We start from the raw sequence: 136,881 nt of genomic DNA, 5'->3' as shown, positions 1-136,881 counted from the left end.
TGCCAGGAAAATAACCTCTCCCTCAACATCAACAAAACTAAGGAGCTGATCGTGGACTTCAGGAGACAGCATGCCCCCATCCACATCAACAGGCCGCAGTGGAGAAGATGAAAAGCTTAAAGTTCCTCAGCGTACACATCACTGAAAATTTAAAATGGGCCACCCACACAGACAGTGTGGTGAAGAAGGTGCAACAGCGCCTCTTCAACTTCAGGAGGCTGAAGAAATTGCTGAGTGGTTATCGAAAGGGAAACCCTCAAACTTTTACAGATGCACCATTGAGAACATCCTTTTGGGCCTTGTCACCACCTGGTACGGCAACTGCACTGCCCGCAACCGCAGGGCTCTCCAGAGGGTGGTGCGGTCTGCCCAACGCATCACCGGGGGCACACTGCCTGCCCTCCAGGACACCTACAGCACCTGATGTCACAGGAAGACCAAAAAGATCATCAAGGACACCAACCACCCGAGCCACTGCCTGTTCACCCCGCTATCATCCAGAAGGAGAGGTCAGTATAGGTGCATCAAAGCTGGGACAGAGCGATTGAAAAGCAGCTTCTATCTCAAGACCATCAGATTGTTAAATAGCCATCACTAGCTGGCCTCCACCCAGTACCCTGCCTTGAACTTAGTCACTGTCATTACCGGCTACCACCCAGTTACTCAACCCTGCACCTTAGAGGCTGCTGCCCTATGTACATAGACATGGACTCACTGGTCACTTTAATAATGTAACGCTTGTCTCTTTAATAATGTAATGCTTGTCACTTTAATAATGTTTACATACTGTTATACTAATTTAACTATTGCTGTATACTAGGCCTGCCCCGACCCCAAAAAAATCTAGGTCGACCAAATGTCGTATGTTCTTTCGATCAATCGATTGGTCCAAATTTTGAAACGTCAATTTTCCATATAAAGACACACCAAATGTGTTTTAATAAGACAAATGCCTCAATAAGGCGCCAGAGATCTAGATAACCTGACCCAACTATGCCTCAGCGGTATTCGGCACTGCATCGCAGTGCTTGAGGAGTCACTACAGACCCGGGTTTGAACCCAGGTTGTATCACAGCCGGCCATGACTGGGAGACCCATGAGGTGGCGCACAATTGGCCCAGCGTCGTCTGGGTTAGGGGAGGGTTTGGCCGTCCAGGATGTCCTTGACCCATCGTGCTCTAGTGAATCCTTGTGGCGGGCTCAGCACCTGCAAGCTGACCTCGGTCACAAGTTGTACAGTGTTTCCTCCAACACATTGGTGTGGCTGGCTTCCGGGTTACAGGAGCAGTGTGTCAAGAAGCAGTGCGGCTTGGCAGGGTCGTGTTTCGGAGGACACAAGGCTCTCGACCTTCACCTCTCTCGAGTCCGTACGGGAGTTGCAGTGATGGGACCAGACTGTAACTACCAACTGGATATCATGAAATTGGGCAGAACAATGGGTAACAGTATGGGTAACCTCCTAAAAATATATATATATATTCTCCTGCTTGCTTTCGCAGATTCTGCCATTACTCTCCTTAAGTTCCCGGCAATAGGATACAACCTTTCTCATATGGAATGCTAATTTATCTTACCATTTCTACCGATTTGAGTGACAGTTATGGTTTTCATATGCAAATTTACGTGAAACAGTTTATTTATTTTTTTATAACGTCTTCATATCTTAAAACCATTGACATGTAGTTAATCAAAATTCGATCCAAATCTAAAGGAAAAATGTAAAACCTAAAAAGTAACTTCTGCCAACTATGTATCAACTATTAACTAGGTCCGGCCCGAATATGCTAGCAACCTTGCAACATTGTATAAAATATTCTGGGCCCTCAGAGTTTCCTGTGCTAGTGAGCTCAGGACAGAAACAGCTGTAGGCTATTTGCACAAGGGATCAGAAACCGTGCTTGATTTAGGCAGGAGCTCACTTGAGCTGAGAACCGGCACCTCAAATGTTTCACTGCTTGAGCTCCTGTTTCTCTTATAGAATATTAGCTAAAAACTATTGTGGAGCTCCTGCACCTAAATATAAAAAGTACCAGCACACAAAATGATATCGGAACCTATTTCAGTCCAAGTCAAGCACTGATAAGAAGTAATCAGGTAGGCCTATTTTATGACGTTTCCACTGGATCAGAGCATTAGATTTTTCCTTTTCATACTGAGTGGTTATCGAAAGGGAAAGAGCTGGAAAGATTTTTGCTGGAAAGATTGGCCATGCAGCATTTATGGTGATGCGGCCACGCAGAAGTCAGGGCATTCATACTTCTTGCGCTTTGCGGAGCAGTGCAGAGCTGTTGTCAAGGAAGTGAGTTTGTGTTTCTACAGGATGTACCGCCCCCACCTACAGTCAACCAGTCATGTCAATGCGGAGCTATACAGGGCCCTCTGCATTGTTACAACATTTGGGAGGCGCATTGCGATGCAGTACGGAGCTCAAGTCAGCCTCTGCATGACTCTGAAGGCTCTTATATAGCGTCACACCCTCCATATGGAGCCTCCGACCACATTTTCAGATCAAGCATAAATTGGCTTTTAGTCTAGGTGTCCGCAATGGATTAGTTCACTGAGATAAGCGCAAATATATACAGTATCAGTCAAAAGTTTGGACACACCTACTCATTCAAGGGTTTTTCTTAATTTTTACTATTTTCGACATTGTAGAATAATACTGAAGACATCAAATATATGAAATAACAGATATGGAATCATGTAGTAACCAAAAAAGTGTTTTCTTATTGCGTGGATTGATCACTTTAAGTGTGAACTTCCCCAGTGGTGTCAGAGTACTCTTGTTATACATCACCAATACCTGACTGCAGGGCTCTAGGTGACTGGCTTTTGTGAGGTTTGCAGGGATAACATTACAACTAGCAGCACAATCCAGCTGAAATCTGACTGACTTTATGTTGACCAGGATGGTTGCAAAGAGAGCTGCATTGGGGTCTGTGGTTTTCTCCTCCACAACATTGATGCTCTCTGACTTTGGCCCTAGTGTGATGCAGAGAACATCCTCACCGCTCTCTGAGTCAGCTAACACATTTTCCATTGCCAGGACTCTGTTTCTCTTGCTGGTCCCTGTAAATTTTGCAAACCGTAGAGAAGTGATTGTTTTTTCCACAAGATTTACATTTTTGTCCATATGCAGGGCATTTTTCCTTTTTTCTCCCATGTATCTGTCCATAGTATCTGTATTGTATAATGCTCTGTCCCTCTGGTCTTTCTTTCTGTGTTACTGCATGCACTGCTACAGGGCCCTGCACATTTATGTCTTTAGCTCTCTGTCTGGACAGTTCTGCAGCTCTTCCAATCTGTAAGCATTTCTCTAAACTGAGATCAGTCTCTCTGAGTAAGAGCTCTCTTAAGTGTGGGTCACACGTGCCACACACAATCCTGTCGCTGATAAGAGAGTCTGCGATTACTCCAAAGTTGCAGGTGGCCACTAGAGTCCTCAATTCAGTGAGATATTTGTATAAACACCCCTACTCTTACGATAAGTGCCATGGGATCTTTAATGACCTCAGAGAGTCAGGACACCCGTTTAACGTCCCATCCGAAAATGGTGTGCAGGGTGGTATGCCAGCAGCATACCACCCTGCATACCACTGCTGGCTTGCTTCTGAAGCTAAGCAGGGTTGGTCCTGGTCAGTCCCTGGATGGGAGACCAGATGCTGCTGGAAGTGGTGTTGGAGGGCCAGTAGAAGGCACTCTTTCCTCTGGTCTAAAAAATATCCCAGGGCAATGATTGGGGACATTGCCCTGTGTAGGGTGCTGTCTTTCGGCTGGGAAGTTAAACGGGTGTCCTGACTTTCTGAGGTCATTAAAGATCCCATGGCACTTATTGTAAGAGTAGGGGTGTTAACCCTGGTGTCCTGGCTAAATTCTTAATCTGGCCCTCAAACCATCACGGTCAGCTAATAATCCCCAGTTTACAATTGGCTCATTAATCTCCCCTGTAACTATTCCCCAGGTCTTTGCTGCAAATGAGAACATGTTCTCAGTCAATTTACCTGGTAAAATAACAGATATATAAATAAACACTCATCTTGGCCCTGACTTTGCATGAAAAAATTATATCTCTCAATTGTGTCATTTTTCTTGGGATCAGAAAATGCATCCAGTGCTGCAATTACTTCCTCTTTTGTACTGCCCACACATAGGGTCTCACAAATCCCTCTGCCTTTTTCCCCAATGAGATAATACAGTATCTTCACTTTGTAGTCCTCAGGTTTTTCTCTCATTGTAAGAGCCATGTACAAATTGAATTCCTCTTTCCATCTTTTCAAGGTCAGTGCTAAATTACAATCATTAAAGTCTATTTTTCCAGGAGGTTTCAGTGAATTTTCCATGGCGATTTATTTGTAAAATGGAACGTTAGCTACTCACAAATCTGCTTGTATTCAATAGCCAGCTAGCTTTTAGCATAGAGTCACTCACGATACCCAGCTAACGTTGACGTTCGGCGCGATGTCAAGCCTGTAAACGCGGAACTTTTTCAAACTGCCGCCTGGGATGTATTCTTCATTTACATCGATGAGACCCAGGTTCTTTTGAGTAACGCTGTCACCATGTTTCAATATGCTTTGTGTTGTAGTCATGACAGACAAAGATATACAGTGGGGAGAACAAGTATTTGATGCACTGCCGATTTTGCAGGTTTTCCTACTTACAAAGCATCTACAGGTCTGTAATTTTTTTCATAGGTACACTTCAACTCTGAGAGAAGGAATCCAAAACAAAAATCCAGAAAATTACATTGTATGATTTTTAAGTAATTTATTTGCATTTTATTGCATGACATAAGTATTTGATAAATCAGAAAAGCAGAACTTAATATTTGGTACAGAAATCTTTGTTTGCAATTACAGAGATCATACGTTTCCTGTAGTTCTTGACCAGGTTTGCACACACTGCAGCAGGGATGTTGGCCCACTCCTCCATACAGACCTTCTCCAGATCCTTCAGGTTTCGGGGCTGTCGCTGGGCAATAAGGGACTTTCAGCTCCCTCCAAAGATTTTCTATTGGGTTCAGGTCTGGAGACTGGCTAGGCCACTCCAGGACATTGAGATGCTTCTTACGGAGCCACTCCTTAGTTGCCCTGGCTGTGTGTTTTGAGTCGTTGTCATGCTGGAAGACCCAGCCACGACCCATCTTCAATGCTCTTACTGAGGGAAGGAGGTTGTTGGCCAAGAACTCGCGATACATGGCCCCATCCATCCTCCCCTCAATATGGTGCAGTCGTCCTGTCCCCTTTGCAGAAAGGCATCCCCAAAGAATGATGTTTCCACCTCCATGCTTCACTGTTGGGATGGTGTTCTTGGGGTTGTACTCATCCCTCTTCTTCCTCCAAACACGGCGAGTGGAGTTTAGACCAAAAAGCTCTATTTTTGTCTCATCAGATCACATGACCTTCTACCATTCCTCCACTGGATCATCCAGATGGTCATTGGCAAACTTCAGACGGGCCTGGACATGCGCTGGCTTGAGCAGGGGGACCTTGCATGCGCTGCAGGATTTTAATCCATGACGGCGCAGTGTGTTACTAATGGTTTTCTTTGAGACTATGGTCCCAGCTCTCTTCAGGTCATTGACCAGGTCCTGCCGTGTAGTTCTGGGCTGATCCCTCACCTTTCTCATGATCATTGATGCCCCAGGAGGTGAGATCTTGCATGGAGCCCAAGACCGAGGGTGATTGACCGTCATCTTGAACTTCTTCCATTATCTAATAATTGCGCCAACAGTTGTTGCCTTCTCACCAAGCTGCTTGCCTATTGTCCTGTAGCCCATCCCAGCCTCGTGCAGGTCTACAATTTTATCCCTGATGTCCTTACACAGCTTTCTGGTCTTGGCCGTTGTGGAGAGGTTGGAGTCTGTTAGATTGAGTGTGTGGACAGGTGTCTTTCATACAGGTAACGAGTTCAAACAGGTGCAGTTAATACAGATGGAGAACAGGCGGTCTTCTTAAATAAAAAACTAACAGGTCTGTGAGAGCCGGAATTCTTACTGGTTGGTAGGTGATCAAATACTTATGTCATGCAATAAAATGCAAATTAATTACTTAATCATACAATGTGATTTTCTGGATTTTTGTTTTGGATTCCGTCTCTCACAGTTGAAGTGTACCTATGATAAAAATTACAGACCTCTACATGCTTTGTAAGTAGGAAAACCTGTAAAATCGGCACTGTATATATATATATATATATATATATATATAGTTAAGCAAACTTTACTAGGCATGTTGTCAATCAGCACATTAATAAAGTAAGTAACAACTGGTTTCCGTTTCCTGTATAGTATCAATATTGCAACAAAGCCTACAAACATTTACAATAGCAAAATCACAAGAATGGCTTCAGATCAAAGTCTACGTTAAGACCGAAGGGAGCAAGGGTCTTTAAATTAAAGACAAGTTCCAAGTAGTGTAACAAACTTCTTCTTCGTCTGATGATGAGTAGGAAGGATCGGACCAAAATGCAGCATGGTACGTGTCCATGTCAACTTTATTAAATCAGAACATGAGAAAATACAAAATAACAAAGTGCAGGAAAGAAATGAAAATCGAAACCGTTCTGTATGGTAAAACACAGACACAGAAAACAGCTACCCACCAACACCAGGTGGGAACAGGCTAGCTAAGTATGGTTCTCAATCAGAGACAACGATTGACAGCTGCCTCTGATTAGGAACCATACCAGGCCAAACACATAGAACTATAACACCCCCCCCGCCCCCAAGGTGCGGACTCCGGCCGCAAAACCTAAACTCATCTGTCCGCGGTCGCGGCTCTGAGTAAAACAAAGCGCAAATTAAAAGTACGTATCTCGGAGCACCAGTAGGTGCAAAAACTCGACTTACCCTGTTGCGGCCCACTTTTTGGAAGAAAACCACTCGATTTCGTCTCTGTTATATAGGCATCGAAATTGTCACCCTCCCCAGCAAAGGGGGTGACCTCGACAATTTATTGTTAAAACGAGAGGCTTGCTTGGGTCTTTAATTTAAAGACCCTTGCTCCCTTCGGTCTCAAAGTAGACTTTGATCTAAAGCCATTCTTGTGATTATTGTGATTTTGCTATTGTAAATGTTTGTAGGCTTATGTAGCCAAATTGTATCTATGATCGTACGCTATCCATTTATGTTTTTTTGTATGCTATATATTAATGAGAATTAACCAATGACATCAGGCCACACCCGGCCATGATTAGACACCTGTGTGTCTTTTGACACTGTATAAATGAGTCATCCCGCAGTGTTTGTCATTATACCCTGATGAAGACAGCTTGTCTTAAATATTAAATATTTTTGCATCTGAGCCCCTAGAGTGTGCGGCTCTCCTTTATTTTTTTAGATAGCTAGCTATCTTCAGAGTTACATTCCTACCACACCACCCTCATAACGTGCGCGAGCGTTGCAAATTAATGTACACATGTTATTCAATCGTTGCACCCACACTGCTTGCACGCATCAACGAGTGTCTGCGTAGCCAGGCGCTAAAATAGTTATTGGTTCTATTTGTGATGCTTAATGTGCTGCGAGTCCAGCCTCTCCCATCTCCTCATTGGTTTTTAGGAGTGTTAGGTTTTAAATATCAGAGTAAGAACTCGACGGACTCTATGAAAGCTTAAACCAAGTTTATTCACCCCAAAGGGTCGAACAGCTGAACAGACAAAGACACATTTCCCCAATTTTGGGTGCAATCTCCTCCTTCTCTCTAAACACTCCATCTCTATTGCTAGGCAGGAAATTAAGTGACGCAGGAAATAAACTGCTCCTTCTCCTTTAACGTGACCTGACCTGACCTCGGCCCCCTTCATCACTAATCCACGGCTCCCCACCCTTATCAGTGCCTGCCAACATGTGATAGTTTTCCCTGCACTCAGCACATTCCAAGCTTAATTGCACCCACTATATACATTCCTCCTACAGATACAATGCCTTGCAAAAGTATTCGGCCCCCTTGAACTTTGCGACCTTTTGCCACATTTCAGGCTTCAAACATAAAGATATAAAACTGTATTTTTTTGTGAAGAATCAACAACAAGTGGGACACAATCATGAAGTGGAACGACATTTATTGGATATTTCAAACTTTTTTAACAAATCAAAAACTGAAAAATTGGGCGTGCAAAATTATTCAGCCCCCTTAAGTTAATACTTTGTCGCGCCACCTTTTGCTGCGATTACAGCTGTAAGTCGCTTGGGGTATGTCTCTATCAGTTTTGCACATTGAGAGACTGAAATGTTTTCCCATTCCTCCTTGCAAAACAGCTCGAGCTCAGTGAGGTTGGATGGAGAGCATTTGTGAACAGCAGTTTTCAGTTCTTTCCACAGATTCTCGATTGGATTCAGGTCTGGACTTTGACTTGGCCATTCTAACACCTGGATATGTTTATTTTTGAACCATTCCATTGTAGATTTTGCTTTATGTTTTGGATCATTGTCTTGTTGGAAGACAAATCTCTGTCCCAGTCTCAGGTCTTTTGCAGATTCCATCAGGTTTTCTTCCAGAATGGTCCTGTATTTGGCTCCATCCATCTCCCCATCAATTTTAACCATCTTCCCTGTCCCTGCTGAAGAAAAGCAGGCCCAAACCATGATGCTGCCACCACCATGTTTGACAGTGGGGATGGTGTATTCAGCTGTGTTGCTTTTATGCCAAACATAACGTTTTGCATTGTTGCCATAAAGTTCAATTTTGGTTTCATCTGACCAGAGCACTTTCTTCCACATGTTTGGTGTGTCTCCCAGGTGGCTTGTGGCAAACTTTAAACAACACTTTTTATGGATATCTTTAAGAAATGGCTTTCTTCTTGCCACTCTTCCATAAAGGCCAGATTTGTGCAATATACGACTGATTGTTGTCCTATGGACAGAGTCTCCCACCTCAGCTGTAGATCTCTGCAGTTCATCCAGAGTGATCATGGGCCTCTTGGCTGCATCTCTGATCAGTCTTCTCCTTGTATGAGCTGAAAGTTTAGAGGGACGGCCAGGTCTTGGTAAATTTGCAGTGGTCTGATACTCCTTCCATTTCAATATTATCGCTTGCACAGTGCTCCTTGGGATGTTTAAAGCTTGGGAAATCTTTTTGTATCCAAATCCAGCTTTAAACTTCTTCACAACAGTATCTCGGACCTGCCTGGTGTGTTCCTTGTTCTTCATGATGCTCTCTGCGCTTTTAACGGACCTCTGAGACTATCACAGTGCAGGTGCATTTATACGGAGACTTGATTACACACAGGTGGATTGTATTTATCATCATTAGTCATTTAGGTCAACATTGGGTCATTCAGAGATCCTCACTGAACTTCTGGAGAGAGTTTGCTGCACTGAAAGTAAAGGGGCTGAATAATTTCGCACGCCCAAATTTTCAGTTTTTGATTTGTTAAAAAAGTTTGAAATATCCAATAAATGTCGTTCCACTTCATGATTGTGTCCCACTTGTTGTTGATTCTTCACAAAAAAATACAGTTTTATATCTTTATGTTTGAAGCCTGAAATGTGGCAAAAGGTCGCAAAGTTCAAGGGGGCCGAATACTTTCGCAAGGCACTGTAACCATTAACTTCTTGTGTAGACCCTAGACTATGGCACCCCTCATGTCTCCACTATAGCTAATGATTAATAATATTTAAAATGTTAGTTTACTTTAATGTAGAAGTAAGATAGAAACTGGCTGACTCATGAAGTGCTAATTTAAAATGAGCAGACTGGTAGGACCAACGCTATTTGGCTAGTAGGGATAACGTTAGCATGCTAGTTGGCTGGCAACCTTGCAACTGATTTGTAACAATATATTCGTAAAGTATTTGCTTGTAAGTTGGCTGAAAATTAAATTGAAACCCGTATTCATGATGAGTGCAAACATTTTATTTTAATTTGGTTATACTTTTGAAGTTACTTCTGTTGAAGTTTACATTATAGGGAATAGGCTGGCTTGCCGGGTCCTCCATATTACTTTACACCCCTCAAATGTTTTTCCGTTATGACTTTGGAATTCTGATCAGTTTTATATAATAACTCAAAAAATAGAAAAATGAGGTGTAACTTTGCATTAGAACTTTTGATGCGTATTCTAATGCAAATCCATACTGTATGTTACATGTGGTCACGCTTATGCTACCTACGCTGGCAGAATCTCAATTGGTTTTACTCGCCGCCTGCCTCCTCTCCTCCGTCCTCTCTCCTTGCCTCCTTTTGAAAAATGTCAAAACTAATCAAGGAGAGGTGGTGAGGAGAGGGAACATGAAAACGAATAGTCGCTCACTACTACCATAGTCGTTCACTGCTGATACTATTACAATTATTACTATTCCCTACTTCTATTGTCACTATCCCACTAAAGATTACTATACTGCTATTTGTAATACAATCACTACTACTAGCTTAAAATGTTCAATGATAGCAATTTAAACGTATAAACCTCTTTAACTACCATAAAAACTTTTGAACAGCTAAAGGAAGACACACAATTTGTCAAGAAAAATGACTGTTTCTAGTTATATTCTTCGGGTGAAGATAAAATGTAACTTTTTAATAATATTTAGCATCTGTACTTAAGGATTAATTTTCAATACAAACTAGGACAAACTACTTCAGTTTACATTTAGAATATTTATTAATAACTTCATTAACAAATATTCATACACTTTCCAGCATTTTCTCCATAATTGGTTCGAAAAATACAGTAGATGGAAATCAAATCTGCTATTTTCACCTTTATAAACCGGTATATTCACTTTTTCCTCAAATCGTTGACTTTTCATGAACCTTGTCACGTAAAATTTATTTGGGGTTTGTTAAACATATACAAATATTTGTATATGATGATCCAACAAGTATTGAAACAGTACATACACTTTCGTTCATAAATCTGTCAATATTCTTCTCTCCCATTAGGTAAAGATTAGACAATCGATAGGGTACAAATCGATTGGCTTTCAGTACAGATAGAGATCCAATAGAATATTTGTACCATCAGGCAGGACACTTTCCACAGTTCAAAGTTCCACAAGGACAAACTCACAAGGAATGATTTGTAGACAGACAGACTCATGGGAGAAATATCTCTTCTCCATATGCCATGATTCTCTTCCCGTTCATTATACAGTTTGTCAGTGCTTTGCCAGGCTATGCAGAATTTGTTTATTTTTACTCAGTAACAATGTGGGCTTATTAGGAAAATACAAAAAGAGGATAAGAAATACAAAAGCAAACAAACTAATTACAACATTCTGTTGCAGCAACCAACATTCCATTGCAGCAACCGTCCAGTGTCCTATTCACTAGGCACGAAATGAAAGAAAAGTCTTTCCACATTTCGGACCATCTGAACATGACCAATGAGAAATGTTGCAAAATGTTTTGTTACGTTTTCCTACGGTGTGCACTAACGATCATGACCCTGGTGTGCTTGAACTTCCAAAGGAGAGAAATAAGGCGTTGACCAACATTCTCCCATCCTTTTCTGCCTGCACTCCATCCCAGTTTTTCGCCACCCCTCTCCCTGTCCCCCTTTCATCTCAATCCTTTCCTCCTGCTCTCCCATCCATCTTTCTCCATTTCTCCTCAGTTTGGCATGAGTTTGGTAACTGGTAAGTAGTTGTTGACGATGACCTGGACCACAAAGTCTTTCTGTATCTTGGTGTCCTGGAGTCGGATCTTGTCTGTGAGCAGTTTACCGGCAAAGAACCAGCGTTGGTGGGCCACTTCGATGTCCTCCTGCCCCTCCAGGACTGTCTTCAGCTGGGAGATGGTGTCTGACATGGAGGCGCTTATACGGAGGTCCTTACCTGTGGAGGACAGAGACATTGGTCAAGTGACTTCTACAATCAAGGGTCTGTTCAAGAATGGGGAATGGTGTCAACTCTATTCATTATATTTCTACCTGCAACGTTTGAAACGTTGCCCTCACTGTATAAACCAGTTGCTCACTGCACTCAATCAGTTCACTGTTTGTAGGGTAGTGAATGGAGAGGAGGGGAGTTGGGAATAGTGGGACATCAGAGCAAGTAAATCGACTCTAGACTAGAGCAGGGTTTCCTAAACTCGGTCTTGGGGCTCCCCTTGGATGCACGTTCTAGTTTTTGCCCTAGAACTTCACAGCTGATTCAAATGATCAAAGCTTGATTATAAGTTGGTTATTTGAATCAGCTGAGTAGTGCTAGGAAGAAGGGGAAAGAAACGTGCACACAGGGTTCCCAGGACAGAGTTTTTGAAAACTCTGGACTAGAGAGTTTGAGAGTCAAACTGTGCAGAATCACTCATGCACAAATCACTATAATGTAATCAAGATGAGTGATTCTGTGCCTCGCCTTGCTTAAACAGATTCCCTTTAACACGCTGTCAAACAATAGGATGATAACTAGGTCTGAGGGATGACATTCACAATTATTAGTATTGAAATGACCCTCCAGATCTCAGTGAGAAATCCCCAGATGGAGCAACTCAACGGAAAAAGGGTAGGGTGTAGAGCTGGGACGATAAACGTAAAATGATCGACATCAACCACTTATCACAGGCATTTTGCTGATATTGTTCATTTAAAATGAAATAAATGTGTTTATCGGGGTGATTGTTAATGGGCCACTTGAAGGCTACAACCACCAAGATAGTAGTAGTATTTTAAAGGATAATAAAAAAGAAAAAAACTGTGGTGGATATTAATGTTATAAACTTAACGTTTTATTTATCGTTTTCGCCTCAATTCATGCAATTTATCGCAATGTGAATTTTTGTCACATCGCCTGCTCTAGTATTGTGTCTCTTACCGCACGAGAGTCGAACTTGTAGCTGGAACTCCTCTTTGGGAAAGGCGGGAGGCTTTTTCGGCTCCTTTTGATCGGGAGCTTCGCTGTCATTGGTGCGTTCAGTGATGAGATTGGCGGGAGGGGCTAGAGTGTAAGCAGGAAGCTGGTAGCGGTTCCCCAGTTCATCATAACTCTCTGTCAGAGTACCTGAAGATGACAGATAAAGACACAAAAAAAAACTCAGTAGCAGTCCCGACTGAAGTCAACCAACAGCCCCTAGGGACCTCTAGACTAGGAGTGGCCAACCCTACCCCCGGAGATAACGTCCCCCACTGTCTCCTTACTGTCTATGAAGCTAAATACTTGAGATCCTCTCATGCTGCCCATGACTATTATATAACCACACATCACATCTGGGAGGATCCACACCGCTCTCACACTTGAGTATATTACCTTGTTATTTACAGGTGATCTCATTTTGCTCTTCTGTAGCTTTGTCAACTATGTGTGTTTTCTATACATGTTCGCACCTCTCCCTGTAGGCTTTACAGACACTCCCCACCCCCTGGCTGCAACCCTTTTAATTTAGTGTAGCCTGCGCACACAACCCATGTGGAATTACAAGTCTGGCAGCGTTTGGAACAGAGATGCAAACTGGCGAGGGCTCAAAAATGTGACACTTTTTCTTTTTTTGCACTGAAACATGCAGAAAAATCCCTGCTAGGGGGAAATGCAGGTTTAAACTAATTAAACAAAGAACATGATCTACATGATCAGTCTCTGTGTGTAAAATAAAAACTGGTTAATGTGAACCTGACTCACAGCTAAAAAATTTAAAGAAAGCAATCCAATGTTATTTGTTGCCTAGACTTTACTGCAAATGACACTCGAGTCTTGAGAGAAGAAAATACACTAATATTACAGTTAGCCATGACAGCCTTTAATAATAGAACACTTGTGACCACACACATATAAATATTGCACTTGGGAATAAAACATCTTAAAGTAGAAATAGAAAGAAACAAACAGGCATAATTTCTTTGCTATATTATAGTGGTCATCGAGTGCACAAGACTACATGTGTGAAAAAATAACATTCACGGAGTTAAAGAAAATATATAATCCCCCCTCACACACACACACACACACACACACACACACACACACACACACACACACACACACACACACACACACACACACACACACACACAATATCTTTGGGCTACACTGCACATGATACACTTTCTGCCTGTGGCCTGTGTTCTACAATGTGCAAGCAGAGCATGATACCCTTTGTTGGCATAATTGATCTCTTTCAGGCAGGGAGTACACCTGACATACCCCTATACGAATCACGTAGGTCACCTATTTTGGATTCAAAACAGGGAATTTCACTGAAAGGTGACTAGTTTGCATCCCTGTTGGAACTGCCGATCTACGGTCAAGAACGGTGAGTTCATCTCAGGCTATGCTACCCTTCAGTCCCTTGACTTTTTGGCCCTGACTGAGAAATGGATCACCCCAAAGAACACTGCTACTCCAGCTGCTCTTTCTTCATCTGACTATGTTTTCTCTCATAGTCCGAGAGCATCTGGTCATCACGGTGGTGGCACAGGTCTACTCATTTCTCCTATGTGGCGATGTTCTCTGAGGGTCATGCTCCGTCACAATCTTCGCTCTCGCTCTCCCACTACTCCCCTCTTCTATCCTATAATCTCTCCCTTCTGCTAAATCCTTCTCCTTAATCCTTCTCCCTTCTGTCTCCTGATTCCGCCTCTTCGACCCTACTCTCCTCCCTTTCCGCATCCTATGAATTGCACTGTCCCCTTTCCTCCCGGCCTGCTCGGCCCTCCCCTCCTGCTCCATGGCTGAGTGAGTCATTGAGAGCTTACAGAACAGGGCTGCCGCAGCTGAGCAAAAATGGCGGTGAACTAAACTTCTGGAGTACCTGTCATCCTTTCACTCCCTCCTGTCTACCTTCTCTTCCTCTGTATCTGCTGCTAAAGCCACGTTCTACCACTCTAAATTTCAAGCTTCTGTCTCTCACCCTAGGAAACTCTTTACCACCTCCTCCTCCCTCCTTAATCCTCCCCCTCCATCTCTGGACGACTTTGTTAACTACTTTGGGGAAAAAAAGGTTGACGACGTCCACTACTCATTCGCTCAGCCTATTGAGTCCACTGGTCTCACTCACACAGAAAAACCCTACGCCTTGACCTCTTTCTACCCTCTCTCTCTAGATGACATCCTGCGACTAGTGGTCTGGCCGCCTGACAACCTAACCGCTCGACCCCATCCCCTCCTGCCTTCTCCAGACCATCTCTGGAGACCTTCTCCCATTCCTCACTTCCCTCATCAACTCATCCCTGACCACTGGCTGCATCCCCTCATCAAGAAACCAACACTTTACTGACGTCAAAAACTATGGATCTGCATCCCTTCTTTCTTTTCTTTCCAAAACACTTGAGCGTGCTGTCTCTGATCAACTTTCTCGTCTCTCTCGGAACGATCTTCTTGACCCTAACCAGTCAAGACGGGTCACTCAACTGAGACTGCTCTTCTCTGTGTTACGGAGGCTCTCCGCAATGCCAAAGCCAATTCTCTCTCCTCTGTTCTCATCCTCCTACATCTATCGACTACCATTGACTTTGTGAACAATCAGATCATTCTGTCCACCCTCTCAGGGTGGGGTGTCTCAGGCTATGCACACTGTTTGATTGCATCCTACCTGGCAGGCCGCTCCTACCAGGTGACGTGGAGAGGATCGGTGTCTGCACCACATACTCTCACTACTGGTGTCCCCCAGGGCTCAGTTCTAGGCCCTCTTCTCACTATACATCAAGTAATTTGGCTACATCATATCCTCACATGGTCTCTCCTATAATTGCTATGCGGATGGCACTCAACTACTTTTCTCCCTCCCCCTTCTGACACGCAGGTGGCGACACGCATCTCTGCGTGCCTGGCAGACATCTCTACTTGGATGGCGGCCCACCACCTCAAGCTCAACCTCGACAAGACGGAACTGCTTTACCTCCCGTGGAAGGCCTGGGCGTGACTAGGGCTGTGGTAGTCATGAAATTTCATCAGCCGGTGATTGTCAAGCAAATAACTGTTTGCTGGTAAATTGGTAATTGAATTTACCGTTAATTAACATAAACACATTTAGCATCTCCTGGCTTTCACACATAGGCTACAAGCCGTTTTAAAAAGTCTAATAACAATCCATGTAATATAACCAATTATTTATTTTAGAGAGGTCGAAAGAAGCATGATAAACTCAGCAAAAAAAGAAACATTCAGGATCCTGTCTTTCAAAGATAATTTGTAAAAATCCAAATAACTTCATAGATCTTCATTGTAAAGGGTTAAAACACTGTTTCTCATGCTTGTTCAATGAACCATAAACAATTAATGAACATGCTCCTGTGGAACAGTCGTTAAGACACTAACAGCTTACAGATGGTAGGCAATTAACGACCGTTCCACAGGTGCATGTTCATTAATTGTTTATATTTTATATTTCATTATATTTCAAGTTTCTCTTTTTGCTGAGTTTACTAAATAATATACAGGGAGGGAAAAAAGTATTTGATCCCCTGCTGATTTTGTACGTTTGCCCACTGACAAAGAAATTATCAGTCTATAATTTTTATGGTAGGTTTATTTGAATAGTGAGAGACAGAATAACAACAATAAAATCCAGAAAAACACATGTCAAAAATGTAATAAATTGATTTGCATTTTACTGACATATACTCCTGAGGTGCTGACTTGTTGCACCCTCGACAACTACTGTGATTATTATTATTTGATCCTGCTGGTCATCTATGAACATTTGAACATCTTGGCCATGTTCTGTTATAATCTCCACCCTGCACAGCTAGAAGAGGACTGGCCACCCCTCACAGCCTGGTTCCTCTCTAGGTTTCTTCCTAGGTTTTGTTCTTTCTAGGGAGTTTTTCCTAGCCACAGTGCTTCTACACCTGCATTGCTTGCTGTTTGGGCTGGGTTTCTGTACAGCACTTTGATATATCAGCTGATGTAAGAAGGCCTATATAAATACATTTGTTTTGATTTGAATATCCTTAAGTTTGCTGACGAAACAACAGCGGTAGTCCTGATCACCGACAACGATGGGAAGGCCAATAGGGAGGTCAGAAAACTAGCATTATGGTGCCAGGACAACAACCTCTCCCTCAATGTGAGCAAGACAAAGCAGCTGGTAGTGGACTACAGTAAAAGGAGTCTCTGCCTATTATATAGGTCCTGGATGGCAGGAAGCTTGGCCCCAGTGATGTACTGGGCCATTCCACTACCCTCTGTAGTGCCTTACGGTCAGATGCCGAGCAGTTGCCATACCAGGCGGTGATGCAACCGGTCAGGATGCTCTCGATGGTGCAGCTGTAGAACCTTTTGAGGATCTGGGGACCCATTCCAAATATTTTCAGTCTCCAGAGGGGGAAAAGGTTTTGTTGTGCCCTTTTCACCACTGTCTTGGTATGTTTGGACCATGATAGTTCGTTGGTGATGTGGACACCAAGGAACTTGAAACTCTCGACCTGCTCCACTACAGCCGCGTAAATGTTAAGGCCCCCCCACTTGAAACTCTCGACCTGCTCCACTACAGCCGCGTAAATGTTAAGGCCCCCCTTAACATTTACGCGGCTGTAGTGGAGCAGGTCGAGAGTTTCAAGTTCCTTGGTGTCCACATCACCAACGAACTATCATGGTCCAAACATACCAAGACAGTGGTGAAAAGGGCACAACAAAACCTTTTCCCCCTCTGGAGACTGAAAATATTTGGAATGGGTCCCCAGATCCTCAAAAGGTTCTACAGCTGCACCATCGAGAGCATCCTGACCGGTTGCATCACCGCCTGGTATGGCAACTGCTCGGCATCTGACCGTAAGGCACTACAGAGGGTAGTGGAATGGCCCAGTACATCACTGGGGCCAAGCTTCCTGCCATCCAGGACCTATATAATAGGCAGTGTCAGAGGAAATTCCATAAAATTGTCAGAGACTCCAGTCACCCAAGTCACAGACTGTTTTCTCTGCTACCGCAAGGCAAGTGGTACTGGAGCGCCAGGTCTAAGACCAAAATGCTCCTCAACAGCTTCTACCCCCAAGCCATAAGTGTCACGGCTGACTAGGTGTGTGGAGAGGAATCCGGCGCAGAGAGCAGAGAGGTCCAGGGGAAAGATGCACTTTAATGCGGCACCAAAAGTAAATTCCCAAACACGCAGGGCGCAAAACACTGACCAACCCAGAACAACAGGTAACACGGTCCAGAGCACAAACAACACCAACGACACAAACGTGAACATCAAAATAATCCCGCACAACACACGTTAAATAGGGAAGCAAATCAAGCACACACAAATAGGAACAGGTGAAACTAATGAGACAAAACTAACCGAAAAGATAAAGGGATCGGTGGCGGCTAGTAGGCCAACAGGGAGGAGTTTTACAGTTCACTCACTGATGTCTTTACCCAGAAGGATAGATGGATGGAGTAAGTGCAAGTCGAGCAGACAGCCATGCAATCGAGCACACAGCCACGCAATCTCCATAGATAAACATTGGCAGTAGAATGGCCTTACTGAAGAGCTCAGTGCCTTTCAATGTGGCAGCGTTATAGTATGCCACCTTTCCAACAAGTCTGTTCCTAAAATTTCTGCCCTGCTAGAGCTGCCCCGGTCAACATGTAAGTGCTGTTATTGTGAAGTAGACACGTCTAGGAGCAACAACGGCTCAGCCGCGAAGTGGTAGGCCACACAAGTTCACAGAACGGGACCGGCCAGTGTTGAAGCGTGCAGCATGTAAAAAATTGTCTGTCCTCGTTTGCAACACACTACCGAGTTCCAAACTGCCTCTGGAAGCAATGTCAGCACAAGAACTGTTCATTGTGAGCTTCATGAAATGGGTTTCCATGGCCAAGCAGCGCACACAAGGCTAAGATCACCAATGCGCAATGCCAAGCATCGGCTGGAGTGGTGTAAAGCTTACCACCATTGGACTCTAGAGCAGTGGAAATGCGTTCTCTGGAGGGATGAATCATGCTTCACCATCTGGCAGTCCGACGGACGAATCTTGGTTTGGCAGATGCCAAGAGCATCCCAATGCATAGTGCCACTGTAAAGTTTGGTGGAGGGGGAATAATGGTCTGGAGCTGTTTTTCATGGTTCGGGCTAGGCCCCTTAGTTCCAGTGAAGGGAAATCTTAACGCTACAGCATACAATGACATGCTAGAAGATTCTGTGCTTCTAACTTTGTGGCAACAGTTTGGGGAAGGCCCTTTCCTTTTTCACCATGACAAAGCGAGGTTCATACAGAAATGGTGTGTTGAGATCCGTGTGGAAGAACTTGACTGGTCTGCACAGAGCCCTGTCCTCAACCCCATTGAACACCTTTGGGATGAATTGGAATGCCAACTGCGAGCCAGGCCTAATCGCCTATCATTCATACCCGACCTCACTAATGCTCTTGTGGCTGAATGGAAACAAGTCCCCGCAGCAATGTTTCAACATCTACTCAAATCAAATTTTATTGGTCACAGATGTTATTGAGGATGTAGCAAAATGCTCTTGTTTCTAGCTCCAACAGTGGAAAGTCTTCCCAGAAGAGCGGAGGCTGCTATAGCAGCAAATTGGGGACGAACTCCACATTAATGCCCATGATTTTGGAATGAGATGTTCAACAAGCAGGTGTCCACATATACTACATGACCGAAAGTGTCTCAATCAGTAGCGTGGACTACTAGGCATTTTATGTGTGTAGCTGGGGCCTGCTGCTGTGTAGATTGAACCACTCTATCTCTCCTTTTTCAGGGGAAAAACGCTCCGGGAGAAAGAAAAGTGTTCTGATTGTATAACATATTAAAATCCAATTTCTAGGAAAACACATCTATCCGGTTGTCCAAGATAGAGAGAGGATGTTCTCAGCTTTCTGTAGGTCTACTTTTTATTTTGCAACTCTCAATTATGAGTTGAATAACAACTATTTTACAAAGATATTCGATATGGCTTTGAGATAGGAGTGAGCGAAATGCGTATTGGCCTCATTGGACGTAGGCTAGTTTTTCTGGACATGACATTTACTGTTAGATTAACACATGGCTACTATTAGTGGTTATTAACTTTAGAGTTAGTGCTCTATCTCATGTGTTTTGAGTTTCCACTTACTCAGGTGGTGAATTAGCCCCAAATAAATTAGCATATGCTGTTAGAGCACATAAAGATGCAGACAAATTAATCTCTATTGACAAAAAAAGGGACAATTCTGGAGTCATATTAATGGTATTACAATAACATAATTGTCTACCCAAAATGCATGACAATCACTGGATTAGGTTTCACATTCAAATATTTTGAATCACAACAGGATACATAATAGAAACACCTTTGGCATCGATTACAGCTGTGAGTCATCTTGGGTAAGCCTATAAAAGCTTTGCACACCTGGAACGTGCAATATTTGCCCAGAATTTTTTCTAAATTCTTCAAGCTATGTCAAGATGTTGGGGATCATGGCTAGACAGCCATTTTCATATCTTCATTTTCAAACAGATTTAAGTCAAAACGTTAACTTGGCCACTCAGGAACACTCACTGTCGTCTTTGTTAGCAACTCCAGTATAGATTTTGCCATGTGTTGTAGGTTATTATCCTGCTGAAAGTGTATTTTGGAAAGCAGACTGAACCAGGTTTTGCTCTAGGAGTTTGCCTGTGCTTAGCTCAATTCTGTTTCTTTTTATTCCAAAAAACTCCAGAGTGCTTGCCAATGACAAGCATACCCATAACATGATGCAGCCACCACCATGCTTAAAATGAGTGGTAATAAATGATGTGTTGTGTTGGATTTCCCCCAAACATCATGATTTATATTCAGGACAAAAAGTCAGTTTCTTTGCCAATTATTTTGTAGTATTACTTAAGTAATATATTTTTTTAAACATAAAAAAATATAGATATATTTTTCTCCCCAATTTCATGGTATCCAATTGTTAGTAGTTACTATCTTGTCTCATTGCTACAACTCCCGTTCGGGTTCAGGAGAGACGAAGGTCGAGAGCCATGCGTCCTCCGAGACACAACCCAACCAAGCCACACTGCTTCTTAACACAGCGTGCATCCAACCCGGAAGCCGGCCGCACCAATGTGTCGGAGGAAACACTGTACACCTAGCGACCTGGTCAGCATGCACTGCGCCCGGCCCGCCACAGGAGTCGCTAGTGCGCGATGAGACAAGGATATCCCTACCGGCCAAACCCTCCCTAACCCGGATGATGCTAGGCCAATTATGCGTCTCCCCATGGACCTCACAGTCACGGCCGGCTGCGACAGAGCCTGAGGTCGAACCCAGAGTCTCTGGTGGCACAGCTAGCTAGACCACTGCGCCACCCGGGAGGCCCCAATACATGCTTTTTTATAGCTTCCAACCAATTCTTCACAATGGAGGGGGAGTGCCAAGATGGAGGAGCAGTGGCTTGAAAACAGCACACCTTGTCAGTCATCTAGTGTATTAATAATTGGATGGAACATGTGAGTGTGTGTGTGTGTGGGCACATGCGTGAATCTCACCATGTGGTAGTGTGATGCAGGCTCCGTCCACTATGGCCTGAGCCATTTCCAGGTCGTTAAGCTCTACGGCCACCGCTGCAGCTCGGAGCGCATCCCAAATCTCCTTCCTGCCGTCAAAGGCTGGGGCCGTGTCCCAAAACTCATCCCTCTTACACCTCAGCTGGCCCTCCGTCATAGGGTACTCATTCTTCCATTTAAGACGCTCCTTCTTCAGTGGCTCGTTGCGTCCTGAAGGGAAATAAAGAGAAAGAAATAGATTAATTTGCTTCCCAAAGGTGAGGATATTTTACTCAGAGTTTTGATGTGCATGTACACTGCCATTCCTCTGAATGTCATGTCACAGCACTCATTACAAAGTGTAGCTTGCTAGCTATCATTCCGTCTATGGCATTGTCTATAGCATTATATCAAAACAGGTGCAAAGACTCCATTTCCAAATGCCAGAACTAGCCATTGTATAATGGCTTATTAGGGGGCATTTCTACATGCAGAAGTGGGGACATTCACAGTCTCTCTTCTCAGGTCTTTCGGTCTTAGACTCATGCTATCAATTGATGAACAGAGTGAGAACCTGTAGGGAGAACAGAAGCAACCGAAGCAGAATCGTATAATCTGACAAGGTAAATGAGTGAATAGTCATAGACCTCCACATGACTTGATACTGCTGAAACACATCTCAAGGAGCGGTGTGTTTGTGTGTACCCCTCTGTAAGAATCTTTCTGCAAAGAGACTCGGTATAATACTCTGCTGCCTGATGTTGGTCATAGTGCTGTATTCCTGTACTAGAAATTAAGGTCACTTTGAGAGAGAGAGCGGGAGAGAGAAAGAGAGAGAACGAGAGACAGAGCAATAGAAATCAAAGTGATTATTTATAGTGCAGTGTATTACCCACGGTCACACACATATACACACACACAAATGGACAACAGTGGATTACCGCAGTAATCGGGTGCCACATAACAGGATGTAGTGTCTGCTATCCCACAATGCATTGCTCTGAGAGATGGGTGTTGAGTGGAGACTGCCAGGTGACTGCAATGACCTCAATGGACCTCACATTTCAGATAACAACTGCATTCTGAAAAAAAACACCTTCATTGATTAAACAAATCCTTATTTCTTAGATCATGAACCAACAAAGATAGAACCACCCCATTGGATAGATACTCGTTTATCCCCACTGTACACAGCAGTCGACGACAACTTACTGACTCAAGTGGCTTCCTATTAAATAAATCACTGTATATTTATCTAAGCTTACACAAACAAAGCACACACACACACGCGCACAGAGGCTTGACATGTGTGAGCACCCATGATAGCAGCTGCAGGGTGTGCGCAATGTCATTGTCAGGGATGAATGCTAGCCTGTTAGCTGCCAAGTGTTAGCCTGTTATGAGTACCAATCCTCACTGCTCCTGTGGTGGATTTAGGCTACTGAACAGAGGGAGAGAGAGGTGCAATGATTGTCTATCCATCTATTGACATGTCTTGGCCAATGAATTTATTGTTTGGTTCGTTGATTGATTGACTGACGGATATTTATCATCCTTTGAAAATAAATTCTTAGCCCTAGTTGATTCTGACCAACTCATTCTCTCATTCTTGGTCTTGGCATAAGAATGACACTATAGGTGAAACCTATTAAGGTCCTTTCCATGTAAAAGGACCCATTAGCATCAATGGAGTGTATCAAATTGGGTGTCAAATGAAATCTAAAAGTCTTTATTTTGGAGACATATATACATTTCTCAACCATTTTCCATACTAAAAATTTGTAATAAGCAAAGGCTTTGATTTCTTGTCAAACAAACAGAAAATGGGTCTTAGAAAACATATACCAGAAAGTCTTAAAAGGTATGAGAAATGTACAGTGCCTTGCGAAAGTATTCGGCCCCCTTGAACTTTGCGACCTTTTGCCACATTTCAGGCTTCAAACATAAAGATATAAAACTGTATTTTTTTGTGAAGAATCAACAACAAGTGGGACACAATCATGAAGTGGAACGACATTTATTGGATATTTCAAACTTTTTTAACAAATCAAAAACTGAAAAATTGGGCTTGCAAAATTATTCAGCCCCTTTACTTTCAGTGCAGCAAACTCTCTCCAGAAGTTCAGTGAGGATCTCTGAATGATCCAATGTTGACCTAAATGACTAATGATGATAAATACAATCCACCTGTGTGTAATCAAGTCTCTGTATAAATGCACCTGCACTGTGATAGTCTCAGAGGTCCGTTAAAAGCGCAGAGAGCATCATGAAGAACAAGGAACACACCAGGCAGGTCCGAGATACTGTTGTGAAGAAGTTTAAAGCCGGATTTGGATACAAAAAGATTTCCCAAGCTTTAAACATCCCAAGGAGCACTGTGCAAGCGATAATATTGAAATGGAAGGAGTATCAGACCACTGCAAATCTACCAAGACCTGGCCGTCCCTCTAAACTTTCAGCTCATACAAGGAGAAGACTGATCAGAGATGCAGCCAAGAGGCCCATGATCACTCTGGATGAACTGCAGAGATCTACAGCTGAGGTGGGAGACTCTGTCCATAGGACAACAATCAGTCGTATATTGCACAAATCTGGCCTTTATGGAAGAGTGGCAAGAAGAAAGCCATTTCTTAAAGATATCCATAAAAAGTGTTGTTTAAAGTTTGCCACAAGCCACCTGGGAGACACACCAAACATGTGGAAGAAGGTGCTCTGGTCAGATGAAACCAAAATATAACTTTTTGGCAACAATGCAAAACGTTATGTTTGGCGTAAAAGCAACACAGCTGAACACACCATCCCCACTGTCAAACATGGTGGTGGCAGCATCATGGTTTGGGCCTGCTTTTCTTCAGCAGGGACAGGGAAGATGGTTAAAATTGATGGGAAGATGGATGGAGCCAAATACAGGACCATTCTGGAAGAAAACCTGATGGAGTCTGCAAAAGACCTGAGACTGGGATGGAGATTTGTCTTCCAACAAGACAATGATCCAAAACATAAAGCAAAATCTACAATGGAATGGTTCAAAAATAAACATATCCAGGTGTTAGAATGGCCAAGTCAAAGTCCAGAACTGAATCCAATCGAGAATCTGTGGAAAGAACTGAAAACTGCTGTTCACAAATGCTCTCCATCCAACCTCACTGAGCTCGAGCTGTTTTGCAAGGAGGAATGGGAAAAAATGTCAGTCTCTCGATGTGCAAAACTGATAGACATACCCCAACCGACTTACAGCTGTAATCGCAGCAAAAGGTGGCGCTACAAAGTATTAACTTAAGGGGGCTGAATAATTTTGCACGCCCAATTTTTCAGTTTTTGATTTGTTAAAAAAGTTTGAAATATCCAATAAATGTCGTTCCACTTCATGATTGTGTTCCACTTGTTGTTGATTCTTCACAAAAAAAATACAGTTTTATATCTTTATGTTTGAAGCCTGAAATGTCGCAAAGTTCAAGGGGGCCGAATACTTTCGCAAGGCACTGTAGATTCTTTGTCAATGATCTATCTACACAAAATACCCCAGAATGTCAAACGAGAGAGCCTTAAACCCAGACTTGGACCACACACCAAATCCAGTGAATAGCTTTGCAACGCTTGCAGTTAGTCCCTGATTCCTTCCAAACTACTCATTGTTTAATTTGCGATTTCCAACTTGTTTTGTAATGTTTATGTTCAATGGCTGATGAGCACCACCATGTTTTATCTATAATTTCTCTTCATGTGACAAGGATTGAAAGGTATTTGTCAGTAGATTGTGACCATGTTTCATGATGATGACTGCTTGTCTAGCTTGCTACCTAAGATTTTGAAATGAAAGTCCAATCAAAGCTACAGTAGATATGATGTGATTTGACAACATTTTATCTGTGGCCAATGATCTTTAGCTTTGGGCACTTCTGATGTAACTCTATGGCAGCACCCACTTTAATCTTTGAGTTCTCCCCGTAGATTTTGCTGTGACAGAGTGTCCCCATGAGTGACAGAACACTGAGCCAATCACGGCGCAACTAGAGAACATTACCATCCCCTAGGCTCCGTATTTTCGGCTGGCTGACCGAACTTGATTGGAGTCCACCTCTCTTAAATTCAATTGATTGGACATGATTTTGGAAAGGCACACACCTGTCTATGTAACTTCCCACAGTTGACAGTGCATGTCAGAGCAAAAACCAAACCATAAGGTCGAAGGAATTGTGCCGAGGCACAGATCTGGGGAAGGGTACCCCAAACTTTCTGCAGCATTGAAGGTCCCCAACAACACACTGGCCTCCATCATTCTTAAATGGAAAAAGTTTGGAAACACAAAGACTCTTCCTATAGCCCGGCCACATTGAGCAATTGGGGTAGAAGGGCCTTGGTCAAGGAGGTGACCAAGAACCCGATGGTCACTCTGACAGAGCTCCAGAGTTCCTCTGTGGAGATGGGAGAACCTTGCAGAAGGACAACCATCTCTGCAGCACTCTACCAATCAGGCCTTTACAGTAAAGTGGCCAGACGGAAGCCCCTCCTCAGTAAAAGGCACATGACAGCCCGCTTGGAGTTTGCCAAAAAGACACCTAAAGACTCTCAGACCATGAGAATCAAGATGCTCAGGTCTGATGAAACAAAGATTGCGTCCTGCTAAGCTTCACGTCTGGAGGAAACCTGGCACCATCCCTACAGTGAAGTATGGTGCTGGCAGCATCATGTTGTGGGCATGTTTTTCATTGGCAGAGACTGGGAGACTAGTCAGGATCGAGAGAAAGATGAACGGAGCAAAGTACAAGGAGATCCTTGATGAAAACCTGCTCCAGAGCACTCAGGACCTCAGACTGGGGAGAAGGTTCCCCTTCCAACAGAAGAAGGACCCTAAGCACACAGCCAAGACAAGGTAGAAGTGGCTTCGGAACAAGTCGCTGAATGTCCTTGAGTGGCCCAGCCAGAGCCCAAACTTGAACCCGATCGATCGAACATCTCTGGAGAGATCTGAAAATAGCTGTGCAGCAACGCTCCCCATCCAACCTGACAGAGCATGAGAGAATCTGCAGAGAAGAATGGGAGAAACTCCTCAAATACAGGTGTGCCAATCTTGTAGCATCATACACAAGAAAAGTCAAGGCTGTAATCACTGCCAAAGGTGCTTCAACAAAGTACAGAGTAAATGGTCTGAATAAAAAACACCAGTCTCAACGTCAACAGTGAAGAGGCGACTCCGGGACGCTGGCCTTCTTGGCAGAGTTGCAAAGAAAAAGCCATATCTCAGACTGGCCAATACAAATAAAAGATTAAGATGGGCAAAGAGCACAGACACTGGACAGAGGAACTCTGCCTATAAGGCCAGCATCCCAGAGTCGCCTCTGCACTGTTGACGTTGAGACTTATGTTTTGATGGTACTATTTAATGAAGCTGCCAGTTGAGGACTTGTGAGGCGTCCGTTTCTCATACTAGACACTAATGTACTGGTCTATTTGCTCAGTTGTGCACCAGGGCCTCCCACTCCTCTTTCTGTTCTGGTTAGAGCCAATTGAAACCATTTTAGAATAAGGCTGTAAAGTAACAAAATGTGGAAAAAATCAAGGGGTCTGAATACTTTTCGAATGCACTCTATATACAGTACCAGTCATAAGTTTGGACAAACCAACTCATTCAAGGGTTTTTCTTTATTGTTAGTATTTTTAATAGTGAAGACATCAAAACTATGAAATAACACACGTGGAATCATGTAATAATCAAAAAAGAGTTAAATAAATCAACATCGATTTGAGATTCTTCAAAGTAGCCACCCTTTGCCTTGATTACAGCTTTACACACTTGACATTCTCTCAAAGGAAATAAATTCCACAAATTAACTTTTAACAAGGCACACCTGTTAATTGAAATGCATTCCAGCTGACTACCTCATGAAGCTGGTTGAGAGAAGGCCAATAGTGTGCAAAGCTGTCATCAAGGCAAAGGGTGGCTAATTTGAAGAATCTCAAATATTACAAATATTTTGATTTGCTTAACACGTTTTTGCTTACTACATGATTCTATGTGTTATTTCATAGTTTTGTTGTCTTCACTATTATTCTATAATGTAGAAAAAAGTTTAAAAAAAAACTTGAATGAGTAGGTGTGTCCAAACTTTTGACTGGTACTGTAAATCCAAACAATTGACGCTTGCCTCATACAGGCAGTGACCATAATGAACGACTAATGCTGGTCTCCAGCTTTAAATGGTGCACAACACATTAACAGTCAAACATCACTGGAAAGCATAATTCTTTGTAATGCTGCAGGTTAGAGTTCACTATTATATAAATATTTGATACATGATACTACAGGATATTCCCATAATAATTTGTCTAAGTGCCCTTATTTAAATTACACACTTCCTTCTCATATCCTTTCATAAATTTACCCTGTCCTCTTACCTATTCGCTGTTAAATAAATTCTTGAAAAGAGGTAGGTTATATTAACACAGGTCATATTATAGCTTATGAGAGATTTTACAACCTGATGCAACCTGATGACAAGTTGTTACTAATATCTAAAGACCACATCTTACACTTAACCTCTTCAACTTGACATGGTGGAGAGACAAAATACACAGACTTAACACTGTTCTGTTTCTGGCAATTGCAGCGCTAGAACATTGAGGCTCACTAACATAGTTATCCAACACTCCAACAATCCACAGACCATCTCCATCCATACTCACTTTTCAGCACCACCTTGATGGGAGACTGTGAGGGGTGGTAGAGATGGTGATCCCTGGAGTTAGCGACTCCCATGTTCTTCTCTTTCTCTCTCCCAGAGACTTGATCTCTTAGTTCTGGAGACTTGTTGTTTAAATCAAACACGACACCGACTCAGCATCAGAGAAAACAGCCTTTCAGAGACTTCTACCAGCGAATGGAGCCAATGAAAACAAAGTACTTAGATTTGTCTAAGAAGGTCGTAGTGGTCAAGGGTACAATCCCACCACCTGGACTAGATTTCAATGCTTTGACTATCGATGATGACTACAGGTGTGGAGTCAGAGCAAGGTTCACTAGCTGTCACGACACTTCCCCAGTTCTTTACTAAGGAACCACACAGGATCAATAAATGGTCAGATGGAACATCTGGCAGCATATGTTATAAACAGCAACAGGAGCGGTATATGAGGGCATGTCCTATCCACATTGGCTAGTAAGGCAGCTAATCCTTTACACAACAGCACTAATCCAATCAGCTATTTAGAGGAAGAGGTGGAAGAGATCAAGAATAACTTGAGTCAACACAGCAACCCCATTATAGACTTAAAACGCTGGTCAGACCATACTTACCTGCTGGGAATGTGATTGCACCTGTTAAGGAGATGTTCAAGCAAGGTATAAACCATTGTACTGTTGTCTGTTTGGCCTGCTGGTTCCACCCATGCACACGTGACTCAGGCCCTTGGGGAAAAAGTGTCTGCTCAATGGCATATATTATTATATTGTTTGGGGGTGGACAATTCTTGGTAGTATCTATTGTATAAGTTACCCGAGTCATTTCATCAAGTCATGACAGTCACCATCTCAGATTGTTATGAAATTGTTTCTGTCGTTAGAAACAGGTAAGATTGGCATTCTGTTGAAATGTTATTTTATCTCAGAGAAGTTAAGCTAATTGATTGCACCCAAATTGGCCAATTTAATTGCTAGGTTTCAGATAATATTCAATAAAAATAGTACCCAACATCCAACTTGGACCAAACATGAGGAATCCAAAAGAATTGTCAAAAGCCATCCACGGACCCCCCACAGCCCATGTCTATCCCACCCCAAGAACCATTATATGAATCCAAGATGGCGTAGCAGTCAGACGTCTCTGTCCTGTCGTGTCCCTTGTACATATCATTTTACATGTTTTTCGTCACATATCCTTTAAAATATTTTGCTAAACCTGTTAGGGTTGCGTCAATTCGAATCTGGTATCAGAACAAGTTATAACACTGAGTCACTGATTGTACTCTATGTACTTTTATTAGCTAAGCAATAAATGGCAAATGCAACTTTCGTATATACGGGCTCACTGTAATACTACGCAGGGCAGAACAGGGAACTGACAGGATGTACGTAAACAGCTGTTCTTATACTGTGATAGACATAGTTGGTCTATCAGAGGAAAGGCTGAGCGTGGTTTAGACTTGCTCAGCCTATCGCAGGCGCTCAGGCTGGTCCCCGCCTCTTGGCGCTTCTTGGAGTCCTCCCTCCGTCGATGTATAGATTCTTACTGTTCTGGTATCACCTCCTAGTTATAACAGTTGCTCAGTTCCTGCTATTGTGTTGTTCAGTATTTTTCCATCTCAGTTAAACCTCGTGATGACCACCCCTCCCTTTACCTGATTAACCACAACTTTGTAAGATACAGCAAGTCACACCATATGCTCAATATTGTCACATACAAACACAAGGACAAAGCATCTGCCGGGCTGTTATCTACAGTTTTGCAACATGCAGCAGTCTCAGCATGTTACTCAGTTCTTGACACACACAGACAACTGCTGTTCAAACAATTCAATCATACGTGATATAGTAGTGGGTTACAGAGCATAGATATAAATCCTCACATGTTATACAACCATATATCTTTGTTTTTAAGGTATCTGTAACCAACAGATGCATATCTGTATTCCCAGTCATGAATTAATGACTGGCCTAAATGAATTTATTTTAATTGACTGATTTCCTTATATGAAATGTAAAATCTTTGAAATTGTTGTCTGAAGTACATGGCCTCCTCTGGGATCCCCGCAAAGACCGACATGATCTTTTGGAAGCAGCTGTGGGGCGGAGCTTAATCCAACCGCCATGTCCTTGTAGCGGAAGACCCCTAAGTGGGTAAAGAACGCTGTGAGGTTGCGGCTAATATATGTATCCCTCGCGGAGGTCCAGCTTGTTGAACACAGTGGCGCCATAGAACAGGGCAGAGCTATTCTGCAGTGGGCAGAGGGTATATGTCTTGGATGATGGCCTTGCTTGCTGCTCTAAGGTCCACACAGGCACGCCCCCCCCCCCCTCACTGAGAGTGAGTGAGTGGTTGGAGAGAGAGGAAGCTAGCTTTGCAGCACATTCTGCCACAGAATCCACTTGAAAAGCCAGCTGGAGTGCTTTTGTTAGTCGAACCTGATGATTTGCCACTGGCAGTCTTTCACGTACTTTGTTGTTTTAATGCTCAATGAGTTGCTCACGTACCATTTCGTCCTGCAGTGCACCAAATTTACACGAGCTAGCTTTGCCCAGTAGATTTGCCTCATACTGGTGTGCATACTCACCAGGAAGCAACGTCGGAACAGAAACCGACAGAGGAGGGCACACACTGTCCCTCTGCGCCTAGGCAGTGTAGCAGCAGTGCTTTTAGCCTAGCATCACTTATGTCCTGTAAGCACAGCTTGTTAAAAAAATTATGTTTCAGAAGTTTGAATCCAAAGAGACCATGGAGCCGGGGACAGAGATTTTTTTTATTTTTATATCATACAACTGAACAATACAGAACATAACATAACTACGGGGTCAACAAATGTAACATTGCATGTAACTGTCCTACTGTACAGACATACAGTGTTTTGGGGTAGAAGACCGAGTGCATCGAGCATAGCACGTTAACCCTGTTACTCATTGGTAAACAAGTTCGAATATTTTGTTAAGCTTGCTTTCAATTGCCTCTCCCTTGATTCCAAGGGGAGTTATGGCTGATTTATGACATCGTTAACCATTACCGTCAACCCCTTTTCAGTGATTTTTCTCAATGTTAATGTCAAGATGGGAAATGACAATGTTAAAAATAGATTAAAGCCGAGATCCACATTTGTTATTGTTTTAAGGAAATGTAATATCGCAAACATATCGCTCATCAAGTACCTCCCTTGTACTTGATGAGTTAAGTTCATTGATTAGTAAGGAACTCCCCACACGTGGTTGTCTAGGGCTTAATTGAAAGGAAAAACCCAAAAGCCTGCAGACGCTTGGCCCTCCATGGAATGAGTTTGACATGCCTAAAGTACACCAGAGTCCTATTGTGGACGTGTCATAATACCCATAAAACCTAGCGGTCAAACCGGGAAATGGTTCCAATCGTTTTTCCACCATTCATTTTTCCCCATAGGAGATTTTAGAAACACCTAAAATAACAGCTGTGTTTTGTGTAGTCACCCTGCTGTGACGTTTTGATAACCATGTTAATCTCTGACAAGGTGACTTAAATCAAAATAGTAATTAGCATCAAAGTAGACATCATGAAAGACTACAAATCCCTGCAAGTCATCTCTAGCTAACACCTTTGCTAACAGGTATTCTGTCACTTGAAAACTTGCACAGTTGACAGAATTGTCCATCTAAAGAAATGGTGCCAATGTATTTATTACATTTAGCTGACATTAGATGGTAAGAATCTCGGGATTAACTTTTTCCTTGTTTCGGAAGTCTCATCCTGATCATCATGGCATTTGTAGTTCTTTATGATAGTCACAGTAGCACTTCGTATTTTTGGGGGGGGGGGATGAATACAGGCAAATATATTGATGAGTCACTGCTTTTTTTTAATATCATCTAGGAAGATTTACACGGTTATCAAAACTAAACCCAGCCCTTAATTTAAGTGTTTTGTTTTTTTAAACCTATGGGAAAAGTGAATGGTGTAAAATAATTATTGGAATAATTTCCCTGTTTGACCTCTAGGTCTTATGGGTAATATGACGACTCATACTGTGGTACACTGTAGTACAGTCTGAAAACATTATGAAACAGTTCATCCCCACATCATTACAAGTTCTGGAGTGTGGTTGGCCTTTATTACACAAGCCCTGTGCCAGGACCAGGGTTGAAACATTTTGTAGGGTTGTTTCACTTAGGAGCAGCAAACGTTCCCCATCTCTTCCCTGTTGTCCTCCCAGTATTCACTCTCCTGCTCGTCTCCAAAACCTGGTCATGTGACATCAGTATATGTAGGGTACAGGGGCCGCTGGGAGATGTAGTTCTGTGTGGACAGAGTCTGTGGGGTCAGTGATCAGACAGACATCAGGTGTTTCCTCATTTTGTAGAAGTCTCAATTCAGTTATTTTGTATTTGGCTCAGACGGGCATCATGTCTTTTCTGAATGGATAGATGTCCCAGGTCAGGCCGTTCCCAATGGGGACATGTCCAGAGGGCAGGATGACTCGCGTCAGCCAATGACTGGAGAGAGAAGAGAGGCAGACATTACCACAACTAAATACAATACTCAGTAATAGTGTTTTATTTCTGACCACAACAGTCACATAATGTGCGTGTTAAATATCTGTGCAGATCAATAGATTGTCACACAGCCTGGAGAGGAGAAGCATCTATCTAACCTTTTCTTCTCCACACCTAAGAAGACTTTCCAGTTGTTCAGTCTGCCATAGTTAAATGAGTTCTTGTACACCTGGGAGGAATAGGAGAACAGTTTGAATAGCTTGTGTCCGCCAACTGTAAGGCAAGGTGTGTGTGTGTATGTGCGCGCGCGTGCACCTTGCCACATTTCCGCATCCGTTTGGTCTCCTTGTTGTTGAGGTGCCTCTCTATGCTGGTCTCTCCTCGGGATATCAGCACTGCGTGCCAGATAGTCAGCCCCCCAAGAGATACAGCCACCACGCTAAAATGACCAGTCGCAGTTTTTTTTATTTATTGCTAAACAGCCAATGACAACACACACAATACTGTGGGGCGGAGCTTCTAACACCATTGGGAAATAATGTGCTTTTAACTTGGAACTATTAAAATATGTCTTTTTTTTTAAATATCACTGTGTAAAAACTAACTAAAATACAGTAATAATAACAGTAATCTTGTGAAGTACATCTCACCTGGTTAACACCCACATGTAAATGACACTCTTGTGGAACATCTCGTCTCTGAACGTTAAGGGAGGAGTCTGGTAGGTGCTCTGATTGACAACAGACAGAGGTCATACAAACGCCTAAATAGGAAAACATATCCTAGTCGGAACCCAGGGTTGTGCTTAAGTCACCTGTTTTAGGAGTATGCATAATACAAGATCAAATACCGTATGAAAAACATCACCCTTTAATAACAAGTCATCTATTCAACCACCACCACTAAAGAACAAGAAAGTAACCAGGAGAGGCCAATGAAGTGAGAGGGGCAGTTTGTTTGTGTGTGTGTGTGTGTGTGTGTGTGTGTGTGTGTACTACCTGCACAGGAGGTAAGATGCCTATGAGTTGCCCCTTCCCTGTCACCGGTACACCTGATTTGTCCATGTGTTTGAAGCGCTCTCAGGATAACGCAAAAACACACCCCCAGACCACCAAGAGTTAGACAAACAGAAGAAACACTTCAAGAGTTAAAATTGAACACAGAGGCGGTTAAAGTAGACCATGACCCTCTCAATAATAGAAGCCCAGCAGACCCAGGTCTCCCTCAAAGAGTCTGTGTGTACCTCTATAGCACTATAAGCACTATAAGCATCCAGGAAAAGGTTCCGGCCACTGATGCTGCAGTAGACACAGCCCAGGGTCATGGAGACACAGAAGCAGAAGAAGTAGCGCTGGTTAAAATGGCCGACACAGTTATTCAGCCACGCTGGGGGGAACCAGAGTTAAGGAGGAAACAAAAAACACTAACACCCATCCTCAAAAATACTGTGCAATAAATCTTCATTTTTGTGCCTAACAGACTTGCTTATAAAAGATGCAGCTATGGTAGACAATGTAAATGATGTCAACCATCCCTGATAACGTGACACAACTAGTACACTACCAATCAATCTCTACTCTCCAACTCCATTTAAAAGGATACGACAATGATGGTCCATTTTCAAAATGCACCTGTGAAGTAGAAGCTGTCATGTTAAAGTTAGACATCTACAACGCTACTATACCAGGGTTATGAGTTGTCATCGACTAGATAGAATTAGCATTACCGTCAGCTATTTAATTCCCCTAATGGTTATGATAGGGACATCCGATCCTAGATCTATGGTTAAGGGTAACCAAAGTTTGCCTTACGTGTTGCAGATGCCACAGTGGTGAGTTCTGGCTGGTTTGGGGATGATACACTTCTTACACATGGACACAAATGGAATTGAATTTTTCATCTGGAATAAACACAACACAGAGATCTCTATTACGCCTGTGTGTGTGTGTGTGTGTGTGTGTGTGTGTGTGTGTCGGCAGTAAACTGCAGGGTGCATGTGACGCATCTAGTGCAGTAGTGCCTCCATACTCTCGCTTACAGCTTGCTGCCGCCAGCTAGCCCTTGTGGTGAATTGGGGAGCTTCATGCACAAGTCCCCCCTTGTCGGTACAAAGCCTCTCCATGACCAAGACTGCTTTCGGACCTCCTAGTGGCAGCACACGTTAACTGGTTGTCTTGAAACTCAAGGTAGGCAGACGCCGACAGACTGGGGACCAGGCAGCCTCCTGCAGTGGAAGATGCTGGTTGTCCTGAGTTTCCCCCTTTGTCTCTGGAATACACCTTCCCACAGGGAAGTAGTGCAGTTGGAGATTGCGTACCCTCAGCGAGACTAACATAACCTCCTTTGCACAGGTATCCACTTCTGACCTTAGTGAAGGCATCAACCGGAAACTGGACTAAAGCCTGGCTGCGTTGGGGTGTTTGATGACGGGGGACAAGGGTGAATGCACTGGGAGACCTTAATCAGACCCCTGCACGCCAGTGGCACAGGGCTATTATGGACGCCAGCAGTTGGGATTTCAGGGGCAGCTGCTCTCGACAGGACATGTGACTGAGCCCTATTTAGGAGCCACACTGCTCACCCCAACAGGGGAGAGGCCTAGAAAATGTGGCCTAAAAAGTGCCCACTCGCTTCTTCCTGGAAAGGTTACCCTCTGGATGGACAACATCAGCACATGTGGGACTGGCAATTACGACCAGCCTCTTACTCCATCTCACCAAAAACACTTGTTGGCATAAGTGAAAGACTCATGTCTCTCCATATCCTCCTAGCCAAGATGCGCTATGCCACTCTTCAGTGCATACGCAACAACGTTACCATCTAAAAATGAGGCGAATGACTGCTTCTACCAGTCACTAGATGAGGCCCTTTACCACATCCCCAGGAATGACAAGCTTTTTTTGCTGGGTGACTTCAACGCTAGGGTAGGACAGAACAGGAATATGGAGCAGAGTGCTGGGTACCCGTTAGAGGTCAAACGATTAATCGGAAAGGCCGATAAACTAGGGCCTGTTTCAAGTTTTCATAACAATCGGAAATCGGTATTTTTGGACACAGATTTGGCCGATTAATAAAAAAATAAATGTATTTAACTAGGCAAGTCAGTTAAGAACACATTCTTATTTTCAATGAACGGTAGGTTAACTGCCTTGTTCAGGGGCAGAATGACAGATTTTACCTTGTCAGCTCAGGGATTCAATCTTGCAATCTTACGGTTAACTAGTCTAACGCTCTAACCACCTGCCTTACAGTGCACTCCACGAGGACCCTGCCTGTTACGCGAATGCAGTAAGAAGCCAAGGTAAGTTGCTAGCAAGCATTAAACTTATCTTACAAAAAAAAAAACAATCAATCAATCATAATCACAAGTTAACTACACATGGTTGATGATATTACTAGTTTATCTAGCGTGTCCTGCGTTGCATATAATCGATGCGGTGCACATTTGCGAAAAAGGAGTGTCGTTGCTCCAATGTGTACCTAAACTTAAACATCAATGCCTTTCTTACAATCAATAGACAAGTGTATATTTTGAAACCTGCATATTTAGTTAATATTGCCTGCTAACAAGAATGTCTTTTAACTAGGTAAATTGTTTCACTTTTCTTGCAACAGAGTCAGGGTATATGCAGCAGTTTGGGCCACCTGGCTCGTTGCGAACTGTGTGAAGACTATTTCTTCCTAACAAAGACAGCCAACTTCGCCAAACACGGGATGATTTAACAAAAGCGCACTGGCAAAAAAAGCACAATCATTGCACAACTGTACCTAACCATAAACATCAACGCCTTTCTTAAAATCAATACACAGAAGTACATATTTTTAAACCTGCATATGTAGCTAAAAGAAATCCAGGTTAGCAGGCAATATTAACCAGGTGAAATTGTGTCACTTCTCTTGCGTTCATTGCACGCAGAGTCAGGGTATATGCAACAGTTTGGGCCGCCTGGCACATTGCAAACTAATTTGCCAGAATTTTATGTAATTATGATATAACAGGAAGGTTGTGCAATGTAACAGGAATATTAAGACTTATGGATGCCACCCGTTAGATAAAATACGGAACGGTCAACGAAAGAATAAACGTTTTGTTTTCGAAATGATAGTTTCCGGATTCAACCATATTAATGACCAAAGGCTCGTATTTCTGTGTGTTATGATGTTATAATTAAGTCTATGATTTGATATTTGATAGAGCAGTCTGACTGAGCGATGGTAGGCAGCAGCAGGCTCGTAAGCATTCATTCAAACAGCACTTTAGTGCGTTTTGCCAGCAGCTCTTCGCAATGCTTCAAGCATTGGGCTGTTTATGACTTCTAGCCTATCAACTCCCGAGATTAGGCTGGTGTAACCGATGTGAAATGGCTAGCTATTTAGCAGGGTGTGCGCAAATAGCGTTTCAAACGTCACTCGCTCTGAGACTTGGAGTAGTTGTTCCCCTTGCTCTGCATGGGTAACGCTGCTTCGAGGGTGGCTGTTGTCGATGTGTTCCTGGTTTGAGCCCAGGTAGGGGCGAGGAGAGGGACGGAAGCTATACTGTTACACTGGCAATACTAAAGTGCCTATAAGAACATCCAATAGTCAAAGGTATATGAAATACAAATGGTATAGAGAGAAATAGTCCTAAAATTCCTATAATAACTACAACCTAAAACTTCTTACCTGGGAATATTGAAATGTTAAAAGGAACCACCAGATTTCATATGTTGTCATGTTCTGAGCAAGAACCTAAACCTTAGCTTTTTTACATGGCACATACTGCACTTTTACTTTCTTCTCCAACACCTTGTTTTGCCTTATTTAAACCAAATTGAACATTTTTCATTATTTATTTGAGGCTAAATTGATTTTATTGATGTATTATATTAAGTTAAAATAAGTGTTCATTCAGTATTGTTGTAACTGTCATTATTATAAATAAATTACAAATATATATATATATTTTTTTTTTTAATCGGCCGATTAATCGGCATTGGCTTTTTTTGGTCCTCCAATAATCGGTATCGGCGTTGAAAAATCATAAATCAGTCGACCTCTACTACGCATGGTGTTGGCCAGGTCAATGAGAACGGCATGAGACTACTGACCATGTGCCGAGCCTGATCTCATCATCACTAACAGCCTGTTCCAGCAGAAAAACAATAGAAATCTATTGGACGCTTCAAAACACTGGCACCTGATCATCTACGTCATAGTAAGACGTTTTGATACCAATGACGTCCTGCTGATACGTGTCATGAGGGGTGCAGAATACTGGACAGATCACTGTATGATACTGGCTAAACTCCAGGTGAGAATACAGTGGCAATATCTGCAGCAACAGCCGGGGGTTATCCCTTCTGGCTGTTGCCCGGCAAGGTCCTGGCCAATGCATCTTCCAAAAGAAAAGGAGCGCGGTTGACATGATATTCACGGCACGGCAACTCCAGCAGAAGTGCCATGAACATCAGGACCTTTTCATGGCCTTTGTCACCCTCTAAGGCCTTCGACACGGAGCCGGGAACAACTATGGGGCATACTAAAATTAGTCAACATCCTTTGCCAGTTCCATAGGAGTGCAGGAGTCAGGATTGGTGTGAGGCAAGGGTGCGTGCTGGCACCTGTACATCTTCCTCATGTGTCACCCAGCTTCTCCACAAGGCGCTTGAGGACAGCAGCAGGGTTGCGGTGGACTTCAGGCTGGTGAAAACCTATTCAACATCAGGAGGCTCCAAGCAACCACCAAGGTTGACAGAGCAGGTTCTTGAGCTGCAGTATGTTGATGACTGTGCTCGTGGCTCACACTCCGGAAGACCTTCAGTCCATCCTTGTAAAACGGCTGTGAAGGTCAACAGCAGGATGGGACTGTCAACAAGACAGAGGGGGTCTGCCAATGGAGATCCAGCCCTCCATTCACCATGCCCTTCTTCACCATAGAACACAAATCACTGGAAATATCCCCGTCATTCAAATACCTGGGCAGCATCCTCCCGGAGGACTACAGCATCGACCCAGAAATTCAAAAAAGGATCAAGCAAGCCTTCACTACCGTCGGGAAACTCAGACGCAGTGTCTTCCAAAACTGGGATCTCCACCTGCACACCAAAGTCACCGTCTTTCAAGCCGTCTGCATTACCACAGTTCCTTACAGCTGTGAAGCCTGGGTCACCTACAGTCGCCGCAACAAGCAGCTCGAGCAATTCCACATAGGATGCCTACAGTGCATACTGGGAATCAACTGGGGCAACCGTGTGCCCCACACAGAAATACTTTCTAAGACCAAATGCAAGAGTAGGGACGCCACGGCCACCCAACACCAACTGCGCTGGCTCGGTCATGTCATTAGAATGTCTCGTGAGCGCTTGCCATGGAAGATCTTGAATGGCCAGCTACTTCTTGGCTGCCGGTCTGAAGCGCTACGAGGACCAGCTGAAAGCGTCACGGAAGAAGTGCAACATCAAACCCACAGACCTGGTGGACGCCGCCGCCGACCGTTCCACCTGGCGGTAGCTCTGACAGAGCGGTGTACAGAGGCAGGAGGAGAGGAGCACAAAGAGACAGGAAAAAACAGCTCAGGAGACATGACAACCATGACTGCCCCCTCCCTCCCAACACAGCCTGCACATGCCCCACCTGTAATTAAGTTTGTGGATCTCGGATTGGACTCTACAGCCACCAAAGAATTCATTGTTAAATCAGAAGTGGAAGTCATCATCGGATACGATGGATTACCGCAAGGCGTGTGTGTGTGTGTGTGTGTGTGTGTGTGTGTGTGTGTGTGTGTGTGTACCGTAGGGGGGTATCCTGGGGCAGTATTGGTAGCTTTATAATAGTGGAAGACGATCATGACAAGGTTCCAGTGTCCGTAACTCATGTGCCAGGCTATCCAGGATGGAGAGTACGTGTCGAAGATCACGGGCAGCATAACCACATAGACTACCAGCAGAATAGAAGTGGTCAGTATCACTAACAGACATACAAACACCTGGAGAAAGAGAGAGGGGGTAAATGAGTGAGAAATTGTTTCATGAGCATGAACATCTGGGCAACTGACACACACACACTTACCGCCCCGAACCTGCGGGTGAGTAGGTCCACCATCCATAAGATGGGTTCCATCAGTGAGTCCATGACGACATCAGAGTTGGTGAGGGTGTTGTAATAGAGGGAGTCGACCATCAGTCTGAGGTAGGCCCATATCTGCCTCACACACAGCGGTAGTCTGCAGTTGTTGCCATTTCTGCAGTGCCACTGTCTGGCGCACACACACAACCACAGCCAGCGCTGCAGCAGGAAGGTGGGGCACAGCCGCATTCTTCTCCTGAAACACACACAGATGAATGTTTACCAGGGATTATTCTACCATTTTTCACGATGCTTAAATAAATAAAACACCTCTGTAAACTGAAGACATCCTCCAGTGATTTTGGAAAATGTACTGTTGCAAAGTGATATCCCATGTATAAATACAGTAAATAATACACACTTGTTGGATTCAAACTTTTAACTTGAAATACAGTGTCTTACACTATTAGAACAGTGGATGGAAATCTACTGAGTGAGACAGGGGAGTGCAGAAAGTTTACATTCTGTTAAAAGATGTTATTGTTAAATCTCATTTATACTATGAAGAGAAGGGCAATGGTCTGGTTTCAGTCACAGACAGCCGTGAGTTAGGGAGGAGTGAGGAATTAGGATCAAGGTCAGGTCAGATGAAGTGAGAACAAAGAGTTGCCACTAAAGTCCTGCCTAGCAACAGAGATGTATTGGCTGTCCAAATGTGCGAGGAGATATATGTGCTTGTGTAAACATGTCTTTGTCTTATGCAGCTGTTTGATCCAGTAGTTAAAAAAAAAAACTTGGTTTGAGCTTTGACTAGTTGTCCGTTAGTTTTTCACTCTGTCAGAACCTAACAGTTGTCGGTAGGATTCACCACGATTTATAGTCGAACTGGAGAGTCACCCTAGACCCACTTCAATTTGCTTACCGCCCCAATAGGTCCACAGACGATGCAATCTTCATCACACGCACACTGCCCTATCCCATCTGGACAACAGGAATACCTATGTAAGAACGCTGTTCATTGACTACAGCTCAGCATTCAACACCATAGTACCCTCCAAGCTCATCATTAAGCTTGAGGCCCTGGGTCCGGACCGCCCCCAGGTGGTGATGGTAAAAATCGACACAACGTCGCTGATCCTCAACACTTGGGCCCCATAAGGGTGAGTGCTCAGCCCCCTCCTGTACTCCCTGTTCACCCATGACTGCGTGGCCAAGCACGCCTCCAACTCAATCATCAAGTTTGCAGATGACACAACAGTAGTAGGCTTGATTAGCAACAGCGACAAGACAGCCTACAGGGAGGAGTTGAGGGCTCTGGGAGTGTGGTGTCAGGAAAACAACCTCACTCAATGTCCACAAAACAAAGGAGATGATCGTGGACTTCAGGAAACAGCAGAGGGAGCACCCCCCTATCCACATCTACAAGACAGCAGTGGAGAAGGTGGAAAGTTTTAAGTTCTTCGGCGTACCCAGCACTGACAAACTGAAATGGTCCACCTACACAGACAGCGTGGTGAAGGCGCAACAGTGCCTCTTCAACCCCAGGAGGCTGAAGAAATTTGTCCTGTCACCGAAAACCATCAAACTTTTACAGATGTACAATTGAGAGCATCCTGTCGGGCCGTATCACCGCTTGGTACGGCAACTACACGGCCAAGGTAAGACAAAGAAACAGGGAGGAAAGAGCAGTGAATCTATCGCAAAGTGCAGAGTGTCAGAGCACTGTTTTAGGTGTGGGGCCGTTGGTCATTGGAAGAGTGTAGCAGGGCATGAAACAAGTCACATTTACGACAGGGAAAAGTATTACATTCAGCACGGTAACAGGGGCAGAATCGACCAGGACCAGTAACAATACTCGGATAGTGATGGGTGGGGAACCAATTATTCCGACTTATTCTGACATATGTTTATAGAATTGACGAAAGGGAGGAGGGGTCACGAGAAATTAAGAGTGGAGTTAATATTGTGAGTAATTGTTTGTTTTAAAAAAGCAATTGTGTCATGCGCCAGCATTGGGGTTGCCAAACCTAAAATTACCTTTTAAACTATTTGTTCATGAAGATGAAGGGCATTGTAGTGTGGTGGTTACGGAAAATCATGGTGGAAAGAGAGACCAGTCATATACGGGAGTAAATCGTTAGACACGGCGGCATTTCTTACCACTGAGTCTAAGGGTAGTACAGGCTACATAAACATTGGGATGGATTAAAACAAATGATTAATGATTGGAGGGAGGACGTGTTTTGTTTGTAATTAAAACTAGTTGATAATTAAGATTTAGCATAATACTAACAAAATGCACATTTTCTCTTCCAGGAGAAGATGGGCTGTCCTTATCTCTCTTTGAAATATTTCACAGAGGTTGTTTCTTCACGGAGCAGTTAGCGAAATTCTGCAGTTTTATAAAATCTATTGGATAATTTATCAATTGTTTTAAGTATGAGTCGGAAAGGAGAGAAGAGAGCGCCAAGTGAGGGGAGGGTGCACTGCTCAAATCTATTGAGTCAAGGGAGGATTTCCTCCCAGGAAACCTAATATTTTAGTGTCCTCTGAGAGGAAGGTGGAGAACCCACTAGATGGTAGCTTGGGCTAACCAGGACATTGATAGTAGGGATTTTGTTTTACCATGTCATCAGAATCCTAATTTTAAAGTGCATGAATACATATCGCTTTCTGGGTGATACAGTACAATTAATTACGTACAAGGCTCAGTCTGCATCTCATTTTGACACCCGAGGAAGAAGGAGACTGGCATGGAGACTAGCATCACATTGGCTTAGAACAGATGGACGGTTCTTGCCCAAATCTCATTCTCATCAAGGTTGGTGTGAAATTATTAAACATGCATTTTCTCTCTTCCCTGTTCAAGTCAATATATTTTCTAGGTGGCGTTCCACATGAGGGATTATTGGAAATTGAATGACTCCATACGTGGACGAGTTAGGGAGGAGTGAGGAATTCAGGTCGGATGAGATTTTCCCAATACCTGGAAAAGCGCACCTATTGGTAATTGGGTAAAAATAAAATAAAAAGCGGACACTGAAAATCCCTTTGAGCAAGGTGAAGTTATTAATTACACTTCGGAAGGTGTATCAGTACACCCAGTCACTACAAAGATACAGGATGGAAACCACTCAGGGATTCACCATGAGGCCAATGGTGACTTTAAAACAGTTACAGAGTTTAATGGCTGTGACAAGGAAAACTGAAGATGGATCAACATTGTAGTTACTCCACAATAATAACCTAAATTACAGAGTGAAGAGGAAGCATGCATCTAAAACATGCATCTTGTTTGCAAGGCACTAAAGAAAATTGGCTAATAAATTCACTTTGTGTCCTGAATACAAAGTGTTATGTTTGAGGAAAATCCAACACAACCGAGTACCTACCACTACATATTTTCAAGCATGGTGGTGGCTGCATCATGTTATGGGTATGCTGGTCATCTGCAAGTAGTTTTTTTTATCAAAAGAAATGGAATAGAGTTAAGCTGACACGTGTATAAAAGCAATAAATTAGCACGTATATCCTACCAACGGGACATTAAAAACTGTAATATCTTATGTTTCACCGAGTCGTGGCTAAACGACGACATTAACATACAGCTGACGGGTTATACACTCTTTCGGCAGGATAGAACAGCAGCCTCTGGTAAGACACAGAGTGGCGGCCTATGTATATTTGTAAACAGCTGGTGCACGATATATACGGAAGTCTCAAGGTTTTGCATCTCATGATACGCTGTAGACCACACGATCTACCTAGAAAGTTGTCATCTGTCTACATACCACAGACCGGTGAGGGCACTAAAACCACACTCAATAAGGTGTATACCGCCATAAGCAAACAGGAAAACCCTCATCCAGATGCGGCGCTCCTAGTGGCCGTGGACTTTAATGCAGTTACAACTGATTAAAGTTTCCCTAATTTCTATCAGCATGTTAAATGTGCAAAAAAACAAAACTCAAAACCATCTTTACTCCACACAGAGACGCGTACAAAGCTCTCCCTCCATTTGGCAAATCAGACCATAATTCTATCCTCCTGATTCCTGCTTACAAGCAAAAATTAAAGTAGGAAGCACCAGTGACTCGGTCTATGAAAATGTTTTTAAAAAGTGGTCAGATGAAGCAGAAGCTAAACTACAGGACTGTTCTACTAGCACAGACTGGAATATGCTCCTGGATTCTTCCGATGACATTGAGTAGTACAGTCCCTGGCTTCATAAATAAGCGCACTGATGACGTCATCCCCACAGTGACTGTACGTACCAGACCCCAACCAGAAGCCATGGATTACAGGCGGCATTTGCACTGAGCTAAAGGGTAGAGCTGCCGCTTTCAAGGAGCGGCATTCTAACCCGGAAGCTTATAAGAAATCCCGCTATGCCCTCTGACAAACCAGCAAACAGGCAAATCGTCAATACAGGGCTAAGATCGAATCGTACAACACCGGCTCTGACGCTCATTGGATGTGGCAGGGCTTGCAAACTATTACAGAATACAAAAGGGAAGCACAGCCGAGAGCGTCGCAGTGACACGAGCCTACCAGACGAGCTAAATAACTTCTATGCTTGCTTCGAGACAAGTAACACTGAAACATGCATGAGAGCATCATCTGTTCCGGACGACTGTGTCATCATGCTCTCTGCAGCCGATGTGAGTAAGACCTTTAAACAGGTCAACATTCACAAAGCCGCAGGGCCAGACAGATTACCTGGACGTGTACTCCGAGCACACGCTGACCAACTGGCAAGTGTCTTTACTGACATTTTTAAACCTCTCCCTGTCTGAGTCTGTAATACCAACATGTTTCAAGCAGACCACCATAGTCCCTGTGCCCAAGAACACTAAGGTAACCTGCCTAAATGTCTACCGTCCCGTAGCACTCACGTCTGTAGCCATAAAATGCTTTGAAAGGCTGGTCATGGCTTACATAAACACCATTATCCCAGAAACCCTAGACTCACTCAAATTTGCATACCGCCCCAACAGATGATGCAATCTCTATTGCACCCCACACTGCCCTTTCAACCTGGACAAAAGGAACACCTAAACTCAGCAAAAAAAAGTAAGGCCTCTTTTTCCAGGATCCTGTCTTTCAAAGATAATTTGTAAAAATCCAAATAACTTCACAGATCTTCATTGTAAAGGGTTTAAACATTGTTTCCCATGCTTGTTCAATGAACCATAAACAATTAATGAACATGCACCTGTGGAACGGTCGTTAAGACACTAACAGCTTACAGACGGTAGCCAATTAAAGTCACAGTTATGAAAACTTAGGACACTAAAGAGGTATTTCTACTGACTGAAAAACATCAAAAGAACACTGTCTCCACCCCTCAACCAGTATTCTACAAGAGCACAGACACAAGGGACAACAGACACACCGGTCTCTACATTGCAAATGAGCTGAAGACAGTCAATGACCTGGGACCACAGAAAGTATTTGCACTGGTGACAGACAATACTGCACACGTGAAGGCTGCTTGGTCTAAAGTGGAGGAGTCCTACCCTCACATCACACCCATTGGCTGTGCTGCTCATGCATTGAATCTGCTCCTCAATGACATCATGTCACTGAAAACAATGGATACACTACAAGAGAGCCAAAGAAATGGATAGGTATGTGAAGGGTCATCAAGTTAGAGCAGCAATCTACCTCACCAAGCAAAGTGAGAAGAATAAGAGCACCACATTGAAGCTGCCCAGCATCACCCGTTGGGGTAGTGTTGTCATCATGTTTGACAGTCTCCTGGAGGGAAAGGAGTCTCTCCAAGAAATGGCCATATCACAGTCTGCCGATATGGACAGCCCAATCAAGAGGATCCTCCTGGATGATGTATTTTGGGAGAGAGCGGTAAGCAGCCTGAAACCTATAGCAGTAAGCCATTGCACGGATTGAGAGAGACAATGCCATCAAGTCTGATATTCAGACTCTGCTTGCAGATATAAGAGAAGAAATCCTTACTGCCCTGCCCACTTCACGGTTGAGGAAACTGCAGTTCTGAAATACATCAAAAAACGTAAGACTTCTGCCTGAAGCCCATACGCAGCGTACATGTTGGATCCCAAGTATGCTGTAAGAGCATCCGGACTGGTGCAGAGATCAACAAGGCCTATGGTGTCATCACTACCGTGTCTCGCCACCTTGGCCTGGATGAGGGCAAGGTTCTTGGCAGTCTGGCGAAGTACACTTCCAAGCAAGGACTTTGGGATAGAGATGCAATATGTTGGCACGACTGCCATATCTCATCAGCTACCTGATGGAAGGGTCTTTGTAGATCTGAGGCTCTTACCCGTGTTGCTTCCATCATCCTACAAATCCCATCAACATCAGCAGCCTCAGAGTGCAACTGGTCCTTGTTTAGGAACACACACACACAGGCTGAAAAATTGGTGGCCATTCTGGCAAGTTTGAGGTTTTTTGAGCCTGACAACAAGCCATCCTCAACAAGGTTGGAAAGTGACAGTGAAGATGAGACCTCAGAGTCTGATGTTCAGGAGGTGGACATTGAGGAGGTCCAGGGAGAAGACTTGGAAGCCTGAGAGGAAGACAACCAAAGCTTAAGTTTATAGACTATCGTTTTACAGATCTATGATGAAAACATTTTTGGGAGATGCGATGGATCATTGGGAATCATCCAAATATTACCTTTCTTTTGTTGTTCAGTGAAATCCCCACGTGAAGAGTAAACTCATTTAATTAAAGTTCAATTCGTAACTAAATTGTTTTTTAAAATTATTATTTCTATTGGAAGGATTTAATCATTTTCAATTATGTCTACTTATGATAAGGTAAAAGGTTTATGTTTGTCTCCACATGATAAATATATCCAATGCAAAAAAAAAATACATTTAAATTGTATTAATTTGCATTATTTCCATTAATTCCAATACATTCTAGGCAAGTCTAGGTCCAAGAAGCTTCTGAACAGCTTCTACCCCAAGCCATAATATTCCTGAACATCTAATCAAATGGCTATCCAGACTATTTGCATTGCCCCCCTCTTCTACGCTGCTGCTACTCTTATCTATGCATAGTCACTTTAATAACTCTACCTACATGTACATATTACCTCTGCCATGCCTGGTTCACCAACTACTTTGCAGACAGAGTTCAGTGTGTCAAATCGGAGGGCATGTTGTCCGGTCCTCTGGCAGTCTCTATGGGGGTACCATAGGGTTCAATTCTCGGGCCGACTCTTTTCTCTGTATATATCAATGATGTTTCTCTTGCTGCGGGCGATTCCCTGATCCACCTCTACGCAGACGACACCATTCTGTATACTTCTGGCCCTTCCTTGGACACTGTGCTATCTAACCTCCAAACAAGCTTCAATGCCATACAACACTCCTTCCGTGGCCTCCAACTGCTCTTAAACGCTAGTAAAACCAAATGCATGCTTTTCAACCGTTCGCTGCCTGCACCCGCACGCCCGACTAGCATCACCACCCTGGATGGTTCCGACCTAGAATATGTGGACATCTATAAGTACCTAGGTGTCTGGCTAGACTGTAAACTCTCCTTCCAGACTCATATCAAACATCTCCAATCCAAAATCAGATCTAGAGTCGGCTTTCTATTTCGCAACAAAGCCTCCTTCACTCACGCCGCAAAACTTACCCTAGTAAAACTGACTATCCTACCGATTCTCGACTTCGGCGATGTCATCTACAAAATAGCTTCCAATACTCTACTCAGCAAACTGGATGCAGTTTATCACAGTGCCATCCGTTTTGTTACTAAAGCACCTTATACCACCCACCACTGCGACCTGTATGCTCTAGTCGGCTGGCCCTCTCTACATGTTCGTCGCCAGACCCACTGGCTCCAGGTCATCTACAAGTCTATGCTAGGTAAAGCTCCGCCTTATCTCAGTTCACTGGTCAAGATGGCAACAACCACCCGTAGCACGCGCTCCAGCAGGTGTATCTCACTGATCATCCCTAAAGCCAAAACCTCATTTGGCCGCCTTTCGTTCCAGTTCTCTGCTGCCTACGACTGGAACGAATTGCAAAAATCTCTGAAGTTGGAGACTTTTATCTCCCTCACCAACTTTAAACATCTGCTATCTGAGCAGCTAACCGATCGCTGCAGCTGTACATAGTCCATCGGTATATAGCCCACCCAATTTACCTACCTCATCCCCATACTGTTTTTATTTTATTTACCTTTCTGCTCTTTTGCACACCAGTATCTCTACCTGCACATGTTCATCTGATTATATATCACTCCAGTGTTAATCTGCTAAATTGTAATTATTCACTCCTATGGCCTATTTATTGCCTACCTCCTCATGCCTTTTGCACACAAAGTATATAGATTCTTTTTTTTCTACTATGTTATTGACTTGTTTATTGTTTACTCCATGTTTAACTCTGTGTTGTTGTCTGTTCACACTGCTATGCTTTATCTTGGCCAGGTCGCAGTTGCAAATGAGAACTTGTTCTCAACTATCCTACCTGGTTAAATAAAGGTGAAATAAAAAAATAAAAGTAAAAATTACCATTACATGGTACCCCCCCGTATATATCCCCTCTATTATTATTTACTGCTGCTCTTTAATTATTTGTTATCTCTTAATTCTCCATTATCTTTAAACTGAATGTTTGGTTAAGGGCTTGTTAGGTAAGCATTTCACCTGTTGTATTCGGCACGTGACAAATAACATGTTTTTAGAAATCAATTTTTTTCACTTTGTCATTATAAAAGGTATTGTGTGTAAATGAGGGAGAAATGTATACATTTTGAATTCAGGCTGCAACAGCAAAATAATGTGGAATAAAACAAGGTGTAGGAATACTTTCCGAAGGCACCGTATGTAGAAAAGATAATGGACCCATATTTTTTTTTTATAACCTTTGAAAAGTAACAATCACCAAAATAAAAGCTAGATAGTCGGAGAATTGAAAATAGAGGTTAACCGATTAATCGGAATGGCCAATTAATTAGGGCCGATTTCAAGTTTTCATAACAAATCGGTAATCTGCATTTTTGGACACCGATCATGGCCGATTACATTGCACTCCATGAGGAGACTGCATGGCAGGCTGACTACCTGTTATGAGAGTGCAGCAAGGAGCCACGGTAAGGTGCTAGCTAGCATTAAACACATCATTAAAAAACAATCAATCTTAACATAATCACTAGTTAACTACACATGGTTGATGATATTACTGGTTTATCTAGCTTGTCCTGCGTTGCATATAATCAATGCGGTGCCTGTTAATTTATCATTGAATCATAGCCTACTTCGCCAAACGGGTGATTTAACAAACGCATTCGCGAAAAAAGCACTGTCGTTGCACCAATGTGTACCTAACCATAAACATCAAAGCCTTTCTTAAAATCAATACACAAGTATATATTTTTAAACCTGCATATTTAGTGCATGTTAGCAGCCAATATTAATTTATTTTAACTAGGGAAATTGTGTCACTTCTCTTGCGTTCTGTGCAAAAGAGTCAGGGTATATGCAGCAGTTTGGGCCACCTGGCTCGTTGTATATTTAGAAATCCATGTTATTCAATTATTGCATGCACACTGCTCGCGCGCACCAACGAGCATCTGCGATGCCAAGGGCTAAAATAGAACTCCTTTCTATTTCTGACGCAGATTGCGCTGCAAGTCCTGCCTCTCTCATCTCCTCATTGGTTATACACACGTGGATGATTGAAAGACAAACTGTTTTGCCGGTCGTCGTGGTAATCCGTCGTGGTTGGCCGTTTTATGTGTGGATTAATTGTCGGAGTAGAAGACCTTGTGCATTTCAGGTAAAATAACAACTCAATGTTTATATCCCAGAACAAATGAGCTGGCAACAGCAAGCTAGCTAAATAGGACAAATTAGCTAGCAAGTGCCAGCTAACTAGCTAAATTGCCATACATGTTTAATGCTTTTCGACCTGTCCCCAAATTAATGTCATTGGTTCAGAGTTTGTTTTGATATTTTAACCTGCGTGTCGTGATCGCGTTTGGTGTAGGGGGACCAAATACATTTATGCACGATAACGCACGCGCGCAGCCGGTTTGGATTCCGTGTAACAAAGACAGCCAACTTCGCCAAACGGGGGATGATTTAACAAAAGCGCATTTGCAAAAAAAGCACAATCGTTGCATGAATATACCCATAAACAAGTTCAAACAGGTGCCATTAATACAGGTAACGAGTGGAGGACAGAGGAGCCTCTTAAAAAGATGTTGCAGGTCTGTGAGAGCCAGAAATCTTGCTTGTTTGTAGGTGACCAAATACTTATTTTCCACCATAATTAGCAAATAAATTCATTAAAAATCCTACAATGTGATTTTATGGATTTTTTTTCTCATTTTGTCTGTCATAGTTGAAGTGTACCTATGATGAAAATTACAGGCCTCTCTCATTTTTAAGTGGGAGAACTTGCACAATTGGTGGCTGACTAAATACTTGTTTTGCCCCACTGTATAAATAAATAATAAATAAAAATATATTTAAAAAATGTACAATTTAAAAAAAATACCAAAATAAAAACAAAATACGTATTTTTTTAATTTTTTAATTTAAATCGGCCGATTAATCGGTATTTGCTTTTTTTTGGTACTCCAATAAATCGGCATCCGCCTTGAAAATCATAATCGTTCGACCTCTAATTGAAAATTCCAAAAACAATGAATTTAGCAGTATTGATTTTGTTATGTTTAAAGAATACAGCATTAGCCATGACAAAATGCATAGAATTGCAAGATTTGCCAACAAAGTCATAAACTCCACCTATTTCTAGAATTTCTCTTCTTAAAATCAGATTTCAAAACCTAAGCTTAAACCACACTGGTGACATTATGCCTTACCCAAGCCATAAATCAAGACCAAAAAGCACATTTTTGTTTTAATGTGTTAAGATAGACAATTTCAACTTTGTGGCTGTGTTATCTAGTGGAAACCCAGCTGACCTCCGACCGAACCCCTTGCCACACCCACCACCGAAGCCCCTTTTTGATCCAGAAAAAAAAAAAAATGCGCACACACACAGGCCTGAACAATACACAGAGCTACAAAGACCACATGGTGTAAGCAATGGTTCCGCTTTTTAAGACCTACTTTTCTGGGCTCCAGACGATTATGGCATTGGAATCTATTCCAATTTCCCCCTGGGTCCCTGGGATTAACGGGATAGGGTGGATTTGCGACAGAGAAGTTTCGAGTCTGCCGGCCGTTCATCCTACCCGTAATTCCAGTTTAGGATTAGATTATTCCTTTGACCTGGACTGTGTTTGCAGCATGAGTAGATGCGCTTCTTTTGGGATCAAAGCGAGAGAACATTTGTTATATTCTTTGCTAGTAAGTGAGTTATTAGTCCAGTTATTGCTCATTTCTAGTCAACAATGGGGGAGTGGCTGCTTCCTACAAGAGCACAAAACCTGTGCATTTCTAGCCTTTGAAAAGAGAGTCAGGTAAATATTTTTTTTCGGTCTTAAAAAGAGGCATTGTTGTATTTTGAGACATGCTTGAATGAGCTAAGTAGCCAATAGGCAGAGGGTAGGATAATGTCTGATTCTCTAATGATGGTATGGAAATAATAATTAACTTTATTTTCTTGGTTTCCTGCGTTATACACATTTCCAGTCACCACCTTATCTGAATGTCAGGGGAATAAAATGGTTAATGTGAAGCCCTGCATTTTTTTCAAAAATTCTCACGGAATGTAGGCCTACATTTTACACCACACATTGGCTGCTACTATAGGCTGAATGATATAACATTTTAACATGGAAATAGCCGTTCTGTGATGCATTTTCTCCATTGTTTTTAATGGTAGGCCACTCAGATAGGCCTACATTATGACCAAACGGCCACTGTTTTAACTGTACCTTAAAGCGGGTACAGCGTCAGTATAAACAATAAACCCGCACCAGAAGTTGCACAGAATTTTCACAATGTTCAAGTTTGCACTCAGCAGACCTGAAATTTGCTCAGTTCCCAAAACAATGAGGGAACATTACTCAAGTCACTGGCCCAATCCCAAATCAACCCCCCTAGACCCTACACACTTGTGGAGATCTGAGATAATTTGATCTAAGCAATATGGTAAAACTTCCACCTAGCCTATTAGAGGGCAAATTGGAACTATTACCAAATTGATTACACCTGTGAAATCATTGCAGATCTCCACAAGTGCATAGGACGTTGGGCAGGGCTCGCCAACCTGGTTCCTGGAGAGTTACCATCCTGTAGGTTCACTCCAACCCTAATAATTAACTGGTTGATGAGCTGAATAAGGTTAGTTACAACTGGGGATGGAGCAAAAACCTACAGGAAGGTAGCTCTCCAGGAACAGGGTTGGAGAGCCCTCGCGTAGGGTCTAGACCAGGATTGCCCAATAGGAAGCACACTGGCCAAACTGTTGGTTTTATTTGGCACCGAAGTTTAGTAAAAAAAAATATAAAAACAAATCTATACAATTTTCATCTGATTATGTCAAATACTATCTGTTTGGAATTCCTACGGTGAATTTGCTGTGTACAAATTATAAATAACTATGTTCTGGCACACCAACCATCTGCTCAAGAAAGAAATTATAATAATCGGCCCACAGCTGAAAGTAATTGGGGACCCCTGTAGTTTTGGGATTGGGCCACAAACTGCTAGGACTACTGCTTTATATATATATATATATATATATATATATATAGTTATGACACGTCATTTTATGGCAACTCTACTCTTGCTCTTCTGCATTCCAATCAAGGGATATGAGCAGGGCTGAACACAATAGTGAGAGCGACACAGCCCATAATGACAGCTTTGAAAGAATGGAGTTAGCTATATTGTTGGAATCCTATCCAGACGTTCTGTCTAGCACATTGTTGCGCATTTTCACCGCAACTTTCCATTAACATACCTCTGTCACTCACTGTTCATTCCCCCCATTTGTTATAAACCATCTGCCAGCGCAGTAGCAACTATCAAGCTTCAATGTTTTATGACACGACGGACAAAATGCTATTTTAAGATAGCCAAACAATATGATTGAATAGGAGTCATATACGTTTAAGATTTTCCTCAGAGAACATCAGTTGAAAGGACCACAGGCACTTGACCAGTGTCGTGAGCTACCAGCAGCAAGCTTGAAGAGAGAGTAGCGCTGTATGCTGCTAGCTACCATGCACAAAGTAATACATTCCATTTATATACTCACTTTCTTAGGATCGCATGTCACCCGTGAGAAATGTGTTATCTCTGGCCATGATACCAAGGTGAAGAAGGTTTAATTCATCCGGAAGCTAACAATTGAACGGAGACAATGTTCTCTGTCGCGAGTTTAGCCCAGACGCTTCTCCTCTACGTTACAGACTCAGTGCTGAAAATGAGTAATTTTACTTCCGGGAGAGGCTATACGGACCAAAGGTGTGTATATAAATAATTGATATTGACATGGTGCCCTAATTGATGACTTATGTCGCACAGCGGCAGTCGAGACGAATACATTCGATTGTCAGTCCTCCTAATTAGTCGTCCTGAAAAGTTGCTTCGTGGAAACCCGGAGCTGACAAGGTAAAAATCTGTCGTTCTGCCCCTGAACAAGGCAGTTAACCCACTTTTTAAATATAATTTCAGTTGTTTGAGAAGACAAAAATCACCAGGAAATCAGCTCAAAATTATTTTAATTTAGAAAATCTGTAACCAAGTAATCACACGCATAAATAGAGGCATGTGATTTTTATCAACGTAATCAAGGTTTAGTATATATGTTTGGGATTATTGCGGTCAATTTGCAGTGTACTAATGATTCATCCTGATGAGCCCTTCACAGCTAGACAAATTTCAAATTCTCGCTGAAGTGGTTGGACACCAATATCGGGACGTGAGTAATTTTTTTTTTTTTTTTTTTTACAAACATGTAGCTAGACATTAATGCTGTGCAGTCATTGTTTTATTGTGTTAATGGTTTGCCATTTTGTTTATTTTGATCAATTCCTCATTACCTGTGACCAGTAGTAAATGTACGGTTATTCGCGTCATTTCGTTACATTCAGTTATGTTAATGCATAGATTAATTAGTCCTACAGTCATTTGCCGTTCTCAGAGTGGAAACTTTTGCAGTTCACAACCTGTTACACTTGTGATAAACAAGTTTTGGTTTATTTCATACCTTAATTTACAAATGTTCCATTGCATTTTGGTTGGAGCGCTCCATGTGAGCAATGAGTGTCTTTTCTGTCATCTTAATGTTAAGATGTTAACATGTAATGCTCTGAGGATACCAATATCCAGTGGTAATGTCATAAAATACATGAACACATTTCCCTTTGTACAAAATCAGCTGTGTCCGGAGCTCACTGGTGCAGGAAACCGAGGGCCCGGAATAGGCTAGTTGATACAATGTTGCAAGTTCGCTGGCAACAGCTTCGGGATATATATATATATATATATATATATATATATATATATATATATATATATATATATATAACAGTCATTGGGCCGGAGCCAGTTGATTGATTTGATAGGCTACAATGCACTTCATAGCTCAAGTCAAGACAGATAGAAAAGGAGGCAGACCGATGGAGTAGAGCGACGAATGCGTTTATATTGGTCAACTTTCTGTATTTTCACTTAGTTCGCAATGGAAGTTATATGCCTGCTTCTACATTGGCCAGGGGTTTCCAACAGGTCGACCGCGTAGCTCACCTATGAGTAGTTCGCCAAACAATTCTGAAAGTACATGCAATTTTCACGTGTTCCACCGCAAACTGTCATAAACAAATCTTACAAGTAGGCCCTAACATTGACATTATCCCACCCCCTGGTTAAGTTTTGATTTTTTAAGCCAATAGTGTCTAACTCTATCTGCCAATTTCCAGCAATATTGCCCCTGTCTGTCGGTGTGGGGGGCACTTTTGTAAATCACTCCATGTGTAGCCAGTTGATGTGATAACCATCTTGTGAGTTTAAAAAAATACTTTCCCCAAAACCTTCTCAACTTAATGTTAATTGCAAAGTAGGCTTACCTGGCAGAAGTGTATCATGAGTAAGTATATCATTTGTATCTACACTGAACAAAAATATAAACGCAACCATTTCAAAGATTTGACTGGTTTATAGTTCATAAGAAATTCAGTCAATTGAAATGAATTAATTAGGCCATAAGCTATGGATTTCACAAGACTGGGTATATATATCTTAGAAAAAAGGGCTCATGATCTCGTTACAGTATTTCTGTGCATTCAAATTGCCGTCGATAAAATGCAATTGTTTGTTGTCCGTAGTTTATGCCTGCCCATACCAAAACCCCACCGCCACCATGGGGCACTCTGTTGTCAGGTCAAGACCCTGGTGTGGGCGACTAGCACGCAGATGCGCTTCCCTGAAACCGTTTCAGACAGTTTGTGTAGAAATTCTTCGGTGGCGCAATTAAAGGGCCAGATGCGCAATTAAAAGGGGACTTGCACTCAATTTTAAATGTGTTCGTTTTCTTCTAGACCTAAAGAAATGTCTAAAGTATTGACATGGGCTCAGAACATCAAATTTTGTTTCTCTGTGAACAATTGTAATTTTAAGAGTGAAAAATAAAGCCGATTTTGGGGAAAAAAACAGATTTTTATTAACCATAATTTTATCAGGTATATTGACAGAACACTGGACTACTTTCTTGTACATTAAGGACCTTGGGAAGAGTTGCAGGGGAGAGGAGGAGAATGTGCCTATTTGAAAGCTAGAATTTTTTTTTGCTCAGGACGTTATTTTTTGAAAGTAGCTCTCATGCTAGAACAGATTGGAGACCCCTGGCTTCATTCCATGCGCTCATTTCTTTAGCCGCCAATGGCTAACTGTGAATCAATGTGTACATATGACAGAGCCTGGTGCTCTGGCATTAGTGGAATTTTAACTTTTAGATTTTATCATTTTAATTCCAATTAGAAATATTAACCACGTGACAATGATTTTGAGAAACTAAAACATTATTAAAATTAAACTCTTCCATGAAAAATGCACTTGTGAAAATCATAACTGGCACGCAGATCGGTAGAAGTTGAAGGATAACTTGTAAACTTCCCCAAACTTGAAACTCATGTTCAGCCTTGGAATAGATTATTAGAGCACACATTTCTTTGTCATAGGCAAAATTACCAGGGGGGGTGGGTGGGACATGTCCATGTAGAATAGTTTTTGGGGGGGTTTTGGTCAGGGGTACCCCATATAGCATATGAACATGTCATAAGCAATGGCAAAATGTGTGAAATTGTAGGACATTTGCATACACAGTCGACTTTGGGCACAAAAAAGGTCCAACTCCTCCTCTTTCTCAATTTTCAAGCAGAAATGGGCTGTGTATTTGGTAGTTTATTGTTGTCATTTGGTCATGCGACTGACATTTGTTAGCTAAGCTAGCCAATGTAGCTAAACAGTAACTCCTCCAGTATGTGTTGACATCATTTTTCAGGATTTGTTTTTGGACGGAAGCTGTAGCGGTAAGAAATGGCACTTCTGTAGCCAAATATGTTATTAATATATTGCATTAAATTACCTAGTATAATGGTGCATTGATGATTTTTACAGTTTAAAGACAATATTTGAGTTTTTCCCAAAGTCTACCTTTAAAGTAGCTGTCCAGTGTTTCTAGATTTCTATGAAATATCACTTAAAATGAATTACATTGAGTAAAATAGTTTTCCTTCACAATTTTTTATTAAGCATGTTAAAAAGCAGCTTTTTTTGTATTGGAAAGCTTTGGGCATACCCCAACAACAGAATGGTGTGGGCGTATCCCAGTCATTAACCTTTTGACCTGTACAATCACTTATTTGTGATCATTGTTGAGTGGTCCCTGCGGTGTTGTCTGAAAAGCATCTAAATAATGTTTTGTACTGATGAAAAATAAAATGTCTAAACTTTATTCCACAATTTCACCTTTAATTTTAAAAGATCAACGCAAACTTCATCATCCAAGTATCACACGGAACACATCCACAGCCAATCTAAATACCAGGTTGCACTGACAAAAAACATGAGTTATCGATCTAACGGCTACACTTATTTGCAATGTACCACATCTCTGGTGAGCAAAAGGGAGAAATGTAAAATTGTTTAGAAAAGAGATATGTGTCAGCTAAACTAACAGCTAAATTCTTTGTGATGGCAGCCATGTTTGTTTGACAAGAGAACTCCCTAATCCCAGAACGCCATTCACTAAAAACGCAAATAAACAAAGTCAAAGATGGCTGCACCTGTTGCCCGAATAAGATCAATTTAGTCTGGCCACTTTTCACCATGTAACAAATCTTTGATGTGCTTGTTACAGAGTACACAACCTGAGCACATGCAGTTTTTGACAAGGCAAATAAAATGTTATCGCCTCACAGATTATCACCTCAAATACAAGCCTACCTTTGCGCGAAAGCTAAATAGGGTTGCCAGATTTGGATGAAACCTTTTTAGTGGTTTGTGGGAGGGGGGTGTATTTTAATTTGTGGAATGTTTTCTAGTCCAGGTGGGGTAGAAATGGGGGAAGGTATTGTGGGGGGATATCATCGGAAATATTACTATGATGGGGGATTTATTAATAAATGGGGTGCAAATACAGGAAAAGTTCATAAGATGCATAAACCTCTGGAAAGGGGGTTCTGAGTTGCCAACCCTGAGTAACCATAGTTACAATCGAAGTCAGTCCTGACAGAAAAAATGTACTCTTGAAAGACACCGATAGCCATTGAGTATAGAGGTAGTCTGGTCTTAAAAGGAAACGTCTCACTAATGAGGACCCCTTTTTTCCCAACCATTTTCTCCCAGGACCAATTCCCTGTCTTGCTGAGAGCGCTCCACTTAGTGAACAACGCTATCCCCTTCACAAAATTAGGACATACCACGTCGATGCGCTCCACTTAGTGAACAACGCTATCCCCTTCACAAAATTTCCATACCACGTCGATGTGTATAAACACCATGGGACCACGCAGCCGTCATACCGCTCAGGAAGGAGACACGTTCTGTCTCCTAGAGATGAACTTACTTTGGTGTGAAAATCAATAACAGAACAATAGGAAAGGAATGACCTTGTGAAGATGCTGGAGGAACCGGGTACAAAAGTATCTATAGCCACAGTAAAACGAGTCCTATATCGACATAACCTGAAAGGCCGCTCGGCAAGGAAGAAGCAACTGCTCCAAAACCCCCATAGAAAAGCCAGACTACGGTTTGCAATTGCACATGGTGACAAAGATTGTACTTTTTGGAGAAATGTTCTCTGAAAGGGTGGAGGCTTGCAAGCCGAAGAACACCATCCCAAACGTGAATCACGGGGGTGGCAGCATCATGTTGTGGGGGTTCTTTGCTGCAAAAGGGACTGGTGCACTTCACAAAATAGATGGCATCATGAGGGAGGAAAATGTTGGTTATTTTGAAGCAACATCTCAAGACATTAATCACGAAGTTGAAGCTTGGTCGCAAATGGGTCTTCCAAATGGACAATGTCCCCAAGCACACTTTCAAAGTTGTGGCAAAATGGCTTAAGGACAACAAAGTCAAGATATTGGAGTGACCATCACAAATCCCTGACCTCAATAATATAGAACATTTGTGGGCAGAACTGAAAAAGCGTGTGTGCGCAAGGAGGCCAACAAACCTGACTCCGTTACACCAGCTGTTAGGAGGAATTGGCCAAAATTCAACCAACTTATTGTGGAAGGCTTCTCGACACGTTTGACCCAAGTTAAGCAATTTAACGACAATGCTACTGAACACTCAATTAGTATATGTAAACTTCTGACCCACTAGGAATGTGATGAAAGATATTAAAGCTGAAATAAATCACTCTACGATTATTCTGACATTTCACATTCTTAAAACTGAGCCAACTGACTCCCAACTGACCTAAGACAGGGAAATCTTTATAAGGATTAAATCTCAGGAACTGTCAGGACAAACTGAGTTTAAATGTATTTGGCTAAGGTGTATGTAAACTTCCGACTTCAACTGTACAATTATTGCATAAACTGTAGTCTTTCACATTTGTGATTTTTGTGTAACATACTTTCAGATCACTGTGTACCTCGTCAGAATGCCTTCGGGAACCACCTTCTTGCACAGACTGAGAAGGATGTGAAGGTTTTTGACGAGGTAAAAATAATTGTCTGCTGTTCATTTATTTTCTGGCCTTCTCCAAGAGATGTAAGAAATGTATTTGTAATATGAAATATAATTTGCATTTAGTCCTGTTGTCAATCAATGTGAGACTGAACATCGACAATGCGCAGGAGAAACAGAAGGAGAGCTACCGGGGGAGAATCAAGAAGGGGAAGTAAAGAAGGGCAAGTACTTTGACATCTGGGCAAATTACTTGGGTTTGGAAGAAGGACGAAAGGAAGGCAAGACTTGGGGGAACCTCGCTGCTTTTTCGCTCCTAGCTGGAGTCACCATCCGTTAAGGTGAATAACACATCTCAGATAATTATTTTCATTTGCACACAAAACAACCTGAAGCCAATTTTAGTTTCCCTATCAATTATATTTTTCTCTTTGTCTTCCTAGGGTTACCTCGGTGGAAGCTAACAACCTTCTCCAGTTGGACGGTCGACCACCGAAAGCCCTGATGCCCTGCACTTCAGTGAAGCCCATTAGACAAAGTATGTTAAGCTTTGGTTGACATTTGAGAAAACAAGAAATTGTAGTTATGCTGAATGTACCTCTTCAATTTACCTTTCCAAATGACTTTAGGACCATCGACTGTCCGAGCACCCCAGGAGGTATCCCATCCACCAGAGCCAGTGAGTTCAGATCAGTCTGGTTCTGAGTCAGAAGGGTACCAGCCTGATGTCCTCCATTACCAACCACTCCAACTTTTCATGACATCTGCTACAGCTACTGTTGTCGTCATTATCTGCTAAGAAAGTTTTCGTGCTCTATCATGCTGGGCACATATGTGCGATACACAGATTTAACTAACTAAAAACACTAGCACTGCAAACACCACTGAGACTGGCTGCCTGTCGTGAACAAGTGACAGGCAGAACCTCCCACCCACACAGCAACCACCTCCTTTATATTCCACACACCAGAATTCTGTATTTTAGTTTTTGATTGCCATGAGTGTACAAAAAATCTGTGAAAAATATTAGTGCCACAACTGTACCAAAAGAATATCAATGTTTTATGTATTAAAATCTTTAATATTGCCAGGTTGGTTTTCACAGCTGTTTCACAAGGTGTTAATTGTAAGGTATCCCTTGATGGTATTTAGTAGTTCCACATTACTTATTGTTGTGTCCTAGGATCTACAATAGATACATATATATATTCAACCACAAGGGTGTGCTAGTGAGCTATGCGAGATAGAAAAAAATGTATCATACTAGAGGACTACATAAATTATATTATTTTGGTGTAGATGAGGGAAGGGCAGGTTAAGATATAAACATGACAGCCAGACAAGCCAGTGTATGAATCAAACGGATTTGTTTATGAATTGAGAGGAAATTAGCTGATTTTTGTGATCTGTAAGGGAAGTAACATTAATCATCTTAATCTTTTCTTTTAATGGCCAGTCTGAGATATGGCGCTTTCTTTGCAACTCTGCCTTGAAAGCCAGCATCCCGGAGTCACCTCTTCACTGTTGACGTTGAGACTGGTGTTTGGCGGGTACTATTTAATGAAGCTGCCAGTTGAGACTGAAATTTAAAAATGTATAAAACCATAACTAGAAACTCAACGACTAGGGTACAACAAAGGGCTGCTGTTTTTATGAGTAAGTGCATGTCTGTTTTTATTCAGCACTGTCAACACTTTGTGCATTTTATGGATTAAAGTGTTGAACATCCTCCATACTTTCACTCACACTACAACCAGCACTGTAGCTGCACTGAATGACTAAAGCAAAGCGTTCCAATAAGCTTGCTTTGTTATTTTTAGCAGCTTGTCTTTTTTTAAATCGAGGAATGTTTCACTTTCCCTGGTCATAGGAGTGACAACATGAATTGGGGAATGAGGTAGAAATAATGCAGTCCGCCATCCGCTGGAAGACTGTATCCCCTTTTCTCAGCAGAGGGGCGGTGAGTCGGGTGAGAGGCAGCCTCACCAAAGCTCCCTCCCTCCCCTCAGACTGACCATCAGATGCAGGGCATCAGTCCAGTAAAATATATATGTACATACACACACACACACAGTGGGGCAAAAAAGTATTTAGTCAGCCACCAATTGTGCAAGTTCTCCCACTTAAAAAGATGAGAGGCCTGTCATTTTCATCATAGGTACACTTCAACTATGACAGACAAAATGAGGGGAATTGTTAATGTTGTAAATAACTATTGTAGCTAGAACTGGCTGATTTGTAATGGAATATCTACATAGGCGTACAGAGGCCCATAATCAGCAACCATCCCTCCTGTGTTCCAATGGCATGTTGTGTTAGCTAATCCAAGTTGATCACTTTAAAAGGCTAATTGATCATTAGATAACCCTTCTGCCTGTAATCAAACCCACAAATGCTGATGCTCCAGATACTCAACTAGTCTAAAGGCCAGTTTCATCAGCACAACAGTTTTCAGCTGTGCTAACATAATTACAAAATGTTTTTAATTATCAATTAGCCTTTTTAAATGATAAACTTGGAATAGCTAGCACAACATGCCAATGGAACACAGGAGTGATGGTTGCTGATAATGGGCCTCTGTAGCCTATGTAAATATTCCATAAAAATAGTCATAACATTAACAGTGTCTACACTGTATTTCTGATCAATTTGATGTTATTTTAATGGACATTTTTTTTCTTTTTTTCTTTCATAAACAAGGACATTTCCAAGTGACCCAAAACCTTTGAACAGTAGTGTACTTTATTTCAACAACAGGTTATGGTCAACAATATTAAAGGCTGTATTGACATTAACAGTACGGCTCCCACAATCTGCTTATTATCCATTTCTTTCAATCAATCGTCAGTCATTTGTGTCAGTGCAGTACATGTTGAGTGCTCTTCTCTAAAGCATGCTGAAAGCCTGTTGGAAATTTGTTTTCAGAGATATAGCATTGTATTTGGTCAAACACAATTTTTCCAACAGTTTGCTAAGAGCTGGCAGCAAGCTTATAGGTCTGCTATTAGAACCAGTAATGCCCGCTTTACCACTCTTGGGTAGCGGAATTACTTTGGCTTCCCTCCAGGCCTGAGGACAAAGACTTTACTCTGGGTTCAGATTAAACATTTGATAGAAAGGAGTGGCTATAGAGTCAGCTACCATCCTCAGAAGCTTTCCATCTATGTGGTCAATCCCAGGAGGTTTGTCATTATTGATCGATAACAATAATTTTTCCATTTCTCCCACAACTTTACAAAATTCAAATTTGCAATGCTTTTCTTTCATTATTAGTTTTTTTTATGCAGGAATACAATTACTCACTGTTCGTTGTTGGCATTTCCTGCCTAAGTTTTCCCACTTTTCCAATGATTAAATAATCATTCAAATAATTGGCAAAATCAAATGGTTTTGTGATGAATAAGCCATGTCGATGACAGATGGAATTGAATTTGTCTTTCATTTAAAGTACTCAAGTTTTTTTTCCATCAATCTTTATATCATTGATCTTGGCTTCATAATACAGTTTCTTCTTCTTTTTGTTAAATTTAGTCACATAATTTCAAATTTGCAGTAAGTAAGCAAGACAGATTTGCAGCCACATATTAGCCACTCCTTCTGCCCCATCTCTTTCAACCATACAGTTGTTCAATTCCTCATCAATCCATGGAGCCTTAACAATTCTAACAGTCAGTTTCTTTAAAGGGTGCATGTTTATCAATAATTGGAAGAAGCAATTTGATAAATTAATCAAGTGCAGCATCTGGATGCTCCTCATTAATCACATCAGACAAACAAATATTTTTTTAACATCATCCACATAAGAGTCGGAGCAAAATCTTTTGTATGATCTCTTATACACTTTTAGGCCCAGCTGTTGGAACTTGGCTTTCTTGAATATAGCCACTATATTGTGATCACTGCATTCAATGGGTACAGATTCAGTTTTAGAACAAAGTTCTACAGTATTAGTAAAAATGTGATCGATACATGTGGATGATCTTGTTCCTGTAGTGTTTGTAAACATCCTGATATTGATTAATAACCTGAACCAGATTACAGGCACTGGTTACAGTAAGAAGCTTCCTCTTGAGCGGACAGCTTGATGAAAACCAGTCAATACTCAGGTCCCCAAGAAAGTAGACCTCTCTGTTTACATCACATACAGTGGCTTGTGAAAGTATTCACCCCCTTGGCATTTTTCCTATTTTGTTGCCTTACAACCTGGAATTAATTTTAAGATTTTTGGGTGGTTTGTGTCATCTGATTGACACAACATGCCTACCACTTTGAAGATACAAAATATTTTATATTGTGAAACAAACAAGAAATAAGACCAAAAAAACAGAACTTGAACTTGTATAACTATTCAGATTTTATTTACGGGCTTCATAGCAAAGGGGGTGAATACATATTCAAGTATTTTTTTCCATTTCACTTCACTAAGTTGGACTGTTTTGTGTATATCCATTACATGAAATCCAAATAAAAATTGATTTAAATTACAGGTTGTAATACAACAAAATAGGAAAAACGCCAAGTGGGATGAATACTTTTGCAAGGCACTGTATTCTATTTATTGTGGTGTTGAAGTCGGTATGTTTTGTTTATTGGTTGTGTGGTGCCAAAACCTGTTGGTGAAAAATGTTTTTTTATATTTATTATTATTTTCATTTTACACCACACAACCAATAAACAAAACATGATGACTTCAACACCACATCGTATTTACAATGACGGCCTACCCCAGACAAACCCAGATGACGCTGGACCAATTGTGTGCCACCCAATCACGGCTGGATGTGATTCAGCTTAGATTCAAACCAAGGACTATAGCACCTCTTGCACTGAATTACAGTGCCTTAGACCGTTGCGCCACTCAGGAGCCCTAAGAGCAGTTCGAACCCGGGCCGCGGCGGTGGGAACGCCGAATCCTAACCACTAGACTAGTGTTGCATATATTCAATATAATTATAAATATGGCATCAAAATGTTGAAAATATGATTTCCCCTAGCTGATCATGAAGTAATGAAACAGGCAGTGAGAGTGAGCTCGTCTGTGGCGGTTGGTGAACCCTCAATCTTCTTGCTACAGGCTCCGGCTGTGCCACAAACGCATGCTGAAGTAGCAAAGTCGATATCGAATTTTATAAACAAGGGTCGGCAGTAAATTTAGATCTGTCCCTAAGGAAGTTGTTCAAAAACCTCCAAATAACTTAGAATTTCCATTAATAAATCCTTCCAGGAAAACCTTCTGTGAACCATAGTAAAATGTTCAGAGAACATCCGACAACCAAAACAGTTACATTCCCAGAACATGCGAAATTTTCACTTCCATTCTCAGAATGTTTAAAAAACATTCCGTTTTACCATTCAGGAAAATTCTGGCTTCATTCCCAGAACTAATGGGAAACCTGTCACGACTCCGACCAAAGGTGGCTCCCCTTCCTGTACGGGCGGCGCTCGGCGGTCATCGTCGCCGGCCTACTAGCTGCCACTGATTATTTTCTCCCCCTCCTTATGTGTTTATTGATTACACCTGTTTTAAGTTTGTTGTAATTAGTTGGGCTTTATTAGTCAGCCGGCCCATTTGTTTGTGCGGGATTGATTATTGTAACCCTGGTGTTTGATACAGACGAACGTGTTGGTGTATGTTCGTGTATAGTGCTGGACTGTTTTCGTTCCCTGTGTCTGGGGCATTTTGTTTGAGCACCCAGTGTTTAGTGGGGTGGCCGTGGTTCACCGTGTCTGGGGCATTTTGTTTGAGCACCCAGTGTTTAGTGGGGTGGCCGTGGTTCAACGTGTGTGCATTAAAAGAGCACTATATTGAACTCTCTGTTTTCCTGCGCCTGACTTCACCCTCACGACACCCAATACCTTACAAAACCAAAAAATGTACGTTCCCACAACATCCAAGGAACCAAATGTGCTAACTGGGTTATTACAGTAACCCTATGAGTGGGGACCAACCAGGGTAGATTATGTAGAGTAAGAGAAGTCAAGCATGCTGACATACCGGTATAGCTAGAGTGGAATCCCCTTTTCAGCCTCATCACGTAAATACTGTAACAGAGACATAGAGAAGGGGGGGAAATACAGTAAAACCAGTGAGAGAGAAAGGGGGATTTCCTAGGAAGAATAACAAACAAGGCAGAACCACCTAGCTGCTTACACCTGAGTAGCTGTCAATATAACATGATGAGGAAGAAGGATTAATGTGGTTGTTCCGGTTATCATACGTGTCATGTTTCACTTACCGATAGTTTGTGTACACATTCATCTATATACTGTCTGTCACATTCATCTCTATATGACTGATCTGTTCCACTCGTTGACACTTGTACACACTACCCCTCGAGTGCCCTATTTCATCCATGACATCATGGGTTTCGACATGCACATAGTGGAGACAATGTTCTTTTATAGGCTTCAGGCTTGTCTAGATTGGTCTGGATCACCGGTTCTCAAACCTGGTCCTGGGGACCCAAAGGGCTGCACATTTTTGTTTTTGCCCTGGCACTACACAGCTGATTCAAATGATCAACTCATCATGAGGCTTGAATATATCTGCACGCAACACTTTTCCATGTTTTTTTTTTTTTTTTTTGTGGAAACATGTAATTTATTCAATTTCACTTCACTAAATTGGACTATTTTGTGTATGTCCATTACATGAAATCCAACTAAAAATCAATTTCAATTACAGGTTGTAAAGCAACAAATTAGGAAAAACACAAATACTTGAATACTTTTGCAAGGTACTGTACACTATGAAGCATTTCACACATATTATTTAGATACTGACTGTTAGCACTTGGTGTTGCCCAATAGCAGCACCCCAAATTAAAAGGCCTTAGATGTGCCAAGTGAACCTGCAACCACAACATTTCAATAACACTTGACATAAGATCTTCTCTAAGCATTACAGGGATATGGCTCTGAATATATACAGCAACACCTCCCCCATAAGCTTTTCTGTCTCTTCTATAGATGTTATGTCCTTGTATTGCTACTGCTGTATCATCAAATTAATTATCTAAGTGAGTCTCAGAAAGGGCTAATATATTAATGTTTTCTGATGTTAGTAAGTTATTGATTTCATTAACATTATTTCTAAGTCTACATACATTAAGATGGGCTATTTTCAGCCCTTTCCCAGGTAGCTTATCAGGGATAGACGTATTTCTGAAAAGAGCAAACAAAGCAAGAGAAAATATATATATACATTCAGCAGTCCATTAATCTGTGTGTGTGTGTGTGTGTGTGTGTGTGTGTGTGTGTGTGTATGGCCACTTTGATTAACTCCACTTTTCCCAGGGCATCCTCCACCATCTCCTTGACCGCAAATAGATCTCCCAAACACACATCCATAAAACACACTCTACATCTTTCTTAACAACTTTAGCCCGTTTTGCTCCATTTTTTAATGCTACAGTTTATTTTTCTTCTATTCACCATCTGACTCAAACAGTGCTTCCATGGTCTTTCCTTCCTCCGCCTTGGGCCTCCACGAACAAGCTCACTTCCTCCCACACTCTACTCTCAGCTGCGTGACATACGTCATCCATTCGGGCAGCAGGCATGTTCATATAACCTTTCCTTCCAGTCCGCATGACTCTGACGCGTGTAGTTAACAGGCTTGTTCGGCATTGCAGCTGACAGCGCAGACAACAGCCTGACTGACTGATCTAAAAATCACCTTGCATCATAAACACCTACTCATTATTATTTGTCGATCAATCAGTCAGTCAGTCACCATTTACCCACAATGCATTATGGATTTGATGTGCCCTAATATGTCATTAACACGTGGCTGCATGGAGGTTGCTAAAATTATGTTGTGTTCATAACCAAGTGGGAAGTGGGAATTTACAACATACAACTGGGAAACATCGACTGGAACAGCGCTCCAACTTGTAATTACTAGTGGGAAACTCGTTATCATCCCTGAGCTCTGAGTGTACCTATGACCTCATGGAGCTGCTAGAGAAAGAGTGGGAGACGTTCGGGGGGGAAGAGTAGTCTAGATCTGGGCTACGGTGCTGGACTGCTGGGCCTACTGGCACTAAAGAAATGTGCAAGTCGGGCCCATTTCCAGGACTATAATAGTACCGTTATAAAATGGTTCACGCTGTCTAACGCACTGCTAGACTGTCAGGTGGAAGGACAAGACAATGAGACAATCATAGACGAAGAATAGGAGGAGGAGGACAAGAAGGTAAGGAAGGAAGAGGAAAAGTCAAAGGAGATGAAGAATAATGAACAGAAAAAATAGGAGGGAGAGGATGGCAGCATATTGCCCAAGAGGCAAGCTCTGGACCCCTCCTAGCATCCAAAGCTGTCCTGCTGCCGTTTCTTCTCAGGAGACTGGACAATGTTCCTAGCGCTGGTCCTCAAGGAAGATCCGTCCCCTAAATATGACGTAATCTGCACCTCGGGGACCATTTACAACACAGCGTACAACTCAGCTCTTCACAACACCCTCCAGACTGTTGGCCTCGGGGTGAATGGTCTACCTGGCCACCAAGGGCAACTACTTTGGGGTGGGTGCTGCACCTGTTTGAATAGTTTGTGGAGGACAAGGGAGTGTTTTGATATGGAGAAACTGTGGAATGTGGACCAGGGGCTACAGAGACATGTCGTAGTGATGCGCTTCAAAGCAGAGGATCACTGGTTCGAGCCCAGTATGGGGCAGTCGGACAGTGAAGGAAACTAAGCTGTTAGCAGTACACTGATTTAAAGCTAGGACGATAAACCGAAAATAATTGACACAGACCAAAGTCATCACTTATCGTAGGCATTTTGCTAATATCATTCATTACCATAAGTAGCCCATACTAGAGAACTGTGTAGTTTAACATGAAATAAGCTTGTTAATATGGGCAATTGTTATTTGTACAATTGATGGCTACAACGATCAAGCTAGTGGTACTGTAGTAGTTTAAAGCTGCAATATGTCACTTTTTGGGCGACCTGACAAAATTCACATAGAAATGTGTTTTATAGATCTGCCATTCTCATTGAAAGCAAGTCTAAAAAGCAGTAGATATGTTCTATGTGTGCTATTGCTATGCGACCCGTTGTTAGATTTTGTTTTTGCGTCTTTTACTTTTGGTTTTGTACACCAGCTTCAAACAGCTGAAAATACAATATTTTTGGTTATGGAAAATATACTTCACAGTGGTTTAGATAGTTCACTGATTCTCTATATTATACTTTCTTGCTTTGTCACATAAACTGAAATTAGGCAAACTATTAGAATTTTTGGAACCAGGCAATGGTGGATCGATATCTGCATGGTGCATCTTTTTAAAGGATAATAAATAAAGAAATGTGGTGCATGTCAGAAACTTATCCTTATCGCATCAATTCAGGCAATTTCGGAGCAACACCGATTTTTGTCCGTATGGCCCAGCTCTACACTGACCCCCATTACACTTGCACATAATTAAAATGACAGTATGAATGGTTGTTTGAGAGATAATGAAGAGATATTCAGGACATATAAAAGATTTGAGACATACTGTGGGCTACATAGTCGAGCAAGCAGGTATGACAGTCTGGCTTACTACCTTTGTGGTAAAACCTTGTACTGTATGTCAAATACATGAGGTGCGCTTGATTAAGAAAATAAAGCAAATTAAGGAGGAGTTTGAGAAGCTTCGCCAGTTGCTACCAGAGGAAGGAGAGGACCAGGATAGCTGCACTGATGGGGGGGAAAAGAAGCAGAAGTCTGATGATAAAGAAGATTGCGGAGATTAGCAAAAAGATATGTGATATTCCATCAATATGGAACCATTGTAACTTGCAAACTAGGCCTATAACAAGCATACCTCAAGTGTTTCAAATGGTTTGTCTCAAATGTATTTAGCCTGTTTTTAACAGGACATCTTTACACGTACAGTACATACTGTTTCAAGTGTCTGTGCAGCACTCAATGTGAACATGTGAAAGTGTTTTCAACTCAGTTTCCATTTGTTAAGTGTATGTTTGTGAAACTAAAAAGAAAAACTGTTTGTATTCATGTTGGATCATGTGGACATAAAAGGGGTAGTTGAAGTAGGTGCAATATACGACTTAAAATAAGATGCCATTTCATGTCTCCCCTCTTTCACTTCCTATATAGACCATTAGAATAGGACTGGTGCCAGTAACTGAAGTGCAGGAGAAAAGCGGAGAGGAGGTAAAGCAATAAAGCTCTTTACAGGGGGGATTGATGGGTGGTGGGGAGGAAGGAAGGGAAATGGGCTCAGTGACCTTTGCAGGAGATTCCCCCAGTGTTCAAACGGCACCATGAAAGCCAGGCTTGTTTCTGAAGTCCGCCGCAAAATGTCAATTGCAACTTATCCCACCTGCCCAAGGACGGGGTCTGAAAGTGGAGTCTGGAGTCACTGTAGTGTAGCCCATCTATTCTACAGTGAGGCTCTATGTGGTCTCTGTGTCTCCTTCTAATGTCTGGGTCCTGCTGAGTAAATTCACCTTTTAAAATTTTAAGGCAGCAAAATGTGAAGGCCTTGCAAAGGGTGTGTAGACTTTCGCTAGGCACTGTATAAGTGTCAAGATTGACACGCTTTACCCCAATATATTAATTTCACTTCCCATCTAGCACATTTTTTTTATTTTATTTTTTTTTAAAAAATGTTTACCTTTATTTAACCAGGTAGGCAAGTTGAGAACAAGTTCTCATTTACAATTGCGACCTGGCCAAGATAAAGCAAAGCAGTTCGACATAATGTTCTGTCCTCTGGTTATTTTGCATACAACCTTCCCACAACGTTCTGGGAATGGTGCAGGATAGTTTTTTGGCTTTGGAACATTCTCGGCAGTTTTAACAAAATTGACAAAATAAAAATAAAAATCTTGGTATTTCATTACTTTAACAGAACGTTTCCTAAAAGTTAAAACATTGTTACAATTAATTATATTTTTGGTAATGTTCTAAGAACGTTCTCCAAATGGTTTGACATTAGGAAGACATGTTCTCAGATAGTTCATAGAACATTAAGAAACAATGTTCTCCTGTGGGAATTTAGATACTGCATAACAGCATACATTTCCACCAGGTTCTCATTGTTGTACTTAAAGGAATGTTCTAAAATTGTTCCCAAGAAGGTTAAGAAACAACGCTCTTCAGTGTTTGAACGTCAATACAACATTTCCTGCAGATTTCCTCATGGTTCTTTTTAAAGTAATGTTCCCAGAACGTTTACAACTTTTACATAACAACCATAAGAGAACCTTAGTAACGTTCAAAGAACGTTCTAAGAATGTTATTGAAAAACATACATTCTGTTCTCAGCTACATCTAAAACGCTCTCTATCCTCTATCTTGTTAAGTGTGTTCAGGTGAGTTGGCCGCAGCTACTAATTTTTCTTCTTCTTCTCTGATACAATGGCGTTTGCAACAATTGGATGTGCATTCCGCCACCTACTGTGCGAGTGGATAATAAAGATCTCCAAAAATAAAAACGTGGGGTAAAGAATATTCATACAGATTATCAAAAAGAAGGTTAAAGTAAACTAAATCAACCTGCATTTTCTGTTCAAATTCTAATCAGGTCCCTACACAGGCTCAGAAGGATCTTGTGAGGGAGGGATGTATTCTGGGGACAGTCCTTGAAGCCCCAAAAACTTTTTCAGCTTAAGATACAATGATGTCCAGCTTCTTAGACCTCTTGGACACTTGTGCAGTGCAATTAATAAAAGTGGCTATAAATGATACAAAATCCACATTCTTTACAATGAGTGTATCGAGATCTCGAAGCAGTGTGCCGATGCGTGTATCACTTTATCAGAAGAACATCATCAATGGAGTCTGAATCTTTGTTTGATCACGTGATTTTTCAACCCGTGTGTTGCAAAAACAAGAAAACAGTGTCTGGTATGAAATAAGAGGGGAGCAATGTCATAAATACCTGAGCAGAACCTTTCAGGGGAGAGTTTTGGTTCCGCCCTGGAGGACAGGGAATGGTGAGCCGTTGGCTCTGTTGGTCGAATTCTGTGAAACTTTTGTGATGTGGTTTGGGAGAGGCGTTCAATGCTGTCAGGGACTCAGCATTGATGCCTTTTGATGGTTGTGTAGGTCTGGAAAGAGCATGGCTCACAAACTGTAAAGCTAATAAGCCTTTCGCTGCTCATACTGTAGCTTTAGTTTGTGACTCTTACTTAGGCAGGTAGGGTACGGTTACTTGGTCGAGTCCGCCCTAGCATCTAAGCTGCTACACAGGCAAAATATTTATGGTTGCCTTGGTGGGCGGACTAGTTTATTTTTCTTTGGTATATGTTTGTTTGTATTCTTTGTCTTGTTTAAGTCACAACATCCCCAGACAGACCTCCAGGGCTGGCAGTCATTAGGAGAGGCTATTTTGAATAGAACGCAGCATCCAGTCTTATGAATTCTTCTTTGTCGTCAGACTCCAGTCCCCCTGCAGACCAACGTTGTGAACTCGCGCCCACTAATTGGCCACACCTGATCTGTTTGAATAGACTAAAAGGAATAGCTTTGTATGATTTAAAACACATGGCATGCTAGCTCATTTCTGGTGGCACAGTGGACTAATTCCATTACTAAAAACAGAAGTTCATAGGTTCAAATCTCCCTGATACCATCACACACAAAAAAATGTCTTTGCATGATTAGTGCCTAAGCAAGTATGTTCCCATCTGTGCTTAGAGTTCAAAGCAGTTAATATAAGCTGGCAGTGTTATTGCAACATTTAGTGAAAGTTTTAAAGGATAAATTGCAATTTACCTATGGGGGCGGGGGGGGGGGGGGGGGGGGGGGGGGGGGGGCGCATCCAAAATAGGGGAGGGTTATCCCCTCCAAAAATTGTGAATTTTTTTCCCCTGGTTTACAGTCTCTCTTTTGTAGGTTTTAATATATAATTTCTTCCATCCTAGCCAAATATCCTCCTCTGCTTGCATTCACCTCCCCTATTTCGAGGTGTTTTGGTACTTCCCTTATGCACTACAATGCCTTGCAAAAGTATTCACCCCCTTGACGTTTTTCCTATTTTTGTTGCATTACAACCTGTAATTTAAATGGATTTTTATTTGGATTTCATCTAATGGACATCAACAAAATAGTCCAAATTGGTAAAGTGAAATGAAAAAAATAACTTGCTTCAAAAATATTTAAAAAATTACAAAATGTAAAAGTGGTGCGTGTATATGTATTCACCCCCTTTGCTATGAAGCCCCTAAATAAGATCTGGTGCAACCAATTACCTTCAGAAGTCACATAATTAGTTAAATAAAGTCCACCTGTGTGCAATCCAAGTGTCACATGATCTGTCACATGATCTCAGTATATATACACCTGTTCTGAAACACCCCAGAGTCTGCAACACCACTAAGCAAGGGGCACCACCAAGCAAGCGGCATCATGAAGACCAAGAAGCTCTCCAAACAGGTCAGGGACAAAGTTGTGGAGAAATACAGATCAGGGCTGGGTTGTAAAATGTTTTTCTAAACTTTGAACATCCCACGGAGCACCATTAAATCTATTATTAAAACATTTAAAGAATATGGCACCACAACAAACCTGCCAAGAGAGGGCCACCCACCAAAACTCACAGACCAGGCAAGGAGGGCATTAATCAAAAAGACCAAAGATAACCCTGAAGAAGCTGCAAAGCTCCACAGCAGCGATTGGAGTATCTGTCCATAGGACCACTTTAAGCCGTACACTCCAAAGAGCTGGGCTTTATGGAAGAGGGGCCAGAAAAAATAAGCAAACATGTTTGGTGTTCGCCAAAAGGCATGTGGGAGACTCCCCAAACATATGCAAGAAGGTACTCTGGTCAGATGAGACTAAAACTGAGCTTTTTGGGCATCAAGGAAAACGCTATGTCTGACGCAAACCCAACACCTCTCATCACCCCTAGAACACCATCCCCACAGTGAAGCATGGTGGTGGCAGCATCATGCTGTGGGGATGTTTTTCATCGGCAGGGACAGAGAAACTGGTCAGAATTGAAGGAATGATAGATGGCGCTAAATACAGGGAAAGTCTTGAGGGAAACCTGTTTCAGTCTTCCAGAGATTTGAGACTGGGACGGAGGTGTACCTTCCAGCAGAACAATGACCCTAAGCATACTGCTAAAGCAATACTCGAGTGGTTTAAGGGGAAACATTCAAATGTCTTGGAATGGCCTAGTCAAAGTCCAGACCTCAATCCAATTAAGAATATGTGTTATGACTTAAAGATTGCTGTATTCCAGTGGAACCCATCCAACTTGAATGAGCTGGAGCAGTTTTGCCTTGAAGAATGGGCAAAAATCCCAGTGGCTCGATGTGCCAAGCTTATAGAGACATACCCCAAGAGACCTGTAGCTGTAATTGCTGCAGAAGGTGGCTCTACAAAGTATTGACTTTGGGGGGGTGAATAGTTATGCATGCTCAAGTTCAGTTTTTTAGTCTTATTTCTTGTTTGTTTCATAATAAAAGTGTTTTTCATCTTCAAAGTGGTAGGCATGAGGGTGTAAATGAAATGATACAAACCCCCCAAAAAATCTATTTTAGTTCCAGGTTGTAAGGCAACAAAACAGGAAAAATGCCAAGGGGTGTGAATACCTTCGCAAGCCACTGAACACTTTTCCACACGCTAACTTTGAGTATACCACAGGCCAATATAGTCTACCAGTCTACAGTCTATTATGCTCTCTATAGTGACAATAGTCAGATCTGCAATAGGCTAACTAGCAATATACCACACATAAAAACATTCAAACCTGAATCAATTTTCAATATGAATCGACAAGAACAAATAGGAATAGCTGATAGGCAGCAGAGAGGCCATGTGCATCATTGCACATCAATCAGTGAAGACATGAAACACACAGCTCAAACAGCTCCCCTATTGATTTTATTTAGGGACAATACAATTACCCTACCTATACTAGCCTACAACGCCACAGTACAATGAATAATTACATTATTGTTTTCAAATTAAAACAAAATTCTTCTCTAGGCTGCAGTGAAAATGTCATTTGAATAACACAGCAAAAGCCCTGTGATTTGAATGTTTCATTCGATTTGGATCAGTTGTGGGTCTATTCTCAACAGTTTATAAGGTCTAGAAAGGCACAGTAGCAGGCCAGTCTGGCTGTATTTTAAATTCTGATACTGAATGCACTGCAGTGGATGCTCCTCAGAGCAGGAAGGGGTGAACCATTCTCCTCAGTGAATTTCATTTTTTTTTTAAATTGTAAAACATTAAAGTTATCCTTTTAAGATAAAACAATATTCAAATATAACCACGTCACAAAATAATTGATTAAAACACTGTTTTGCAAAGAAGATCTACAGTAGCCTCAACAGCACTCTGTAGGGTAGCACCATGGTGTACATTGACTTCAATACAAAACCTAGGAGGCTCATGGTTCTCACCCCCTTACATAGACTTACACAATAATTATGACAACTTCCAGAGGATGTCCTCCAACCTATCAGAGCTCTTGCAGCATGAACTGACGTGTTGTCCACCAAATCAAAGGATCAGAGAATGTATCTAGAACTCAAAGCATAAGCTGCAGCTAGCTAGCTGGTGAGTAGTTTACTCAAAGAGATAAAAACAATGGTTGAACGAATTAAGAAGCAAGAGAGAAATAGAGAGAGAGAGAGAGAGTGTTATTTTTTTCAGTTTCACTTACTTTGCTAGAAAATGCAGTTAGCTGGTTTAGCCTACTGAAACACTCTGGTCAAACAGAGGGATGCTATGTTAGCTAGCTGGCTCTGACTATCCAACACAACACTGGAAATCTTCCAAGTCAAGGTAAGCTTTTGGTTTAACAATTTTTTTGCTACCAGGGCCCGCCGATGTAACTGCTTACTGAATGTATACTGTAAAGTCACTGCATGATTGTAGCAGGTTTACTTAATTGATAATGCCCTAGAGGCCAGTGTTTGGAGGATATATTGGCACGGATGTTGTTAGGCCCGAGACGAAGTCAAGGGCCGGCAAACTGTATCAATATATCCTCCAAACACCAGCTTTGAGGATATTATCACATTTATACAACGGGTTAACAACATCCTCAAATAATGATTGACATATTTTCATTTAAAACGTTATTTTTATTAATTTATTCATACCATTTCATCCTTCCACAAGATATAGTCCCGACACAAATCTAGGGTTGCTACCCAAGCATTCAATCTATCGGTTCGGTTGCTAGAGATGCGACCCAGTCGTCTTTTTGTTCTGTATGTATGGACACAACCCAGTCATTTGTTCTAAATGTTCAATTGCCATACTGCCTGGCAACGTTCTTATCCCTTGCATGCTAGCTAGCAAATTACGGCTAATGTACAGTCAAGTCAAATATTCTGCAGCCAGAATAACAGCAAATTAGCCCCATTTGTTTATGCTGTTTTCAAGTGACATTTGTTTGGATACATCCATAACAATGAGCTAATGAGGCGTGATTTCACCTGGCATAGAAAATGTGCTCACTTGTCAGGACACTGTTTTTCAGAGGAGCTAGCCAACAACACAGCTAACAAACTCACTTCAAACTGAAGCTGGAAAGACTTCACACTAGCTGCACTTCGTTTTGCTTTTACCTTTTTTCAATTGACATTTCATGCTGATTCATGATTTAGACTGACTGAGAAATGGTGCCTGCCTGCCGGTCTGTCTGTCTGTCTCATCCTGACTCCCGACACGTTCATTACTATGGGACAGCTGGAGATCAAATTTCAATATTGAAACAATATTAATACAAATCTCCCCTGTCAAAAACAAAATCTTAGTCTAAAAGAAATGTGAGATAATGTCTAGATCCTTTTTATAGTGGAGATCAAGTTATAAAATGCTTGGCTGGGCTGATGAGACAGTGGATTGCGAGGGTCAGATGGAACAGAATAAATAGACACTTTAACGTCATAGATTTAGACGGTGGTAACTTGTGAAATAGACACCGGCTGGCATGTGGTTTTAACCAATCAGCATTCAGGATTAGACCCAATTATCTGTTAGTTCTATTAGCCATGCTGACAATGACGTTACCTTAGGGGTGGCAGGTAGCCTAGTGGTTAGAGCGTTGTTCCCCGTTAGGCCGTCATTGTAAATAAGAATTTGTTCTTAACTGACTTGCCTAGTTAAATAAAGGTTAAATAAATAAATAATTAAAAGCTAATATGGTGACAATGATGTAGGCTGTGTGTAGCAGTTTGGCTTGGACAGGTTTTTTCACCTGGTCACATACAGCATTGAAGTCCACAAGCAAAGGGAATAGTTGAGAGGAGGAGAGGTATAGATGTGAGAAGGAATACAACACGGCAGCTATGAAAGCGAACTGTGTTTACGCGTGATCAGGGGTGTATTCATTCCACTGATTCTGTAAAAAAAAAACATTTATTGAAGAGATAAACATACCTGAAATTGTCCAATAGTAACTCTCGTTTGCAACTGTTGGATTACACCCTATATCAGTTAGATGCAGGCAAGAGTGTGCAAGGTTGTATTGTTTGGCCATGTTTTTTAATTTAATCTTTGTTTAACTAGGCAAGTCAGTTAAGAACAAATTGTTATTTACAATGACGATCTAGGAACAGTGGGTGGGTAACTGCCGTGATCAGGGGCAGAACAAGAGATTTTTATCTTGTCAGCTTGGGGATTCAATCTAGCAACCTTTCGTTTACTGGCCCAACTCTCTAACCACTAGGCTACCTACCACCCTGTGTGTCACTGTCAAATGTGTCTCTCAACCTGTGTGCACCTACATTGTAAACTTTCATTCATAGACCAGACTAGACTAGACAACCTCATGATGGGTACAGGGACATTTTGAGTATCATGTAGTAGCCTATAAGCCTATCAATGTTACATTGAACTGGGTGAATGAAACATGAATGACAAGTCATCCAATATGCTGTAATGTTCATGAAAAGAAATTGTCCTCCCTCATCTTAAACGGCACTGCCGTCAATGATGCGCTGTCTGTTGGAGATCATCATTCTCTCAAGATGTCCTATAATAATGTGGCCACATATGCTCCAGGCAGGCCAAAGTTATTCAGAAAAGCTTAACACTAGCTCCTCCTCCTCTACAATCCAAGTTGCTATTCCTCGTGCACCCAGAACTTAACGCTTCAATATACAGTCGTGGCCAAAAGTTTTGAGAATGACACAAATATTGATTTTCACAAAGTCTGCTGCCTCAGTTTGTATGATGGCAATTTGCATATACTCCAGAATGTTTTGAAGAGTGATCAGATGAATTGCAATTAATTGCAAAGTCCCTCTTTGCCATGCAAATGAACTGAATCCCCCAAAAACATTTCCACTGCATTTCAGCTCTGCCACAAAAGGACCAGCTGACATCATGTCAGTGATTGTCTCGTTAACACATGTGTGAGTGTTGACGAGGACAAGGCTGGAAATCACTCTGTCATGCTGATTGAGTTCGAATAACAGACTGGAAGCTTCAAAAGGAGGGTGGTGCTTGGAATCATTATTCATCCTCTGTCAACCATGGTTACCTTCGAGGAAACACGTGCCGTCATCATTGCTTCGCACAAAAAGGGCTTCACAGGCAAGGATATTACTGCCAGTAAGATTGCACCTAAATCAACCATTTATCGGATCATCAAGAACTTCAAGGAGAGCGATTCAATTATTGTGAAGAAGGCTTCAGGGCGCCCGAGAAAGTCCAGCAAGTTCCAGGACCGTCTCCTAAATTTGATTCAGCTGCGGGATGGGGGCACCACCAGTACAGAGCTTGCTCAGGAATGGCAGCAGGCAGGTGTGAGTGCATCTGCACGCACAGTGAGGCTTTTGTAGGATGGCCTCGTGTCAAGAAGGGCAGCAAAGAAGCCACTTCTCTCCAGGAAAAACATCAGGGACAGACTGATATTCTGCAAAAGGTACAGGGATTGGACTGCTGAGGACTGGGGTAAAGTCATTTTCTTTGATGAATCCACTTTCCGATTGTTTGGGGCATCCGGAAAAAAGCTTGTCTGGAGAAGACAAGGTGAGCGCTACCATCAGTCCTGTGTCATGCCAACAGTAAAGCATCCTGAGACCATTCATGTGTGGGGTTGCTTCTCAGCCAAGGGAATGGACAGCCATGAATAAAGAATGGTACCAACATATCCTCCAAGAGCAACTTCTCCCAACCATCCAGGAACAGTTTGGTGATGAACAATACATTTTCCAGCATGATGGAGCACCTTGCCATAAGGCAAAAGTAATAACTAAGTGGCTCAGGGAACAAAACATCGATATTTTGGGTCCATGGCCAGGAAACTCCCCCGACCTTAATCCCATTGAGAACTTGTGGTCAATCCTCAAGAGGCAGGTGGAGAAATAAACAAAAAACACATTCTGACAAATTCCAAGCATTGATTATGCAAGAATGGGCTGTCATCAGACTGATGACAGCCCATTCTTGCATAATCAATGGCCCAGAAGTCAATTGACAGCATGCCAGGGCGGACTGCAGAGGTCTTGAAAAAGAAGGGTCAGCACTGCAAATATTGACTCTTTGCATCAACTTAATGTAATTGTCAATAACAGCTTTTGACACTTATGAAATACTTGTAATTATACTTCAGTATTCCATAGTAACATCTGACAAAAATATCTAAAGACACTGAAGCAGCAAACCTCGTGGAAATTAAGATTTGTGTCATTCTCAAAACTTTTGTCCACGACTGTAGACTACATATTTATCATTTAACTTTTAAAATGTATTACCGTTTATATGTGGCAAAAACACATCCAGTCACAATGTTTTAATATGATTAGGCTACTTCAAAAGTCTTCTGTAGGTACGCGCACTTTCATCCTAAATATAATCCCAGCATCCTCAAAATGGCATGACTTTAAACAGGATTCCATCCAACTTTTTACACGATTAAAGTAGCCTACATGTCAGATAAAAAATGTCACAACATCATTGAAAAGCATGCAGTTAATTCTGCTACAGATGAAATAAGTTACGATGAACTTCACAGGGTGGTGAAAGTACACAGTGATGAAGTTGATGCTCCTTTAAATAAATATCAATTCTGGTGATATGATGGTCGATGCTTGGCTGTCATTTGACAAATAAAAATAATATTGCACTTTTGTCCATAATAATCTCTTGATTTAGTAGGCTATACCTGCACTGTATCTGCAAGCTGTTGGCTAGAGCCAACGTGCCAATACCATGGACACATTCGCAGTACCTAAGCACTATTTTTAGTGGCAAAACTATATACTGTAGGCCTAGAGTTGAAAAGGCGATGTAAAACCAATTAACTTTAGATCTGCTAGGTCGGATTTGAATGCACATCATGGTTCACCAGCAGCCCTAAACATCTGAAGAATAAACTACAGACTAGGGTTTAATATTTTCACTATATTTTACTAATGTCCCATCCCGAGAATAATCACTTTTCTCCCAGGGTAACCTGGTATTTCCCGCCCAAACGTGTCATTCTGAAGTATATGAAGCATATAAATGTGTCTGGATTTAATTAGAGCTTTGATCGGCATGAAAACTGAAGTCTGATGCTACCTGAGCTTGATAAGCCTGATATTAGATACATTTTATGAGCCCAAGCCCTAAAATTCCCAAAAGATTGTGCCATTATCCAATACATAGCCATAGCCAAATACAGTAAAAACATATTTTATACAGGTACATTAAGCATGACAGAAAAACATAAACGCCCATAGATGTATCTATGCTCTCTTGGGTAAGTAAACGACACAAGCACCAGTAAGCTAATCTTTTTGAGTGTGGACTCTGTTATTGTATTGTATTATACTGTATTATATGGACTAGAATTCCGCACCTCTTTCAAACCACAAACCTGGGAGAGAACATGTGATGCTGGTGCAGGACATGCGGCCTACAAGGTTAACAGCATACAAGAGCTCAGTCTATTAGTATAAGAAATGCCGCCCCCCCCCCCCCCCCCCCCCCCTCTAGTCTAGTTTTTCCTGGGACTTCAAGAGCTAAGGAGTGTTTTTTAAGGTGAGAGGCCATTGGAGCGCAGGTGCATATTGCGCAAGATATTTTAAGTTAGAAGCATTTGCGTAGCACATCATCCATTAGCTAAATATGAGACTAATAAATGCATTGAATCATCTGAAATGATTACCTGAAAGAGGTAAACTATACATTTGAAGTCGGAAGTTACACTTAGGTTGGAGCCATTAACACTCGTTTTTCAACCACTCCACAAATTTCATGTGAACAAACTATAGTTTTGGCAAGTCGGTTAGGACATCTACTTTGTGCATGACAAAAGTCATTTTTCCAATAATTGTTTAGACAGATTACTTCACTTATAATTCACTGTATCACAATTTCAGTGGGTCAGAAGTTTACATACAGTAAGTTGACTGTGCCTTTAAGCAACTTGGAAAATTCCAGAAAATGATGTCATGGCTTTAGAAGCTTCTGATAGGCTAATTGACATCATTTGAGTCAATTGGAGGTGTACCTGTGGACGTATTTCAAGGCCTACCTTCAAAATCAGTGCCTCTTTGCTTGACATCATGGGAAAATCAAAATAAATCAGCCAAGAAAAACAATTGTAGACCTCCACAAGTCTGGTTCATCCTTGGGAGCAATTTCCAAATGCCTGAAGGTACCACGTTCATCTGTACAATCAATAGTATGCAAGCATAAACACCATGGTATCACGTAGCCGTCATACCGCTCAGGAAGGAGACACGTTCTGTCTCCTAGAGATGAACGTACTTTGGTGGGAATTGTCCAAATCAATCACCGAACAACAGCAAAGGACCTTGTGAAGATGCTGGAGGAAACAGTTACAAAAATATCTATATCCACAGTAAAATGAGTCCTTTATCAACTTAACCTGAAAGGCCACTCAGCAAGGAAGAAGCCACTGCTCCAAAACGCAATAAAAAAGCCAGAATGTGGTTTGCAACTGCACATGGGGACAAAGATCGTACTTTTTGGAGAAATGTCCCACAAAGACCCCAAGCATACTTCTAAAGTTGTGGCAAAATGGCTTAAGGACAACAAGGTCAAGGTATTGGATTGGCCATCACATAGCCCTGACCTCAAACCATAGACAATTTGTGGGCAGTACTGAAAAAGCGTGTGCAAGCAAGGAGGCCTACAAACCTGACTCAGTTACACCAGCTCTGTCAGGCGGAATGGGCCAAAATTTACCCAACTTATTGTGGGAAGCTTGTGGAAGGCTACCCAAAACGTTTGACCCAAGTTAAACAATTTAAATGCAAAGCTACCAAATACTAATTTAGTGTATGTGAACTTCTGACCCACTGGGAATGTGATGAAAGTAATCAAAGCTGAAATGAATCATTCTCTCTACTATTATTCTGACATTTCACTTTTTTTTACCCCTTTTTTCTCCCCAATTGGTAGTAGTTACAATCTTGTCTCATCGCTGAAACTCCCGTACGGACACGGGAGAGGCAAAGGTCGAGAGCCATGCGTCCTCCGAAACACACCCCAACCTAGCCGCACTGCTTCTTGACACAACGCACATCCAACCGGGAAGCCATCCGTACCAATGTGTCGGAGGGAACACTGTACACCTGGTGACCTGGTCAGCGTGCACTGCGCCCGCCGCAGGAGTCGCTAGTGCACGATGAGACAAGGATATCCCTGCCGGCCAAACCCTCCCTAAACCCGGACGACGCTGGGCCGATTGTGCGTCGCCCCATGGACCTCCCGTCGCAGCCGGCTGCGACAGAGCCTGGGCTCGAACACAGAATCTCTGGTGGCACAGTAAAGAAAAACCCTGGAATGAGTAGGTGTGTCCAAACTTTTGACTGGTACTGTATAGACACAAATTATTTTAAAAAGTGACCAGGATTGCGCAATAAAGTCAGGGACTTATTTCCATTGTGGTTCCTACATTTGCTGCATCATACAGTAATATAAGGACTAAATGCACAACTAATTTACACATATACAGTTGAAGTCGGAAGTTTACATACACCTTCAACCTCAGGAGGCTAAAGAAATTCGGCTTGTCACCAAAAGCACTCACAAACGTTTACAGATGCACAATCGAGAGCATCCTGTCGGGCTGTATCACCGCCTGGTATGGCAACTGCTCCGCCCACAACCGTAAGGCTCTCCAGAGGGTAGTGAGGTCTGCACAACGCCTCACCGGGGGCAAACTACCAGCCCTCCAGAACACCTACACCACCCGATGTCACAGGAAGGCCATAAAGATCATCAAGGACAACAAGCACCCGAGCCACTGCATGTTCACCCCGCTATCATCCAGAAGGCGAGGTCAGTACAGGTGCATCAAAGCGGGGAACGGGAGACTGAAAAACAGCTTCTATCTCAAGGCCATCAGACTGTTAAACAGCCACCACTATCATTGAGTGGCTGCTGCCATACATGTAAAAAATGTATCACTAGCCACTTTAAACAATGCCACTTAATATAATGTTTACATACCCTACATTACTCATCTCATATGTATATACTGTACTCTATACCACCTACTGCATCTTGCCATCTTTATGTAATACATGTATCACTAGCCACTTTAAACAATGCCACTTAATATGATGTTTACATACTCTATATTACTAATCTCATATGTATATACTGTACTCGATAGCATCTACTGCATCTTGCCTATGCCGTTCTGTACCATCACTCATTAATATATCTTTATGTACATATTCCTCATCCCTTTACACGTGTGTGCATAAGGTAGCTGTTGTGAAATTGTTGGGTTAGATTACTAGTTGGAGATTATTGCATTGTCGGAACTCGAAGCACAAGCATTTTGCTACACTCGCATTAACATTTGCTAACCATGTGTATGTGACAAATAACACTTGATTTGATTTTGATTTAATGTAGAAAATAGTTGAAATAAAGAAAAACCCTGGAATGAGTAGGTTTGTCCATCTACTCACACGCTGTCTGTGTGGGTGAACCAATTCAGTTTGTCCGTGATGTGTACGCCGAGGAACTTAAAAAACTTTCTACCCTCTCCACTACTGTCCCGTCGATGTGGATAGGGGGCTGCTCCCTCTGCTGTTTCCTGAAGTCCACGATCATCTCCTTTGTTTTGTTGACGTTGAGTGTGAGGTTATTTTCCTGACACCACACTCCGAGGTCTCTCACCTCCTCCCTGTAGGCCGCCTCGTCGTTGTTGTTAGTGTCGTCTGCATACTTGATGATTGAGTTGGAGGCATGCATGGCCACACAGTCGTGGGGGAACAGGGAGTACAGGAGAGGGATCAGAACGCACCCTTGTGGGGCCCCAGGGTTGAGGATCAGCGAGTTGGAGATGTTGTTACCTACCCTCACCACCTGGGGGTGGCCCGTCAGGAAGTCCAGTACCCAGTTGCACAGGGCGGGGTCGAAACCCAGGGTCTCGAGCTTGATGACGAGTTTGGAGGGTAGAATGGTGTTAAATGCTGAGCTGTAGTCGATGAACAGCATTCTCACATAGGTATTCCTCTTGTCCAGATGGGTTAGGGCAGTGTGCAGTGTGGTTGCGATTGCGTCATCTGTGGACATATTGGGCGGTAAGCGAATTGGAGTGGGTCTAGGGTGTCAGGTAGGGTGGAGGTGATATGGTCCTTGACTAGTCTCTCAAAGCACTTCATGATGACGGAAGTGAGTGCTACGGGGCGGTAGTCGTTTAGCTCAGTTACCTTAGCTTTCTTGGGAACAGGAACAATGGTGGCCCTCTTGAAGCATGTGGGAATAGCAGACTGGGATAAGGATTGATTGAATATGTCCGTAAACACACCAGCCAGCTGGTCTGTGCATGCTCTGAGGACGCGGCTGGGGATGCCGTCTGGATGCCGCCTGCAGCCTTGCGAGGGATAACACGTTTAAATGTTTTACTCACGTCGACTACAGTGAAGGAGAGTCCACAGGTTTTGGTAGCGGGCCGTGTCAGTGGCACTATATTTCTCAAAGCGAGCAAAGAAGTCGATTAGTCTGTTTGGGAGCAAGACATCCTGGTCCGCGACGGGGCTGTTTTTCTTTTTGTAATCCGTGATTGACTGTAGACCCTGCCACATTCCTCTTTGTCTGAGCCATTGAATGGCGACTCTACTTTGTCTATACTGACGCTTAGCTTGTTTGATTGCCTTGCGGAGGGAATAGCTACACTGTTTGTATTCGGTCATATTTCCGGTCATCTTGCTCTGGTTAAAAGCAGTGGTTTGCGTTTTCAATTTTGCGCAAATGCTTCCATCAATCCACAGTTTCTGGTTGGGGAATGTTTTAATAGTTGCTGTGGATACGACATCGCCAATGCACTTGCTAATGAACTCGCTCACCGAATCAGCGTATTCGCCAATGTTGTTGTTTGACGCAATGCGGAACATATCCCAATCCACGTGATCGAAGCAATCTTGAAGCGTGGAATCAGATTGGTCGGACCAGCGTTGAACAGACCTGAGAGCGGGAGCTTCCGGTTTTAGTTTCCGTCTATAGGCTGGAAGCAACAAAATGGAGTCGTGGTCAGCTTTTCCGAAAGGAGGGCGGGTGAGGGCCTTATATGCGTCGCGGAAGTTAGAATAACAATGATCCAGGGTTTCACCAGCCCTGGTAGCACAATTGATATGCTGATAGAATTTAGGGAGTCTTGTTTTCAGATTAGCCTTGTTAAAATCCCCAGCTACAATGAATGCAACCTCGGGATGTGGTTTCCAGTTTACAAAGAGTCAAATAAAGTTCGTTCAGGGCCATCGATGTGTCTGGATGTGATTATAATCGAAGAGAATTCTCTTGGTAGATAATGCGGTCGACATTTGATTGTGAGGAATTCTAAGTCAGGTGAACAGAAGGACTTGAGTTCCTGTATGTTGTTATGATCACACCATGTCTCGTTAATCATAAGGCATACCCCCCCGCCCCTCTTCTTACCAGAAAGATGCTTGTTTCTGTCGGCGCGATGCGTGAAGAAACCAGCTGGCTGTACCGACTCCGATAGCTTGTCTCGAGTGAGCCATGTTTCCGTGAAGCAAAGAAAGTTACAGTCTCTTATGTCTCTCTGGAATGTTACCCTTGCTCGGATTTCATCAACCTTGTTATCAAGAGACTGGACATTGGCGAGTAGTATGCTACGGAGTGATCCGCGATGTGCCCGTCTCCGGAGCCTGACCAGAAGACCGCTTCGTCTGCCCTTTTCACGGCATCGTTGTATTGATTCGTCGGCTGGGATCCGATCCATTGTCCCGGATGGTGGGCAAAACACAGGATCCGCTTTGGGAAAGTCGTATTCCTGGTCGTAATGATGGTGAGTTGACGTTGCTCTTATATCCAGTAGTTCCTCCCGACTGTATGTAATAAAACCTAAGATTACCTGGGGTACCAATGTAATAAATAACACTTAAAAAAAACTAAATACTGCATAGTTTCCTAGGAACGCGAAGCGAGGCGGCCATCTCTGTCGGCGCCGGAAGTAGAATCATAGTGAAGACATATGATTCATATATTCATAAAACTATGAAATAACACATATGGAATCAAGTAGTGACAAAAAAAGTGTTAAATCAAAATATACTTTATATTTGAGATTCTTCAAAGTAACCACCCTTTGCCTTGATGACAGCTTTGCACACTCTTGGCATTCTGTCAACCAGCTTTACCTGGAATGCTTTTCCAACAGTGTTGGAGTTCCCACATATGCTTAGGTTTATTTATTTTTTAAACAAGTTATTTTTTCCATTTTAGTTTCACTAAGTTGGACTATTTTGTGTATGTCCATTACATGAAATCCAAATAAAAATCTATTTAAATTACAGGTTGTAATGCAACAAAATCAAAAAACTGCCAAGTGGGATGAAATCCACTTTTGCAAGGCACTGTATTCTATTTATTGTGGTGTTGAAGTCGGTATGTTTTGTTTATTGGTTGTGTGGTGCCAAAACCTGTTGGTGAAAAATGTTTTTTATATTTATTATTATTTTAATTTTACACCACACAACCAATAAACAAAACATGACGACTTCAACACCACATCGTATTTACAATGACGACCTACCCCAGACAAACCCAGATGACGCTGGACCAATTGTGCGCCACCCAATCACGACCGAATGTGATTCAGCTTAGATTTAAACCAAGGACTGTAGGGACACCTCTTGCACTGAAATACAGTGCCTTAGACCGCTGCGCCACTCGGAGCCCTAAGAGCAGTTCCCTGACAAGGAATCAAACCCGGGCCGCGGCAGTGGGAGTGCCAAATCCTAACCACTAGACTAGTGTTGCATATACGGTATTTTAATAGAATTATAAATATGTAATCAAAATGTTGAAAATATGATTTCCCCTAGCTGATCATGAAGTAATGAAACAGGCAGTGAGAGTGAGCTCGTCTGTGGCGGTTGGTGAACCCTCAATCTTCTTGCTACAGGCATCGACTGTGCCACAAACGCATGCTGAAGTCGATATCCAATTTTATAAACACAGGGTCACCAGTAAGTTTAGATGTGTCTGAGTTTGAGTTTATTATATTTTTACAGGGCCAGTGCACATTAATCAACGTTTCAGTAAAAGTGACGGTTTTAGCCAGCCGGCTAATTTTCAACCGCAGTCCCTGGGCAGGTTATTAAAAACAATTACAATATAGACAATAGCAACATAGGACAAGCAAGACATAGCATACAGACAGAGCAACATAGGATAAGCAAGACATAGCATACAGACAGAGCAACATAGGACAAGCAAGATGTAGCATACAGACAGAACAAAAAGCAGCAAGACAAAATTGATAAAAGCAACAAAGTGTTTCCACACCTCACAAGTTACAGACAACAGACATGGAAAGCGGCAACACACAGCTAGTGACCATGTTCACAAATCTGATTGACCTTTAGCCATGTCTTCAAGCATTTTGTGAAAGTGTGATATGTGGTGCAGTTATGTGTGTCTGATGGCAGTGTATTCCAGACATGGGAAGCTCTCACAGAGAAAACGGATTTACTAAAGGTGCTTTTCCTTAGGGGAACTATACAGTCACCTCTCATGGCAGACCTTGTGGATCTGCTGCCATATGTCTGGGTTTTCTGTTTAACAAAAATACTGAGTGGAGGGGGAGCCAGGCCATTTAGGATCTTGAATACAAGACATGCGTCGGTGTATTGCACAAGATTTTCCCAACTCAGGAGCTCATGCTTTCTGAGGATATAACAGTGATGATGGCTATTGGGCTTCCTATCAAGCACTTTAAGAGCCTGTTTGTAGACAGACTGAATAGGTCTTAATGTTGTACAGCAAGCTTGAGCCCAACTAGTCAAGCAGTATGTTAAGTGGGGGAGTATCATAGATTTGAAGTAAAGTTTTGCTTCCTCTGTAGTCAAACAATTTCGTATACATTTGGTTGAATTTGGTTATTTGAATTATCTTTTTCACATGCTTTTTAAAAGAGAGGTTGGAATCAAGTATGATGCCATGGTACTTAAAATCAGATACCACCTGGAGCTTCTCCCCTGACACATAGACATCTGGCTCAGTAGCATCTGTTGCCCTCTTTGTGAAGAACACGAGTCACTGAGCCACATTGTAACCTGGACCATTACAGTAGTGAGTTCTTGTGCAGCTTGATGTTTGCTCTTTCCATGCACATATATCACTGTATCATCTGCATACATTTGAACTCCAGACCCAGCACAGACAGAAGGCAGATCATTAATGTACAGGCTGAACAGGAGGGGCCCCCGTATTGACCCTTGGGGCACGCCCACATCATACCTAAGAGTGGGCGACAGCTCATTGCTCACTCTGACACACTGAGTACTGCCTTCAAGGTATGATTTCATCCATCTCAAGGCATCAGGGGAAAAGTTGAACTTGGACAATTTTGTGATGAGAATCTCATGGTTAACAGTATCAAAAGCCTTCCTTAGGTCCAGAAACACAGCCCCAACAACGCCCCCTTTGTCCATCTTGGACTTCACATTTTCCAGAAGAACGCAGTTGGCCGTTTCTGTGGAGTGTTTCACTCTGAAGCCAAACTGCATGGAGTGTAATGTGAAGGGGCTGTTGTTGAGGTGGGCAATCAGTTGTCCCTAAGGAAGTTGTTCAAAAACCTCCAAATAACTTAGAATTTCCATTAATAAATCCTTCCAGGAAAACTTTCTGTGAACCATAGTAAAATGTTCAGAGAACATCCGACAACCAAAACAGTTACATTCCCAGAACAGGTGAAATTTTCACTTCCATTCTCAGAATGTTTAAAAAACGTTCCGTTTTACCATTCAGGAAACTTCTGGCTTCGTTCCCAGAACTAATGGGAAACCAAAAAAATTACGTTCCCACAACCAAGGAACCAAATGTGCTAACTGGGTTATTACAGTAACCCTATGAGTGGGTACCAACCAGGGTAGATTATGTAGAGTAAGAGAAGTCAAGCATGCTGACATACCGGTATAGCTAGAGTGGAATCCCCTTTTCAGCTTCATCACGGAAATACTGTATAAGAGACGTAGAGAAGGGAGGGAAATACAGTAAAACCAGTGGGAGAGAAAGGGGGATTTCCTAGGAAGAATAACAAACAAGGCAGAACCACCTAGCTGCTTACACCTGAGTAACTGTCAATATAACATGATGAGGAAGAAGGATTAATGTGGTTGTTCCGGTTATCATACGTGTCATTACCGATAGTTTGTGTACACATTCATCTATATACTGTCTGTCACATTCATCTCTATATGACTGATCTGTTCCACTCGTTGACACTTGTACACACTACCCCTCGAGTGCCCTGTTTCATCCATGACATCATGGGTTTCGACATGCACATAGTGGAGACAATGTTCTTTTATAGGCTTCAGGCTTGTCTAGATTGGTCTAGATCACTGGTTCTCAAACCTGGTCCTGGGGACCCAAAGGGCTGCACATTTTTGTTTTTGCCCTAGCACTACACAGCTGATTCAAATGATCAACTCATCATAAGGCTTTGATGATTTGAATCAGGTTTGGAGTGCTAGTGCAATAATTAAAATGTGCACTCCCGTAGAATACCTTTTCGGTCTAATGGGAACCTTGTTGTATGCCACCTACTTTTGAAGCATGACTGTTGTTCATTAAAAAAGGTTTTTAAAAAAGTGCACTTCAAAACATCACCTAATTTTCACTCAAATGCACCCACACACAGATACCAGAGCAAGAAGTGTTTCCCTGTGCCTCATCACCTACTCTCAGCAGCTGTTCTGGGGCTGAGGGGGAATTCCTGTTCTCTTCACCATTCCAAGGCTGATCATCAATACTCTAACACTGGTTCCTCCTCTCCTATCCTTGTCTCCCCTCCTTTATTACGACAGAAGAGTTGACTACACAGTCCCTCATAGGCATGCAACATGCATTTCTTAACCTGGTCAAAGATCAGTAAAGGGAAAGAAGTGAGAGATAAAGGTGAAAGAAAAGAGGAGACAAACAGAGGAAACCACTGTAGACTATTAAGCCACTCCTTCGCCTCTCCCCAGTCTTTCTGAAGAGAATTGTGTTGGGGGAGGGGGGCTGGTCTAATGGAGTTCCTCAGAAGCAGCTCTGTTTAATCACTGTGTGTGGGTGAGAGCCTCACTCCCACTATTTCCTCCTTACTGGAAGTGACTGCCTGGCTTATCATTCAGAGAAAGAGAGAAAAGCAGAAGGAGGGGAGAGAGAGCGGGCGGCTTGTGTGGAGGGGAGTGTATTTAAGCGAGTCTCAACTCTGAATGTCAGGCAGTGAGTGGTGTGCCTGGGATAGGGAAGACAGTGAGGATCTGTCTGGACAGTACAGGTAGATGTCGGTGGAGGCTGGTGGAGAGAGAAATGCGGATGATGGGCTCAGCTCCAGTATGATTTCAGATGCCAAAATGGGAGCTATACCACTATTTGTTGGGTGAGGGCCATATCACTATTGTGAGTTTCATTTCACTATTAGCAAGAACATTACTTCTAGGAAAGCCACAACGCAGAATTTCTATGATGTACCTAATCAATGGGACAGTGTTTAGTCTGATGTAAGTATTTGAGTTACAAATGTCTTCATCTGTGTGAGTATAATTTCTGTATTGGAATAAGAGATTACGTGGCGCTGTTTCAACGCAATATTAGGAAGGTGCCCTTAATATTTTTGCTGAAGTACTGAAATTTCCACAGAAGAATGTTGTTGGTTGTGAGGTAGCCTAGCAGTTAGAGTGTTGGGTCACTAAACAAAAGGTTTCTGGTTTTAAGGTGAAAAATCGGTCAATGTGCCCTTGAGCAAGACCCTTAACCCTAATTTGCTCCAGGGGTGCCGTACTACTATGGTTGACCCTGTAAAACTGCACCTATCCGGTGTATGTGACAATATAACTTCTGTTTTTTTTGTTATCATTCTCTGAACATTCTGAGAACATGACTTTAAATAGAACCAGGAAGAAACCTGCAGAAAATGTTATGCTGAAGTACTGACATTCCCACGGAAGAACGATGTTTCATAACGTTCTTGGAACAATTCGATAACATTACTTTAAATAGAACCATGAGGAAACTGAAATTCCCACCCAAGAAACATATGGTTCTCAGAACGTTATGTGCTAACTGGATATTCTGCACCCTTCCCAGAAAGTTGTGGGAAGGTTGTACACAAAATTACCCTAGGACAACCACGCTCTCACCAAGCTTTAACAAACATAAGGTTCTCAGAACATTATGTGCTAGCTAGTCTGTCTGGGTTACAGATGCTAGAGGTTGATCAGAGATTAGAGACTGTGTTGGACTTTGCCTGGTAGCCAAATCTGTCTCTGCTTTAGTCTACCCCATATGTGTGTGATTCCTGTCTTTACATTTTACTTTTTTAATAACAAAAGTCCCTAGTACGTGACCGAATGTGTTTAACTGTGTTAGCCCAATGAGCTAAAGCCTAGGCATTAGCTTTGGGAGCTAACACAAGTGTCAAGGCCTTAGACAAGGTTAATCATAATGTGAGCATGGTTCACTGAACCATCTCCACTACACTGGGACTCTCTAGCCAGTTCCTCTGTATTTCAACTATTTCTTTATTCCAGTAAATACCAGGCAGTTCAACCGGTTGTTGCTCAGTTCAACTGACTGGCAGGAAGACTGGAGTTTCCTGAGCATATATTACCCAGCTAGCACATAACATTCTGAGAACCATATAATTCTTAGAGCTTGGGGAGAGCATGGTTGTCCTGAGGTTATTTTGTATACAACCTTTCTGAGAATGGTGCAGGATAGTTGCTCGGTTTTGGAACATTCTAGGCACAAAAATGTTTTTTTCTTGGTATTTTATTAATTTAACAGAACGTTTCCTAAAAGTTCAAAGATGGTTACATTTCATTTCAATTTTGGTAATGTTCTAAGAATGTTCTCCCAACTTGTTTGACATTGGGAATGTTATAAAATAGTTTAGAGAACATAAAAAAAAAGTTTTTCTGTGGGTACTTTAGCGTAATGGTATTTTAGCATAACAATTCCTACAGGTTTTTTGTAATGGTTGTATTTAGCTCATTTTCCCCCACCATAGGACACTCACTAGCGATTGGAGGATTAAATCACCTCGAGCTCAACATTTAAATGGCCTGGAGAATAACGGTATGTTTTGCGACTAAAGACACACTTCTAGCTAGCTGACCACCAATTTTCATTGCAGTTTATGTAAGTTAGGTTTTGAGAGTTTCAAAAAAGTTATACATATACACATTTTGTGGGACGTGTTGTATATTTTAAAATGTGAATGCGCGACAGACCCCACACACATAATTGAATATCCAACTTTTGACCTAAATTATTCATACTCATTTAAATGTTAGTATTAAACGTATCTACTTTCTCAAAACATAAGTTTAATCAGTAAAACAAATAATGAGACATTATTTGGTAACAACACTGAATTCTTAAGAGTCTACAGGAGGGTGCAATGAGCTACGCTAGGAAAAGTTGACAGGCAAGTTTTTTTTTTTACCGGAAGGCTAGCCAACTAGTCAACCAGTAAACAGTTCGGATACGAGGTTGGTGTCTCTTTTTTTTAACAAAATTAAACAGATTTATGTTGTAATTGAACAAAATAGTAAGGTGTCAACAACTGGGGACCATATGCCGATAATACAGGACGTATTTTATTTGCTAAACTGCTTATCAAAAAGCTGATAGTAGTAGCATTTCTACTGAAATGTCAAACATGCTAATTGCTAAACCATTAGCTAACATTTTTACAACACCAATAATCACAAAACAGTGATGGCTTGATCACAAGATAGCACTGTTGAAGGTAATATATTTCTTAAACCCTGTTGAATATGCCGATAATACGGGGTGCTACGCTAAAGTAATGTTCTCAAATTGTCCCGAGAAAGTTAAGAAAACCACTATAAAACTTTAGTAACGTTCAGAGAACATTCTAAGAATGTTATTTAAAAACGTATACATTTCGTTCTCAGCATTAACAAAACTCTCTCTCTCTCCCTCCATCTTGTGTCTGAACTGTGTTCAGTTGTGGTAGCCACACCTGTTTTTAATGAGTGCTTGTTTCCTTTGAAATAGGGTCTGTTTAAATAGACTAAAATGAACAGCTTTGTATGCGTAACAAAAAACATGGTATGATCGCGCCATCCTGGTGGCCAAGTGAACTCATTCCATGGATAGAGGACAGATGATCATAGATTTTAATCTCACTGCTGCTGTGTCATAATGAAAAAATAAATGTGTTTTCTCGATTAATGCCTAAGGAAATTAATTTCTATGTGTCCTATCTGTGCGTGGAGATCCAAAACGAGCTGGCAGTGTTAATTAAACGTCTTATTGAAACACACACAAGTTTTAAGGAAGTTATTCAAAAATCTCAACTTGAACTTTTTTTCCCACAGCCAATGTGATACCGAAAACATATGTTCCCACAACTTCCAAGGAACCAAATGTGCTAGCTGGTTGAGTTGTGTTCTTCCTCACTATGTTCTGTGTGTGTGTGTGTGTGTGTGCGTTTGCGTGTCCACTCAGGAATACACTATAAACCACCAGGAGAGAACGCTGAAGGCACCTCCAACTGTACTCACACTGTCAATATTGACTCTAGTTATTTGAATATAATTATAATTCCTGCCATTTTAATTGCTCAGATTACAATCAGTGACAAACCATGTATTTATATTATTGAGGATTTAAAGAAATACTAAGCAACAGATATTGCCTTTCATTATCTGAACGTTTCACCTTCCTGAATACTCCCCTGGTTTGTGTGAAATTGTTGTATGTGACGAGTCATCTCCCGGCTTGACCAGTGCCGTGTGTGTGTGTGTGTAACTGACCAGTGCTGTATCTCTCGGTGCGATCTGAATCAGGCCCTGCATCACCCCACCACAAAATATTTCCTTTCCTCCCCGCCAACTGCCATCAGAGAAGTTGTGAAACACTTCCAGGAATCTTGTGTGCTGCAGATGGATCCTTTAAACATTCTTTAGCAAGGTTAAGCGTAGGCGTAACCCTTGGGCACAGATCTCGAATCATGAACTTCATACCCCTCTAATCAACAGGCCCATGGTTCAGTCTTGAATGATGATGGAACATGCTCAACCATATAGCGTTGTACTCTTAGGAGGAAGAGGTGCTGGTATCTACTATCACCATCTTCTTGTCGCCATCTTAGTGACTTTTTCTAGAAATAGGGAAGGTCACCACAGGGCAAAGCTGGGGATGATAAGAGGTTGAGCAATGTCTCTACTGGTCTACTGCTTGTCGTTCCCCTGGCATTTATCAGACTCGGTGTCAATCTGAATAGGAGCCTTTGGCAGTTCTGTTTACTTAGGTTTTAAAAGACGTGTCAACATGGTAGAGAGGTAGACACAGAAGTGTCTATGCTACTGAGACTAGGAAACTATGGTATTGATACAATTTTCACTACACTATTGTTCAATACCTGGGTCAAAATATTTTTTGATAGTGTTAGCAGTCTTTAAAATACTTAAGGTATGCTTGATTGAAATTGCCTGATGGGACCAATTGAACAAGAGCACCTAATTTCTTTGAAAGAAAACAAATACTTTTTTGAGCCAGGTGTTACAGAAGCAATTTGAATGGATTGGAACGGTGCTAAAGCCTAAATGGAGAGAGAAGAGACGGGAGTATGGGAGGAGAATGAGAGGTGTGAGAGGTGTTGTGCCCTGAGAACTGAATTCCATAGATGGTGGCTACTGGAGATGTCATCTATGGGCTCAGTTCTTCTGGCAAGGCACTGCTTATCAGCATAATAAGACATCACCTATACTTTCATATGAGGAATACGGGTTATCTGGATTTCTACGGCAAACTTGCAGTTTCAAATAAAAATCATTGTGTCCTTCTGCAGATTACATTTACTCAGCATGTTACAATTCAGCATTGTGTGTTGTAATAAACTGTTAAAGTCTGTAATTGGGGTATGTGTTTTGTATGTATACATATCATGTAAATGAATAAACTTTTCCTATTCAGAAAATACACTTCATATCTCGTTAATATTTACAATCGCATCATCATTCATGTTTATTTACAAAGTGGTGAGGATTATAAATAACAGTCAGACATCCATGTTTTGTAAAATCATATGTGACACTTATTTATAGAGAAACGGGATGTGTGCTCAAGCACATCTATATTACTGGAAATTGTGCAGTACAAGGAACATTCAAAAGTGAAGCAATCGAATGCAGCATACCCAACCCACACACCCTGGCCACAGCTATGTCTTATCACTCTATACTGCGAGAGGTGACTCAGACCCAAACGCCTGTTCCATAGAACCTGGAGTCACGGAGACGACAGAGAGAAGAGCAGGGTCCATAAACGTCAATGACTGGTCGGACAGACAGAAACAGAATGACTAGTCATACTTGTCAGAGTTACCAGTTGACTTGAATGAGAATGTCCATTCTAGTAATTATATTTCTATGCTGATGGACAAAGTCTACTGTGACAATAGTGATGAGATACAAGAGATTGGACCGGGTTTGATACAATACGACACGGGGTTATAGTATAAGAGGTGAGAAATGACTAATATGATAGACAATGGATAGAACATCAGCATGTTATGAGAGAAGTTTTAACTGCTTAACATGGGTTTTTCAGTAAGAGATGAGAGGCAAATGACAGGAGTTTATAACAAGAGTGGGAAAGCACTTTCCTGAAGCAAACTTGTTAATGCTAATGTTACAGGAACCTTGATACTGAAAATCATAGTATTACACAGTAGCACACCACCTAATGAAAACACTAGACCAGAATGACTCCAGCATTGTAGTTGCCTGAGGTAGCGCCATATAATGAGATGGAGAATATTAACAAATACGTTTAATACAAAAGCAGTCAAATGCTACTTATCTGGAGTTTGCGCTTTAATTATTTGTTTCTCATCTCTTACTTTTTGCTGTTGTTGTATTTTCTTAAAACTGCATTGTTGGTTAAGGGCTTGTAAGTAAGCATTTCATAGTAAGGTCTACTAAACCTGTTGTATTCAGCATGTGACAAATACAATTTTATGTAGAATATTTATCAATAGCATTTCTACTATTAACATTTACTAATATGCAGCGACTACTATATAACAGTTATACTTTTGTTCAATGCTTATGGGAAAAATCATCACATTTATGTAAATACATTTTCATATGTCAACAAAGTTGGCATTTATTAGCCATACCTCCATTACAATCATCTCATCTTTCTCCTCCTCTTCTCTACTACCTCACTCATGCTTTCCCCCTCAGGACTCTCCTGCTGCCTCACTATCCTCCTCTCCACTCTGTACTCCTGTTCCCCGACATGGGTGTCCCCTCGCACCACGTACTCCCCTCCCTGGTAGGTGATACTAACATCCGTCCGGGGATAGGTACCGTACACTCTCCGCAGGTCCTGCCTCACAAACTCAGGCAGCTCCCTGCGGGGGCCATACACCCTCTCCAGCCTGCCCCAGCGAAGCTCTCCTCTCAGGGTGAAGCCCTCGGGCCAGGTCCCTCCCTGGTTCTGGAACCTCTGGGGCCTGGTTGGAGTAGGGGCCACAGGAGCCACTGGAGCAGAAAGATTGGCATACAGGCGCTGGTGGTAGTGCCAGTAAGGGTTAGACACAAGTCTATAGTTGCACCAGGGCAGGGGAGAAGTTTGATGATAGTGGTGGAACGCGCTGGGATCAGATCCCTGGAATCCCCTAGTGCTCCTGGAGACCAAGTTTAAGGGGAATTGATACTTGGTGGGGATACATGGAGGGTAGAGACTGTAGTTGTTGGGCCACTGCATAGGTGGGGTGATGACGGTGGGACACATCGATCTGTAAAAGTGGTGTGTAGATGCAGGTCGAGGTGATGTGTATGTGTAAAAGTAGTGAGAGTTCATGTTCTAAGAGACAGGTGGGTGTGGAGAGAATGGTAGAAGGTCCCCTGACCTCAGAGGCAGGTCAGGGTTGTCTTTGTCCATACAGGGATCTCACTCTGCTGAAATTAACAGCAAATACAAAACAAAGAGGTGAAAAGTACTCACATTAAAAAGGTATATGAAAATAACTTTCACAAGTCAACACTGTAACTGGCTCCCATTTCCAATAAACTCTGAAAAAAGAAACAGATAGGCTGACTGTCATTAAATCTAAAAAGTTGTGAAAAGACTCGGCAACTTGCACAAGCTCATAAGGAAATCAACAACGTGTTGCTCACCTGAAGGAATATGAAGTGAAACTCGCAAAGCCAGTGTTGTTTGGTGTTCTCTTGTCAGAAAATGAAATGCACTTCCATTAAGTATAGAAAGGGTCTGCCATACCTCCCCTACATTCAGACACAACTTGTGGAACAACTTGTGGCACCTGACTCTTTGTTACAGTATCTAGGCTGCAGGTAACAACAGTTAAGTACATAGATCCTGATAAGATGGTGACTATATCTTCTCAATGAACTATGTTATGCTCAATGGGTAAGTACAGTGCCTTGCGAAAGTATTCGGCCCCCTTGAACTTTGCGACCTTTTGCCACATATTTTTTTGTGAAGAATCAACAACAAGTGGGACACAATCATGAAGTGGAACGACATTTATTGGATATTTCAAACTTTTTTAACAAATCAAAAACTGAAAAATTGGGCGTGCAAAATTATTCAGCCCCCTTAAGTTAATACTTTGTAGCGCCACCTTTTGCTGCGATTACAGCTGTAAGTCGCTTGGGGTATGTCTCTATCAGTTTTGCACATTGAGAGACTGACATTTTTTCCCATTCCTCCTTGCAAAACAGCTCGAGCTCAGTGAGGTTGGATGGAGAGCATTTGTGAACAGCAGTTTTCAGTTCTTTCCACAGATTCTCGATTGGATTCAGGTCTGGACTTTGACTTGGCCATTCTAACACCTGGATATGTTTATTTTTGAACCATTCCATTGTAGATTTTGCTTTATATTTTGGATCATTGTCTTGTTGGAAGACAAATCTCCGTCCCAGTCTCAGGTCTTTTGCAGACTCCATCAGGTTTTCTTCCAGAATGGTCCTGTATTTGGCTCCATCCATCTTCCCATCAATTTTAACCATCTTCCCTGTCCCTGCTGAAGAAAAGCAGGCCCAAACCATGATGCTGCCATCACCATGTTTGACAGTGGGGATGGGGTGTTCAGGGTGATGAGCTGTGTTGCTTTTACGCCAAACATAACGTTTTGCATTGTTGCCAAAAAGTTCAATTTTGGTTTCATCTGACCAGAGCACCTTCTTCCACATGTTTGGTGTGTCTCCCAGGTGGCTTGTGGCAAACTTTAAACAACACTTTTTATGGATATCTTTAAGAAATGGCTTTCTTCTTGCCACTCTTCCATAAAGGCCAGATTTGTGCAATATTCGACTGATTGTTGTCCTATGGACAGAGTCTCCCACCTCAGCTGTAGATCTCTGCAGTTCATCCAGAGTGATCATGGGCCTCTTGGCTGCATCTCTGATCAGTCTTCTCCTTGTATGAGCTGAATGTTTAGAGGGACGGCCAGGTCTTGGTAGATTTGCAGTGGTCTGATACTCCTTCCATTTCAATATTATCGCTTGCACAGTGCTCCTTGGGATTATTAAAGCTTGGGAAATCTTTTTGTATCCAAATCCGGCTTTAAACTTCTTCACAACCGTATCTCGGACCTGCCTGGTGTGTTCCTTGTTCTTCATGATGCTCTCTGCGCTTTTAACAGACTTCTGAGACTATCACAGTGCAGGTGTATTTATACGGAGACTTGATTACACACAGGTGGATTGTATTTATCATCATTAGTCATTTAGGTCAACATTGGATCATTCAGAGATCCTCACTGAACTTCTGGAGAGAGTTTGCTGCACTGAAAGTAAAGGGGCTGAATCATTTTGCACGCCTAATTTTTCAGTTTTTGATTTGTTAAAAAAGTTTGAAATATCCAATAAATATCGTTCCACTTCATGATTGTGTCCCACTTGTTGTTGATTCTTCACAAAAAAATACAGTTTTATATCTTTATGTTTGAAGCCTGAAATGTGGCAAAAGGTCGCAAAGTTCAAGGGGGCCGAATACTTTCGCAAGGCACTGTAATACGGTGTCGTTGTCAGGTCATAAAAATCTAAACACCAAATTGCATTTTAGGACAGCCTACCATTGATAGTGGCACCTTTGAGTTCCCTTGCTCTTCCTCCTACACTACTTGGAGCTCAAACAGTAGAGTCCCATAGGCCTCGTAAAACGTGTGTTTGCATAGAGCCCCACCGTGGACGTGTCATAATACCCATAAAATCTAGCGGTCAAACTCAGAAACGGTTCCAATCGTCTTTCCACCATTCATTTTTTCACATAGTGAACTTTACAAAAACTTCAAATGAAGTATATGTCTCGTGTAGGCTTACCTTGGCGTGATATTTTGTCAACCGTGTGATTATCTCTCAGACAAGGTGAGTTTTATAATAGGGCACAAGGCAAGACCCAAATGCGGACACAGGAGGCAGATGGTTGAGCACCGATATTTATTGTACCAAAAGTGGTAGGCAGAAAGCAGGTCAGGACAGGTGAGTTCATAAACCAGGTCAGAGTCCAAACAGTACCAGGGGATAGTCAGGTTCGTGGTCAGGACAGGCAGGGGTTCAGTGAACAGGTCCGACTACAAACAGTACAAGGGGACAGGCAGGCGGATTCAGAACAGGTCAGAACAGGCAGAGTGGTCAGGCAGGCGGATTCAGAACAGGTCAGAACAGGCAGAGTGGTCAGGCAGGCGGATTCAGAACAGGTCAGAACAGGCAGAGTGGTCAGGCAGGCGGATTCGGCGTCAGGACAGGCAAGGATCAAAACCAGTAGGGCTAGGAAAACCAGCGACTGGGGAAAAATAGGAGCTAGGCAAAACATTGGTCGACTTGACAAACTGGGACAGAGAGACAGGAAACACAGGGATAAATACACCAGGGACTAATGAGGAAAACAGGAGACACCTGGAGGTGGGTGGATACAATCACAAAGACATGTGAAACAGATCAGGGTGTGGCAAGTTTAATTGGTCTGTTCACCTCAATTTACTCTTGATGTGGAAATTCTTACACAGGGACACTCAAAGAAAATCTTAAAATAATAATTGTTCATTTTCAGCTCGCTGGAGAGGTTCCAACAAACTTGATGCACCATAGTGAACGCCTGTCAGGAGCGCTAACCAGGAAGTCCCATTTAGTCCCCTTATATACTGGTTACAGACACATTACATAGGCATAGTTCATAGCGTTGTTTCCGGCATGTGTCTGACACCGTCTCCTATCTTAATGTAAAGAACATATTCTGGGCATTCTGCCAAATAGTCTAAAGGAGGAGGTCATGGTGCCCCCCCTGTCTTTACCAGGCACAGGCAGGAACCAAGGATTGTTTATGACACAAAAGACAAGATGCACAAAGTAAAATGTCCTTTACATTCCATCCTTTTATCACTTGAGTGATAATAATGGTGAAATTGTAAGGTAAGCATTGTTTAACTTCTATATCAAATTGAAGTAAGGGAAATCAACACATAAAACCAGACACTTCATCATTTCAAAGCCATTCTGGGTTGTACAATCCAATTAGTATGGTAATACTATTATCATAGGTTATACTTCTATTAATGGGAGTGAATTTATCAAAGACTGGAGACATGTTATCCTCTACCTGTAGATCCATCGGCGGTGTTGAACAGAACCCTAGACAACGTTACAGACAAAAAAAACTCAGCTCACAGAACTGGTTGGGGCATTCATTCACCTCTATCACACGTGAGCTAGTCCCCTGACAGCTCTCGTTCACCTCAATTTCAATCCTCTTATTATCCATATTTCAATCTTGTTTTCCACATTTCACTCAATCTTATTATCCAATCAGCCTACTATTCAAATGTTGATCTTATCTTCCAAATTCCAATCTCAATAGTAATAATTTCAATCCATTTCTGATCCAAATTTCAATCAGCTTAATATGTCATATCTCACAATCAAACAGCTTTCACATCCACATGCACTAAGTACTATTCCCAAACACACTCAGTAATCTCCCTCATCACCCCATGTGCATCTTCAAAGATTGTCATTATTTGCTATGCACCATATGTATCTTGCTGTAAATATAAATAACACAACGTTTCAAAAACACTTTGTGTTAGTTGTAGTGGCTGCAGGCCACGATTATGTTTTTTTTAATAAATGCCTACAGACAGCTGTCAGCGGGGCTTCCCACGGTACCGTTACGTCCTCGCTCAAGTCTTCATAAAACTAGTGAATAACCTTCTCTCTATAATACTATGAGTACCTTTGTGTACGCTACTCACCTTGATTTGAGTTTTTATCTTATTTTTTATATTTTTTATACCGATTCATTTAAATTGACTTACTGAAATCAGTTGCCATCCCTCAATTGTTCGCAGATGATGTGTCTCCTCCTGGGCAGATAACAGAAAGGTTCTGGTCTGGGCGAGTCTCGTCGTATTTTAGTCAGACAGGAATTTCCCTCACGCTTAATAAAATGCACCACCGGTTTTCCTTGCAGACGCTCACTTGAAAGCTCCGCAGGCAGAATCAATGACCCTGTTCATTGACGCCAAATTGTTGTGGAAATTCTTACACAGGGACAGTACAAGTCCATCTTAAATTAATCATTGTTTATTGTCAGCGCGCTGGAGAGGTTCCAACAAACTTGATGCACCATAGTGAATGTCTGTCAGAAGCTGGTTACAGACACGTTACATAGGCATAGTTAATAGCGTTAGCAGAGCAGTAGATCAAAAAAATGGCCTAGATTGTTTGTACAGTTTGTCGACTTTAGTGTCTATTTCCAGGGGCGCAACTCTGGGGATAGTTTTATATCCATCAATCTTGCTCTTAAACAGGTTCTAACATATTGATTGACAATTCTTTAGCCAAACACAACTCTGTATTTGGATCCGCCTATCAAAAACTGGCCCTTTGATTGGATTGAGCAAATGTCACTCAAGCCGTTCCTCCCTTCCTTTCCACAGCTCCAACCAATGAGGAAAAGTTTTCATAGGTGGAGCGAGCAACAAGTCACGCAGTTGAGTAGGGCAAGGAATAGGGGACCGATAGTAAAAAAATATATATTGGTAGCAATATCAACAAAAACAAAAAATACAGGGACTGTTTCATCAACCAACATTAAACCAAGGGATCCTTCCTTATCTTCGCGAAGAAAGTAATTTCTGTCGCCCTTTCAGGTATTACCACATTTTTAAAAAAGCTGGGATGGACGAGGTGCGGCCTATCATCGGACCAGCAGCAGCCCCTGGGCTGGCGTCAATCTTCCCCCCGGGTCTGCAGGCAATCTACGGGGAATGCAGGCGCCTCTACCCCGACCAGGCCAACCCCTTACAAGTTACAGCCATTGTCAAATACTGGTGAGGAGATGGCTAACGACGTCTTATTGTGGAGACATTTCTTTGCAACAACGTCGGATTCCTCGAAAGCTAGCTAGGCTAACGTGGATTGCAATGTTGTTAGTTACGTTAGCTAACAATATATGTTGAAAACGCTACGGTTAGTTACCTAGCTTGCTAGCCAGAGGGAACGTATGATTTGATGTGATTGCCCTTTATTGTCGACGAAATGGCCAGTGAGGAATGGGGCTGGAGAAATGTAACGTTAACCACTAAATGCCTACAGAGTATGTAAACAAACAATGGTGTGTAAATCGCATCATATTTTGGGTTGTGTGATAGTTGTCCTAAGCTTATCAGACATTAAATTAAATAATCAATGGTTATATAATTATTTAAGATGGGAGTAAATATTGCAGATCGCACTTATCAGTGTGTGTCTCTACAGGTTAGGGGGTCCTGATCCATTGGACTACATCAGTATGTACCGTAACGTTGGCTGTGCAGCGCAGGATGTACAGGAGCACTGGCACTACATCAGCTTCGGACTCAGTGACCTGTATGGAGACAACCGAGTACATGAGTAAGTATGGTACTTTGGGTTAAAGCTCCATCAGACCAGGTTACTAAGAACACACACACATGGTTTGTGCAGCTGTTGTTAACTCATTTTCACTCCTTTGTATCATCCTGCAGAATCAACATTGAGACACTCTCCACTTGTATTTTTCTTGTTCCTCTGAAGCAGTTATGTCATGCCAACAGCTTTCACCCCCGTTTGTAGTGTTCTTGATTAGACTTGCCAGCGCTGAACATATTCATTTACACAACTTTCCCCAGGTCTAGAATGACCTCAGGAAAGTGGTGTAATTTAAATAAAACCAGAGAGGAAGAGGCTAACTTTAGACTACTTTGGTGAATTTGTGAGGCATACAAGATGAGATACATATTACCAAGACATATGCGTACCACGGTTCTTTCTGCCTGCCCCCTCTTTCTCTCTTGTGCTGGCAGCATCATATTAGTGGAAACCAAGACCGTCTCTGGGGCCTGGTTTTCGGGGACAATTTAGTTAACCTTCACCTAATTCTCCTAACCTGCCACGTTAATTCTCCTACCCTGCTGCGCAAGTTCTCCTAACCTGCTACAAAAAGGCAATTCTGCAACTCAAAACTGGAAGACCTGTCCTCAGAATAGTCTTGGTTTCCAGTAATGCAATACAGCCTCACGCTGGCCCACCTGCTTTCTCTCGCTAATGATGCCGAGTTTGTGTTCAGTCTTCGGTCTATTGTGTTTAGAATTTCCTAGCCTATTCATTGATGATAGGCCCTGCTTTACTGAAGTTGCAAGACATTAAAAGCCAAGAAATTCCGATCAAATCTAATTTGCATAATACATAACGAAGAAATCTGTGTAAGATAGAGATCTTTTTTTTTTTGTTGCATGGGCTGTGTCTCAATCCAAAGAAACTCAGCATAAAAAAGAAATGTCCCTTTTTCAGGATCCTGTCTTTCAAAGATAATTAGTAAAAATCCAAATAACTTCACAGATCTTCATTGTAAAGGGTTTAAACACTGTTTCCCATGCTTGTTCAATGAACCATAAACAATTAATGAACATGCACCTGTGGAACGGTCGTTAAGACATTAACAGCTTACAGACGGTAGGCAATTAAAGTCACAGTTATGAAAACTTAGGACATTAAAGAGGTCTTTCTACTGACTCTGAAAAACACCAAAAGAAAGATTCCCAGGGTCCCTGCTCATCTGCTTGAACATGCCTTTGGCATGCTGCAATGAGGCATGAGGACTGCAGATGTGACCAGGGCAATAAATTGCAATGTCCGTACTGTGAGACGCCTAAGACAGCGCTACAGGGAGACAGGACATCGTCTGATCGTCCTTGCAGTGGCAGACCACGTGTAGCAACACCTGCACAGGATCGGTACATCTAAACCTCACACCTGTGGGACAGGTACAGGATGGCAACAACAACTTCCCGAGTTACACCAGGAATGCACAATCCCTCCATCAGTGCTCAGACTGTCCGCAATAGGCTGAGAGAGGCTGGACTGTGGGCTTGTAGGCCTGTTGTAAGGCAGGTCTTCACCAGACATCACCGGAAACAATGTTGCCTATGGGCACAAACCCACCGTCGCTCGACCAGACAGGACTGGCAAAAAGTGCTCTTCGCTGATGAGTCGCGGTTTTGTCTCACCAGGGGTGATGGTCGGATTTATGTTTACCATCGACGGAATGAGCGTTTACACCGAGGCCTGTACTCTGGAGCGGGATCGATTTGGAGGTGGAGGGTCCGTCATGGTCTGGGACGGTGTGTCACAGCATCATCGGACTGAACTTGTTGTCATTGCAGGCAATCTCAACGCTGTGCGTTACGGGGAAGACCTCCTCCCTCATGTGGTACCCTTCCTGCAGGCTCATCCTAACATGACCCTCCAGCATGACAATGCCACCAGCCATACTGCTCGTTCTGTGTGTGATTTCCTGCAAGACAGGAATGTCAGTGTTCTGCCATGGCCATCGAAGAGCCCGGATCTCAGAGGGTGAGGGCTATGGCCATTCCCCCCAGAAATGTCCGGGAACTTGCAGGTGCCTTTGTGGAAGAGGGGGGTAACATCTCACAGCAAGAACTGGCAAATCTGATGCAGTCCATGAGGAGGAGATGCACTGCATTACTTATTGCAGCTGGTGGCCACACCAGATACTGACTGTTACTTTTGATTTGGTCCCCTTTGTTCAGGGACACATTATTCCATTTCTGTTAGGCACGTGTCTGTGGAACTTGTTCAGTTTATGTCTCAATTGTTGAATCTTGTTATGTTCATACAAATAGTTACACAATTGTTAAGTTTTCTGAAAATAAACGCAGTTGACAGTGAGAGGACGGCTCTTTTTTTGCCAAATTTCTAAGTTCTCATAACAAATGACCTTTTTATAGAGAGTAGTGAGACAGACAGTTGTGAGTCAGGCTGCAATGAAGGAGGCAAAGGACATGCACAGAGAAGCATTGAAGCAAGCAGAGAGACGAGGTTAGTGGTGCGGTGGTACCCAAACTTGAGGCCCCGGAGAGTATCTTTCATCTTATCAAACACATTAGTAACTTGTTTCTCTTCAAATGGTTATAGAATACGATATTTTAAAGTCAACTAAGGGCCTGTTACACTTCCATGTCATTGTTTTGGGACAGCCTGTGGGACCTAACATTTTGTGCAATATAAAGACAATTTATATATAAAGACTTTAATATTATTATAATGTACATTGAACAAAAATATAAACGCAACATGCAACAATTTCAAAGATTTTACTGAGTTGCAGTTCATATAACTGATATCACTCATGTATGTAGTAAATAAGTAGTGAAACAAAACACGTATGATTGAGTAGATGAATCCCTTCTGATGGCGACTAGAAACAATTGCATAATAGGAACTATACATATTGATGGTCCTTGAAAATAAATATTAGTGCTTGAAAAAGTCCTACAAACCCTGTAAAATGCACATGACTAGAGTTGATGTGCAAGGAATCAATTATTTTGAAGTAGACTCTTAACGTAGTGGTGAACAGTTGGAAAAAATGACAGAGGAAGGCAAATACTTTGAGGAGTTAAATGACAAGGAAATGCAAACTTTGCGCGGTGGAATTGATGCAGGTGCAATGCTTAACTATTTGGAAGAGACCCAAACCATTGCTGGCAGCAGCACAGCTGCATTGTAAATTCATGTGTAATGTTATGAATATTCTTATAGTTTAAACGCTAAGAACTTTTTTTCATTTGTCATATCCCTAGTGGAGTAATGGAGTTAAGCTAAAGGGAAGGCTAATCCTTATTGGGTTTGTGTTGTCATGGGTTGTGTGGACTCGTGGTCAAATAACACTTGAATTAAGTGTGTGTATTCCATATGTGTATTGTCAGGTTTACAGGTCAGGAAGGCCCCAGTGGCTTTGGCTTTGAGCTGACGTTCAGGCTGAAGAGAGAGGTGGGAGAGACCGCACCCCCTACCTGGCCGGCTGAACTCATGCAGGGCCTGGCCCGCTACGTCTTCCAATCAGGTAAGAACCCAGGCTCTGTGTGTGTGTGTGTCTAGTGTAGAAGGAATTTAGTTATTAGAGTAAGGTTAGGAGATGGTAGTTATCTACCAATTATAAGCCAGGAGCTCGGACCGTTTTGTTACGCTCCACCACACACGGCACAGAGGGCTCCGCTACCTCCATATTGAGATTTTGCATGTGCATGTCAATATTTGTAACCTTATGTCACTCTACGTTAGTGACGTTTCGGCTAAGGAGAGCACTCCATCTTCAAATTGGTTCTTTCAACTCCTTGCTTCTCCACCGCAACTTCCTCATGTAGCCTGTAAAAGAGAATGTGTTCTCAGTCAGCTTACCTGGTAGAATAACAGCTAAATAGAAGTAAATGCCGGGGACAAGTGACCGGGTGACCTTTAATGCAGGCAAACTTAAATCCGTTTTACCTCATTTCTATCAGCATGTCACGTGCAACCAGAGGGGGAAAAAACTCTAGACCACCTTTACTCCACACACAGAGATGCATACAAAGCTCTCTCCCGTCCTCCATTTGGCAAATCTGACCATAATTCTATCCTGATTCCTGCTTACAAGCAAAACTAAAGCAGGAAGTACCTGTGACTCGCTCTACAGAAGTGGTCAGATGACATGGATGCTACGCTACAGGACTGTTTTGCTAGTACAGACTGGAATATGTTCCGTTATTCATCCAACGGCATTGAGGAGTATACCACCTCAGTCATCGGCTTCATCAATAAGTGCATTGACGATGTCGTCCCCACAGTACATACCCCAACTCAGACGAACCATCAAACAGGCAAAACGTCAATACAGGATTAAGATTGAATCCTACTACAACGGCTCTGACGCTCGTCGGATGTGGCAGAGCTTGAAAACTATTACGGTCTAGAAAGGGAAACCCAGCCGCGAGCTGCCCAGTGACGTGAGCCTACCAGACGAGCTAAACGCCTTTTATGCTCGCTTCGAGGCAAGCAACACTGAAGCATGCATGAGAGCGCCAGCTGTTCCGGATGACTGATAACGCTCTCGGTAGCCGATATGAGCAAGACCTTAAAACAGGTCAACATTCACAAAGCTGCGGGGCCAGACGGAATACCAGAACGTGTACTCAAAGCTGGTCGGTATGTGTAGGTAATCCTTTTTAACACAGCTTTTTTTGAAAGATATCATGTAGTACAAATGCATAAGGGTTGCTCTCCACTTTCAGGAGGACCGAGTTTTGAAATCAGTGGAATTAGAGTATGAGAGCTAATTCTGGTGTTTGATTGTCGAAAAGGAAGCATAGAAGGCTGTTTGAAACACTTTTCGCTCCAAGGTCAACCATAGCATCCGTGATAGAGAGGGAGGAGTGTCCTTCCATGTTTACGGGTAAGATAGTCTAGCTAACTACATTTTCAGATATTACACATTTCAAATTTAGTCAAAGTCGTTTACAAGTTTGTGTACTGTTAGCTAGCTAGCTAACATTAGCTTGCTAGCTAATTATGTGTATGATCTGTGTAGTAATATTATTCGTATCAGAGCCATTTGCACTGCTAGTTATAGCCTAATGTTAGCTAGCTAACATTGAACCTTGTTGGTTAGCTACCTGCAGATTCATGCAGGGTAGTAACGTTATGAGTTGGGATTATCACATTTTTTTATTTAGCATTTCTTACATCAGCTGATATCTCAAAGTGCTGTACAGAAACCCAGCCTAAAACCTCAAACAGCAAGCAATGCAGGTGTAGAAGCACGGTGGCTAGGAAAAACTCCCTAGAAAGGCCAAAACCTAGGAAGAAACCTAGAGAGGAACCAGGCTATGAGGGGTGGCCAGTCCTCTTCTGGCTGTGCCGGGTGGAGATTATAACAGAACATGGCCAAGATGTTCAAATGTTCATAAATGACCAGCATGGTCAAATAATAATAATCACAGTAGTTGTTGAGGGTGCAACAGGTCAGCACCTCAGGAGAAATGTCAGTTGGCTTTTCATAGCCTATCATTGAGAGTATCTCTACCGCTCCTGCTGTTTCTAGAGAGTTGAAAACAGCAGGTCTGGGACAGGTAGCACATCTGGTGAACAGGTCAGGGTTCCATAGCCGCAGGCAGAACAGTTGAAACTGGAGCAACAGCACGGCCAGGTGGACTGGGGACAGCAAGGAGTCATCATGCCAGGTAGTCCTGAGGCATGGTCGTCCGAGAGAGAATTAGAGAGAGCATACTTAAATTCACACAGGACACTGGATAAGACAGGAGAAATACTCCAGATATAACAGACTGACCCTAGCCCCCGACACACAAACTACTGCAGCATAAATACTGTGCTGCTGGCATGGTTCATTCGTTAGCGAGCTAGCTAAATATCTAGACAAAGGACTCCTCTATGCAAGTAACCATTTCAATAGAATGTTCATGATGTCACTGCAACAACTGTCGTTAGACGTAGCCTGAGTGAATTTACCAGCTATCCACTCCGATTTCAGAGCACTGAGCGTGGCAAAGTGCAGAATAACTTTAGAATTTATGAACGTTCAACACCCATTGAATATGGCCAGTGTCAGTAAAAGTTGGCAAACAAAGTATAATTAAATTGTTGCCAGCAGCACAGTTGCAGTCACCAACACTCTGGATAACATGAAGACAGCCTAACCAGCTCTGCTAGTGCGAGTAAAATGGTCAGAGTGAGCTGTTCTGGCAGCAGCTAGCAAGCTAGCCAACTTTAGCCAGTTAGCTTGGGTGCTTGACTACTGCTGTTAGGTCTGAACGCTCCGAGAGTGAAGTGCTCTGAATTTACGAACGGACAATCTGACAACGCTCTTAGTTTTCGAACGCCCAGAGCACACTCTGGCGCTCCAAATTAAATTTACGAACACACCCGTAGTATAAACCAGCCTTTAGTCTTGAAACCTTTGGTTGTTTAGTAAATGGCCTCACATGTAAATACTTAGATGGGTGGGGCTAAATTTTAAGAGGGTGTGAACGATACTCAATGGGTGTAGACAAAGAAGAGCTCTCCAGTAAGTGTACCAAAACATTCAAGGGCCATTTTCTGGAAAGTGGGGTTACAAGTTCATCAACTTAAAAAGCAGAATAACTTTCCCATTGTTCCTCAAATGTAGTGTATGATATACCATGTCCTAGCTCTGAGTCTCTACTTTTATCCAATGTAAAATAAAAAATTAAAAACACAATTTTAAAATGTTGTACATAAGATCGAGCCGGTCAGTCACAAATCTGGAAAAAGTAAAGGGGTCTGAACGCTCTGCACTGTATACATACACTCCCTTTTTCCTCGCTTTTTCTCCTATCATTCTTACCATCACTCTTCTTTCAGTCTGATGGTCTTTTCTCATTTGCTGTTTGACTGGTGATGAGAACTGTAACGTATTTTCCAATATATTACAGAGTGGTCTTTCACATCCATGTCTCTCCTCTTTCCTGTAGAAAACACATTTTGCAGTGGAGACCACATATCCTGGCACAGTCCCCTGGACAACAGTGAGTCTCGTATCCAACACATGCTGCTCACTGAGGACCCCCAGATATCGCCGGTCCACACACCCTTCGGCCTGGTCAACTTCTTGCAGGTGAGCTAATCTAGCCCCAGGCTCTCCGGCCTACCCCTTCAACTCCCTCCGTTGAGTCTATAATAGCCTTCTGTGTGTCTTTTTTCTTTTTTTTCGGTGTGTTAACTCTCTCTCCTTTCTATAGATTGTGGGTGTGTGTACAGAAGAGTTGCAGGCGGCCCAACAGTGGAATGGCCAGGGAATACTGGAGCTTCTCCGAGGGGTCCATGTGTGAGTTTGAAATATGAGATACCTCCCTGCCAGCCGACCAGTCTTATTTCACATTAACCCAGTGTGACCGAGTCGATGATTCTCTTTTCTCCTCTATGCTGTCTGTGTTCAGTGCTGGAGGACCCTGGTTGATAACTGACATGAGGAGAGGAGAGACCATGTTTGACATCGACCCGCATTTACAAGTAAGGCTTTGATTAGTTACTTTGTGTATAAATTCAAATTGTATTTTCATTCTAACAGTCCCACCTGCTGGTTCAGTCCACACAATGTGTTTGAGTGTACGTTAATGTGTGTGTGGGCTAGTGTTAATGTTTGCGTGTGCGTTTGCTCATCCTAAGCAGGAGCGTGTGGACCAGGGTATAGAGACAGAGGGATCCAACCTGAGTGGCGTGAGCGCAAAGTGTGTGTGGGACGACCTCAGCCGGCCGTCCGAGGATGAAGAGGACAGCCGCTCCATCTGTATAGGATCTCAGCCACGAAGACTGTCGGAGAAAGGTAACATAACACCTCTAACTTACATCCCTAGACAATTCTAATGGGCTGTGTTCAAAAGGCACCAAAAAAAAAAATATTTTTTGAAACAGGGAGGGACTATCTGGACTTGTCCAACAAGAACGGCTTATATTTGTTTTCTGTTGCAGAACTATATACATGCTTACATGCATACATACATACATTTGAAGTCTGAAGTTTACATACACCTTAGCTAAATACATTTAAACTCAGTTTTTCACAATTCCTGACATTTAGTCCTAGTAAAAATTCCCTTTCTTAGGTCAGTTAGGATCACCACTTTATTTAAAGAATGTGAAATGTCAGAATGATTTATTTCAGCTTTTATTTCTTTCATCACATTCCCAGTGGGTCAGAAGTTTGCATACACTCAATTATTATTTGGTAGCATTGCCTTTAAATTGTTTAACTTGGGTCAAACGTTTTGGGTAGCCTTTCACAAGCGTCCCACAATAAGTTGGGTGAATTTTGGCCCATTCCTCCTGACAGAGCTGGTGTAACTGAGTCAGGTTTGTAGGCCTCCTTGCTCGCACACGCTTTTTCAGTTCTGCCCACAAATTTTCTATGGGATTGAGGTCTGGGCTTTGTGATGGCCACTCTAATACCTTGAATTTGTTGTCCTTAAGCTCTCTAGGGTATGTGGGACGCTAGCGTCCCATCTGGCCAACATCCAGTGAGATTGCAAATTCAAATACAGAAATACTAATTTAAAAAATTCAGAAAAGATACAACTATTTTACATAGGTTTAAAGATTAGCTTCTTGTGAATCCAACCACTGTGTCGGATTTAAAAAATGCTTTATGGCGAAAGCATACCTTACAATTATTTGAGAACATAGCCCAGCAGACAAATCATTACAAACAGTAACCAGCCAAGTAGAAGAATTACACAAGTCAGAAATAGAGATAAAATGAATCACTTACCTTTGATGATCTTCATATGGTTGCACTCAGAAGACATTAATTTATTCAATAAATGTTCCTTTTGCTCTATAAAGTCTCTCTTTATATCCGAAAACCTCAGTTTTGTTTGCACGTTTTCTGCAGTAATCCACAGGCTCAAACGCAGTCACAACAGGCAGACAAACAATCCAAATTGTATCTGTAAAGTTTGTAGAAACATTTCAAACGATGTTTATATTCAATCCTCAGGTTGTTTTTAGCCTAAATAATCAATAGTATTTCAACCGGACAATAACGTTGTCAATATAAAAGGTAAACTAGAAAGGCATTCTCTCGGTCGCACGCATGAAAAAGCTCTGTGACACGGCAGGGTCCACTCATTCAGACTGCTCTTCCTTCATTTTTCAGAATACAAGCCTGGAACAATTTCTAAAGACTGTTGACATCTAGTGGAAGGCATAGGAACTGCAATTTGAGTCCTAAGTCAATGGATACTGTAATGGCATTGAATAGAAAACTACAACAACAAATAATCCTACTTCCTGAATGGATTTTTCTCAGGTTTTCGCCTGCCAAATCAGTTCTGTTATACTCACAGACACTATTTTAACAGTTTTGGAAACTTTAGAGTGTTTTCTATCCAAATATAATTATATGCATATCCTATCTTCTGGGCCTGAGTAGAAGGCAGTTTAATTTGGGCACGCTTTTCATCCAAAATTCCAAGTGCTGCCCCCTACCCTAGAGTAGTTAAGCCATTTTGCCAGAACTTTGGAAGTATGCTTGGGGGGTCATTGTCCATTTGGAAGACACATTTGTGACCAAGCTTTAACTTCCTGACTGATGTCTTGAGATGTTGCTTCAATATATCCACATAATTGTCCTTCCTCATGAAGCCATCTATTTTGTGAAGTGCACCAGTCCCTTTTGCAGCAAAGAACCCCCACAACATGATGATGCCACCCCCGTGCATCACGGTTGGGATGGTGTTCTTCGGCTTGCAAGCCTCCCCCTTTTCCTCCAAACATAACGATGGTCATTATGGCCAAACAGTTCTATTTTTGTTTCATCAGACCAGAGGACATTTCTCCAAAAGTACGATCTTTGTCACCATGTGCAATTGCAAACCGTAGTCTGGCTTTTTTATGGCGGTTTTGGAGCAGTGGCTTCTTCCTTGCTGAACGGCCTTTCAGGTTATGTCGATATAGGACTTGTTTTATGGTGGATATATATACTTTTCTACCTGTTTCCTCCAGCATGTGTGGAGATGTGTGGAGGTCTACAATTGTTTTTTCTGGGGTATTGGCTGGTTTCTTTTGATTTTCCCATGATGTCAAGCAAAGAGACACTGAGTTTGAAGATAGGCCTTGAAATACATCCACAGGTACACCTCCAATTGACTCAAATGATGTCAATTAGCCTATCAGAAGTTTCTAAAGCTATGACACAATTTTCTGGAATTTTCCAAGCTGTTTAAAGGCACAGTCAATTTAGTGTATGTAAACTTCTGACCCACTGGAATTGTGGCACAGTGAATTATAAGTGAAAAAATCTGTCTGTTAACAAGACATTTGTGGAGTGGTTAAAAAACAAGTTTTATCGACTCCAACCTAAGTGTATGTAAACCTCTGACTTCAACTGAACATACATACATACAGTGCCAGTCAAATGTTTGGACACACTTACTCAATCAATGGTTTTTCTTCAGTTTTACTATTTTCTACATTGTAGAATAATAGTGAGAAATCAAAACTATGAAATGATACATATGGAAATATGTAGTAACCAAAAAAGTATTAAACATGTCAAAATATATTTGAAGTAGCCACCCTTTTCCATGATGACAGCTTTTCACACACCTATTCAGACCATTTGCTATTAGACTCAATTGAGCTCGGGTGCATCCTGTTTCTATTGATAATCATTGACTTTTTACTATTTTCTACATTGTAGAATAAAAGTGAAGACATCAAAACTATGAAATAACACATGTAATCATGTAGTAATCAAAAAGTGTTAAACAAATCAAAATATATTTTATATTTTTGATTCTTCAAAGTAGCCACCCTTTGCCTTGATGACAGTCTTGAAGGATTTCCAACATATGCTGAGCACTTGTTGGCTGCTTTTCCTTCACTCTGCAGTCCAACTCATCCCAAACCATCTCAATTGGTTTGAGGTCAGGTGATTGTGGAGGCCAGGTCATCTGATGCAGCACTCCATTGCTCTCCTTGGTCAAATAGCCCTTACACATCCTGGAGGTGTGATAGTCCCATTAAGCGCAAACCAGATAGGATGTCATATCACTGCAGAATGCTGTGGTAGCTATGCTGGTTAAGTGTGCCTTAAATTCTAAATAAATCACTGACAGTGTCACCAGCAAAGATCCCCCACACCATCACTCCTCCATGCTTCATGGTGGGAACCACACATGCAAAGATCCACCTTTCACCTACTCTGCGTCTCACAAAGACACGGCGGTTGGAACCAAATATCTAAAATTTGCACTCATCAGACCAAAGGACAGATTTCCACCAGTCTAATGTCCATTGCTTGTGTTTCCTGGCCCAAGCAAGTCTCGTCTTCTTTTTATTGGTGTCCTATAGTAGTGTTTTTTTTACAGCAAATCTATTGGGCGCTACCCAGATAAGTGTAAGCAATATTGTTATTTAAGTCCTTATGGAGTGATTTTGTGTCCTAATGTTACTGTATGTCCAAAAACAAACCCAATGGTTTGTCCACTGCAGATACAGAGCAGATCAGAGAAGCCCTGAGGAAAGGACTGGAGTTCAACACCAAAGCAGCACTACCCCCTATCAACTCACAGAAACAAGGACACGACAGGCCTCAGTGAGTACATACCCACACAGTGCAGCTGCTGTTCACTCACTTTCCCACTCTAAATGTTCCTTCTCAGTCAGCATTGAGGCACATACACTCCACTCTTGTTTTTCTCTTTCCTCTCAAGTGGTGATGTCAGAGTAGACTATACACATGCATGCACCTCCCCTTAACCCAGCCAGAGACCACGCCATGAGACCCAAGTGTGTACACAGTATTGGGACATTGAACAACACATGATAGGTGTGTGAAATTGTATGTGGTAGAATTCTCCCCCTGGTTTCTCCGTAGACAAACAATGGCCATTTGCAGCGCCAGCAGTATCACAGGTAAGAGAAAGACGAGATAAGTGCTTATGCACATGTCCAGTTCCATAGCAAACTCATTCACACACTTTATAAGGAGCTACACGCCACCATCGGACTTGTTTCCCCTGAACGTAAGGGGTCATTTAAATCTCTTTCTGACTCCCCTTCTTTCTCTAGAAGTCGTAAGGACAGTCTGGAGAGTGAGAGTTCGGCGGCCATCATTCCTCACGAGCTAGTTCGTACCAGACAACTGGAAAGTGTTCATCTGAAATTCAACCAGGAGTCAGGAACACTGCTGCCTCTCTGTCTCAGGTACACACACACACACACACACACACACACTGGTGTTGGGGGTGAGCCTGGTTCTTCCCACATACATACAGATTACATTAAAACGATACCCGGGTCATCTGAGCCCTTTGTGTGTGAAATTGGGAGAGATCGGGAGTGGCGTGTGAGAGCGATGGAGTGAGGGAGGGAGACGGAGGGTGAGAAGAAGCAGGCTCTCCAATCCAGCAGACTTCTTACATCCAGTATGTATTCAGTGATGTTTAATGTGCTGGTCATCTTCTCTGCTTAGGGGTCGTTTGCTCCATGGTAGACACTTCACCTATAAGAGTATTAATGGAGACACGGCCATCACCTTCGTATCCACTGGAGTAGAGGGGGCCTTTGCTACTGAGGAACACCCATACGCCGCACATGGACCCTGGCTACAGGTAAACACACACACTGGCTCCTGGTACACACACACTGCTTCATGTGCATACTTGCTGCATGTACTTATGTTATCACATCTCCTCCTCAGATATTGCTGACTGAAGAGTTTGTTGAACAGATGCTTGGAGACCTATCGGAGCTCAACACTCGAGAGGAGGTGAGGGAAACACCTTTTACCATTCTTTACAGGGGTAATATAAAGAATGGAGTGGCTGCGGATCCGAGTTCTCTGGAACCCTCTTCATGACAGCTGACGATACAAAGCTTCTGCGCATGTGTGGGATTCTCTACTTTACGTGCACACTGCTCTACTCGTTCGGCTGCTCAGAGAACAGGCTGTGTGTTGAGTTGAGAATGGTGTTCGTTTAATAAAGTTAGATCAAAGCTGAATCAATGTCGCCGAGATCAATGATAGTATTCCACACAAGAGAATATAATACCATATAACATTACTGTAAGACAAAAACACCACATTTTCTTAGGAGATTTATGGATTGTGCGAGTGGTTGCATTTTTCTTTAATGTGGCCAAAATTCAACTGTGCACGACTGTAGGCAAAATACAGTGCCTTCAGAAAGTATTCATAACCCTTGACTTATTCCACATTTTGATGTTACAGCCTGGATTCAAAATGTATTAAATTGATTTTATTTTTCCACCTATCTGCACACAATACCCTACAATGACCCAGTGAAAATGTGTTTTTAGAAACTATAGCAAATGTATTGAAAATGAAATATCTCATTTACATAAATATTCAGTCAATACTTTGTAGAATCACCTTTTGCAGTGATTACAGCTGTGAGTCTTTCTAGTAAGTCTCTAAGAGTTGTCCACACCTGGATTCTGCAACATTTGCCCATTTTATTATTTTCAAAATTCTTGAAGCTCTGTCAAATTGGTTGTTGATCATAGCTAGAAAGACATTTTCAGGTCTTGCCATAGATTTTCAAACAGTTTTAGTCAAAACTGTAAGTGGCCACTCAGGAATATTCACTGTCTTATTGGTAAGCAACTCGAGTGTAGATTTGGCCTTGTGTTTTATGTTATTGTCCTGCTGAAAGGTAAATTGATCTCCTGGTGACATGTGGAAAGCAGATTGAACAATGTTTTCCTCTAGGATTTTGTCTGTGCTTAGCTCCATTCCGTTTCTTTTTTATCCTGAAAAACTCCCCGGTCCTTAACAGGACACAGCCACCACTATGCTTGAAAATATGGAATGTGGTACTCAGTAATGTGTTGTATTGGATTTGCGCCAAACATAACACTTATTGTTCAGGACAAAAGTCGATTTCTTTGCCACATTTTTTTGCAGTATTACTTTAGTGCCTTGTTGCAAACAGGATGCCTGTTTTGGAATATTTGTATTCTGTACAGGCTTCCTTTTCACTCTGTCAATTAGGTTAGTATTGTGGAGTAACTACAATGTTGTTGATCCATCCTCAATTTTCTCCTATCGCAGCCAATAAAATGTTTTAAAGTCACCATTGGCCTCATGGTGAAATCCCTGGGCGGTTTCCTTCCTCTCAGGCAACTGAGTTAGGAAGTACGCCTTTACCTTTGTAGTCACTGGATGTAATGATATACCATCCAAAGTGTAATTAACCCCATTAATTACACATTGGTGTAATTAACACCAGTACCAAGGGATATTCATTTTTGTTTTACCCATCTACCAATAGGTGCCCTTTGCAAGGCATTGGAAAATCTCCCTGGTCTTTGTGGTTGAATCTGTTTGAAATTCACTGCTGGACTGAGGGACGGTAACAGTTATCTGTATGTGCGGGGTCAGAGATGAGGTAGTCATTCTAAGATCATATTAAACACTATTATTGCACACAGAGTGAGTCTATGCAACGTATTATGTGACATGTTAAGCACATTTTTACTCCTGAACTTACTTAGGCTTGCCATAACAAATGAGTTGAATAATTATTGACTCAAGACATTTACGTTTTCATTTTTTATTAATTTGTGAACATTTCTGAAAACATAATTCCACTTTGACATTATGGGATATTGTGTGTAGGCCAGTGACGACGACAAAATCTATTTAATCAATTTTAAATTTAGGCTGTAACACAACAAAATATTGAAAAACTCAAGGGTTGTGAATACTTTCTGAAGGCACTGTATGTGCTTTGATCGAAACAACACAGGTATTCTACAGTTTAACACCATCACTGTACATACAGTGCATTCGGAAAGTATTCAGACCCCTGGACCTTTTCACATTTTGTTAGGTTACCGCCTTCAAAAATGGCTTAAATTATACATTTTTCCTCATCAATCTACACACAATACCCCATAATGACAAAGCGAAAACAGGTTTGCAGAAATTTTAGCAAATGTATTACAATTAAAAAACTACCTTAATTTACATAAGTATTCAGACCATTTGCTATTAGACTCAATTGAGCTCAGGTGCATCCTGTTTCTATTGATAATCCTTGACGTTTTACTATTTTCTACATTGTAGAATAAAAGTGAAGACATCAAAACTATGAAATAGCACATATGGCATTATGTAGTTACCAAAAAAGTGTTAAATATAACATATATTTTGATTTGATTTTGATTCTTCAAAGTAGCCACCCTTTACCTTGATGACAGCTTTGCACACTCTTGGCAATCTCTCAACCAGCTTCACCTGGAATGCTTATCCAACAGTCTTGAAGGAGTTTCCACATATGCTGAGCACTTCTTGGCTGCTTTTCCATCACTCTGTGGTCCAACTCACACCAAACCATCTCAATTGGGTTGAGGTCAGTTGATTGTGGAGGCCAGGTCATCTGATGCAGCACTCCATCAATCTCCTTGGTCAAATAGCCCTTACAAAGACATGGCGGTTGGGACCAAAAATCTAAAATTTGCACTCATCAGACCAAAGGACAGATTTCCACCTGTCTAATGTCCATTGCTTGTGTTTCTTGGCCCAATCAAGTCTCTTCTTTTTATTGGTGGCCTTTAGTAGTGGTTTCTTTGCAGCAAATTGACCATGAAGGCCTGATTCACTCAGTCTCCTCTGAACAGTTGATGTTGAGATGTGTCTGTTACTTGAACTCTGAAGCATCTAATTGGGCTGCAATTTCTGAGGCTGGTAACTCTAATGAACTTATCTGCAGCAGATGTAACCCTGGGTCTGTCTTTCCTGTGGTAGTCCTCATGAGAGCCAGTTTCATCATAGCGCTTGATGGTTTTTGCGACTGCACTTGAAGAAACTTTCAAAGTTCTTGAAATTTCCCAGATTGACTTAAGGAAATAAATTCCACAAATGTAACTTTTAACAAAGCACACCTGTTAATTGAAATGCATTCCAGGTGACTACCTCATGAAGCTGTTTGAGAGAATGCCAAGTGTGCAAAGCTGTCATCAAGGCAAAGGGTGGCTACATTGAAGAATCTAAAATATGAAATATATTTTGATTTGTTTTACACTTTTTGTGTTATTTCATAGTTTTGATGTCTTCACTATAATTCTACAGTGTACAAAATAGTAAAAATTAAGAAAAACCCTGGAATGAGTAGGTGTGTCCAAACTTTTGACTGTTCTGTGTATACATTTGCAAACATTTCCAGGAACCTGTTTTTGCTTTGTCATTATGGGATATTGTGTTTAGATTGATGAGGGAAAATAACCTATTTAATATATTTTTGAATAAGGCTGTAACATAACTAAATGTTGAAAAAGTCAAGGTCCTGAATTCTTACCGAATGCACTATAATTCAAATCAACACTCAAATGCATATTTCCATGAAACTGATTGAGGTCAAAAGGTTGGTATGCAGATGCTGCATGGACGTTTCACCGGTAAAACTTGAAGAATTATCACTCACGGGTGAGAAATGTGAAGGGAGGGTGACCATGAAAATGTGTGTATGAAGAATAGGTAAAGAAATGCATGCGCCGAATGTGATTAGGATCTCTGGCTCTGGGGACGGCTTCCAGGGGGGACTACCTATGGATCTGCATCCTCGGCCTATTAAGTATTACGGTTCGGAAATTACAGACAAATTCCTAGTTTTTTCAGAAATCCTGGTTTGAGGATTACAGTAATAAGCAGGCAAGGAAAAAACCCTGCAAAGTTTCCAGAATTGTAACTTTGTTTTTGCTTCTGTCATTAAATATTTTTCTCCTGTTTGATTCCTCCTTCCAGACCAAGTTACCAAAGGAATATAGCTGGCCAGAGAAGAAACTGAAGATCTCGGTCCTGCCTGACTCTGTGTTTGACAACCCTCTGCAGTGAGACTGGGATCCACTCCTCTTTTCAGAGTACTCTGGACCTCCTTACACAGTCAGTTCCCATGGATGGACCTATTCACCCAGCCTTTAAATGGGTCATGTTCATTAGGACAAATTGTAGCAAAGTGTTTTGCAGCAGAATATGAATACAAGTTGTTTTTTATTTTATTTTATTGGACAAGTTCAGATAGTAGCTCTGGTAACACACGTTTCGGATATTTATCTCTCATTTTGTGCCTACTGAGCACAACCATGCTCTTTTCCAGGGGCTCTGGTCTGCCTTGTATACCCAGGGCGAGAGAGCCTGACCCAGCTACTGCAGGATGTCTTATCACATCTTCCTTTGACTGTAGACTGTTACTGCCTTCTCTGACCTACCCACCTTTTTCTACTGGGTTTTTCAAACCTTTAGAAACATCTGGAAATGTTCTGGAAACCTGTTTTTCCAAATAGCTGCCTTGTTAGATGAGACGTGGTTGCCATGCCTTGTGAATGGGTCAAATGTCTAGTTATAAAGAGACATCCACTAGACCCGATGAGTTTGTAACACAAACAAAGATGCCGGGTCAGTTGATTTAGTTCAAACATATGTTTGTTTTTTTAGTGGAATTTTGTTTATTTCAATGTTTTCATGAATGTCACTAATTATAACTGGTGAGGTAAAAATAATGAAAAACTATACCAAATCTATTCATTTTAAAATGTTGATCATCTCTCCCTGCCATTATCATTCACCTGATGAGATCTTATTTTTATTTTGCCATATTTTGGCAAGGAAAGTTTGAAGACCCCTGCCGACTTCTGTTAAAATCAATCAAACCACATAATCCTCTAATTCTATTCTGTGTCTGTCAAATCTTAGTTGTCCCTCTTTGCCAAGAGAGCCCAATTATTTTATTGAGTAATATTTTCTGTGTGTATCGTTTCCCCTTCATTTGATTTTTAGATCAAGATGACCCTATTCTGTAACTTGCTCATGAAATGTATCTCCTAAAGCTCTACAATGACTTAACTACTATCAGTGGAAAGATTGTGTTTGTAAGAGTTTTTATAAGGGCTGAGAGAGAGTGAAATGTGGGAGAGCGTATCAGAGAACGTCCCATGTGGCCACACAAAGTTAATCAGTGAGAAAGTTAGACCAACAGTTACTGTCGTGTGTTTCTTGTCCTTTAATTGAATCAGAGTTGATCGAACTCACACTAATTCCTCCCATCTCTGTGTTTTGCTTTTTTAGGAAGCCAATAGAACTTGTCAAACCCTTGGTCGACTCCACGTTTCTGATCAATACTTTATTGGAAACTCATTCTTTAGTTTTGATACCAAAGCCAAAACTTGTGATACTTTGTCCTTTATCGCTGTCACAATGCGTGTCCTCAACTGTTACGCTAATGTATTGTGTTCTCGTGGATTGACTCTCGCCGCCGTTTCAGTCCACCGAGGCTTTAATGTTTAGACTCCGTGTATCGTCTAGACTCTCCACTGCCTATCGCTCCTGTGTTTTAATGTACATTAATTTCGATCAAGGACCTCGGTCTTCATACACATACGGCATCCCAGATGTCTCTTAATGCCATGACTGCATTCCATAGCTAGGTAGTCCAGAACAGGAGCTAAGTAACTCTTCTCTTTCTACAGTGGCCTCCTGTTCGGCCATATGTATTTTACTGTGTCTTTCTGGTTTTATTTCCGGGTGAAAATGTAAAAGAGCTTTTATTAGGGCATTTTTGAAAGGTAAGTTTTGTAGTACTGTTATTTTATGAGTGAATGAATTACTTAACTGCCTGTTTCTATGTAATCACAAGTGCATTAAACAAGTGTACATTCAAGTCAGTGTTTTTTGGTCTAATGGTCTATTGACGTACTAAAGTGTAAATAAATGAAAGACATGCTCCGGGAGCTTTGGTGACTACAAAGTATATATATTTTTAAATATGAGTGAGAGCCAGCAAGATGCATCCACTGTAGAGCAATAACGTGGTGCACATATCTACACGTGATGAAGTATGCAATTTTCGGTAACCGCTTTATATATTGTTGCCATATATTGAATATATAATTAGATATGTAGAAAGGTGTGTTGAATATTTTGGTAATGTTTTGACATGGGAGATTCTCAATTGGGCAAAAGTTCATCCTCTTGTCGACGACTCCGTCCTCCTTTACTTCGTGACCGGGAAACCAATAAGTGGTCTAGGAGGGTGTCAATTGGCTAGTAGGTGAATGGAGGAGTGTCCTCCTCGCCTCTTCCCGCTGAGGAAGCACAAGAGAGTCCTTTGTGGAAGAGTTTTGTAATCCGCCACGCCCTTTGAATCAGCTCCTGTTTTGTCCGTGGAGAAAAGCATGCATATATTTAAAATAAGTAGCATATCGTTTTTATCTATAAAATGTCTAGCACAACTAGCTACATTTATGTTTACTACTTCACACGTTTATTTTGGGATTCCGCCCCTGTAAATGTCATTTGCATGATGTCCCGCTAGTGAAGGAGAGTAATTTCATACAAGCGCATTTGTTTCTACATTTCCTCTCCTCGATTACCTTTGAACTTTTTCCAAAGGAGGATGGAGGAGTTGAGAAAAACCAATTGAGAATCTACCAATGATTTCCTCTGTAGTATTCTCACCTTGAAGAGACGCTCTGATACATGCATTCACAGTGGTAGGCCTACTTAGGAACAAAGACTGAAGCAGAACGATAGCTTTCATATGATTCCAACCCCCTGGGTATCATAATGAGAATCTCGGATGAGTTGTCCCAGAGCCATATATTTGCTATGATATTTTGCGGATGAGTAGTTTTAAAGGGTAATTCCCAACCCCAATTTCAGGCTTTGCCCAACACCTTTAAAAAAAAAAATGTAATGCATTCATGTGAGAAGTTGTCGGTGGGGGTAAATGGCACAACAAATACCAGCTGTTTCACTGCGAGGTGGAGCAGGTTGCTGTATGTCAGTACTGGTGCTTCTCCTGTTGCTCCTCCAGTCACGGACACGCTGTCTGCGACGTGGAGGTCAGGCACAACGACCTACGGGTAAGTCAGCAAGAGGTGGAATAAGTTGTGGAAAGCAGCAAGGAAGCAGGACTAGGCCTGTAGAAGTTGAAACACCATTGGTCAAGGGTCAGATACTGTATATCCCTCCCCCTTATGGATAAGGTTATGATTAGGGATATAGTCTGATCCTAGAACTGTGTGGTTTGAGGCATGCAGGCAGTCTACCTTGGTAGAGGTAGACAGTGCTCTGCACTCCAGCACTTTTGATTTTAAATGATACAACGACTGAGGTTAATGTGCAGACTGTCAATTTTAATTTGAGGGTATTTTCATCCATATCGGGGTGAACCGTTTAGAAATTAAACCACTTTTTGAACAGTCCCCCCATTTTAGGAGACCAAAGGTATTGGGACAAATTCACGTACGTGTATTAAAGTAGTCAAAAGTGAAGTATTTGGACCCATATTCCTAGCAAGCAATGATTATTACATCATGCTTGTGACTCTACAAACTTGTTGGATGCATTTTTTGTTTGTGTTTCAGATCATTTGTCATCAATAGAAATTAATGGTAAATAATGTATTGTGTAATTTTGGAGTCACTTTAATTGTAAATAAGAATATATGTTTCTTAACACTTACATTAATGTGGATGCTACCATGATTATGGATAGTCTCAAATGAATTTTTGAATAATGATGAGTGAGAAAGTTAGACGCACAAATATCATACCCCCAAGACATGCTAACTTCTCACCATTACAATAACAGAGGTGGTTGGCGATTTTTTTTTGGGGGGGGGGGTATGATATTTATGCCTCTAATCTTTCTCACTCATCATTAGTTACAATTCATTCAGGACTACGAAAACGGTCCAATTCACACACTTATCAAGAAACTATCCCTATCTGATCTGGCGGACTCACTAAACACAAATGCTTCGTTTGTAAATGATGATATGTCAGTCTTGGAGTGTGCCCCTGGCTATCTGTAAAAAATAAAAACAGAAAATGGTGCCATCTGGTTTGCTTAATATAAGGAATTTGAAGTTATTTATACTTTAACTTTTGATACTTATGTATTTAAAACCAAATACTTTTAGACTTTTACTCTAGTAGTACTTTACTGGGTGACAATCACTTGAGTCATTTTCTTTTACTATTGTATGACATTTGGGTACATTTTCCACCACCGATTAATTAAACTTTCAGCAGGACAATAACCTAAAACACAAGGCCAAATCTTCACTGGAGTTGCTCACCAAGAAGACAGTGAATGTTCCTGAGTGTCCAAGTTACAGTTTTGACTTAAATCTGCTTGAAAATCTATGTCAAGACCTGAAAATGGCAATGATCAACAACCAATTTCACAAAGCTTGAAGAATTTTGAAAATATTATGGGCAAATCTTGGACAATCCAGGTGTGGAAAGCTCTTAGAGACCTACCCAGAAAGACTCACAGTTGAAATCACTGCCAAAGGTCATTCTAACTTGAATCAAGATACAGGACAGTCGGAAAGTATTCAGATCCCTTGACTTTTTCCACATTTTGTTAGGTTACTGCCTTTTTCTAAACTCCATTACATAGTTTTTTCCCCATCAATCTACACACAATACCCCATAATGACAAAGGAAAAACAGGCTTTTAGAGATGTTTGCTCATTTAAAAATAAAAAAAATAGAATCACATTTACATAAGTATTCAGAACCTTTACTCAGTACTTTCTTGAAGCACCTTTGGCAGCGATTACAGCATTGAGTCTTCTTTGGTGTGACTCTACAAGCTTGGCACACCTGTATTTGAGGAGTTTCTCCCATTCTTCTCTGCAGATCCTCTCATGCTCTGTCAGGTTGGATGGGGAGCGTTGCTGCACAGCTATTTTCAGGTCACAAGGGAGATGTTAAATCGGTTTCAAGTCCGGGCTCTGGCTGGGCCATAATGACATTCAGAGACTTGTCCCGAAGCCACTCGTGCGTTGTCATGACTGTGTAATTAGGGTCGTTGTCCTGTTGGAAGGTGAACCTTCGCCCCAGTCTGAGGTACTGAGCCCTCTGGAGCAGGTTTTCATCAAGGATCCCTCTGTACTTTGCTCCGTTCATCTTTCACTTAATCCTTACTCGTCTCAAAGTCACTTCCGCTGAAAAACATCCCCACAGCATGATGCTGCCACCACCATGCTTTACCGTAGGGATGGTGCCAGGTTTCCTCCAGACATGACGTTTGGAATTCAGGCCAAAGATTTCAATCTTGGTTTCATCAGACCAGAGAATCTTGTTTCTCATGGTCTGAGTCTAGGTGTCTTTTGGCAAACTCCAAGCGGGCTGTCGTGCCTTTTACTGAGGAGTGGCTTCCGTCTGGCCACTCTACCATAAAGGCCTGATTAGTGGAGTGCTGCAGAGATGGTTGTCCTTCTGGAAGGTTCTCCCATCTCCACAGAGGAACTCAAGAGCTCTGTCAAAGTGACCATCGGGTTCTAGGCCCTTCTCCCCGATTGCTCTGTTTGGCCGGGCGGCCAGCTCTAGGAAGAGTCTTGGTGGTTCCAAACTTCTTCCATTTAAGAACGAAGGAGGCCACTGTGTTCTTGGGGACCTTCAATACTGCAGACATTTTTTGTTACCTTAGCCCAGATCTGTGTCTCGACACAATCCTGTCTCAGAGCTCTATGGACAATTCCTTCGACCTCATGGCTTGGATTTTGCTCTGACATGCACAGTCAACTGTGGGGCCTTGTATAGACAGTTGTGCGCCTTTCCAAATTATGTCCAATCAATTGACTTTACCACAGGTGGACTCCATTCAAGTTGTAGAAACATCTCAAGTTAATGGAACAGGATGCACCTGAGCTCAATTTCAAGTCTCATTGCAAAGGTTCTGAATGCTTATGTAAGTAAGCTAATTCTATTTTGTTTCAATCATTATGGGGTATTGTGTGTAGATTGCTGATAAAATGTTTTTATTTAATCCATTTTAGAATGAGGCTGTGTGTAAAAAGTTAAGGGGTCTGAGTACTTTCCGAAAGCACTGTATATCAGTGTTTGTAGTATCTTAAGAGTCTTCTTAGGTTGATTACACCGGACACATAAGTACGGTTTTAGTATTTAATTGTAACTTAGAATAACATCCCCTTATTCACCTGGATTAAGCTACCGGAGGCTTTTTCAAGCATGGTTATATATGGCAGACACAGAAAACGACTACGGAGAGCGGAAAGCAAAACCCCCGTCTTGAGTCAATACTGCCATATATTAGGTATAGTTTATTAGGTACACCCATATAGTTGGACCCCCTTTGCCTCCAGAACAGCCTGAATTCTTTGGGGCATGGAAACATTGCTCAATTAGTATCAAGGGACCGAACGTGTGCCAGGAAAACATTACACACACCATTACACCATCGCCACCAGCCTGTAACATTTACACCAGGCAGGATGTTGGCATAGACTCATGCTGCCTATGTCAAATCCTGACTCTGCCGTCAGCATGACACAACAGGAACCGGCCTGCCTGTTAGCTTCCGCGATTCTTGCCATTCTCCTTCGACCTCTCATCAATAAAAATTTTCGCCCACAGGCCTGCTGCTGACTGGATGTTTTTTGTTTGTCACGCAATTCTTGGTAAACCCTAGACGCTTGTGCGTGACAAACCCGGGAGCCTGCCATTTTTTTAGATACTGGAACCGGCACCGAGGATCATACAACACACTCAAAGTCTCTTAGGTTACTCATTTTATTTATTTTTATTTATCCGTTATTTTACCAGGTAAGTTGACTGAGAACACATTCTCATTTGCAGCAACGACCTGGGGAATAGTTACAGGGGATAGGAGGGGGGATGAATGAGCCAATTGTAAACTGGGGATTATTAGGTGACCGTGATGGTTTGAGGGCCAGGACACCGGGGTTGACACCCCTACTCTTACAATAAGTGCCATGGGATCTTTAATGACCTCAGAAAGTCAGGACACCCGTTTAACATCCCATCCGAAAAAACGGCACCCTACAGAGGGCAGTGTCTGCCCTGGGGCTTTGGGATATTTTTTTTTTTAGACCAGAGGAAAGAGTGCCTCCTACTGGCCCTCCAACACCACTTCCAGCAGTATCTGGTCTCCCATCCAGGGACTGACCAGGACCTACCCTGCTTTGCTTCAGAAGCAAGCCAACAGTGGTATGCTGCTGGCAAATTTAGCCCATTCTAACATTCATTCCGAGAGTAACTTGATGCCTAACTGCCTTCTTTATGTAGCACACTACAGCCACGTGACTCACTATCTGTAGGAGCGAACCGTTTTCATGAACATAAAAAATTGTACCTTTATTTAACCAGGCAAGTCAGTTAAGAACAAATTCTTATTTTCAATGACAGCCTAGGAACAGTGGGTTAACTGCCTGTTCAGGGGCAAAATGACAGATTTGTACCTTGGGGGTTTGAACTTGTAACCTTCCGGTTACTAGTCTAAAGCTCTAACCACAAGGCTACCCTGCCACCCCAACATAGTGGTGTACTTGATGTCACAAGTTAAATCCACTTCAATCAATGTAGATGAAGAGGAGGAGACAGGTTAAAGAAGGATGTTTAAGCCTTGAGACAATTGAGACATGGATTGTGTATGTGTGCCATTCAGAAGGTGAATAGGCAAGACAAAAGATTTAGGTGCCTTTGAACGGGGTATGGAAGTAGGTGCCAGGCGCACTGGTTTGTGTAAAGAACTGCAACGCTGCTGAGTTTTTCATGCTCAACAGTTTCCAGTGTTCAATGACTATGTACAAAGGGGCAGCAGTCTCTAAGGTGCAGGGTAGAGTACCGGGTAGTGGCCGGGTAATTGTAGGTTCAGGGCAGGGTATGACTGCTAAGCAGCCTGATGGCCTGGGGATAAATAGCTTCTATCAGTCTCTCGGTCGCAGCTTTGATTCACCTGTACTGTCTCCGCCTTCTAGATGTTAGCGGGGTGAACAGGACGTGGCTCGAGTGGCTGAGGTCTTTGATGATTTTCTTGACCTTCCTGTGACACAGGGTGCTGTAGATGTCCTAGAAGGCAGGCAGTGTGTCCCTGGTGATGTGTTGGGCTGAACGCACCACCCTCTGGAGAGCACTGTGGTTGTGGTCGATGCAGTTGCCGTACCAGGCGGCGATACAGCCCAACAGAATGCTCTTGCTGCTCTTGAAGTTTGCATATTTGTTATGTAAATGTCAGATCTACACCGATGTATCGAGAAATAAAGCATACTGAGTGTGTCATTATAGTAGAGGTGGTTCTTGAAATTAGTCATCTGATATCTAAAGACCCATGTTGGTTCTCAAGCTTTAGCTCAGTGGGAGGTTTAGAGAAACATGAACAAGGTCTAGAGAAACATGTTCAATACCAGTCGATCACATCTGTGTCTGATCAAGCATGTCTGCATGTCTGATCAAATGCACATCCTTGTCCTCATTCTGATAATGTTTATCATCATCAATTCAGAAACAGGTGACTGCTGTCTGCTCATTTGACAAATAGGCATTTTCTCTCAATCACTTAACAAGACAGTTCTTGCTCATATCTTATCTGTGGCATTATCTCTGGTTAGGGGGGGGGGGGGGGGGGGTTGAGACAGTCAGAGGATACAACTGGACTACCTCATGTAATTTATTCCTCTGTCTTTCCTCTTCTAAACCTTACCACCCTCCATTCTTCTGACCATAGTCCCGGTAGAAGTTGATTTAACCCAACATCCAGGTTCAGCTTTACCTTCCCCGATACTAACCTCAACCATCAGGGGGGGGGGGGGGGGAATTCAATACTGACCTTAGATTAGAGTCTATGGAAATTTGTGAAAACTTCATCTTTTTCTTCTGAGCATTGCCCCATCACCCCAGTGCCATGAGTTACGGTTGGAGATGTCGATCAGTCAAACAGGAAGTGGTGACTGTGTGTGGGTGTGGGCCTATGTAGCAACAGGATGTTATCTGGTTCATTCATGTCTGCCCCTGAACCCTCGGGACGACTCAGACTTGATGAATAAGGAAATGGGGGAGAAAAAGATGGCACGCCCACACGTACAGACACATATTTTTAAGAAGGTGACACATCAAGACTGCATAGCAACACTCCTCCCTCCTCTCTCTTTCTTTTCTTGGATTTCTACGGAAGGGAGTGTCAGTCGTCACCCCTATATCCCCCACCCCTGTATCCATCTCTACATCCCTCTCCTTCTGGTTGAAGTCATAGGAATGTTGGCCCTGAACCTTGCCCTACATCCTTTGCCCATTCCTTTCTCCTTTTCTCATTCTCTCTCTGGCCAGCTGTGTAGAACAGGGGCCAGCAGTATCTCTGAGAGGAGTCTACTCCACACACACAAACACTAGAAACCCCATTCAAACGTTAAAATGTGTAGACCGACCCGGATTAAGTTGCTTGTGTACAAGTTTTTGATAAGTAGACGGCGCTCTGCGTTTTTGCCTGACTTGTTGGGAAATTGTCTAAAAGGCAGTTGTTTCAAACAAACCAAGAGATACAACTGTTAACCGCATCAATTACATTCATTAAACTAACTACCAACTGTTGAATTTAACAGTCATTGACACATCAGATACGTTGATCACTTAACCGAATCAATATAGTTGAGAGATCTTTTTGGTCAAATGACAGTTGTGTAGCCTAAGACAGTATGTCTTTCTTTACTCCACACAAAGAATGTTTGGAATCAAAACAAAGGTGAAGCATCCAGCTGCAGATTACGTGCGCTGACAGCGTTTGATATGCGAACCTCAAAGAGCATGCGTACCAAATGGTATTTTTGCATCTGAAATGGTATGTGCGTGCACAACCTGTAGACATTTGTTGGTTTCGTGTGCATAGCATGAGTCAGTAGCTTTGTTCCAGAGCGTCAGTGTGCTAATTTGGTCAGCAGGCAATTTTATTTGGCTCCACAAGATATCTGACCGTTTAAAAAAAAGTGTTTTATTGTTGGACATCTTTCCATGATATTGACTGACCAGGTGAATCCAGGTAAAAGCTATGATCCCTTATTGATGTCACTTGTTAAATCCACTTCAGTCAGTGTAGATGAAGGGGAGGAGACAGGTTAAAGAATGATTTTTAAGCCTTGAGACAATTGAGACATGGATTGTGTGTGTGTGGCATTCAGAGGGTGAACGGGCAAGACAAACGATTTAAGTGCCTTTGACCGGGGTATGGTAGTAGGTGCCAGGTGCACTGGTTTGTGTCAAGAACTGCAAAGCTGCTGGGTTTTTCACGCTCAACAGTTTCCCGTGTGTATCAAGAATGGTCCCACTACCCAAGGGACATCCAGCCAACTTGACACAACTGTGGGAAGTATTAGGGTCAACATGGGCCTGCATCCCCGTGCAACGCTTTCGACACCATAGAGTCCATGCCTCGACGTATTGAGGCTATTCTGAGGGCAAAAGGTGTGGGGGGTGCAACTCAATATTATGAATTTGTGTATAGACAGTATATGAACAGGAAATGTGTGTACAAAAGGAGTTATATAGGATGAGCCATGACTAGAATACAGTATATACTGTATATAAAGTGGGTAAAACAGTATGTAAACATTATTAAAGTGACCAGTGTTCAATGACTATGTACATAGGGCAACAGACTCTAAGGCGCAGGGTAGATTATCGGGTGGGAGCCGGCTAGTAACCGTGACTAAGGTTCAGGGCAGGGTACGCGGGGCAGAGGCTGGCTAGTGATGAGTGTTTAACAGCCTGATGGCCTGGATACAGAAGCTGTTTATCAGTCTCTCGGTCCCAGCTTTGATGTACCTGTACTGTCTCTGCCTTCTAGATGTTAGTGGGGTGAATAGGCCGTGGCTCTGGTGGCTGAGGTCTTGGATGATTGTCTTGGCTTTCCTGTGTCACTGGGTGCTGGACTTGTTGGACATAAAATACTGTAAAAACACCAGCAAATCTGTTTCAAAGTATTCCCACACATAGAGATCTCTATGTGATTGTATACAAATATAGGCATGGTTTGAAATGATTATGTTTTAGTCAAATATATCTGTTTGGGCTAATTGTCACACAACACAATACCACAGATGTATCACGTTTTTACAGTGCATACAATTAGCATGCTGACTGCAAGAATGTCCACCAGAGCTGTTGCCAGAAAATGTAATGTTAATTGCTCTACCATAAGCCACCTCCAACATTGTTTTAGAGAATTTGGCAGTACGTCCAACCGGCCTTGCAACCACACACCACGTGTAATTATGCCACGTGTAAACACGCCAGCCCAGGACCTCCACATCCGGCTTCTTCACCTCCAGGATCGTTTTTAGATCAGCCATCCTGATGAAACTGTGGGTGTGCTGAATCATTTCTACATAAACTGTCAGATACCTTTTCTGGGACGCTCATCTGCTTGGTCGTCGTCTTCACCAGGGTCTTGACCTGACTGCAGTTCGGTGTCGTAACCAAGTTCAGCGTGTAAATGCTTGACTTCGATGGACCACTGGCAAGCTGGAGAAGTGTGCTCTTCACAGATTAATCCCGGTTTCAAATGTACCGGACAGATGGCAGACAGCGTGTATAGCGTTGTGTGGGCGAACGGTTTACTGATGTAAATGTTGTGAACAGAGTGCCCCATGGTGGTGGTGGGGTTATGGTATGGGCAGGCATAAGCTATGGACAATGAACACAATTGCCTTTTATCAATGGCAATTTGAATGCACAGAGATACCATGACAAGATCCTGGGGCCCATTGTCCTACCATTAATACGCAGCCATCCCCTCATGTTTCAGCATGATAATGCACGGCCCCATGTCGCAAGGATCTGTACACAACTCCTGGAAGCTGAAAATGTCCCAGTTCTTCCATGACCTGCATACTCACCAGACATGTAACATATTGAGCATGTTTGGGATGCTCTGGATCGATGTATACGAAAGTGTGTTCCAGTTCCCACCAATATCCAGCAACTTCGCACAGTCATTGAATAGGAGTGGGACAACATTCCACAGGACACAATCAACTCGATGCGAAGGAGATGTGTCACGCTGCATGAGGCAAATGGTGGTCTCACCAGATACTGACTGGTTTTCTGATTCATGCCCCTACTTTTCTTTTAAGGTATCTGGGACTAACAGGTTCATATCTGTATTCCCAGTCATCTGAAATCCATAGATTAGGACCTAATGAATGAATTAACTTTATGTGGACTGTAAATCTTTTGAAACGGTTGCATGTTGCATTTATATTTTTAGGAAGACAACTGAATCATTTTGGTACAGTGTGTTAACAGTGATATTTGAGGCGCAACACTGGAATAAGACATTAGGTCATCCGTATTCTCCAGTAAAACATTGTCAGACGCTATAGTATTGATTCTAATGCAAAGTATGAAGTGCCGTGACCAATTATTGGTATTAATAATTGGTACCGATACTGGGACGTGGATATCACTACCTTGGAAAATAGTTAATGAAAGGCGTGTATTAGAGCCCGGAGTGAAGATCTAAACCCCCTGGACACCGTCGGGAGAGGTTTCGGAATATTAACTATTGAAAATGGTGGCCGGCGGGAAGCTTAAAGCCATAGAAGCTATGGGTCCTGTTTTAGGTGTGGGGCTGTTGGTCATTGGAAAAGGAAAAGGGAGTATAAGGTGGATTGGAAAAGGGAGTATAAGGTGGAAAATTGAGCCTGCTGCATCCGGAGGAAATGCCGCCTTGCAAGCATTTATATTGTTTTCAAAACAGCCCCAACAAATCTTCTTGAAAGCAGCGGGACAGGAAAATGTTTACATAGCAGTGTATGGCCTCGGTTCGATCGTTAGCGGTTCATAGAGATTACGTTTTTTAGTGAGGGGAGACGTAGGAGCTCACGTCTTACAACTTTTTAATCGATGCCAGTGATCAAATATCACAGATTCCTTATGATGAGAAATTGGCAAAAATTGCCTCAGGAAAAAGTATTTTGTCTTGAAGAATCTGTTAGAATTTGTTATCTGGCCAAACACTCCTTGCCAACTCAGAAAACCTTGGGGGTTTTTAATCTCGTGAGACATGTTATGTTGTTTTATTATGAAATAGATTTACGTTTTATGTCTTATTCTGAAATAGATTTATAGAATGGACGAAAGGGAGAAGGGGTCAAGAGAAATTTGCATTGGGGTTCCCAAACCTAAAATGAACTTTACATTTTTTTGAGTTCATGAACATGAAGAGCAATGTGGATATGGTGGTGGATATGGAGAATCATGGGGAAAAGAGACCAGTGAATCGTTAGACACGGCGTCATTATCTCGCCACCGAGTCTAAAGGGTGGTACATGCCAAATAAGAGATACATAAACGATGGGGTGGATTAAAACAAACGTTTCATGATTGGAGTGAGGAAGGTGAATTTACCATTATCATGTTTGGTTTATAATTAATACTTTTGGATTGCTGATTAAGATGTAGTGAATGCTAACAAAATGTACACTTTCTTTTCCAGAAGAAGAGGGGGATTCATTATCTCTTTGGAATGTTTCCTGAGACTATGGTCTTGGGGAGATCTGTTAGTGATATTAGGCAGTTTTATAAGTATAAAAGTACCCGGATTAGTCCGTAGAAGGGGCTCCCAGATAAGTAAGGCCTGTTCGTGTGTATGTTTTTGACCTATGGTTTACCACACACACACACACACCAGCATGCACACACCACTCACCAGTTATGAATATTTGTTATTGCCGTTAATACCGTGGGATTTATTGTGTGGGGTCTTTTCAATTTGGTTTTAAACTGTGTACGTAGAATGATGGAAATGTTTGTAAATGGTCTTTGAAGAACAGTGAAAGAAAATATGAATGGTGTTGAATGACCTGTGTCCTGAATTTCTGGTGAGGCGTGATCAACCTCGCTAGAAATGATCGAGTCAGGTGGGATTTCATTATAATATGAAGGAGTGACATCAGTCTTTAGTCTATTTCACCATTACCTTACGGGATACCATTATTTCCTTATGGAGTTATCAAGAGTTGTAATTCTAAGTTGATTGGTTATTCTAATTTGTTCCTTTTTTAGTTAATGATGTGAATCATGTGTTCAAAGGGGAAATTACCAGTTCCCTGGAGCCCTGGCCCATTGGTAAAAACACAAATGTATTTTGTTCAGTCTGCAAATAGAAGGAAAAATACATGTTAATAAGGGTTGACAGTTAAGCCAAATGGACTGTGATATGTTTATTGCTGATTTCATTATTGTTTCGATACAAATTTCACCAGATTGGGTTCTGCTGGATTGTTTTGGATTTCCCGATGGGTTGGAGTTTTAACTCCCTGATCTGATAACTCTTCAGAGAGGTCGCCAGTAAAATAAGGGCATATGAACTCATTTTGAAAATGGTTTCAGCAGTATGTTGTTATGCTCTTTGACATGTCTTAGAGATAATGGTATTAAGAAAATTAGGAATGTAATAATTGATCATACAGTGAATGGACGATCTGGATTTCCAGATTCAGAAGTGTCTTAAACTGTTGTTTTGCTCTGTCCTCTCTCAAGTAATGGCAAGGGTGGCGTCAGATGGTGTCTTGGGATCATTTGACCACGAACAGTGTGTGAACCTCAAAACCCTCCCTAACCGGTTGAAGGAAGAGCGACAAAGTCGTTCAATACGACCTGTGACCTGAGTCCGAGTCATAAACCTGGGTACGTGCGGCAGGAGTGCGCCATGAATCCTGAGACCGTGAATGTGGAGTGAGCACGGAGAGAGAGAGATCACCTTCAAACTTGTCTCATACTGCTGGCGTACGTACTGGTGTAAAAATGGACCAGACAGAATGATGGTGGTGGCTCAGGTGAGAGACTCGTGTATTTGGAAAAAACAGATGAATTTATTTGGATATCAAATGTGACAGGCAAAAGTTACATGTGTGTCGTTGGGAAGACCAACTGTAACGCTATCTGAAGAAGAACCAATGAAGACACGCTAGAATGATAAGTGCCGGGAGAAGAGGGTCAACCGTGCCCGTAATTGTTTAGTTGGGGTGTCAGGTTTATTGAGGAGGAATGCAAAATGAGAAATTCATAGTAATTTATACTAAGAATGCATTGAGATACCGATCTTTCGTTACCATGCCACTCACAACAGGACAACATGGACAAATGGGGGCTGTAAATGAGAACATTTAATACCGGTAACATATGGTCCCATTTGTAAATGTACATTGAAACCGTGACGATGTGTGCTAGGTAGAGGGGCTTGAATTCGAGTGATCTACTCAAAGTAAAGCACTAAGGACTGTCATTCTGCATTTGGGTTGGATCATTTATGATTTGGATACAGCGAGAGAAAGCACTGCTCTCAAACTGTGAGGGGTGGGTGAACTGCTGGGTCTAGGGAGGGTTTTGTCTCTAGAAACCTTCTCCAACTGTCCTCTGAAGAGGGAGGTTATTAGAGAACACTAGATGATAGCTTGAGTCAACCATGAACAGGTTTTTGTTTTACCATGTCGTCAGAATTTGTATGTTAAATCGCATCAATACATATGGATTGCTGGATGATACGGTACAATTAATAGCATACAAGACTCATGTTCTGTGTCTTTGCGTAAGCAAAAAGGATGAAAATGAAGGAGACGGGCATGGAGACTAGCATCCCATGGGCATAGAATGGAACGGCTGGACGGTTCTTTCCTCAGTCTTAGTCTCATCAAGGGTGGTGTGAAATTATTAAACATGCATTTTTCTCATTCCATATTCAAGTCAACATGTTTTTAGGTGTGGTGGAACATAAGAGTGTTCCAGAGGAGGGATTGATGTATATTTACTAATTGATTTGAGAATGTTTTAGTATGTTTACAACTGTAGAAGTGCATTAGGAGTAGTGACTATTGTGTTATGGGTTGGATGGAATGATACACAGTTGAAGTCGGAAGTTTACATACACTTAGGTTGGAGTCATTAAAACTCTCCACAAATGTCTTGTTAACGAACTATAGTTTTGGCAAGTCGTTTAGGACATCTATTTAGTGCATGTTGTAAGTTATTTTTCCAACAATTGTTTACAGACAGATATACTTATAATTCACTGTATCACAATTCCAGTGGGTCAGAAGTTTACATACACTAAATTGACTGTGCCTTTAAACAGCTTGGAAAATTCCAGAAACTGTCATGGCTTTAAAAGCTTCTGATAGGCTAATTGACATCATTTGAGTCAATTGGAGGTGTACCTGTGGATGTATTTCAAGGCCTACCTTCAAACGCAGTGCCTCTTTGCTTGACATCACAGGAAAATCAAAATTAATCAGCCAAGGCCTCAGACGCCTGAAGGTACCATGTTCATCTGTACAAACAATAGTACGCAAGTATAAACACCATGGGACCACGCAGCTGTCATACCGCTCAGGAAGGAGATGCGATCTGTCTCCTAGAGATGAACGTACTTTGGTGCGACAAGTGCAAATCAATCCCAGAACAGCAAAGGACCTTGTGAAGATGCTGGAGGAAACAGGTACAAAAGTATCTATATCCACAGTAAAACGAGTCCTATAACGACATAACCTGAAAGGCAGCTCAGCAAGGCAGAAGCCACTGCTCCAAAACCGCCAGACTTCGGTTTGCAACTGCACATGGGGACAAAGATGATACTTTTTGGAGAAATGCCCTGTGGTCTGATGAAACAAAAATAGAACTGTTTGGCCATAATGACCATCGTCATGTTTGGAGGAAAAAGGGGGAGGCTTGCAAGCCGAAGAACACCATCCCAACCGTGAAGCACGGGGGTGGCAGCATCATGTTGTGACTGTGCTTTGCTGCAGGAGGGACTGGTGCACTTCACATAATAGATGGCTTTATGAGGATATATTGAAGCAACATCTCAAGACATCAGGAAGTTAAAGCATGGTTCGCAAATGGGTCTTCCAAATGGACAATGACCCCAAGCATTCTTCTTAAAGACAACGCTAGCAAATACTAATTGAGTGCATGTAAACTTCTGGCCCACTGGGAATGTGATGAAAGAAGTAAAAGCTGAAATCATTCACTATTATTTTGACATTTCCCATTCTTAAAATAAAGTGGTGATCCTAACTGACCTAAGACAGGGAATTTTTACTAGGATTAAATGTAAACAATTGTGAAAAACTGAGTTTAAATGCATTTGGCTAAGGTGTATGTAAACTTCTGACTTCAACTGTATGTGTACATTTATTTTGCAACGCTTACGCACGTGACCTGTGTGGTCAGCATGTGACACAGCATCGCAGTGCAAGCTGTGTTGCTACAGATGCTGGTTCAATACCCACGCTGGCCTCGACTGGGAGACCCATGAGATTGTAGGTTTTTGGTTTCTCTCCCTCTAAAAACATTAATAAATCATGCTAAATAACAACCTGGCTTTATTTACAAATCGGTAACAATGTCTCACCCCATGTTCAAGAAGAATGCCCTTTTGCCTCGCTCATTTTACGTTATTTGAAAACGAAATCTCCAAAATATTGTTATTTGTTAAACAAAGCGATTATTATTAATCTAGAATTATAATTTTGAAAAAAGGTTTTCAAACACTTGTAGCCCGATTAGCAGCATAATCAAAGTGAGGAAAATCGGTGATCTGCTGTATACATATGGTCTATACTTTTCCAATACTCCTCACGCCGCCCGAAACTCCAACCTTAACACAGTTACCATTCAAAAACGAGACGAACAGACGAAATGGACATTTTCATCAAGCCAGCTTCTTTATGGTGGTACCATTTCCAGGGTTAGGACAGTAACCACGAGAGGACTTGAAAATGAGTCGGAGCTGAGATGTATTTTGGTATGTTTTACAGAGTTCAAGTAACAGACATCTCAACATCAACTGTTCAGAAGGGACTGCAGGAATCAGGCCTTCGTGGTCAAAATGCTGCAAAGAAACCACTATGAAGGGACACCAATAAGAAGAAGAGACTTGCTTGGGCCAACAAACACGAGCAATGGACATTAGCCTGGTGGAAATCTGTCCTTTGGTCTGATGAAATCAAATTTGAGATTTTTGGTTCCTATCGCCATGTCTTTGTGAGATGCAGAGTAGGTGAACGGATGATCTCTGCATGTGTGGTTCCCACTGTGAAGCATGGAGGAGGTGTGTTGGTGTGGGGGTGCTTTGCTGGTGACACTGTATGTGATTTATTTAGAATTCAAGGCACACTTAATGAGCATGGCTACCACAGCATTCTGCAGTGATACGCCATCCAACCTGGTTTGCGCTTAGTGGGA

General features: G+C 42.0%; 4 protein-coding genes, 1 long non-coding RNA gene and 1 pseudogene across 10 annotated transcripts; 3 read left to right on the top strand and 3 right to left on the bottom strand.

Moving 5' to 3' along the window:
* Nucleotides 1–10,645: 10,645 nt before the first annotated feature.
* LOC110521558 (ubiquitin domain-containing protein 1-like) lies at nt 10,646–28,220 on the bottom strand. The gene is made up of 4 exons (XM_021599218.2): nt 28,004–28,220; nt 21,323–21,550; nt 12,758–12,943; nt 10,646–11,779 (listed from the first exon to the last, which is right to left on the bottom strand). The coding sequence occupies exons 1-4, from the start codon at nt 28,074–28,076 to the stop codon at nt 11,556–11,558; spliced, it is 711 nt and encodes a 236-aa protein (XP_021454893.2). The 5' UTR covers nt 28,077–28,220; the 3' UTR covers nt 10,646–11,555.
* A 3,862-nt stretch (nt 28,221–32,082) lies between these two features.
* LOC110526060 (palmitoyltransferase ZDHHC16A) lies at nt 32,083–100,779 on the bottom strand. 3 transcript variants are annotated; one of them, XM_036981500.1, is made up of 11 exons: nt 100,329–100,779; nt 39,531–39,783; nt 39,253–39,447; nt 34,295–34,383; nt 34,086–34,114; nt 33,727–33,869; nt 33,482–33,559; nt 33,134–33,213; nt 32,799–32,922; nt 32,642–32,712; nt 32,083–32,483 (listed from the first exon to the last, which is right to left on the bottom strand). In XM_036981500.1, the coding sequence occupies exons 2-11, from the start codon at nt 39,774–39,776 to the stop codon at nt 32,381–32,383; spliced, it is 1,158 nt and encodes a 385-aa protein (XP_036837395.1). In that variant the 5' UTR covers nt 39,777–39,783; nt 100,329–100,779; the 3' UTR covers nt 32,083–32,380. The 3 variants fall into 3 exon arrangements, with proteins under 3 accessions (XP_036837395.1, XP_036837386.1, XP_021462339.2); XM_036981491.1 differs by lacking the exon at nt 100,329–100,779 and adding an exon at nt 52,709–52,880; XM_021606664.2 differs by lacking the exons at nt 33,482–33,559; nt 100,329–100,779 and adding an exon at nt 52,709–52,880.
* Nucleotides 52,963–59,683, top strand: LOC110526081. Of its 3 annotated transcripts, none has more exons than XR_002473876.2 (6): nt 52,963–53,064; nt 53,324–53,374; nt 58,547–58,626; nt 58,764–58,934; nt 59,037–59,131; nt 59,223–59,683. It is a non-coding gene; the product is annotated as an uncharacterized LOC110526081 (long non-coding RNA). The 3 variants fall into 3 exon arrangements; XR_002473877.2 differs by having other exon boundaries at nt 52,974–53,064; nt 53,314–53,374; XR_002473875.2 differs by lacking the exon at nt 52,963–53,064 and having other exon boundaries at nt 53,084–53,374.
* LOC110532500 lies at nt 66,051–67,288 on the top strand (annotated as a pseudogene).
* On the bottom strand, nt 94,031–96,503 carry LOC110526075. Its single transcript, XM_036981519.1, has one exon. The coding sequence runs from the start codon at nt 95,849–95,851 to the stop codon at nt 95,174–95,176; it is 678 nt and encodes a 225-aa protein (XP_036837414.1). The 5' UTR covers nt 95,852–96,503; the 3' UTR covers nt 94,031–95,173.
* Nucleotides 100,780–100,958: 179 nt separating the features above from the next.
* Nucleotides 100,959–120,600, top strand: LOC110526047 (suppressor of fused homolog). 2 transcript variants are annotated; one of them, XM_021606656.2, is made up of 12 exons: nt 100,959–101,345; nt 101,773–101,907; nt 105,264–105,400; nt 108,822–108,964; nt 109,089–109,174; nt 109,287–109,359; nt 109,519–109,672; nt 113,341–113,443; nt 113,920–114,054; nt 114,323–114,461; nt 114,551–114,619; nt 118,619–120,600. In XM_021606656.2, exons 1-12 carry the CDS (start codon nt 101,194–101,196, stop codon nt 118,706–118,708), a joined length of 1,416 nt encoding a protein of 471 aa, XP_021462331.2. In that variant the 5' UTR covers nt 100,959–101,193; the 3' UTR covers nt 118,709–120,600. The 2 variants fall into 2 exon arrangements, with proteins under 2 accessions (XP_021462331.2, XP_021462323.2); XM_021606648.2 differs by having other exon boundaries at nt 109,516–109,672.
* The last annotated feature ends 16,281 nt before the right edge of the window (nt 120,601–136,881 follow it).

The sequence above is a fragment of the Oncorhynchus mykiss genome, chromosome 1 (genome assembly GCF_013265735.2).
Source record: "Oncorhynchus mykiss isolate Arlee chromosome 1, USDA_OmykA_1.1, whole genome shotgun sequence".
In the NCBI taxonomy this organism is placed as follows: domain Eukaryota; kingdom Metazoa; phylum Chordata; class Actinopteri; order Salmoniformes; family Salmonidae; genus Oncorhynchus; species Oncorhynchus mykiss.
This window is presented reverse-complemented; position numbering and strand designations above follow the sequence as displayed.

What these genes read in the sequence shown, in the direction of transcription:
- LOC110526047 (XM_021606648.2), top strand. Translation starts at nt 101,194, where the DNA reads ATGGACGAGGTGCGGCCTATCATCGGACCAGCAGCAGCCCCTGGGCTG. An exon ending in CCGCTACGTCTTCCAATCAG is followed by an intron (nt 105,401 to 108,821) that starts GTAAGAACCCAG and finishes TCTTTCCTGTAG; the next exon opens with AAAACACATTTTGCAGTGGA. An exon ending in CTTCTCCGAGGGGTCCATGT is followed by an intron (nt 109,175 to 109,286) that starts GTGAGTTTGAAA and finishes GTCTGTGTTCAG; the next exon opens with TGCTGGAGGACCCTGGTTGA.
- LOC110526060 (XM_036981500.1), bottom strand. Translation starts at nt 39,776, where the DNA reads ATGCGGCTGTGCCCCACCTTCCTGCTGCAGCGCTGGCTGTGGTTGTGT. An exon ending in CCCCAGGATACCCCCCTACG is followed by an intron (nt 34,384 to 39,252) that starts GTACACACACAC and finishes TGTTTATTCCAG; the next exon opens with ATGAAAAATTCAATTCCATT. An exon ending in CACTGTGGCATCTGCAACAC is followed by an intron (nt 34,115 to 34,294) that starts GTAAGGCAAACT and finishes TCTACTTCACAG; the next exon opens with GTGCATTTTGAAAATGGACC.
- LOC110526075 (XM_036981519.1), bottom strand. Translation starts at nt 95,851, where the DNA reads ATGAACTCTCACTACTTTTACACATACACATCACCTCGACCTGCATCT.
- LOC110521558 (XM_021599218.2), bottom strand. Translation starts at nt 28,076, where the DNA reads ATGGGAGTCGCTAACTCCAGGGATCACCATCTCTACCACCCCTCACAG. An exon ending in CATCAAGGTGGTGCTGAAAA is followed by an intron (nt 21,551 to 28,003) that starts GTGAGTATGGAT and finishes ATTTCCCTTCAG; the next exon opens with GACGCAACGAGCCACTGAAG. An exon ending in CTGCATCACACTACCACATG is followed by an intron (nt 12,944 to 21,322) that starts GTGAGATTCACG and finishes TGTCATCTTCAG; the next exon opens with GTACTCTGACAGAGAGTTAT.